Source organism: Pleurodeles waltl, chromosome 8 (assembly GCF_031143425.1).
Source record: "Pleurodeles waltl isolate 20211129_DDA chromosome 8, aPleWal1.hap1.20221129, whole genome shotgun sequence".
Classification (NCBI taxonomy): Eukaryota; Metazoa; Chordata; class Amphibia; order Caudata; family Salamandridae; genus Pleurodeles; species Pleurodeles waltl.
The window spans coordinates 848,963,475-849,107,653 of NC_090447.1; the positions used below are offsets into that span (position 1 = coordinate 848,963,475).

The following is a 144,179-nucleotide window of genomic DNA, read 5'->3' on the forward strand; positions in this document are numbered from 1 at the left end:
ATATAAATTGGGGGCCACGATCGGAAACAATTGTGGTGGGCAACCCATGAAAACGTACAATGTGTTGGACAAACAAATCAGAGAGCTTGGAAGCCGTAGTGAGGCATTTTTATGGAACAAAATTAGTCATTTTAGTTAGGTAATCTACTACCACCCATATGACAGTGTGTCCATTGGAAGCTGGGAGATCAGAAATAAAATCCATACTTATGGTATGGCATGGGGCCACCGGAATTGGCATGGGAAGTAACAATCCTGTGGCTGGAGTATGTAGGGTCTTAGCATGAACACAGGTGGAACAAGTCTAGATGTAGCTTCTGACATCCTGCACAAGTGTGGGCCACCAAAACCATCTTTGACAGAGATCTAACATCTTTTTCTCACCCGGGTGACCTGCGAGGACAGAATCATGTCCCCAATGTAACACATGTATCCTGTAATCCTTTGGTAGGGACATACTACTGATCAGCATGGTATCGGAAACCCTCTTTTTCAGACACATCAGTTGAACAGGGAACCTTGTGTTGGGCTACCCGTATTTTCTCAAGCAACTCTTGGGAAGTGCGCACAGCCACGATTTTTTCTGGGGGTATAATGCTTCTGACCTGTTCTAGTGCAACATCAGAGGAGAAACCCATCCTAGACAACGTGTCTGCCTTTTGTTCTGTAGTACCAGGCCTATAGGTGATTTTAAGTCAAACTTATTGAAGGATAGAAGCCAGCGTAATTGACGAGGTGTCAGGGCCTTGGTCGCTTGAAAAAACTGTAAATTACGGTGATCTGTGTAAATAGTTACAGTGTGTCTAGCTCCTAGTAGGTGGTGAGGCCATTCCTGGAAGGCAAGCTTGATGACCAGAATTTCCTGCTCTGCCACCATGTAATTTTGCTCTGCGGGTAGCAATTCCTTTGAGAAGTAAGCTACTGGATGGAAATGCCCAGCCTGATTTAGTTGGGACAAGACACCACCCACTGCCATTTGGGAAGCGTCTGCCTCCATGAAAATTGTCTTAGCTGGGTCGGGGTTGATGGAGAGTGGGTGCTTCAGTGAGTGTGATTTTAAGATGTTGGAAGGCTTTATCAGCTTCTGCATCCCAGAGGAACTTAACCCCCTTTCGTAGGAGATGAGTTATGGGAGATACCACAGTAGAAAAGCAGGGTATAAATCTCTGATAAAAATTTGCGAAGCCCAAAAACTGGTGCACTTCCTTGATGGATCTTGGGGCTACTCAATTCAGGATGGTTTCTACCTTGGACCTATCCATGGAAATTCCATTGGGATCACATATCCCAAGAATTCTACAGTTGTAGTGTGAAAAACACATTTTTCCAGCTTGGCGAAGAGATGATGCTCACGAAGCCGTTGTAAAACCGTTCTTACATGCCCTATATTTTCCTCAGTGGAAGACGAATAGATCAAATGTCGTTTATGTATACCACTACACAGATATCCAGAAACTCCTGCAGCACTTCATTGATGAAAAATTGAAACGCTACAGGAGTGTTACACAACCAGAAGTGCATCACTATGTACTTGACGAGTCCGAACTTAGTTTGGAACGCCATCTTCCACTCATCCCCCTTCATCACTCGGATCAAGTGGTAGGCACCCCGGAGGTGTCAGCTGGTACAGGAACAAAGCAAAGAATTGCCTCAAAAGTCCTTCATACAAGGATGACAGCAGGGGCTGGAATGCCCAATCAGATGCTGAGATCAGGAAGCAAAACAAAGCCAAGCACGGAGGCATGCTTCACTCTGCTATTTATAGCCAATCAGGAAAGCAGTTGTTTCCACATGTGGATGAGTCACCACACCCAATTAGAAGCACATGCCTACACTACACCCAATTAGAAGCACATGTCTACACCTGCTTACATTAGCAATCAAACATGGGTAAAACAAGCATTGATAAAACCAATTGTGTAACACAGCACATTGGCCCTCATTACAACCTAGGCGGTCTTACCGCCAGTGCTGGTGGCATTTCTGTTTCCCTATTTTGACTTTTCCGCAGGGCCAGCGGACAGTAACAGTGTTACTGTCCGCTGGTCCAGCGGAAAAGTCACATCAACATTGCTGCCGGCTCGTAATAGAGCCCGCAGCAATGCTGATGTGCAGCGGGTGTAGTAGCACCCGTCACGCATTTCACTGCCCGAAATTCGGGAAGTTAAATGCGTGATGGGGCTATGCCTGGGGGCCCCTGCACTGCCCATGCCAAGTGCATGGGAAGTGCAGGGCCCCGAGGGGCACCCCAAGTCCCCCTTATCGCCAGCCTTTCCATGATGGTGTTTACCGCTGTGGCCAGGCTGGCGGTCGGGGACTCATAATCCCCAGGGCAGCGATGCTTGTCTGGCGGTATAGTGGAGGGTCCGGCGGTATGGCCGTGGCTATTGCGCCACGGTCATAATAGCTGGCGGAACACCGCCAGCCTGTTGGCGGTGTTACCGCCAGCTTACCGTTGCCCGCCAGGGTCGTAATGAGGCCCATTATGTTTACTTAGAAACATGAAGGTTTAACCAAGAACAGAGATATGATTTAACCCTAATCCCTGGGGATGCTGACAGATAACACAGGAGGCACCTTGGGGATTCCTGACACTTGCGTTTGTGTACCTTGGGAGGGGGGGCAAAGACACAGTGGGAGAGGACACAGGGGATGTGTGCATGGCTGCTGGGGTGATGTCTGCCAGTGAGGTGTGTGTTCTGATAGGTGTGCTGGTGATGGCGGTAAAGGCTGAGGATGTAGTGCATGCAGGTGTAAGTGGAGACGCAACTGGGTGGGAGGTGGAGGAGGAGGAGGAGGAGGGGGACACAGTGGAGGCAGTGGATGTTGGTATGTCTACATCTGGATGGCGTTTGTATGTGTGCCTGTGGGTTGAACCACTCTTGTGTGTTGTCTTGTGTGCATGCTGGTCTGCCTGTGTGCTTAGGATAGGTTGGGGTTGAGAGGAATAGGATTGGGTAGAGGAAGTTGGAAAGGGGAGGGTGGAAACCGGGACAATGGCTGCCATCAGAGAGGAGGCCAGAGCCTGGATTGATCTCTGTTGGCCCACCAAGGCAGTGTGAATGCTCTCTGGAAATGCATTGGTTTATAGCATTTGGGCGGCCATCCCCTGGAATGTCATTCACAATGGTTGACTGCCCAACAGAGATGGATCTCAGGAGGTCAATAGCCTTCTCACTCAGGGCAGCAGGGCTAACTGGGGTAGGGCCTGAGGTGCCTTGGGCAAAGGAGATGCCCACCCTCCTGGGTGAGCGGGCATGGGCAACTCAATGAGGGGCCGCTGGGAGGGCGGTGCTGGTACGGGGGTGGCGGCTGTACCTGTAGCCGAGGTGGTCACAGAGGTGGCTGCCACCACCAGGGAGCTTCCATCGGAGGAGGTATCTGTGTCTGAACTGTCCCCTTCAGTCTCCGCCGTGGTGCTCCCCTCACCCTCCTTCCCACTTGTGCCCTCAGCGTCGGTCGACTTTGCCTCCTGGGTCCTGTGGAATGCAGCTCCCTCCGTCGCCAGTGCTCTGCTCCTCCGCCGGATGATGCTAATGGACAAAACACAAAGTGGGGGAGAGACAAAGGAAACACTTTGTCAGTGGCTGCACCAACACCACCGTTGGCGTACACAGCAACCTCACACACAGGGAACAGCCTTACGCACTATGCAGTGCACTACCAGTAACAATGCTAGTCACCAGGGCATGGGGAGGGACACATACCGGCAACCCGCAGCATACCTGAGACCCACACAGCCCTGCCCATTAGTGGATGCCTACTACCTTATTAGGAGGAATATCACTTCTGAACCCTGCCCAACATGGGACCTACTCTGCAATGTCAGGCCTGGCCTACAGGCACCCACATTCACATATCCACAACCCGGATACCACTTTACCATGAGTAAGTTGTAATGATGGGCTCTGTACTCACCCCCTTGTGGCTGCTGTGATGCCCTCAAGCGCCCATCCAGCTCCAGATAGGCCACCGCCATTATGCAGGCCATCAGGGGAGTCAGGGTTCGATGGGCACCCCTTCCACATTGGGAGGCCATCCCCGGCTGGGCCTCTGCTGTCTTCCATGCCCAGCTTCTCAGGTCCTCCCACTGTTTGCGACAGTGGGTGCTCCGCCTGCTATAGACCCCCAGTGTCCGCACGTCCTTGGCGATGGCACGCCATATACCCTTCTTTTGATGGACGCAGACCTGCAGAAAAAATACAGACAGGGAAAGGTATTACTCAGACCGTCCTGCCTGTTACACTCATGGCCCCCATACCCCTTCCCATCCCCATTTGCACAAACATGGCCTAGCACACAGGCTGCACGTCGCCCAAGGGACATCCAACACCCCCCCCACAAAAGGTCTTCACACACACCACTCCATGCATTCATGCCCCATGCATTGTGCTTACAGTGTACTCACCTGTTGGCCTGGAGGCCCATACAGCAGTCGGTACTGAGGTAGGATCCCTTCCACCAGTCAATCCTACTCCGCTAAGGTGAAGGCAGGGGCCCTTTCCCCAGTCACACGAGTCTAGGTAGGTTCCAGACACAGGTCACAGCAGCACATGCAGTGTAGGTACTCTCCTGTTGAATGTTAGATAGCAAGTGAGAGAACAGATAGAATATGGCGGTCATGTCCGCGGCGGTGCATACTGTCACTGCCAGTATACATCACCATTGGCCACTGTACCTCATAGGGGCCAATAATTTCCAATGAGGCGTTGCACAGCGGTTCACGACCACCTCCCACAACGGCTCACAACGTCAGCGGAATTACCTCACTTCCACCTGTCCATCCACACAGGACAGGCGAACGCCACTTCAGGGCAGAGAGGGAAGGGCCTGGATTACAACTGCGCCACAGTTCACAATTTTACAATCTGGACAAATGCAACAAATACTTTTCACAATTACATCATGCATTGTACTGTTGTGGCTCCAATGGGCAGTTTATAATCGCCTCCTCACTGTTTTGCCCCCTAGATTGCAACTGCTGCAGATGAATAGGAGATGGAGACGTACCCCCATGTACAAACCCCTGGTAGACTTGGCAACAGTGGAGGACAGGCACATTATCCTCACCTACAGACTTGACAGGGCCACAATCACGGAGCTGTGTGCCCAACTGGAGCCTGACTTGACATCTGCTATCCGTCACCCACTGGGATCCCCCCTCTTGTGCAAGTCCTATCTGTGCTCCATTACCTGGCAACTGGTTCTTTCCAAGTGACAGTGGGCTTGGCAGCAGGAATGTCACAGCCAATGTTCTCAATAGTGCTGACCAGAGTGTTGTCTGCCCTGATTAAACACATGTGCAGCTACATTGTTTTCACCCAAGTGGATGATTTGGCCACAGTGAAGGCTGACTGCTATGCAATGGGACACATCCCCAACATAATTGGGGCGATTCATGGAACACATACTGCATTTGTCCCCTCCCTGGCAAAATGGACAGGTCTACAGAAATCAAAAAACTTTTCATTCAATGAATATGCAGATAGTGTGCCTGGCGGACCAGTACATCTCCCACGTCAATGTGAAATATCCTGGGTCTCTGCATGATGCCTTAATCCTGAGGAATCGCAGCATCCCAAATGTGATGGCCCACCTACAGAGGCACTGTGTGTGGTTAATAGGTGAGCCCTGGTTCCCACCCAGTGGATGTTGGTGTATGGCTATGATGTGGGCCATAAGCGATAGTGTGTGGCTAAATGTTGTCCCTTGATATTTGCAGGTGACTCTGGTTACCCCAACCTATCATGGCTCCTGACCCCTGTGAGGAATCCCAGGACAAGGGCAGAGGAACGTTACAATGAGTCACATGGGCGAACCAGAAGAATCATTGAAAGGACCTTTGGCATCCTGAAGGCCAGGTTTCAGTGCCTCCATCTAACAGATACTCACCCAAGAAGGTCTGCTAGATAATCGTCGCATGCTGCATGTTACATAACCTTGCCTTGAGACGCCGTGTGCCTTTTCTGCAGGAGGAGGAGGGGGCTGGAGATGGCCGTGTGCCAGCAGTGGACCCTGTGGACAGTGAAGATGAGGGGGCAGAGGATGAGGACAACAGAACTGCAGTGATTTGGTATTATTTCCAATGACACACAGGTATGACAGTGGTACTTCACATTTCATTGTCATTTTATTGTTTGTGATTGTCACTGGAAGGCTGTGATTTCCCACTTCTATGCCCACTCACTGTACCATTTGGTAACTCTTTTTGCAGATATTGCTCCTGGTGTGTTCACTGCAGCCAATTACAGGTATATTCTATATGCACATTACTGTACAGTTGAATTGCTATGTTTTTGCCTTGTTAAACGAATACATACTTAAATCATTTGACATATTCCATACTTGTATTTTTTCAAAGTGTGTTTATTGCAGTGCTAAGAAGAAAAGGGGAAAGTGCAATTGGCTGGCATGATGATGGAGGAAAGTCCAGGGTATAGTTCCAGTCTATTTTTATCACAGGTGCATTGTCCAAGGGGGCATAGGAAGGGGAGCAATGGCAGTTCAAGTTGGACAGGGTGACAGAGTGGGACACAAGGGTGACAAACAGGAGAGTCTTATTTCTTGGTGGGGTCTTGTAAGTAGTCTCTGGCGTCTGCCTGGATCACAGGGAACGCTTGCAGGGTGGTTCTCCTTCTGCAGCAGAGGAGGACCTGTTTGTCCTGTGACGGGCCCCCTGCCCACTAGCGGCAGCGGAGATGGAAGGTTGTTTAATTGTATGGCTAGTGGCAGGGGCCCGCTGTTGTGAGGCTGCCTCCCTCATAATGTTGGCCATGTCTGCCAGCACCCCTGCAATGGTGACCAGGGTGGTGTTAAGGGCCTGCAAGTCCTCCCTGATCCCCTGGTACTGTCCCTCCGGCAGCCGCCTGTTCTCCTGCACGTTGGCCAGGAACTGGCCCAGCGTATCCTGGGAATGTTGGTATGCTCCCAGGATCTCAGTGAGTGCCACCTGGAGAGTCGGTTCCCTGGGCCTGTCCTCCCCCTCGCGCACAGCAGTCCTCCTAGCTTGCCTGTTGTCCTGTGCCTCAGTCCCCTGCACTGTGTGCCCTCTGCCACTGACCCCAGGTCCCTGTTTGTCTTGGGTATGGGGGGTGCCCTGGGGTCCCTGTAGTGGTGGACTCACTGCTGATTGATGTGTCCTGAGGACAGAGGTGTGGGTATCCTGGCTGGGTGCTGTGGTGGTGTTTCCAGATGGGGGAGGCTCTGTGGTGGTGCGTGACTGTGCCTGGGTAACCAACTGTCCAGAGGTCCCTGATGGGCCACGTTGGTCATCCAGATCCAGGGGAGCTGAGTCACTGTCATCACTGTGGGCCTCTTCTGTGGGGGGACCGGCTAGTGCTGGCACCTCTTCTCCGGTAACACTGGCTGTGATACCTATGGGGATGTAAATGCATTATTATTGTTTCTGTGTGTGACATTTTGTGCATGGGTGGGTTGCCCTCTTAGGTTAAATTTGCCCTAGCAGCTTTCACTTGTGTAAATTGGTATGTGGTGGGTTAGCTGATTCTCTCCAGTTTGCATGCTTTAGTGATAGGTGTCCATGCAGGTCTGTAAGTGGTGTCCATGCATTGGTGGTGCATGCAGGGCTTGGCATTGGGATGGGTGAGATGTGATGGTGGGGTATGTGGGTAGTGGTGGAGTGATGGGAGTGAGGATGAGGGTGTGTGATGGCATGCAGGTAGGGGGGTGATAATAGTAAAGAGTTGACTTACCACACTCCAGTCCTCATGCTACTCCTGTCAGGCCCTCAGGATGCATGATTGCCAAGACTTGCTCCTCCCATGTTGTTAGTTGTAGGGGAGGAGGTGGGGGTCCAGCATCAGTCCTCTGTACAGCTAGTTGGTGTCTTGCTGCAATGGACTGCACCTTCCCCCGTAGGTCGTTCCACCTCTTCCTGATGTCATCTCTTGTTCTGAGGTAATGTCGCACGACGTTGACCCTGTCCACGATCCTCCGCCATAGCTCCATCTTCTTAGCAATGGGTATCTGCTGCGCCTGTGCTCCAAGTAGCTGTGGCTCTAGCCGGATGGGAACATCACTTCTCTGGTTGGTTAATGTGAGCTCTTGAGCCCATACTTTGTTAGTCTGCACAAACTAAGGGGGTCATTCTGACCCTGGCGGTCATGGACCGCCAGGGCCAGCGACCGCGGGAGCACCGCCAACAGGCTGGCGGTGCTCCCATGGGCATTCTGACCGCGGCGGTACAGCCGCGGTCAGAAACGGGAAACCGGCGGTGTCCCGCCGGTTTCCCGCTGCCCAAGGGAATCCTCCATGGCAGCGCTGCAAGCAGCGCCGCCATGGGGATTCCGACCCCCTTACCGCCAGCCTGGCTCTGGCGGTTTTGACCACCAGAACCTGGCTGGCGGTAACGGGTGTCGTGGGGCCCCTGAGGGCCCCTGCAGTGCCCATGCCAATGGCATGGGCACTGCAGGGGCCCCCTAACAGGGGCCCACCAAGATTTTCAGTGTCTGCCAAGCAGACACTGAAAATCGCGACGGGTGCAACTGCACCCGTCGCACCCCTTCCACTCCGCCGTCTCCATTCGGAGCCGGCATCCTCATGGAAGGGGGTTTCCAGCTGGGCTGGTGGGCGGCCTTCTGGCGGTCGCCCGCCAGCCCAGCGGGAAACTCAGAATGGCCGCCGCGATCATATGACCGCGGTACGGTCATTCGCCGGCTCCCGCCGGCCCTGCGGTTACCGTGGCCGGCGGGAGTCAGAATGCCCCCTAAGTCTTATGTTAGAAAATAAGTTGCCTCCAACATATTCAAGGCACGACCAGTGGTGGCTCTAATACACCACATGCCACCCCCTGTTTTCCGAGAATATTGCCATGGTTGGCAATCTTGTCTCCATCTTCTGTTTATATTAGTACTTAAACAGCATACTTTTAATACCTAATTATCTCTACGTTTTTATAGGTAATTGAGAGGTATTTGTGGGACACATTTAGAGTTTGGCAGATAGGGTACTCAACCACAGATGTGACAGAATACTCTTTCTGCCAAACTGACGGTCCGTCTGCTCTATTAAGAGTCAGACACACATTCATTATTCCGCCAGTGCTTGCTCCACCAGCAGAAACCTTACATTGAGAGTCCGATGGACTTGGGGTGGTCAGTGTAAGTGCCTCAGACCTTCCCCCTTATTTAGGACAGACATTCTGATTTATTTTTTTCTGTTCTTGAAAATTATCCCTACTTCATAGAAGAAAACTCTGAGGGTACTAGGGTCATTATTTTTGCTTTGAGTGTTTGTAAAATAAATAACATTTGCTGAGTGGCCGCATAAAACATAGGAGCGGCTCAGCAAACGTCCAGAGCTTTTAAAGGAGCTGCAGTGGCAGCAGCTCCTTTGAAGCCTCAGAACTCTCCAGTAGGGAGACAGAGATATCTAAATATGGTGAGCACTGATCTGCCAGGACAGTTGAGGGACGCCTTCCTCTACACTCTTCACAGTACAGAGAACGGCTCACCAGGGTCCAAATGAATACCCAAGTTTCTTAAGCTATGACTTTTATAAAAATGGCTTAATTTGCTTGTGAATTACATGACACTTCTTAGCCATTGTCTCTAGCCTTTATATACTCGCTATCCTATCATCATCATTTAGTGAACCATCAAGTGCTGCATTGTCTTTTGATACACTTCTTCTAGAACATTAATTCTCAACAGAAATTCTCAAGTGTATGATGACATTTTCTTTGTTGCAGTTCATTTCTGATGCATGCATCTTCCTGCAAGTTCCTCATCTTATGAATACTCCTTTCCAGGCTCCAGGCTGGTTTGGAAAGCTTTTCTCCACAATTACCCTCCAACGCTGCCAGGTGACTCCGCATGACTCCAGCCTTCACTCCACCTCTGAAGGTGACTGGGGAATATTAGGCTGCAGCTGATGCGCTGGAGTCAGTTCCTTTTACTTCAACCCTCATTGCCACATTTTGAAGCTCCTTCTTGCTGTTGCATCAGAAAACTAAATCCTCAGTTTTCTAAAACAACGGCCTCTCAAAGAACCTCAGGCTTCAAGCCCTACAGGGAGTGCTGAATGATAGTGTCCCTTTCAGACCCCCACATGTAGTGTCTAGAGTCTTGACACAAAACCACTAACTGCATCTTTTGCTGCTCCATGCTCCCAAAGCTTATTAGGAAGTGAGAGGTCAGGTTTTTTCAGTCTGTGGTCCACAGGCAGACTCCCAAAGGTTATCCTCCTTCCTTGGGAGATATTCCCATGAAATCGTCCCACAGAAAGCATTACAGAAAGAAGAGGTCCTCTATGTCCTTGAGGAAGCAGTCGAGTTGTCTGGACTGTTTGGAGTGTCATTGTCATTCCTCAGTACTAGAGAATTCCTCAACATTGTACGACCCCTGGTGTGTAAGAAACTGAGGGACTTTTCTCAACCCATTAGCCATCCCTGGCAAGTCGAGGTCTTACAGCTAGTGATGCTAGATCTAGTCTTCTACGAGGGTTTCATTTTTGGGGGCTGTCCAGCTCTGACCCCAGTGATTAGCTTTTATAGGCTCTATATCCTAAGTCAAAAGTGGCGAGGGCACCTTTCTCATTTGTTCACCCCTTTCTTTGCCACTTTTCTAAAATTTTGCCATGGAGCTGACTGGGCTGGCTAAGTCAGGTGAACTTAAATGATGAAACACTGTATGTCCCTCACTGCAGTGGCCAAAAAAATTCAAAAAAGATTGATGCTTTAGGATGTATAATTTTTACCCATACAGTTTGGCTCTCTACACAGCTAATGCCACCTGCCTATTATACCAACATGTCCATACCTTATCGGAACTTGTGAAAAATACCATTATCAGCCTGCCTGAACATATGAAGAAGCCATTCTCTGACCTGGTGAATGTAGGAGGCTGGCCTGGTTTGTAGTGGGTACCAAAGGTACTTACACCTTATACCAGGTCCTGTTATCCCTTACTAGTAAAATGTAGTCAGTGTCTAGAAGCCAAGCTCTCTAGGGTTAGTGTGGATGAGCAGCCAAGGCCTAACTAGGAGACATGCAAAGTTCATGCATTACCACTGTAGTCACACAGTACTCACACTCATGAAAGAAAATACTCAGTGTTACAAAAAAATAGGTACTTTATTTTGGTGCCACAATGCCAAAAATACCTTAGAGACTATACTTGTTAGGAGGTAAGTAATATACACAGTATACACACTTGAATGCCTATATAGCTGTAAAAACAGTTACAAAACAGTGCAAATAGTGAAAATCAAAATAGTTAGAAATGAGCCTAGGTGAAACACAAACCATATACTAAAATAGAGGAATGCAAAAGTTGGTTTCCCACCTAGGCAAGTGTAGTGTGTAGAGGGGCGCTAGGAGAATTAGAAAACACCAAAGGTAAGTAGTAGAACCCACCCCAAAACCGAGGAAAGCAAGAGTAAATCACAGTAACTTTCCTAGAACAAACAGGAACCCATGATAGAAGATTTTGCAAGAACCAGACGAGACTGCATGACACCAATAATGGATTCCTGGACCTGAAGACCTGTGGAAGAAGGGGACCAAGTCCAAAAAGCACTGAAGAGTCCATGGAGAACAGGAGCCCCTGCTAACCCGGATGAAGGTGCAAAAGAAGAACTGCTGGAGAAGAACAGACAGTACTGCACTTAAGAAGACGGATGCAGGTTCCTGGTTGGTGCAGATGATGTCCCACGCCAGATGGATGATTGCAGTCTGGTTTGTGGCGTTGGATTCCTCCAACAAGCCTTGGCACACACAAAGCTCACGGTTAGTGGAAAATGGCGCTGCCCGGGACAAGGATGGACCTGGTGGCCTCTACGCAGTAAGGGGAGACAGAGGGATATCTTAGCAACTCAGAGAGCCCTCAGAAGAGATAGCAGCATGCACAGAAGTCCCACAGCATGGGGAAAAAGAAGGTGCAAAACGATGCCCATGCAGCACTACACAAAGGGATCCCACGCCGCCGGAGAACCACGCAGGAGGCTGTGCATCACAGGATAGAGTGCTGGGGGCCAGAGCTGCACGATGCACGAAGAACTTCATGGAAGGATGCCAACAGGCCTTGGCAACCGCAAAACACGCAGTGCACGGGGGTACTCGCTTGCATGAGAGGCACGCACTTACCACCACCAAAATTGGACAGTAGGACGTCAGGACCGTTGGGACCACTTCAGTCTACCACCTGTGATGCTGGATCCACGACTTCTTCAGGAGAGGGGACCCAAGCCACCAGTCGTCACTGCTGAGGGGTGCCTGCTGAAGCAGGGAATTGACTTCTTCACTTCAAGGGAGATTCCTTCGTTCTTCTGGTGTAGGCTGAAGACAGGCAGTCCTCAGAGGATGCACAACCTGGAAACAGCTGCAGTTGCTGGTAGGAGCTGAAGTTACAATGTTGCAGAAGTCGTCTTTGCTTCTTTGTTGCAGTTTGTAGAGTTCCTGGAAGGTCCAAATGTAGTTTCATCAGTAGAAGGTGAAGAAAAGGATGCAGAGGATTCCTGCTGGAGTCTTGCAATCTGAATCTGAGGAAACACCCAGAGGAAAGACCCTAAATAGCCCTGAAAGGGGGATTGGTCAGCTAAACAGGTAAGCACCTATCGGGGGGGCTCTGACGTTACCTACTTGCCACTCAGATGCTCCAAGAGTGCCCTACCACCTTGGAATACAAGATGGCAAAACCCAGGGACACTCTGGAGGAGCTCTGGGCACCACCCCTCGGGTGGTGATGGACAGGGGAGTGGTCACTCCCCTTTCATGTGTCCAGTTTCACACCAGAACAGGGACTGGGGGTTCCTGAACCGGTGTAGACTGGATTATGCTAGGAGGGCACCTCCCAAGCCTGTAACACCTCTTTCCAAAGGGAGAAGATGTAACATCCCTCTCCCAAAGGAAATCCTTTGTTCTGCCTTCCTGGGCTTGCACTGCTCAAGCAACAGGAGGGCAGAAACCTGTCTGTGAGGTAGCAGCAGCTGGGGCTGCCTGCAAAACCTCAGAAGGCTGTAATGGCAGTACTGAGGGTCCTCTAAGGAGCCCACAGAGTGCATGGAATCATACAACCAATGCTTGCAAAAGCCTTGGGGTATGATTACAACATGTTTGATACCAAACATGGCCATATTCGGAGTTACCATTGTGAAGCGGTACATAGGTAGAGACCTGTGTACAGTACATGCATAAAATGGCGTCCCCGCACTGACGAAGTCCAGGAAAATGGTCCTGGGTGACGTGGGGGCACCTCTACTACTGCAAGGGTGCCCTCACACACAGGTACTTTGCACCCTGCCTTCAGGGTTGGAAGGCCTGGTATATGGGTGACTTATACGTGACCTAGTGCAGTGTAAATGGCAGTGAAAGGGTGCATGCACCATTTCACACAGGCTGCAATGGCCTTTGCATGGGCTCCCTGTGGGTGGCAAAATAAATGCTGCAGCCCACAGGGATCCCGTTGAACCCCAATGCCCTGGGCACCTATGTACCATATACTAGGGACTTATAAGAGGGCACCAGTATGCCAATTATGAGTGGAATACTATGTTAACAGTATCCAACAACCAAATTTAAAGGGGCCAGAGTATAAACACTGAGGTCCTGGTTAGCAGGATCCCAGTGACACAGTCAAACACACTGACAAGCAGGCCAAAAATGGAGGTAACCATGCTAGAAAGAGGCTACTTTCTCACAGTGAAGGATTGCCTTAATTCCCCAAAGTAGATCTGGAACTGTGGTTTCGAATCCATGGACACAGTTGTTCAGTTGATGGATATGGCTGTCATGCTGCATTGACATACATGTGTTCCACTAGGTTTTCAGATGTCCAAGCTGCTCTCTTGATTATGTCTTTTGATGATGAGCAGCTTTTCAGGAAGAATTTCTGTTCCTGCTTAGAATGTTGCAAGGCTATAGCTTATGTCCTAGTTGTGGTCTCCGCTGCCCATCAGTTCCACCAACAGTATCAGAAATTCCTTGATTATTTCAGGGGTATGCAGTCGAGACAGTAGCACTTGTGTAAGCCAATCCAAATGGTACAGCAATCTTAACTGCTCCTTTCAAGACGGGTGATTCTTGGAGGTGCTATCAGCAACAGTAGTTTGAGTTCCCACCGCCTTCTGCGTGCTCTGATGCCTCTAACTTCTTCTGATTCCTACCTCATGACATCACCTACTGGAGGCGGAAAGATATTACATTTGATCGCTCATTGTGAGGTGATAGCGAAGGACCACAGGGTGCTCCAGCTGATTACTCAGGGCTATGCCCTTCCCCTCCTATTCTCCCCACCTGTCCACCCCTGTCCTTCAGAGTGTACTTATCAGCTTGCAATTCAATCCTGGATGCAGAGGTCCTTGCCTTGCTGTCCTTGAACTCAGGCAATTGATTGATGTTCATAGACCTTCAGGACAGCTTCTTTCATTTTACAATTCTCCTCACCCAGAGCCCCTATTTGAGATTCCTGATGAGGTCATAACACTATTAATTTGTGGTCACCCTATTGGGACTAATAAACTCACCATGTCTACTCAAAGTGCTAGTGGGCATGGCAGCTTCACTGTAGAGGTTTAGGAGTTCATCGATCTCCGTACGTGGAAGATTAGCTTTTGAAGCTGAAGTCCCTAGCACTGACCAGGAACATTTTGCAACTGAAGTGACTGTTTTCCATGATCTTGGCTTAACCATCAACATCCAAAACTCTTACCCTACCCCAAGACTTTTATTGGCATTGTGCTCAACACCACAATTAGGGAGGCCTTCTCTCTATAGCGGAAAACGATATTCAGGTGATGATTCTGCTGTATTTATATCGAGCATGGATACCAGTCCTGGACTTCTTACATCTGTTGAGCCTGATAGCATTGTCCAACCTGTTGGAATGTCTTTTACCAAATGGCAGTTGAGAGTGCTCGATTATTGTTTGAGAACACAGTGACATCTCCTCATAAATGTGTTTGAGCTGCAAGCAGTCCGTCATGCCATGAAGACCTCGATTGTCTTAAGTCTCAGTGGGCAATGTCCAGATTGTGTTGGACAATGCAACCAAAAGCCATTGTATCAATAGGCCTGGTGGTGTAGCAATCAGCCTGTGAAAGTGTGTGCAATACCAGGGAATGTTGAGGGATATCTCAAAGGGAGGGTGAACGTTCTCAGTCACCTCTTATTCGAAATATATTGAAAAGTGACTGAGATAATACTCTCCAGATAGAGGTTTCCATTTGGGGTTCTGTTCACCGCAGCCTAGCACCATAAGTGATCTCTGTTTTATGCCATATTTTTCACCCTGATGATTCCATGGAGAATGCTTTCAGTTTCATATTGCTTCAGGTGAGGGTATTAGTTTGTGTATGCTGATGCAGCTGCAGCTCAAACCTGTTTTTGCAGCAGGATGGTTGGGCCTTTCACCCCAATTCCCAAAATCTGAACACATGGAAGTTAGTGGTGCCAGTTAGAAAGTGGTTGAAGTGAAAAAGAAAAGTATAGGAACTCTGATCCTGAGTACAGTGGGGACGGGGTCAGTGAACATGGGGGCAGAATCATAGACGTGTCTGAAAAGACCAAAATATTCAGTATTTTGTGGGAATTTCATCTGCAGGTAGCTACATGTACAATACAATGTACACACCTTAAATGCAAATTAAACGCAACTTAAATGTATCAGTGGTAAGTGCATTTTTCTGGTAGGCAAAGCTCAGTGGGTGTTAGACCCGTCAGCCTTGGAGTGGACTCTCCCCAGACACTTTGCCTGCCTGCCTCCATTTTTTCAGTATTTTTGCTTCTGTCAACCTTAGAATTGCCTGGACCTTACCACTGCTGACCAGTGCTAAAGTGCTTGTACTCACTTCTCTGATCATGGTTTAATTGGTATATACTGTATTTATGTTTAATTTACTAAAAGGTCCCTTGCAGAGTGGTATATTATGTTCCAAGGGCCTGTAAATTAAATGCTACTAGAAGGGTGTGGAATTCCTATAGCCCAATGCCCAGGACATATTGTTTGGGGGCAAGGACAGCAAGTGTTCATGTTTGTGTTGTCCTTGGGACTAGTAGTCCCAGCCCCCTGCATCACAAACCCCTTGGCTGCCAGTTTACAGTACCAGATTGGGGAGCAGGGAAGGGAATTTGTCTGCAGTTGAGGTAATATCTGTCTGTATTAATGCTGCTCCAATTTGTATTCATGGTTCATTGTTGCAAAGCCTTTACTATTAGGATGATCAGTCTAAAAAAAATGTTGTAAACTCAAACCTTATTTCTTTATCGTGCATCCAGTCAAAAAGATGTGCATTCACGTTTGCAAAGTTTAACAGTATGAGGTATGAGGCTATGTATAATGCTCCTAGAATGATCTTTGATTAGATGCACGTATTTGCAGAAGCTTGAAAGCAAGATCTATAATTCTTTGCTTTCAAATGAACATATTCACGAAAAAAATGCAACTGGGGAAAAAAACGTGTTACTAAACTACTGTGAAATGTTACGTACCATTTCTTTGAAGCATCACTTAGTAAAATGCGTTAATGCATGCTGGAATTTCCAAAACATAATAATCATGGAAAATCAGTGTAGCCAGTTTCAACAAGATTGTGGGAAACAAGAAAATAAACAAGCATTGGCAAAGTCACTGGGTCTGACATAGGTGGTCAGTCTTTTGGTCTGGTCAATGCTTGTCTTGTTTTGACGTGGTTTTTGTAAAACTTTATTGTTGTGGGAGCTGCTGTGCTCTCACCTTTGTAACAAACATAGACAAAAATACTTATTGGTCTCAAAAAGCGCACACTAAAATAGTAGTTCCTGGCATGGAACAAAACTAAGTTGTGTTCCGATATACAAATTTGTGAACTGTATTTTAGAAAATTTGCTTGTGTAGATTTGCTAGTGCGAAAATCTGTTGAGCATTTTCAGGTTAAATTTCCCTCCAACCACTTTTTTTTCCCAATCATTGACAAAGCTTTACTTGTGCCCTTGTCACAAGTACAAGTCCAGACATGCAAGTAAGTAGGTTTGCACAGACTCAAAAGGGCTTTCCAACCCTGGAACTATTGCTAACCGCTAACTGTAGCCCCAGTATGTAGATCTGTGGAAAGGTGGCAAAACAAGGAAATTGCTAGTATTCAAGCCCTACTATAGTATTAGCCCTGGCATAATGAGAGAGGCTATTTCAGAGCTCTTATATAATGAGATTGCTGCCATCATTTGTTGCTGCACTACATGGCACTAAAGGCACAAGTATTTTGTTTTACAGGACAAGAAGATTTATGAGTCAACCTTTCTCATGAGCAAATAGATATTTTATTAAATTCCACAGCCCTGCCTACTAGTAGGCCTGCAGGACCTATTGTGCCATCCACATAAATAAACTAAACAAATACAAGAGCAATCCAGAAAGCCCACATGAACCTGGGTATAATTATCACAAAACACATATCCATGTGAAACTCATTATCAATCAATTTAACTTAAATGGCACTTCAAAACATGTCCCAGGCCTGCCATTGCAGCCTGAATGCAGTGTCCCGCTGCCATGTCGACTTGCCAGTTAAAACCCCTTGCTAAGTCTCAAACTCTCCTTTTATTACATATAGGTCACCCCTAAGGTAGGCCCTAGGTAGCCCATAAGGCAGGATGCTGGGTAATTAAAAGGTAGGACATGCACTTTTAAGTGTAACCTGGTAGTGAAAAACTCACAAATGTGTTTGTCACTACTGTGAGACCTACCCCCTCCCATAGGATAACATTGAGGATTCCTTATTATATTTAATATGCTGTGATTCTAAATGTGAGGAGGTAAATATGTCATGTTTGGTACATATGAACTTGTAATGATAAACCCTCTTTAATGGCAAAGTCAGATTTATCATTTTGAAAATGCCACTTTTAGAAAGTTGGCATTTTCCTGCTCCTAGCCCTTTGTGCCTGCAACCTGTATTAGGTCACCTGACTGGGTGTGACTGACCATTAGAACGCTGTGAATTCCTCCAAGACAGTCACACAATACTGGGATTAGCCAAGCTTGAATGGCTCATCAACTGGAAGGATGGAAAGGCGGTGCGGATTTGAGCACAGCCACACTTGCACATAAATAGACTGTTCCCTGTCTCCTCCCAATAGGCTTAACAACCATGTATTGTCAGTACAGCTGTCACTTAGGTTCTCATTATTTTAATGAGACTACTGGATTTGAGCAGCAGAATCACCTGCGGTGTGGGAGACTGAGTCCTAACCTACTACAGGTGACACCTGTTTCCCCAATCCGGGTTTTGCTCCGGCTAACTAGCAGTGCCTCATCTCTACCCGAGAGCAGGGATGATTGGGTAGCCGAGCGCATGACACAATTGATTCCTCAGGGAAATCGTGGTCACTCACATCTCATCCATTTCTCTCAGTTCTATTAGTCTCACATATACAAGGACAAACAGAGGCAGTAGATGTTTCAATAACGTTTTAATGAAGCAACTGCATCTTAGACAATAAAGCGTGTACTTCAATAACCAGGACGATAAAGCTTGACAGGATTAAGATTGTGACAAGGAGAGTAAAGCATAGAAATAACGCTACCATATTGTCACTAGAGTCAATAGACTAATTCCTATCTAGGCTATATTAGAGCACAGCGTGTTAAGCTCTAGTTCTGCCCTTCAGGTTCCCCTGGGGAAGACATCATCCACCATACCTGAGCAAAGGCCTGAAGTCTGCATAAGCAGCTGTAGCGAAGCTTTCAGCAATCAGTAGACAGTCGTGGTCATCTGGTTGGAATCTTCCTCTAACGTTTATGGGACAGGGAAGTGTTTTTATAATAAAACAGCTGATGTTCTGAGAAACTGTCCCTACGTAAGGATGTGTATGTTTCTATGAATACCAGAGACAAAACGTTTACCACATTTACCGGCAACCTAACTTACTGTAGCCTTGAGAGAAACACACAGTGAAAGAAATGTCTTGTTTAAGAACACAGTGCTGGCCTAGGCAAAGAACAGCTAGATAGAGAGAAATAAAACAAAACCGCAAATGTGGCTATTGTTAAAATTAAAAAAAAAGCTGAATAAAATATATCTAGGTTAAAGTGCAAAGTGGCAGTCTAGTGTGCTAAAATTACGTGCATGGAGCTATAACTAAAATGGCTACACAACACAGCCAGCTTGGAGCCAGGTCAGGGGAGTCAGGGAGGATCCCAGAAGTCAAAGAACCTCCAGAAATGTCTAGGAGCTGGGCCCCAGTGTATAAAAATAGGACTCTTAGAATACTATTCAGTTCACTACTGAACCTGCAGAAGGACTCTCAAAGGACTGCCTGCTGCTGTGACCTACTGTGCACTCTGTCAGACTGCTGCTGTACCAGGAAAGACTATTTTGCTGCCTGGAGCCTGCCTTGAACCCTCAGAGGCTAGTTTGCTGGCCTTCTATTCAAAGCCACAGTGACATAACAGGCTCCCACCATCTTGAACCTACACCTGGTCCCAGCCTGAGTGTGTCCCGAACCCCCAAGAGGTCTCCATCCATTTCTGGACCCTTGGTTGTGGTGCTAAAGGTGTCCAGATGCCCAGCTTCCAAAACTGAGGACTTGGACAGAATTTGGACAAAAAGGGCCTGATTACAACTTTGGAGGAAGGTGTTAATCCGTCCCAAATGTGACGGATATACCACCAGACGTATTACGAGTTCCATAGGATATAATGGACTCGTAATACAGCTGGTGGAATATCTGACACATTTGGGACGGATTAACACCTTCCTCCAAAGTTGCAATCAGGCCCAAAGTGCTTTGAGAACCAGGAGGAAATCAGAACCACCCTGCTCGCTGAGATGCATCTCCAGTCGGATTGACCTCACGGCTTCTCACACTACATTCTTTTCTGCAGCAGAAAATCAGTTGCAGCAGTCCTTTGCCAAAGGGGTATCCGACCTTGTTGAACTGCCTTCATCTGCAGCCTTCTGCTTAGTCCCACTGGAGATTTTTGACTTCTATTTTGGCGACTAAGTCCAAAGGTAAAAATATTCACCGCAGCTTTGCTCCATGGGTAGCTGAGAACAACATTCCCTCCTCGGCCACTTCTGCAGCCTTGCCCCACTGAACGTCTGCCTTCTCAGATACTTAAAAAAAAAAACTTTTCTAAGTCTTAAGGTATGCACTGACCGGGCCCAACCAATTTTGGGTATTTGATTTGTGCGTCATCGTGGTTGTCCTTAACTTTTGACTTTCCCAGACCTAAGCAGTTGGCGCTTTGTTCTTTTAGGTGCCATTTTGAACCTAAACCTTTAAAAATTCATAACTGTGATTTTACTGATTGGATTTTTGTCATACTCTTTGTGTACTGCATACATACTTCACACATTGCCTCTAAGTTATGTTTGATGTCTAAGGAACTGTAATTTAAAATCCTCTTTAGTGGTAAAGTCAGATACAATTCTGAAAATGCTACTTTTGGACAGGCTGCATTTTCTGTTCCAAACATTTGGTGCCTGCAGCCTGTTTCCTACGTCACATGACTAGGTGTAGTTGGCCTTTGTGTATTCCTCCCAGGCAGTCACACTAAAGGGGGACTAGATATTGACAGGATGGGCTATCCTGACAGGATGGGTGGGGTGGGGCAATGCACAGCCCCACTTGGACTTCAAGCCCACTCATAAAGAACTTCACACTTGTCTTGTTTGCCTTTTGACATCCTGGAACCAGGGCAGGGGGAAGGGAATTCCAATACCCTCTGTGAGGAGGAAATCTCTCCTGCTCCAACAGAACTGCCCTGCTGCCTGAAGCCTGCCTGGTGCCCTCCAATGTCTGTCTTGCTGCTTGAGACCTATTTTTCTGTTTCAACCCTGGACTAAAGAGTGACTCCTTCGGCTAGTGGCTGTCTTACACTTGTGAGTAAGTTACACAAGTAAATTTAGACTTAAACTTATGAGTAATTTTACTGCTTTTGGCTGTTCACAGTTCACTGGAGCCATTCACAAGGGAAACTGTTAGTAGGTTGCACAAGCATGTTTGCTCTTAAACTTTGGAGTAAATTTACTTCATTTGGCTATTTTCCATTTACGAGTGTAAAGTTACTCAAAAGTGTAGACTTACATGTCTCCACCCCCTGAAGCAGATGGGAGACCTAGAATTATGAATGGAAGTTACTATGTCCAAAAAGGAGCAGTAATAGCCCTCACACAGCCAGCTGCTAATACAGCAGCACCCTACTACAGAAAATAATGAAGGCAGGAACTGAAAATAGAACCCCTTAAGAAATAATGTAAAGTTTAAATTAACTTATTTTGACTTTTTAAATTATATTTATGAAGTTAGTTTGGTGTTAAGAAATGTATATGTAATTACAAAAAAATATTTTTTATGATAAAATATTCTATTAAGCTGTTTTGATGTAAATATTTGAGAATTGTTTTTATTTTTGTAATAATAAAATTAGTTTAAATTATATACAGAACTTTTTATAATTTAGTAAACTTGTCACATTTTCCCTGTACCTTATCAAAGAGGTATCGCCACACCACTGGTGAAAACTTCTTAGGGTAGAGTATAGGGAAAAGTAAAAAAAAATGATTAAACTTAAAAAAATTAGTAAACATATTTTTCTTTTTAATGTTAATGTAAAATAATCTTATATAATTATTTGAAATGTAGGAGAAAAATGAAAAATGTTACAGCACAATTAACTCAATTTTGAATCATACAGGGTATTATTTTGAATATAAAAAATGAAATTCAAATTATTTTGTCTGAAGTTGAATAAAAAATTCCCACCTAAAGTTATATATTTAATATTAATAAGATTAAAAGTGACGTATAAAAATATGTAAAACTAGTTTGATTATATTTTAAAGAAAATAAATGTTACTTTAATTTAAAATTCAGAAAAGGTCATTCAAATATTTTAAAATTGAAAGATAAATATGTTTTATTTTTACTTTTTTGAAATTAATATTAATATATTTTAACTAGTTTAACTATTTTAAATAATTGATTTAACATTTTCCTATAGGGTTTTAGTTGAATTCCCTGCCATTGTTATTTCCTGTGGGAGGGTGTTGCAGTACCAGTAGTTGGATATGTGTGGTGCTGGACTCTAACTCTGAGCTGGAGTACATTTACTACTAATTCTGGCTATAGTAACTTTAGAAGTAGTAGTTGTACTTTGATTTATTTCTTGTAAATAAACCATAAAAAGCATACACATAAATATGAAAACAATAGAATCAGTAGCATATTACATAGATCGCCACAGTCAATGATATCACAATTTGTCTCAAATCAGAGATATATTGCATTCCCCTTTTGTTTTGTAGCAGAATCATTTAACCAATTCACTGCGGGCCCCTCCTCTTTCTTATGCATCTAGACATCTCACCCCTATTACCTAATAGTTACAGTCTACCAGTTTTTCTATTTTTGCCCTCATATGAGCAAGTTCAATCCCCAGCTGTTTGTTAATATGTTTTTTTTTTGGCTTGACTCTTTACGACAAATTCAGTCAGTATCTACTTTATTTTGAACCATATAGGGTATGTGCGTGGTCAGAGCCCCTTGATTAGCAAAGCTGTTCACAGTACCATTCTCAATTTCCAGTACTAAAAGTGGGCTGTACCAGTTCAAGCACTCAAACTCAGACAGTTGACAGAAGCAAAAGACTGAATTTAGGTAGGTACTTCTAATGATTTTCTCACATTAGCAGTACTATGAGTTTTCTTTAAAAAAATATCTACTATCTTTGGGCCAGACTCAGAGTGTTCCGTCAAGTTCCCTTTGTTTAGTAATGTTTCCACCTCTATAAGGTTATCAATATTGTCAATTGTACCGTTCTTTGCTGCATGTGGAGCCGCTTTTCTTGTAATCTTTGCCACCCAGCGGGCTACCTCTAGCCTTCCTTTTTCCCCTTTATAAAAGAAGCACTTGCCAAAGATTATTCTTACCACAGTGTTCCTAGAACAACTTCTAATGCAACCAGGATAGGTGGAGCTGTATACGTTAATAATGTGGCCCTGCTTCTTCTTGTCTCAGACGAGCTATGAGGGTCCCGTCTTGGCCCCGGGCACATCCCACGCAGGATTGTTGCCAGCACTTTGTAGCACAACTTGGCAGGAAGTCACATCCCCTCCTCTCCAGATGCTCTTTGGCACCTCCAGGCTTGGTGTAGTACGGGGCTTGGAGTCCCTGCTTGGAAGCGGTGCAGGTTGTGGGGCTACAGATCCCCTAGGCAGTTCCAGAGTGTCCTGCACAGTGGAATTGTTGCCAGCGCTTTTTTCGGGACTTGACAGGAAGCCATCCCTCTTTCCTCCCTGGCTTCTCATCGGCTCCTCCAGGTGCAGTTTTGTATGGGGCTTGGAGTCCCCACTTGGAAGTGGTGCAGGCTGTGGGGCTACAGATCCCCTAGGCAGTCCCAGAGTGTCCGGCACAGTGGAATTGTTGCCAATGCTTTGTAGTGCGACTTGGCAGAAAGCCATACCCCCTTCTCCCTGGCTTTTCATCTGCACCTCCAGGTGCAGTGTTGTATGGGGCTTGGAGTCCCCACTTGGAAGTGGTGCAGGCTGTGGGAGTCCAGACCCCCTAGTCAGTCCCTAAGTGTCTTTAGAAGTACAGTTTGTGAAAAAAACTGGGCTTGTGTGCATGGATGCACATCCCTCCCTAACCCTCCTTAAGCCCCTCCTTACTTCTCCCTAATCCTTCCCATTTGGTAGGTAGTATATCTCCTTCAATAACTCCCGTTAGTCCCTCCCACATTTACTACTAAGCAGTACAGTTACATTTGTTTTTACTAGGTAGTAAACTTGCATGTGCAAGAATCTCCCCATAGAAAAGAAAGGCGAGGTGGAGGTGGAGATTTACACTCATTGGTTTGTGAATTGCATTTTGTAGTATGTAAGTAGTACTCCTGTAGCACTACTTTTCGTATTACAAAATACAGCTTGGCCCCATATATTTTTGCAAAGAAAAGTCTTGTAATCATACAACATTTATGAGTTTTTTTAATAAATCCATGATTTAAGAATATGATTTAACCATGTAGCATTAAGCTTTTTACAAAGAATTAGTAGAATTAATTCAAATTCAAGTAGAGAAACCAACCTGTGGGGTCATTAGGAGTTTGCGAACAGAAATATCCGTCTGCCAAACTCTGGAGGAGGAGACCGCTGCAGTGCTGGCGGTCTCCCCACTGGTCCCATTACAGCTTTCCCACTCGGCTGAACGGTCATTTGGAAAGACGATTGCTGTCAATTATGGAACTGAATATATATCCATTTCAGCAGTCTTAGGTCTCAGTCTAATAGTTTGGTTATCCCTTTAATTTTTTGATGTCACTCCCCCTAATCTCTCTGGCTGAATTTTCTTGCAGAATATGATGATTTTTACGTGTGCTGTGATTGCCAATTTTGTTACATCTCTTCAGGACCTGTTTCTCTTTTGAAGTCCCTCAAGAAGAACATAGACATTCATATTTCATTAAATATTTTAATATGTTCTGTGACAGCAGCCAGATGATATGCATTAGCCCTTTTACTTTATGTGCTGTCATGAACCTTACTTTTTTTGCTTGAAGTCTTGCAACTCCCTTGGCAAATCTTTGGCCACACAAATTTTTAGATAAATTCCAAATGCATCCTCCATTAGTTTCATCACAAATCACTGATTTGTTCCTCTTCTTCCTTCTATTTGAGGGGGGTGCAGTCCTAGGTGCAGGTGGGAGGAATGTTCCTATCCCTTGGCCATGCCACCAGAAATAACCAAAGTATTTACTGCCACTAGACCCTTTTCCCCATTGTAGCCTTTGAATTCCTTAAGCATTGTAGTGATCACAGCCTTGTTTGGAAGGTATAACTCCAAGTGTTGAAACTGAACATTATCAAGATAGAATGGAAGTGTAGCCTCTGACCCCACACACAATTCAGCTTCACATGTCTCAAACCGTTTGTTAGAACACTGTCAAAACGACACCTTAACTGAGAGTAAACCAATCATGCTGCTTCCACATGTCAAAGGAGCTTCAATGAATGGCGGGAATGCAGAGTAGGTTGCAATGAACTGGTGTATTTGGGGAGGGAAAACATGCCAGGAGATTTTGAATGTCACCACTGCCGAAGACCTCCAGCACTGTTTTTGTTGGGATAGAAATAAAAGCATTTGTGTGTCTACATGACTTATCCAGCCTTAGTAGGTCCCAAAGGGTCCAACCTGCAACTGCTTGATTCATTAGCAACCACTTCTTGTCTGTCTCCCTAAACATTGATGAAATTATGAACCACAGGTGTGCTCCCTGACAGTACCTAATTCTTTTTCTACCTACCCCCACATAAAATTGAGGAACATCTTCTGCATGTTCATCAAGTGGGTTATCAGGATGGGCAAAGTGTGGAAAAGGTATAATAATATAGTAAGGATGTTAATTTTGAGGATGTTAATCTTTCCCAACCTTATACATAAAAAGGGCGCTATCATCACAATTTGTCCACAGTTTGTTTACATAGTTTAGCCCAGTTAGCTATGTAACACCCCTCTAATCTTATTGTGAGGTGAAGGCCTAAGTATTGAATGAGTGTATCCACCCATAGTAGACTGTTCTCCATTTTTTACTGTTGAACTTATTCCATTGGGGGAGGAATGGTTAGGATTTCTGACTTAGGTATATTAATCTTGAAAGCACAGGCTTTCTGAATGAGGACTTGAACCTTCAAATCTGAAGGATTGATAGTTAAAGATCAGTCAGGGACAGCAACACATAAGCAAATAGGCAGGTCATGCGTTCATAAAACCTAAATTGCATGCCTCTAGTTCCTGGATGTTCATTAATGGTCATAGCTAGGGAGTTTACAATCATGTCTAAAAGCAGTGAGAACAGTTGGCACCTCCATCTGGTTCCTCTTTCAAGTTAGAACTGTCTGATTTGTCCGCATTCACCCTGGCCCTCATGCATAGTGTGGCATAATTTTTCAGAATCCAACCCAGCATTTTTGGACCCAAATTAATCCTTTTATGTGTCAAGAACTCCCAGCTCAAGTGATTAAATGCATTGTCAGCATCCAGCATAAACAGCAGAGCTGGGAGCTGCTTCTGAATTGTCTTTTCCGTAAGGTAGGCTACTCTATGTATATTGTCTGGTCCTTGCTGCTGAGTTTAAATCTTTTAGGTAAGCCTTTGTTTTCTTTTTCTGTTTGCTAGAAACTTGGGCAACAATTTTACATCTGTATTTAACAAGGTGGTCTCTACAAGACTCTCCCCATTTTTTAGGATGAGGGTGATGTCCATGCCCCCTTCCTACATGTTTGGGGGGTATTCCACTGTCCCCTTTAAAACATTGAAGAAATGTGCTACCTCCTTATCACGAAAGTGGAGGAATTCTCTAAAGAAGCCAACCGTAAAGCTGCCTGCCCCGAATGTTTTGTTTGAATTCCTCTATTGGAGCACTAAATTAATTTTGACAGACGATATGGATTCCTCCAAAGGCTTTACTGAGTTGGTGTGAAATAACGGTCCTGATGAGCCTTCTATCTTTTGGCATACAAGGAATGCTCAAAGTTCTTAAACAAAGCCTGCTTTTTACCATCGCAAGTTGTCCAATGCCGGTCTCCCTATTTAAGGCACAGAATTTTTCTTTTCAGTCTGTGGACTCTCAGTCTGTTGGTCAGCATAGGGCAACCTTGTCCCCATCCCATAAATCACTTTTCCTAACTTAAGGACAGTTGTTTCGGCCCTATCAGAAAGCAGCACAGCCAGCTGTGCATGGTAACCAACTGAAGCCAACTGAGGACACATTGCATGGGTGTTATGGTGCTTATTTATTTGCTTTCATGCTTTCAGTTCAGTAGTAAATGTAACCATTTACCCTTTTCTAATGTTGTCACCTCTGCAAGTTAAGCTCATCACCAGGCCCCATATCAGTGACTTAGTACAGTCATTGAGCTCTCACTTATATACCTAGTCATGGAAAATGGCCATGGGGTGGTGCCTTCTGTCACTGTAGTCACCCTTAAGTGGGTGCAGTTTAAGAAATCTCAATGATCTGCAGCTCTTCCAGAGATCATCTGAGATCATGTGTTCTTAAGACAGAATCTATGCATGAATTTGAATAATATAAAGGGTTTTATATGTTCATCTGGGTGTGGCATACACCATGCATCCTCTAAGTAGTGGTCTCTGAATTTTTCTTGCAGGGACTTTGACATATCCTAGGTCATGCATGAACCAATGCCCTTTCTGTCCAGAACAGCACTGTACACCAGATTAATATTGCATCCTGCCATACCTCCTTCTAGCTAGAACTCACCAGATCTTCCAGAACGCCTTTTAACAATCCCCTCTGCCATAAATTGGGGGTATATTCATTAATTAACATAGTGGTTTGCTGGCTTACCTGGGTCTACACTAGCACAAATATACCATCTGGGTCTCTTTTCACTGCAGTACCTCTGTTTCTTATTCAGGTTTTTGTAACACCTAATGTTAAAAGAAATGAGTTTGATTCGACTGTTGTCATGTACAGTCACATGCCACTTGTCAAAAGCTACTGTCTAACCCCTTCCACTCTTACCACTTGCTGGCCTCACCCACACCCTTAACAAAGACCCAACTTGGATCCCTCGAGTTGTGGTTAAGAATCCACCCCTGCTCGACTTTGAGGTGTGTGATGCAGAAGGAAGACCCAAGTAAAGGAAGTGAATAAACATGTTAGTACTTTACCCCTTAGCTGGTAAGGTTTTTCCACCCCCAGTCGTAAGCCCATGCTGAATTTGCATCCTTTTTACCCACATTTTGTGGTTTCTAAAGGTAGATGGGGTTTATGCAATCCCTTAAATGGAGCCGAGAAAATAGGCAAAATATAGCAAGATTTTAGTATTTTGGGGAAAATGGGAAAAAAGTGCTGTGAAAGAAAGCATATATATTTTTTCATAAAATTACCATTAATTAAATGTTTGCTGCACATCATCCTCTTCCTAGCCAGCATTCAGGATCAAGCAGAGCTGTAAAGACATTTTGTTCAATGGCAAGTGTGGCTGTAGATACACATGCTCTGCATACTCCTGGCATCTAGTGTTTGGCCCGGAGTGGTGCAAGTTGTTTTACGTCGAAGAAGCATTTCCAGTCACACAATGGAGTGACTCCTCCTCTCGTGATAGTGCACAATTGCATCAACTCCTTTGCTAGATTGTTTTCTCTCCTCCGTCGCGTTCGAATGTGTGTGTCTTCGGTCCGTCTTTCAACTCGCTCCGGTTCAAAATCATTATTTCCATCTTCTCTTCTTCAACAGTATTGTTTTCTCTTGTGCTTTCCTATCTAAGTGCTCATCTTGAATCTTCGGGATGGGCACTGATCCCGTGCCCACTGGGGCATCTTTGCCGATCTCAGGCCTGCCTCACCACGGGGCACCAAGCACTATGCCACGCTGATGGAATGAACACTGTTTCGTTTCTGTCTTTAGTGCCATGCTAAATTTCCACACACTGACCTACATCTGTTGTGTAACCTGTGCCTGTCCCCCGATCACCAGGAGGCTACCTGTGACACCTGGAGATCCTTCCCGTCAAAGAAAATGCTTCGGGACTGAAGGGCGTGTCGACTAGAAATGGCGCACGGGACTCCTGATGACACCCTGGATGTCTTTGGGGAGGAACACACCCAGGAGGAACCAGAACAAGAGGAAGAGACCTTCTCTATCCAGGACTCCCCCAACGTGGAGTCGGACATCGAAAGCCACAAGGTAACATCTGCACAACCCATGAGTACCTTAGCCCATCCTACCCACCCCAAGACTGTAACAAAGCCCCATCTAGAAGTTGCTGGTTTGCCACTGCCACCAGGCCATAGCCGGATCCTAAAATCCCTTTTAGCTGCCCACCCTCTGGCTCGGTTCTGAAAAAAACCAAAACAAAGCCATCAACTTCATCTTCGACCTCCGGCACCTCAGACCGAGACATCGTTTCCATCCCGGTCCGAATTTCGGCTTTGAGCCAACCACCCACCACCTTTACATCGGTGCAGATGAAATTGCACCAAATGAGGCCTTCGGTGCCCAAATCCACGGACCCGAAAACCTCGGAGCAGAGAGATTCAAGTTAGACTTCGGATACACCTTCTCCCGTGGAGCCTATCCTAGAGGCTATGGATGCTCGTCAGTGCCGTCCCCATATTCAGGAGGGTTGAGGACAAATTGTTGCTTCTCTTCCTGAACTGCTAAAGAGGAGGCTGTCTTTTCGAAAAGCCCTGATATTTCTTCAACTCCAAAGAAAAGAAGCAAGGTAAAGGCCACCAGCCCATCTTGCAGGCCTTCTCCATTTCCTCCACCTGATCCACCTTCTCCTCCTCCTACATCCCCTTCTTCTCCTCCACCTACCTCTCCTCCTCATTCTCCTGCCTCACCTACTCCAGGAGATAAAATCCCTCAAGGATCCCCTTTATATGTTGGGGAAGATCTGGGTGAGACACAGCATGACCGGGACCCATTGAACACTTATGACCCTGACCCAATATGGCCAATGATCCAGACTTATATCCTGCATGCCCTCACCACCAGAGGACATTACTTCCTACCAGCAAGTAGTGTCAAGAGCAGCTGCATTTCACAATGTGGAACTACACAGGGACCCTATCAAAAAGGTCCTACCGTTTGACATGCTCTCATCTACTGACAGGGATATCCAGATTCTCACGATGCTCCGTGGCATGCTTCGGCATGCTGACAAAATCTTCAGGGAGCCCATCCGCTCTAGGGTTATCACCCCTAGAGTAGACAAAAAATCTAAGCTGCTCCCTCAGACCCATTATATATTAGGTCGTAGGTCCCTCCTGATTTCATCGTAGCCGCCACTGCACAAATACATGCTGTTAGCCAGGCCGCATGTGACTGCCCGAGACCAAAAAGGTTAGCAAGAAAATCGATGCTCCCGGCAAAAGAGTAGCAACACAAAAGGATGATGGACGGAGTGGTCAACAATGCAAACACTCACCCCTAGTCATAGATCTGGGTTTAATCCATTGTTCTTTTCCTCACCATGCCACCCCAGTTTGGACCCAGCCAAATGCAAATCAGTCTTGACCCTGTTCCTAATGGGAACAGTCCACCCCGAACTGCCAAGCCAGGTTCTCCCTGGACCGGAAACAAGCATCCTGGGATCGGTTTCAGGGTATCACCCTTCATCAGCCAGGCTAGCTTGAAACCAGTGGCACAGTGAGCACGGGACCCACGTCTAATCCCTGTTTCTTTTGCTCACCATGCCACCGCAGTTTGGACCCAGCCATATGCAAATCAGTCTTGACCCTGTTCCTTGTGGAAACAGTCTAGCCTGAACTGCCAAGCCAAGTCATCCCTGAACCGGAAACAAGAATATTGGAACAGCTTTCAGGGAATCACCCTTCATCAGCCAGGCTAACTTGAATCCAGTGGCACAGTGAGAACAGGACCCACATCTGGGCATACCCTTCCCACTTAGGACAACTTTAGCAACACAAAGAATGATGGACTGAGTGCTGAACAATGCAAACACTCACCCCCAGTCACAGATCTGGGTTTAATACATCGTTCTTTTGCTCACCATGCCACCCTGGCAAAAGAGTGGCGCAGACAGCTAACTGTTGGCAAATCGTCAATTCCCAAGTGTTACTGGCGAGATAAGACTGGGTTCCCTGGGATGAAATGGAGGATCTCCTCCAATTTCTCCCAGATGAACACTGCAAAAATTGTTGCTGAGGGACAAACAATCTCAAATAATTCTATCTGTTGTGGCCTCGATGCCGCAGATACAGCTACATACGACATCAGTGCAAGTGTCCTACTAAGAAAGCACGCATGGCTCCCCTGCTCTGGTGTCAGACCAGAAGTACAGCAAGCGGTCCTTAACATGCCCTTTGATAATGAGCATATTTTTGGCACTAACTACTACCCTTGAGAAGCTAAATAAGGACTCGGGTACAGCAAAGGACACAGGTGCTCTCCAGTCCCCCACACAAAGGGGCACTTTTCCTCGCTCCATTTTCAGGGATGCCTACAGATCCACATCCTCCGAGGTGTCTACTTCCCAATCCATACAGCCTTCATCTTCCTATTCCAGGGGTTTCTGTAGGGAATCCTACAGAGGCACCAACAATAAAGGCGGAGGTAAGATTCCGCCTCCCGAGGCTCTTCCTCTACTGTGAGCAGTGACTACTTCCATCTTTCTCCTGTGCACTCCACACCTGTCTGGGACACCTCCAAAACGTTATTTAGAATGGGTCAACATCACCACAGACCAATGGTTCCTTTTTCTTATCCAACATGGTTATTGTCTGGCGTTCATTACCACCCTTCCACATATTCTCCTGCACTCACAGACTCTCACACAAACACCTCACCCTTCTCGAACAAGAAGTTCACTCCCTTCTCCTCAAAGGGACCATCGAGCCTATTCCCTTATAACACCAGGGATCAGGAGTATATTCTCTATACTTCCTCATTCCCCAAAAGGTCAGCTTTCTATTCTCACCCTAAGACCACTAAACCAATACATCTTGTCAGAACACTTTCACATGGTTACTTTTCAAGATGTTATTCTGCTTCCACAACAATGCGACTTTATGACAGCTCTAGACCCACAGGACACCTACTTTCATATTCCCATCCACCCTGCACACTGAATATACCAAAGGTTCGTTATTACAGGCAAACATTATCAGTGTAAAGTCTTGCCTTTCGGGGTCACTACCGCCTCCAGAGTCTTCACAAAGTGTTTAGCTGTAGTTGCCCCACACCTCAGAAGACAGAACATCCACTTTTTCCCTTACCCAGATGACTGGCTCATCAAAGTCAGTACCTTACGACAGTGCCACTATCACACCCAGTTGACAGTGGGTCTCCTTTACACTCTGGGCTTCACACTCAACTTTTCCAATTTCCACCTCCAACCGCTTCAGATACAACCTTATCTAGGAGTTACTCTCAATGCCGAGTTGGGGCTAGCATACCCCAGCCCAGTCTGCGTTCAAAGTTTTCTGTCTCTTCTCCCCCAGTTTCAGGAGAATCGTTCATAAGCAGACAGGACTATTATGCCCCTTTTAGGAATGATGGCATCCTGTATTGCCATTGTTCCCAATGCCAGACTCCATATGGCGTCCCCTACAGCAGTGTCTGTCTCATCAGTAGTCTCAGTCACAGGGTCACTTGGAAGATCTAGTGTTGTTTGACACCACACTCACCGCTCTCTGCAACGGTGGAACACAACCAACCTGTTGGAAGGGCAGCCTTTTCTAGACCATATGCCTCAGGTCATTCTGACCACAGATGAATGAGTAAAGGGTTGGGATGCTCACCTTCAAGACCTCACAGTAAAGGGGCCACTGGGATCTCAGTCACCAATCCCCATATATCAATTACCTCAAGCTTCAGTGTTTCTAGCCCTGAAAGCATTTCTTCATCAACTATCTCACTAGGTTGCCTTAGTCCGCACAGACAACATCACAGCCATGTATTATGTGCAGAAACAGAGGAGAGGACATTCGCACCAACTGTAACACCTCTCTCAGACAATATGGAAGTGGCCCCTTCACAACCACATTTACCTGGTGACAGATTATTTCCCAGGGACAGACAACAACTTGGCAGACCTGTGGGTCTTGCAAAAATGGTTCTAAAATCAAACCTGCTGAGAAGAGCTTCCTGTTTTGAGGTTCTAGTAATGGTGTTTTTCTGCCTTGGTTCTTTCCCCATGGCAGACAGATGAGTCTGCCACGTGCTGTGGCAGGGTTGAGTAAATTATGCAGCAACAAAACGCAAATTATGAACATCATACAGCTCATTTTGTAATAGTGTTACTTCAGTATTTCATATTTTTTAAACTTTGTAACACTGTCTGGACATTGGTTGCACCTGATTAGTACCATTTTGGTACCCACATGTAGCAAAAAGAAACAACAAGGTGACAAGTCCAGCTTCACAAACGGCCTTTCACTGCGCGCCAACACTTGTCGCTGCGTTTTTAGTAACTTTTGAACAGTTTGAACTAAAAACACTTTTTTGTGTGAAAAATCTGCAGATTATGCAGCTCATGATGGATTATGTGGCAAATATGCAAATCTATAATTGTGCGACAATCACCGCAGCCGCACAATCACATAATTCAAGTGACCCTGCCAGTAATACAGGATCACGCCCATTCATTAAGAGCATTTCATAGTCTGAAGGTCCGGCACTCTCTCCACAAAGTGCGTTTGGTGAGTGAGTGTAGGGGAGGCATCAAAGGCATGACTAAAAAATCAAATGATACTGTAGCTTTTTTCAGTCTACCACTTTCAGTACATATAAAATAATACACTGCTTAACTGAAAAATAAATGCAAGTTGTTAATCAGTGGGAAATGCACTATTGTACATTATGAACTATTCATTAGTTAATGCACTACGCAGGTCTGTGTCTATACCCAAAGAACCACTGACTCTGGTTGTTGCAGTGGGAAATAGTTACTTGAAAATGTTTAGGTCCCAGTCTGTGACAGAAAGCACTGGGAATATGTGAGTCATTATTTTAAACTTGCATCAGAACAGTATAAGATAGGTTCTACAAAATGCGCAAAAAGGGTTCAAATTAGAAAAAAGGGTTCCAAACTATAGATTTCAGTAATTCCCATGGGCGTCTGCGGACCAGTGAAGCTGCTGCATATGAGGTGTGCACACCCAGCCGGCACCTGGCAAGAAATACGTGAAAGATGCACAGAGTACACAACATTGTCAGTCAAGAGCAGAAAGAGATGACCACTTCTTAATTCAGTGACCAACAAAACAAAATAATAATAACAACAATTGTGTCCTGTGTTAATCACAGCAGCCAGGTGAAGTGCACTTCTACTCATCAAAATAACGTAACGGTAGGCAAGATATTAGCAGAATTGCGCAAGAAGAGTCATTCTGCATTTAGAGTTATTTCCTTAGGGCAAAATACCCTCTCACATCTAAAATGGATGTAAGAATGAATTCTGCGCTAAGAAAAAGCACTAAATTCAACAGAACATGAACATCAGTTGCTCACACTTGCTAAATGTGCATTTACAGCAGCATTTTTTTCCTTCAAATTACCGCACGCCCATAACTTTCACTCATTCATGGGCTTGCCTTTAAAAAATCCTCCATTATCACTGGTAAATGCTTTATGTTTGTTCCACCTTGGGGCAGTTTTGTTACTGCCTTGCATACTGCCCCTGGTACGTGGATAATTGCACGATTGCTGATTCGTTTGACTGCAAGAGAACTTCTTTTTCTTTTTGTGTCTCTCCTTCGCGCTCATGCTCATGGCAGCCAAGGCGCTTTGAATCGGCTCGCTTATGTCAACTGTTTTACTTTTCATTTTATATTTGAGTGGTAAGAAAAGTCCAGTTAGAAATTTCCAATGCTAATAGCTCTAACTCGAGCAAATGCGAGACCCATTGCATTGCAAATGCTTGTTCTTGGGCAGTTGTGACATTCGCTTTTCAGATCCACAGCCTGCCCCATGCATTCATTCCCCCAGACTCCTTGAAGTAAAGGACTCTGGGTCTACATGGAAAAGGATACATTTTCTCTGGGGTAATTTCTGTCAGCCCCTAAACTGATCCAGACCTCTGCAGCATTACATCATTGATCTTTCTGGAGACAGGACTAGGACAGGAAGAACTCCACCCCACCTTCACCCCTTCTCCACCACCCAGTCACTCCAGGAAGCCCTCTTGGTGCCTGTTGCTGATCGAAAGGTCAACCCAATGCTTCAAATGGGTCAATGGTTTGCTCTTTTCTGGTGGATGGACACACACTGATCAGGTTACTCCTGGGAGCTTAACCCCCAGAAGGCCCGAAGATTTGCTCATCATGGTGCAGGGTTACGACTGCCTGATTATGGGGTGGTGGGCTAGAGCCCACAGTATAGCAGGCACAGTCCATGTCTCCAAAGTCCAGTCTCCAATTTTGTTGGTCACTCTACCGGAACGCAACAACTCAGCAAGCCCTGGGGAAAGGACATTGCAGTACATATTCGACTTCAAACCCCAGGTTAGTGCCTGCAGTCAGTCTTGCATTCCTGGATGGAGTATGGGTGGAGGGGAGGGGAAGGATGTTGACCTTCCTACACTACAGATGTTCATTGGCATCAAAGTTGTGGGGCATCCAATGCACCATTTGCATTGGAACACCAACATTATCAACAAAATTGCAAGTGCTTTTATTCTTTTTTTTTTTATAACTTTTATTGTAAACAAAGCTCAGCATACATTGGAACCCATATGAATTACATAGGCATGGCGGCTCAGACAAGGTACACAATAGCATCCAGCCATCGACCAACATTACACAACCACTGATCTTAAATCTACTCTTATGCCTCGCCCAGTCTCTCTTGCCTCCCCTCACCTCCTGAGAGCCCAGAGGATAATCCCTCATTCCTAGCTATTCAATTGTGTATCTATAGGCCTCCCATTTGGACCATATTTTTTCGTATTTCTTCACACATCCCCTGGTTTAGTAAATCACTTTTTTATACTCTCTGGCACCAGTCTAAGTCCCTCTCCCAGTCTGTAATTCACGGAGGGCCCCTCGTCCCCTATCCCCGTGCAATATTTTGCTTAGCCACCTGGCCGCCAACTGTAGCCAAATCTTCGCGTATCTGAGCCACCCCTCATCACCCGTACTGCAAGTGCTTTTATTCTTAACACTATCCAGACATAAGTCAAAGGGAGTTTGGAGTATATTTGCAGTGTGTGCCTGAATGTGACCCATCTGTTTTGCCAGGTTACATTTTGACTGATCTGTTGTTTAAAATCTTTATATTTGTTCTTTTTTTATTGGTTGTTCTAGGAAGAACATTTCACATTATGAAAATTCCAGCTCAGAGTATGTTTGTTTTCTGCTGCTTCGATCAAGTAAAACTTCAGTGTTTTCTGAGAGAGATTATTCTGCAGGTGGTATTCTCACAGAGTTCAAATCAGATTCTCACTCACTTTTAACCATCACAATGCTTATCAATTATAGATCCTTGTTTGGACCTGATTGTTTTTCCTTTGGAGGGTGCTTAACTGTGGCACAGGTTGCATTGTTTTAGTAGCAGCACTGGATGGAAATAACAGATGGGCCACATTGTGTGTCATCAAATGGTCAATTCAAGCCTGTTTCCTTTCCTTCTTTCTTAACTGTGTAAAATCACAGTGCTTGTTCCTTCTGTAGCTATCAATGGTATGGCTTCACTGACTTTGAGTATCCAGCCAATACCACAAAGGTTATCTAGAGTAGCAGCTCAAGACATGATGAGTATTTCTCCCCCATGAAGGTCCAGCATGTATATTGTAATACCATAAACCACTTAATAAGGTGAGCAGTTAAGCAGTACATGTCTCTGCATATTGATAAAAGCTCTGCACTCTGTATGGGTTAGTTAGCCCAGTGCACCATTACTCAAAACTGTGATAGTGAAGACTTGAATAAGTATGTTATCCTATCCCTCTACCGCACAGTTTGATTAGTGACTCCACTAATATTTTAGTGGTAAAAACCAGTCCTTGATCTGAGTGAAAGGGACCACTCCACTAATGCCGCTAAGCAGAACAAATCTTTTGTGACTATGCTAGCTTTGACTTACTGCCGAAGCTACTCCCATGTAAAACAACTACAGGAATCCATTGCTAAGAGTCTGTGCTTCTCTTTATTTATTGATTGGAATGATGTGGTTGAAATATTGAAATATATATTGATGGCCACCAGTAATGTTACTGTAATGCACATACAGTTGCAGACGTTACTGCTGTGCTGCAGCGGTCTGCTTATGAGATGCTCTAATTAGTTCACACCTACCTGATAGATTCGGTAATTCTCAGTTTTCTATTACCAATGCTGTAAATTTAGGGAGCCCATCTTGTCCCATAAAGTAATTGTACTTCACATACAGCTTGGAGGCAAGGCTCTCTTTCTGTATGATGATTGTATTTCTGGGTGTATTTCTGGGTCCAATGTGTGCTGTACATCCACCTATTGAAGCTGTCTTTTGAAGCCTGCTAGTCATACCTGTGCCCAGAGCTGCTTTGCTACTATCGTTTTCCCTCACAAGTCTTTGCAATGTTTGGATTCTCATTGGGTTAAAATATTATTGTAACCCTGCACACAAAATGATGAGTCAGAAACTATACATTTTGGAATTGAAATATTTAATTTTGGTAAAACTAGAAGAACTGTGTTCAATTCTGCAGTGTGTACAGTTGAAACTCCTGAAGGCTTACACCTGTGTACTCTTCATTTTAAATTCATAATCCTCAAACACTCCTTCTACTGCTGCACAACCGTTGGAGTATCTCTGTTTTTTTACCTACTGTAGGATGCCCAGATCTGCTTGTAGAAGATACAGTATAGTATCCATTTAATGATCTTATTTATAGGGCGTGAGGCTCTGCCTGTTGATACAAAAGGAAGTGTTGTTTCCTCAGTGTCAGAGCGTATTCAAATTGAATGTTCAAATTCACTTGGCTTGTAGCCCATTGCACCCAACATAATTCAGGAATTTGCTATCCCCGCCTTGGTTGCGGCTTCTAACTATGGTATAGTTCAAGTTCAAGTTCATTTAAATTCATAGTTAATAAAAAACAATACATCATACATTTTTTAAAGGATACTACTCACCCCATACAAAATAAAAAGCAAATACCTTCCATTCTGGTCTAAACGTTCTTCTTAAATTAATAAAATGTAAGATCTGTATAGCTAACCGTAATTTTTCTTCTAATTATACATTTCATAAATATTACTGTTGTGCTGGCAAAAAACCTCCTGATTGGAGTATGTTTTAGTCATAGCCACATACGTTTTGCTATAACATGCATCGATTTCCCACTCTACTCATTTTATGTATGCGATTCTAAGCATGTTAGAGAGGTATCTTAACAAGTTCTAATAATTTTTCTTTAAAATAAGTTATACATTTATCTAAAATCAAATTAATACTCCGGAGCTAAAAATACTTTCCTGAATACTGTGCGGAGGCCTTGTAGGCTAGCAGAAACATATATTAAGTTAATACTAATTGATGAGCTTGCAGTAGTTTTTTAGATGTCAAGCATAAAACTTTGTAAATCTGGCATTCAGGATATAGTCAGAAGGTTTAAAGCAGGCGGTCACCGCTTCTCTACTGGACCGTATTCCCCTCTGATTTAATGCTGCTTTTAATAGAGTCTTACACTCATTCAGTAGGCCAATACAGATGCAGATCGGATGAGCAATGTCTTCCAGTCCACAGCCACAGAGCCTACACTGGGGAACTGTTGCAGTACGTTCCCATGGGGCTTGGTAAACACCACCAGGAATAAGGCCAAATCGGTGTTTAATAAAAAGATCCTTCTGAGCTTTTGACCACCCGGCCTCCAGATATGGCTGATATTTCAGGAGTTTATGCTGATTTATTACCATCCAAGAGTGCGACCTGGCTGCTAACAGGTTCTTATCCATTAATACTAATCTCTTCTTCGCTGTTCGGTTTAAGGTTTTTTTCAATGCATAATAGGAAAGGTTTGGGTCCCATATTTCCCGTACTTTCAAATCTTCTAATGCCTGATCTAGGTACTGTCTGGATTTGGCTGTAGGATTCAAACTAATTTCCTTCCAAATCGCCTGGCAGAATTGATTTCCCCTTGATAGCTGTACGTGTTTCCTGGTTTTAATATAGCTACATTCCTTTGCTATATTTTGGTTTATGTACCCAAACTCCAGTCTGATTTGAGCTTGTGAAGTATACCCTGGTATTTTTGCAATTATACCATCTAGGATGGCGGCATCTTGCCCACGCAGGGCTTCGCTACCGTGCGCTATCGTCGAGGTTAGTTTAGCTGCCACAACTTGTAGCAGGGGACGGTAGCTAGGGCCACTTAGAGTGCGAAAGGCAAGCAGTAGAACATTTGCTTTTCTATATAAATCCTGCTTCTAAGGGAGAAAGGAACCCCGATTATCAAATAGTACGCCCAAGTATCTATAGTGATTGACTTGTTCTAAGACTCCCCTTTGTGTATGCCATTTTTTATCTCTAGGGTTTTTTTTTACTGATCTCCGTCACTTTGTTTTTTTGATTGATTTCCATTCCGTTCAGTTTGGCGTATTCGATTAAATTGCTGATGAACTGTCGTAGTCCTACTTTAATTTGGCTCAGAACTACTACATCGTCAGCATATAGCAGATTAGAGATAAACATGTCACCAACCTTGGGGAGTGCGCATTATTAAGCTTAACGGTCAAATCTGATAGATAGAGATTGAAAAAATACGGTGCCAGCACACAACCCTGTTTCAGACCTTGTTTTGTCTCAATTTTTCTTGAGAGGAAAGATCCATTCCCTATTTTTACTCTGATCCATGTATCCGTATATAACTTCTGAATGGCCTTTAACAATTTCTCTGGTATGGCCCAGGCTGCTAGTTTTTCCCATAAAATGGCTTTGCTGTACCAAATCAAAAGCTGATTTGAAGTCTACAAAACACAAATACAAAGGTTGACTTTTTTGTTTCCATTTGTCAATGACAATGGAAAGAGTTAAGATGTTTGTAACCGTTCCGGGGCCCGTTGCAAAGCCTGTCTGATTAGGGGGATAAATATTGTTCTCGGTTGCCCAGCTGCGGAGATGGTATAAGTTAGTCTTTAACAATATTCTTACTGTGTACTTTAGATAGTTATTTAGTAACTGTTGCTTCTACTGTGGCAAGAACTTTATTGTAAGAACTATCTCCTCTGCTACAGAATAAAATGCGATTTGTCATCATTTTGTGTAGTTTGGCCATTGTTATGTATTAGGTGTGCAACTCAGGCATATCTAGGGAACTACTGCTACAACCAAAATACTTAGGCACATGTGGAGTTGAAAGCATGTCCTTTTATAAGGCTCTAAATATGTAAGTTTCTTTCCATGTGAATGTAGGAGTAAAAATCTAGTGGACTCTCTGTGCATAATGTGGCATGTTCTATCAATTACATTAATGCTTGAAATGTTCTGAGAGTGCTTGGAGGCTATTGTGTTCCACACTATTCTAGGAACTTGGCTGTGAGTTCTTTCTGGCACCGGACAGTTCACATATTAGAAAGAATCCATTTTAGAAACCAATTTTTGATTTTTTTAAATTCACTTTGTAACCCAGTTTAAAAAATATACTATATGTAGTGAAGATGTTCTTCTATCTCGTCAGTGATATACAAAATATTCAAATGTGCACAGTGTAGTACACTACATACTACCATTGTGTGGGGAGGGGTCTTGACTTATGAGAGGTGAAATCTCGAGTAAGCCATGTTGCCCCTTGTCTCCCTCAGTAATGGTAAGGTAATTCATAAAACAAAAACTGAATAGATGAGAAGGGGTCTGTTGATGATGAATTCCGGGCATTCAGCAGCCCACCCGATCACATTTTGCATAAAACTTTCCTGCCAAAAGACATAGGTATTCCTTACAGGAAAATGGAGGACTCATTTAATAAGGGGAAAAGTGACTACCACATCACACCTTAGAAATGACTGTTTTGCTGAGATTTGTTAGGCAGTCAATTGGAAATCAGTTTTCATATTTGCAAAGCACTATTGCCTAGATTGCAACACCATAATAGATGACAAAGAAGACCAAGCATCGTTGGCTCAAACATGTTTGATTGACTTTTTATATGATGGCTGGCTACTTTTTCTTTAATCTTACGAATTTTGAGTAAATGTTAGGGATGCACTCTTGCTTCTTTTCTTTTTACCCTCTAGATTAATCAACTATGAAGTATTCTTGTGGACTGGGGTCATGATGTGCCCTGTGTCAGAGAGCATTCGATTCCTGCACTGCTGAATGCAGACCATACATTCTTAATAGCCAAAACAGCAATGAGTCTTTGACAGTTATTACATTCATTTGTGGCTTTCATGGATTCTTTGGATTTAAGTATGAATTAAAAAAACACATGTAGTGGTGTTTGGCTCTAGAGGCACAAAATCAGAGCTTTTAGGGTGAATGATAAAGTTATTAGTAAGGTTAGCTTTAATTCATATTTAGGACTGGTGTTTGAGTCTGCAGGTACCTGGTTTTCCCTATTCTTTAGATCAATACATTTTATGAGAGTGATTTTTCGATTTTTGGTTTTGCTGCCTGACTTGGCCATAGACCCTTAGCACCTATTTTAAAGATTTACGAGGAAAAGTGTGTCTCTATTGCTACATATATAAGCAATATCTGGGGGTAGAAACTTATTTCTTCCGACCAGTTCTACCTCTTTCCTAGTTCATGAAGAGTTGGGTGTTGAAAAGGCAGCACTTGCTACAGTAGATTTTGGTTTGGCTAAAGCCAGACGCTGAGTTTAACCACCTGATAATAAGGACCTCCCTGGAATTCCCTGGCTCTCTTTTTTGTCAAGAATTCTTTTACTGAATTAAGGTAACCAAACATTTTTGATAACCCAGATAAGCTTGTGAAGGCGTACACATCCACAGCTGCCATGGATCCACACCTAGATGTCATCCGGCTGCTCCTGCTCGCAGAAAGACAAAGGAATCCACACGACGAGGACAACAACAACGTAAGTAAACACACACTCACCTTTGTCAACTGTGAAATGTTAAAAATTGTAAAGTAACAAACATACGGGGGGTGTGAGGGACTGCACGCACACGTCACAGCACATTGACACACACTCACATACAGCAGCAAAGAAACCAACACATAAACAACATGCTCACGTCAGCCTGCTCACATATGTTACACGTCAATACCACACATATACTCATGGAAGCACAACAAAGGCCCAGGGTCGCACAACCCCACACAACATACTAACTCACAACAACAACACAACTAGTGCGCACATACAAATACAATTCACACACTCATACACAACACTGGCCATGGACTGGACAAACATATACATCGATGTGCCATCATTGACACAAAACACCTCCATCAAACTGAACTGCAATCGACACCCACATCACACACACATTACATAGGATCAACTAGGCCATGCACCATACACACACACACAAACATAACAAACACATAAATCGACACACCACAACAAGACCAGTACAGCAGCAATGACAGCAGCAAGACCACACATGGAAGGAGCCTATACTGGGATACGTCTTTTACAACAAGGCCCAAAAAAAAAATCCACGCAAACTGGACACATTAACAACTTAGAGACAAACATTACTAATAACAAAAGTACTGCACAGGCATACATACGGGTGAAGGAGAAGTATACACAGCATACACTACTCCAGACACCATACAAAATACCAAACAGCACTGAGGGACACACACCTAAACAGCCACATGCACACAAAGGCAAAGAAAAAAGGACAACTCAACACACTAAGGTGGTCATTATGACCCTAATATGGCGGTATCACCACCAACTGTCTGGCGGTGAAGACCGCCACATTATGAGTGTGGCTTGTTGGCCGCTACCAACCCGCCACATCTCCAACCATACCTCCATGGCGCTATGACCCGCTGGGTCAGAGATGTTCATCTCCGATCCGGCGGTCCACAGAGGACTGTAGGCGGTATTATGAGCCAGCCTACCACCATGGTTTCCATGGCGGTAGCACCACCACAAAAACCTTGGCGGTAGGACTACCGGTGACAGGGTTTTCCTTTCCTGTCACCGGTAGATGGCTCACGACTCCCCAGCAAGCACCTGATCCCCGTCAGTCACAGTGCCCCATTTTCACATAACGCCACCCAATCCCTACTCCCATAGCGCCCCCACCACCCTACTCACATAGCACCCCCACCCCACATACGTGCACACAGACACCCATACCCACCACGCATACACCCATTCACCTACACTTCCAGACACCCGTCCACTCACACTCATCCATACACGCATTGACTCACACGCATCCATGCATGCATTCACTCACACATTCATACATGCATTCACTCACACGCATACAACCACGCATCACCACAACACTCACAGTGGCATTCACACACGCACACACACATCCATACACACACACACAACACCCTACACCCTCCCACCCCCTTCCCCTGTCGGATGCCCGACTTACCTTGTCCGACGAGGAGGTCGTCCGGCAGGGAAGGTTTGCTGCCACCGCCGGTAGCACCCCACCAGCAGGATACAGCCAGGCCCTATTAATGGTCTTAATATGGCTGGCAGCGTCCTACTGGTGGGGGAGTGCAGGTGGTAGCAACACCAGAGCGCCACCGCCCGCCAGCATGGCTACTGCCGGATATCCACCCACGGCATGGGGGGAATCCAGCAGTACACATTATATGGCGTGCGGAAGACCACCAGCACTGGTGGTCTTCTGGCACCGTGGCTTTGGCAGACTCGCTCAGAGACCACCAAAGTCATAATGATGACCTAAATGCCTGCACTGATAAAACTCCACAACACATGCCACATGTATACAATAGTCACATCAGGGTACAAGGCATACACCATACATGTCCACATTGCACATAACCACATCAAACAAGTACCACTACAAACACAACAAACTACCATGACAACAACCTTTAAGATACACATACAAACCGAACACATTACACACACCCTTCACTTGGGGGGAACCACAGCACTGCATACAAACCCACATACAGCAAACCACCACACATGGATCTGCAAGCAGCACACACACACACACACACACACACACACACTCACACAAATACTTACACTCAACCAATGTCAGGAACAACATACACCTAAGGAATCAAATGCAGGACAAAGATGTAACCAACAACCCAAGGACTGGTTGGCTTTAATGTCATTGATATGACCAATGTCATAGGCCATTGGCAAGTCCACAATAGTGCCATAAGCACCAAAGGCACAAAAAGGTGCCCCAACTTGACTCCTGACTGCCATGTAACCTTCACAGTTAGGGGCATCAAGGGGGCAGTCAGGCACCTCATGGGACATTGGGGGGTGGGGGCAGGGGGGAGGAGGGTTGGGATTCGGAGGAATAGGTTTAGGCTTGGGTTTGGGGGGAACCTTTGTGTAAGGGGTGGACTTCTTCTTGGCAGAGGGAGCTGCATGGTTGCTGGCAGAGGGTAAGGGGGGGCCTTTGAGGTGGAAGGGATGGCCTTTGGGAGGGTGAGCGATGATTGGGTGTGTCACAGGAGGCAGAGTAAGTAAAAGGTCAAAATTACATAGGAAGACTTTCTTAGACACACAGGGACAGTCATCAGAAGGGGGTTTGAACATGGAGGGTGAAAGTGTGGTTGTATGACATATAGGTGTGGATGTTTTGGGTGCATGTTTGTGGGAGGTGGGCTTGTGTGTGGTGGTTATCTGTTGGGTGGGTGAATGAGGGCGTTTACGTGTCTTAGGCTGAGAGGGGGTGGAGGTGCTGGGAGATGGGGTGGGTGGGTGGCTGTCTTCTGGGTGGTGACTGCAGGTTTGGTGGATGTGCTCCATGTAGGAGTGTCTGTGGTTATGGTGTCTGCGGGTGTGGTGACTGGGGTGGATGTCTGAGGGTCTGCTGGGGTGGTGTCTGCGGGTAGAATGGGTGTGGTGACTGGATCAGTGAATGTTGATGTGGTGTCTTTAGGTGTACCTGGTGTCATGTCTGTGATGCTGGGGTTAGAGGGGGTGTCAAGGCAGGTTATAACTAATCATGTGTCTGCAGGTGGATGTTGTTTGTGTACATGCCTGTAGTGTTTCTTGTGGTGCTTATGTTTGTGTGTGCTTCCCTTGTGTGTTGAGGTGGATGATTTCAAATCTGTCTGTGTGCTTTGGCTGGGTCGGGAAAGGGCGATGTGGACTGGAAAGAGGAAGGTGGAGGGGCAATGGGAGACAAGGGGTGACTGGCTGCCATCAGTGAGGAGGCCAGAGCTTGAAAAGATATCTGTAGGCCAGCCATTGCACTGTGACTTCCCTCCAGGAACGCATTGCTCTATCGGATGTGACTTGCTAGTCCCTAGATGGCATTCATGATGGTGAACTGACCCACACAGATCCACGTCAGGAGGCCAGTAGCCTCCTCACTGAGGGCAGCAGGGCTAACGGGATGGGGCAGAGGTGCCTGGGGCTAAGGAGATGGCCACCCTCTTGGGTGAGCGAGCACAGCCAACTGGGTAGGGAGCTACAGGGAGGGTGGTCATCGAGTGGGGATGGAGGACAGAGATGGTAGTAGGGGTCTCTGTTTGGTCCCCCACCACTACGGTGTGGCCACTGGAGGAGGATTCCAAAGAAGTGAAAGATCCAATCTCCCCCTGTGGCACTCCCATCGCCTTCCGGGCCACTGGGTCTCCTCCTGACTGTGGTGTCTTGCTAGGAGGTCCCGTGGCCAGAAGCTTCCCCACTCGACAGTGTCCCGTCTCTTTTTGCCTGCCGGTGCTGTTGCTGAAAACAGATAATGAAGTAGGGTCAGGACATATGATGGAAGAACAGTTCCATCATAATACAGATGTATAAAACATATCTTAAGAACAACTGACCCCTCCGTAGGAAGTGCCTGAAAAGTGCCAACATCATGTAACAACACAAAACAACGCATGTGTATCACATTCATTAGGCAAACACACAGTAGGAGCTACCTATTTGAAAATCACACTAGCTCAGATTACCTAAAACAACCACACTAACTAAACCATACCTAGGTGATCTATCTGCCAATAATGGGTGTCAGATTGTCGCATAGCTTCTCACTATCCTAATGAGACAACTGCATTTGAACAGCAGAGTCACCTGAGTCGTGGGGTACTGAGTACAATTCCACACCAAGTGACACCTGTCGGCTCAATCCGGGTTTTCTGGCCAACCAGCAGTGCCTTATCTCCACCCAAGAGTGGTGATGATTGTGCGACCGGGCGCATGAGAGGACTCCTCAGGAGAATTGTGATCAATCAGATCTCATCCCTTTCTCTCAGTTACATTCGTCTAACACAGGCAAAGACAAAACAGATGCAGATTATAGTTCAATAAGGTTTATTGCAGTAACTGCATCCTACATAAAATGGCATGTATTGTAATAACTAGGATAACAAAACACGCTAGAAGCAAAATTGTGGCAAGAAGAGTGAAACACAAAAATAGTCACACCATACCGTCACTGGGAATAAATTAAATATATATTTCCTACCTAAGCTATGTTAGAGCAGAGCGTGATAAGCACTAATCAGCCCTTCAGGTTTCCCCACTGGGAAGACATCATTCCCCCATACCTGAGCAAGGAAGTCTGTTGTCTAAAAATACACCGTACCCATAGAGGCCAGGGATTTGGCAGTCTAAGCAATCAGCTGTAGCGAAGACATTCATCGGTCAGCATGCAGTCGTGGTCGCCTGGCTGGAATCTTCCTGTAACGTGTATGGGACAGCGAAATGTTTTTATAATAAAACAGTTAGGGGCATATTTACACTTGTTTTGCACCAAATTTGCATCATTTTTTGACACAAATTCGGTGCAAAAATAACTCCATATTTATACTTTTGCGCTAGACATGTCTAGCGCCAAATGTACGGAGTTAAAGTCATTTTTTAGACGTGGGAACCTACTTTGCGCCAATGAGATGCAAGTAGGTGTTCCCATGTACAAAATGACTCTAAGACCCTAGCGCCTTATTTTTCCTCCCGTGGAAAAATCACGCACGGTTGAAGGAGGGGTAAAAAATGGTGCAAACCTTGCTTTGCACCATTTGTTAATGCCTGGGTCAGGACAGGAGTTAGGGGACCTGTGGACCTGTTTCCATGGTGGAACAACATGGAATAAGCCCATAGGTGCCCTCCCCAGGCCCCAGGGACACCCCCACCCACACCAAAGGGACAGCGGAGGATGGGGGACCCCATTCCAGGTAAGTTTAGGTAAGTATTCATTTTTTTAAAGTGCCACTGGGGGCCCTGAAATGGGTCCCCCTACATGGCACTGGGTGCAATGACCATGCCCATGAGACCCTTGTCCCCTGTGCTTGCCATTGGGGTGGTGGGCATGACTCCTGTCTTTTCTAAGACAGGAGTCAAGTGGTATGGATGGTTTTGCATCAGAAAATGACTCTAGGCAGGTTAGAGTCTTTTTTTTTTTACTCTAACCTGCTGAATGTCATTTTTTGGTGCAAAACCCCCTTCTTCCATACCACCAGCCCCACCCGACTAACGTCATTTTTTTTACGCTAGCCTACCCTTTGCACCGGCTTGCACCATTCCGTAAATATGGTGCCCGGCTGGTTCACAGAAATGGTACAAGCCGGTGCTAAACTTTTTGGTGCAAAACTGCGTTAGTGCAGTTTTGCACCAAAAAGTATAAATCAGGGCCTTAACGTTCTAAGAATAGGTCCCCACATAAGGATATGTATGTTTCTGTGAATGTCGGAGACCCAGTATACCACTTTTGCCGGCAACCCTATCTGACTTCAGCCTTGAGGAAAGCACGTGAAATGAATGCTGTGCTATGAAAGTAATGCTTTCCTAAGTGAAAGAACAATCAGATAGCCAAATAGAGAAAATAAAACAACACCTCAAATGTGGCTAATGCTCGAAAAACAAAGCGATGCTCAATAAAATGTAACTGGGCTAAAGTGCACAACGGCAGGCCTAGTTTGCTAAAATAAAGTGTCTAAAACATGGTTAAAATAGCTACAGAGCACCCTTTCATTGCCAGTTCAGAGGCGGTTAAAACCCTAAAATAAAATATGAAAGCTACTAAAACCTTTTCATAAAAGAATATAAACATGAATGTCAATAATGATAAGTTAGAATACAGTTGAGCATGGGACAATTTAAAACATCACCAGTGGCGCCAATAAAACCAAATTCAAAAGTCAATGTCATTTTTAAAATCGCCAATTATACCCGGGACAATTGAAGTCAGGAAATGTTGCACTTCGGCACGTGGTAAAATAGCCAGATTATTTCCAAGGAAAACCAAGGAGCACCCAGGCTCCAAAGCCTAAGCTCCAGCTGAGGCTGCAGCATTCTGTGTTGTGTCCAATGTTGAGTTAAGAACTGCATAAGCCACGAAGGGCAACTCATAGACATCGTCCCGTAGCAAACGCACCCTCAACGCGCATGTCTGGCAATGAGCCTTCAGTGAGAATATTAATAGATCAGTGTCCAATGAAACTAAGCGCCGCCTAGAAAGACATACTTTCAGTGCACATTCGAGATGGTACCAAAGGCATCGAAGCACGGGCTGCACACAATCCAAAACAGACAGAGACCAGTCGCACTCCAGTTCTTTCAGGAGTGGTGCTCCGAAATACTGCATCATTCATTAATGATACATTTGCGTTGGTGGAAGCGCTTTAAGTCCTCCTTGTTGTGAAGGGTCAGCCATTGCGCAGAAAAAATAGCGACAGCGGAATCATACTAATTATAGCCAAAGTAATCGGAAATACCCCCAAAACACTCAAAATTATTGAGTGTATGGCTGAAGGTATCAAGCAAAATATAGAGGAAAAGGTGTGAACGAAACCAGAACCAACAGCCTTAAAGAAATGCACGAACTCAGTAGTACTAGACACGTGAAATATTTTTTCCACAATTTCACGAAAGTGTCTCGGAAAGTTTGTACTTAAAAGGGACTGAATCTCTGGAGATGACCTCACAACTTGAAGCGCATAGGTCTCATGCGCAGATGTAAGCGCCACATGTTTCTGAAACAATAAAGCTTGAGTCTGAACAACTTGCCAAAATTCACATATGAAGTAGTCATGTGAGGCCAAATTTTGGCCCCTTCCTTTGTTGTGTAGGGGGGAAAAGGACATTCCCGCAACAGGTGATAATTTGGGAGACCGAAATAACAGAAGCTTTTCTGGCTCGCATTCCACAACAACTCTTACTAGTAAGGAGTACATAGCTTCCATTTGAGAGCACCTGGAGCGCAGGTCTAAACAAGAGGATTAGAACTCCCTGCAGTTAGCAAGCCAAGTTCACTGCCAGGGCATTACATGCCCAGTGCAAAGACAGCTGCTTACAAACAATTGAATGGCTCACAGAAGTCTCGCATTCACTGCCGTTAAGAAAGACCTCTTTCATGCCATTGAAACATTTGTACGAAAAGGGAAGCTCCCACACCTCGTGTATGTAACTATCTTCTAGCCTTTCATATCTGCCTCCTGGAATGTGTCTCAAACAGAATGTGAAATGAAGTGTTGAAATAGGCAGATTAATAACCCTGTGTATTAACCATTCAGCAGATGGTATTTCAGCCACAGTAAAAGGCAACTTTTCTAATTTCTCAGTGTTTAGCATGACATAGGTTGCTTCCTTCTTAGCCATTATTTGTTGTTGCTGCGTTAAATTAAATGTTGAAAATATGTCCCTTGCGCTAACGTGTTGCCAGGGAGCACGACCTGCTTTCAATGTTTGTAGTGTCCAACCTAACGGCATAATGGACCTAAGTTGACTCTGTCCATGGTGTAAAGATGACATGTCACTCTGTATTATGCCTATTGCAGAAAAAACTATTTTGTTTAAAGTGTATATATAACAAGTTGTTAATCCCATTATCTACAATGGCTAATGCTTTCAGTAAATGTTCCTGATCTATTTGCCTTAACCGAGCAGCAGCTTCTTGTTGAGAAAGTTTCCAAATGTCATTATATACTGCATATAAGAAGCGCTTTCTGCGTTGTCTTCTGGGGCATAACAGGATATCCTGCAAATCTGTATTGTTAGACAGGAGACTGAGGTGTTCTTTAACAGCATCAAGTGAGGAACCTTACAATCATTTCTGGCATAATTTCCCTACACTATATGTTGTCACTATACCCAAGTGTTCCGATGACACATCACGAGGGTCTGGTCTATTTGTTCTAGAACCCTCCATGGAGTTTACAAAATGTGTATGGCACCCATTGGTATCTACTGGCCACAATAACCACCCTCAGGACATGCAAGTGATGTGTTAAATGTTTTATTCTTGACCCACTCATCGAGCTGAATCTCAGTTGCATTAATGTACCTTTGTCATTTGCAAAATTCTGCAGGGGCAGGAATACTAGGCGCATTCAAATCCTTAATTTTTGCCAAGGCTAAACAACTTGTCTGTTGTACAGTTTCATTGAAACATATCATTTGAACAGGTATCAGGCATGCTCTAAATAAAGTTTGCTTTCCCCTTATTTGCCATGTTTTAGTTCCCCACACACTTTTTAAGTCTATTGACTTCAACAAATATTCAAAGCCTTCTATAGCTAACCGGGAAATAAAGGAATCAGAATAAATCAACTTTGCATCAGTCAATAAAATGTGTTGACTTTCCATTACTGGCAGTTTAAAATAATACGACTCAGCATTTTTGATACATTGTGCCCACAAAAATATGCAAACTTTTCAGTATACGTTTTCAAACTCCCCACTGGAGGAGTCAGACAGTGTTCCTAATGCATATAATTAAAAATAGACTTTGGGGTACTTGCTCTGTGAATTAAATGATGTTCATAATAATTATAACATATCTCCATAATTTTCTTTGGATTGATAAACATCTTCACTTTCAAATACAGTCAAATACTGCAAATCAGACATCATAGAATCAACTGTTTTCACATCCCAATCATCAGAAACTACTCCGGGTGTTATAACATTGTTCATGAAAGGTTTAAATGCATACAGAATTTGGATGACCTCCATTGGGCCATATGTATCAAATGATACTTTATCCCAAACAATCCCATCTGAAATTGGTATACCGGAAAAGTTCACTAGGGACAAGTCCCTGCGGACTTTGTTAAAGGGAAAATGGGGTTTTATGATCTCATCCACCGGTTCCACCATAGAGCATTCAAGAAGGTCATGACCATGTATTAGTAAAAAGAAAATGGTGACAAACTCAATCCAAAGGAAAAAGACAAGTACAGTTAATAAGAGTCACAGATAGCTCCATGGAAGAATAAAATAGTTAATTTTGAGCCAAATAATCATCTTACGTGCTCTTGACAGTTCTGTTGCAGTAGAGGCAGATGAGTCGATGAAGGTGTCATTGATGTCGGCAAAATATCCAGAAGCATTTCATGCAAAAACTGGAGCAGTGTTTGGAAGAGGACATCTGGAAGAGGCCTCTCGTGGGTTCATAGTAAATTATACCATCTATTTGTGTAGAATTTGAGTACAATCGCTCAACATTGTTAACGTTACTTGTCATAGAAAAAGTTAATGGAAATAATGAAAGATTATTTTCCACCCTCCCCAATCTCGGAGAGGTGTCAGCGTTGCTTCTTAAAACTGCTGTGCAGGATCAGCCACTTGGTGTAGCTTGACATTGTCGATGGAGACAAAGCAATTTAGAACCAGGCAGCGGTGGTAGAATGACAGTTCTGGTACTGTGTATTCCCAGGACTAGTGCACGGTAGGAAGGACCAAACTTCTTTTTCACAGCATTCTTTTAACGCACTAGATCCCCAACTTTTGGAATTCAGCCGGTAGATGTTATTGGTACATCCCTTATTCCTAAGGAGGCAGCACTTGCAGATACGTTGTCGTTACGGAACCGTTGTAAGTCCTGCAAGACAGTGACACGTTCATTTACGTCAAAAGTTGTATCTGCCACCTTTGCGTCAGGACCGTCAAGATCTGGAACATACATTTGTGTTCCGTACAGGCATTTGTACGAGGTCCGAATGCCCCAGGGACCTTCTGGGCAGATTATTAAGTGCTCTCTGGACTCCATGCAGGTGAGTAAGCCAGCTATGACTGCCTAATACTCTGGCTGTTAAGGACTGCTTTCGCTTCATGACCCTACTTCCCTCAGGATGAAATAGAGATGAATAATGCAGTTGAACCCCTAACAAAGCCATTGTGTCCTTAAAGCCCTTGAGGCGAAGGCAGGGCCCTGGTCTGAGTGGAAAGCCGCAACAGCAAATATGCCGATAAAAACTTGCAGATCTTTAATAACTGTTCAAGCGTCAGCCGAACATTGTGGCCAAACCCATAGAAATCTGGAGCATGAGTCAAAAGCGACTAAAATGTATTTGTATGCACTGTCAGGTATCAGGGAACCACAATGGTCCAAGCACACACATTGTAAGGGTTTGTTGTTGTTGAAAAAGTACTTCACTAGTTAATGAAAACCATAAAATGCCTGGAAAAAACAGGCCAAGTTAGCCATACCAGGAGTGATCTTACCCATTCACCCAAAACCCTCATTGGTTAACAATCAAAACGCTCTTACTCAATAAAGTGCAAGTGCAAAAGTGTCAAGTAAACATGAACATACTAAAATATCATAGCACAATCATGTTAAAAATACCTCATGTTAAGAACACCTAAAACCCAGGAACAATTCTTAGGCTGAGATCCTTCTGTCCATTGTAACATTACATATCACATTTGGTCTTTGCAAGCCGGGCTGTTATACTCACAGTACCAAAGTGCAATACCTCATATTAAGAACACCTAAAACCCGGGAACAATTCTCAGGCTAAGATCCTACTGTCCATTGTAACATTATATATCACATTTGGTCTTTGCAAGCAAGGCTGTTATACTCACAATACCAAAGTGAAATACACAAATAGCAGAGGTACCCAACATTAAAACAGTAATTCATCATAATAAAAGAACACAATCATAATAAAAGCCCTGGTGCCCCAACACAGTGTTAATAAAAATACGGACTGGCCCTCTCTTAGATGCTTCAGCGTGTCTGTAGGGCAGGGAGCAGTTGTTTAGCGGGTTGTTTCTCTGCTTTGCCTAAATTTGACATGGAGTGGCAGCCTCTGCTCCTTCGTTAGAGGGAACAAGGAGAGGCGACAAGGGAGGCAAAGATTCTCAAGAATTGAACTAACCTGATGTTTATCATACTTGGGTCTAATGCTGACATGACCGCTGGCCTACAGGATCGAACTCCTAGGGCAATAAATTCCCTTCGTAGTAGTTCCCTTCTCTAGCTTTGGAGAACGGGACATATACAGACCACATGGATTAATGTCTCCCTAGTCTGGTGGCATAACCTACAATCTTGGAATTGTATCCCAGCCTCTTTTTTCCATTTAGGTAAGAAATCAAGGGTTCGAAAAACTCCTAATCTATTCTGTAAAAGGCTCTGTTTAAATTTCAGGGGTAAAGGAGCAGACAGAATGTGTGATTCCATACCTAGTTTTTATGAGTTTAAAACCAACCATCCATGTGACCTTCTAGATAGCTCTTCCATATCTTCTAGCCATCTTAAGATTTTAGCTGATTTATTTACTGCTTTGGACGGCAATGATTTACTCCATTGATCACCCAGCTCCAACTGTGCTATGCTTTTTTCCAAATGCATCTTGAAGTTACTATTACCCCTTTCAAAATTAATTTCCTGACAGACTAAGTTAGCTAGCGTTCCCTTAGTAGCATGACATAATTTATAGCAAGCCTTAATAAAAGCAGCTGACCTATCCAGGGAAAATTCCAATCAAATTTGAGCCTGGGAGGCCAATCTGGGTAGCCGAAAGACTTGTTTATATAATGTAATTAATAGCCTATCTTACAGGGCTACTTCCTCTCCCTTTATTAGTTCTGTACCACAGGAGCTCGTAGGTAGTAATTTGGCTCTCATAACCATGGCCATCAGCTTAAGAGGAAGCCCAAGGATTGATTTTGCTAGATACCCAAAAGCACGATTTAGGGCTTGGGCCTTCTCCCTAATTACTTCTCTGTGGCCTGCAAATGTACCTTTTGAGTTGATCCTGACCCCCAGATATGTATATGCTGCCACTTCCTCTATATGACACCCATTAAAATACCAATTACGAGATAGAGAGGGTTTACGGTTAAGGGAGATTATTTTCGTTTTACCTTGGTTTATTTCCAGATCATTAGCCTGCACATATCCTTCTAAACCGACCAGAAGTTTCTGTAAACTTACTTTAGAGTTGATAAACAGCACCAGGTCATCTGCATCTGCATAAAGTAGGTTAGATATTTGGCAGCCACCAAATATGCTATATATAGATTAAAAAGGAGTGGAGCTAAAACACAACCCTGCTTCAATCCAGATGTGGTCTCAATAGACCTACATAGGTGGGAACCATCCCCAAGTTTGATTTTTAGCCAGGTATTTGAGTAGAGCATAATAATGGCATTCAATAAATTTGGTGGGACCCCCCATTTCTGTAATTTTGCCCACAGTTTGTTTCGAGGAGCACAATCAAATGTGGCTTTAAAATCCACAAAGCACATATTAAGAGGCGTCCCTTTAGCCTTTGCTGTATTAATTATTAAACTAAGAGCTATAAGGTTGGTTAGGGCACCCTGCTTCTTAGAAAAGCCTGTTTGGTTAACGAGGAGCATACCACTGTCTGAGGCCCACCGTTGTAAGTGCTGCAGAACACCTGTGGAAAAGTATTTGAGGTCCACATCCAGTAGGGGAATTAGGCAATAGTTGGATGGTTGGGACGCATTCCCTCCCTTATAAACAGGATGGATTATCGAGCTCCCCAGCTGCCCGGGATTATACCTGTTGCCAAAATGTAATTAAACATAACAGTAAAAAAAACACCCATCTTGCTGTCAACTGTTCAAACAGGGCCTGGGGTATACCGTTGGGACCAGGTGCACAGTCTCTACATGATTCTTCTATTATTTTAGTTAGTTCAAGTGGGGTAAACATGATGGAGTCCTGGGCCTCAGACCCAGCCGGAGTCCCTCTCCCATTGAGCTGGGCCAGCATATGCTGAGGATGATTCCTTCCAGTGGGATTTCAAGTATCCCACCCACAACTCCTCATTAATATTTGCTTTGTTGGCTGCCCTGGGGCCTTTTTCAATACTTTTAACAAATCTCCAGAAACGTCTAGACTTTACCGATGCCGATGCATGATGTAGTTTTGCCCATAGCATTTCTTGTTTTGATTTTTTAAAAAGCCAAATGTCCTGTTTTAGGAGCTTCCTTTCCTTCGTAGAGATTTTAGGATTTAGTCATCTTCCAGATGTTTTCGCAGTTGCCTCAAAAGTCTATTCACCACCGATTTCCTCAACTGTACTGCACGAGGCATATGTATGTTGTTATTATGTCCCAGGGATGCACCCCTAGACCTACCCTTCACCAAAGACTGATTGACAAGATTTTTTGAGAATGATTCCCATATGGCAACTACATTCCGCGGTTTGTTAGCCTTGTTTTACAAGGGTCACGACTGCTTCCTCCGCTTGTGTTTTAACCGAACGGGAACTCCATTTTAGTCTCTTTAAATTTTCAGAACGGAGCTCACCCTTAAGGAGATTTGATTCTTCCTGGATATGTACTTTGCTCTGAACTGTAATTATTTGCGGATTATGGTCGCTGCCTGGATGATCTTGTATTCTGAAATCACTCACAAAATGAAATGGAGAAGCGCTTACCAGGCTATAGTCCAGGTGTGAAACCACCTTTTCCGAGGTTCTTGTCCAAGTGTGCGTAGTGTCCGACGGCAACTGCCCATTCAGCACAAAGAGACCTGCTAACTCACAGCTCTTAATTAACTTTTCACTGATTTTATCTTTCTTCCTCTGAGGAGGCAGGGATTGAGTAGGCAGTGGGACTGCTATTTGCACATGATCCTCACTTGGTGAATGAAATAGATTAAGATTAAAATCACCTGAGACAAGTCAGTGGGCATAGTGATGTGAAGCAGATGATCTAAAAGTTTGTTGGCTTCCATCATTTTCTTTTTAGAATTAACATAAACATGCATCAAAATCAAAGGATCACGTGTGTTTTTTGCCCAGTCATCCAAGCAAACCAGTAGGAATGGCTGATCTCCTTTTTGCGGATCCTGCATCTTGGCCTTAAGTCTAGTGCTGATGTAGCTTGCTAAACCTCCTTTAGCCCTTCCAAAAGTGTTGAGTTTTACTGCTAGCTTGCTAAATTCCTCATACCCGATTAAGGGAAAACTCATTAGAGCCCATGTTTCCTGCAGCATTATAATATCAAAAGAACCCAGAAATTGAATAACCTCTGAGCCTTGCACCTTGTACTCGAGGCTCCCTATATTCCAAGAGCAAATACTCAATGACCCTTGCAGATGAGGCGGTCGTTGGGCTATCATTCAGCTTTTTGGAGATGACCTGGAAACTAACGCCGTCGGAAGCCAAGACCATTTGTGCTGGGGCTGGCCTTTTGTCAATGATTGTCTGGGTATGATCCTTCTTTGGGTCTCTTCTTCCTGTGTCTCTATTTTCAGATCTAATTGAACTGCCATGCCTTCTCCAGTTACTTCTTTAGCAGACTCACCGGTGTTGGACTTCCCAATCGCTCATGGCAAAACTGACCAGGGCGTTACTTCCTTCTTTTTTAAAGGGCAATCCTTCAGTAGCAGATATGGGTATCTTTCCCGTAATTAGGGAACAACCTCAATTCCCCAGTCTTTTAGGGTATTTTTATTTTCCAAAATTGGCAATGGGAGGTCTGGTGATGCAAATACTACTACTGTAGGGTCCGATTGTTGGCAACCCTGGGCTTGTATACATTTTATAGCAGCAATTTCATCTGGAGACACCAGATCCAGCCCCGGAAGAGCATTTATTAATTTGAGGACAGTCGATCAGTTTAGCATATTTTGGGGGCCCCTAGACTTATATTCCGGGATCAATAACAACTGGAGACAGTGGGTCAATGTGGACTGGGTTGTATTATTTATGAGGCTTAATTGCTCTATATGGGTTCTTGATCAATCTGACCTAGATGCCATCTCTATTTGCCTGCCTAGGAGGCGCTGAGGTGGCTTGGTGTGGCGTGGTTTAGCTGAGCTTCGGGTAGGACTGCAGGCTAAGGTGAGAGGGATTCACCAGGCCCCAGCAAGCCTCACCCAGACCTGGCTGGGCCGCTTCCGCGAGGGAGTCAGAACACACACTCTGCTGTGGGCACCTAAGCCCACCGCTCCCGCAAGCCCACAAACTCGCAGACCCTTACCTCAAGCTTGTGCCCTCCTTGTGTCTTCCTTTTGTCCTTGAGTTGTTGTATCCTAGTGGTCTCCTTGTGCCACCTTATGCCTTCTTGTGTGCAGTTGGTGTCCGTGGCGTCTCCAGCTTACAACAGCTGCATGCAGGAAGGGAAACAAGCAAGACGGATGGCAGCTCAGGCAGTTTCCCCCTGCCCACCACAACTGCAGCCTGCTTCCGTGGGTCCTGCGGCTCTGCAACTGCTCACAAATGGCATCCTTATCGTCCGGGGGGGGGCGGGGAATCACGTAACAGTTTGTTAGAAATTAGGAGGGTGTCTACTGTGGGCATTTGATAGTGAACCACTTTGTTTACTGACAGATGTCACAACAAAGGACATACTGCTTGGTCTGTTTATATAGACCTGGCCACCATTAACATGCATGTAACAATGATATTCTAGCTGCCACACTAGCATGGGCAGAAACAACTCCCTCATACGCTGCTTTGATCAATTCTGGTCTTTGATCTTTGTTGGGAATCACACGATTACCCACCCTGGTATTACCACTAGGGCAGTATTGAGGCATGATATGCGTTAGGAATATTTGGCAGGATATGCTTTTGGCATGGGCGTGCTGTCAGCCTAAGCTTTCACAGCAGCTAGTGTTTCATCATCCAATTTCATTCTAGAATTAGTTACTGCAGCAACAGAAGCCATAGCTACTGCTCCTTTGGCTGCTTCATCAGCCAAGGTGTTGCCAGCAACATGTATTCCAACACGCTGGTGTCCTAGTGTGTGTACAACATGGACATTAGGTAGCGTTTCTTTCATATCCACTACTTTCCCCCTCAGAGGTCTGTGTTTAATGGTGTTACCTCTTGAATCTCTGAACCCATTCTGGCGCCAGTAATGCAGATATTCATTGAAGGACTTGGCACAATAGCATGAATCATAGAAAGTCAACGTTCAGCTGCTATGGATCCATATGTTCCAGTGCCATAACCAGAGCTTTAAGCTCTGTCAATTGTGCAGTACAGTCCCCTAAGGTCTGCGTATAAGTATGCTGTGGATGGAATTTGCCATCCTTCATGTAGCAACTCACGACCGCACAAGGAGCAGAGTATTGATGTTTTGTGCTGATAGCTGGTTGGGCGTAGCTCCCAAAATCATTTGATAATGTTCAATAGGCAATGTATTTGCTGGAACTGGGTATTTAAGTTCCTATTGCAAAATTTCTTGAGTTTGTAATTTTGAGTCAAAAATATAATCAACATCAGTGGCCAACAGAGACGTTGCGCATCAAATCCAACGTGGATGTAGTGCTGTAGTGTTGTGAATGCCAGCTTCAGTAACAGCCTCAAGGGCTGGGATCAGAGATACAACAATGATACGTTTCCCCTGGAGAATTTTCTCAGTAGTAGCAAAGCGTTGTTCTGTTGTAGAGTAAAAATTTGATTTGTATGCAATCTGGACCGTTTCACCCTCAGTGAAAACTACATTGGTGAAACCAATGGCACCAGCAATTACTCTGTTGACCAAATGATTTTTGTTGTCCCTTGTATGTAAGTGTTTAGCTGCAAGCATGTTGTAGTGCTCTGACTTAAAATGCATGTGTGTGTCGACTGTTCAGTATTTACTGGAAAAGTCAGGATGTATCAAGTCATATAAAGGTTTAATGCGGTGTGCATAATCTGGAATGTATGTTCTGTCAAAATTTTAAAAGCCCAACAAAGACTGGAGTTTTTGCTGATGTTTGGAGGTTGTAGTTGTGTGCATTTTTCTAAAAATTGGGGTGCTAGGCTCTTGCCTTCATCTGATAATTCGTATCCCAAAAACAGGACACTAAGGAAGGCTATTTTTGTTTTTTAAATTGAATTTATTGCCTTATTTGGCAAATCCCACAACAATGTGGGCTACCCATCTGCATAAGGTTATCGTCCGTGAAGTAGATGTCATCTACATAGGACAACGCCTCAGGGTCAATGTTGTGTAAAATAAATGTGACACGAGCTGGAAACAGTCTTGGACTGTTCTTGTACCCTTGTGGGAGTCTGCACTTTTTTTTCTGAGAGCCTAAAGTGCTGAAACTTGTTAAGTCCCTACTTTCAGGCACTATATTTTGGCATAAAAAATCAGTTGGAAATATCCAAGGTTGTTTTATATTTTTTGCGCACTTTATTGTTAATGAGTGCTGTGTGCATTTTGTATAGCATTTTCTATAGCAAATGTGCGTGTATGACTGTTTAAATGTCTATAGTCCAAGACTGTTTTGTATGAATGGTCTGGTTTAGCTATGGGGAACAATGGATTGTTCATTGGTGAGACAGGGTTCAACTAAGCCATTTTACTCTTGGGATTTAATGGGTATTACATGATAGGGGGAAGCCTTATGCCACCCTATGTGGTTGCAATATAATGCGTGTGCCTATGCCACTGCCCAATCAGTGGCATGAATTTCTATGAGCTTTCTGGGAACAAGGGGTGAGAAAGACTGTTCAATAAGCTCTTCCACACAGGGGAGATTACGGACAAATTCTGGTGGCGAATCCTTCTGGGCAAGCAAAATATCATAAATGGTAACAACGCGTTCTTAAAAGATGGTGTCGATTGTGCTCTCAATGTCTCCTTCTAACTGTATAGTTACTTTATACACACTATCGAGTGTGGAAACACGCATGTCGGCAGTCTCAACTTGTAAGAAGTCATCAGTTGCTTTGACCTTCAGATGCTCTTGAAGATCTCGGTGAACTATTGTGACCTCTACTTAACTGTCTAGCAGGGCTAGGGCCCACTTCCTGTTCTTCAGTAAAGCCCTCTTCCTGAGTGGCATGTCAAATTCAAACTGCTGCCACTTTCTTCTTTTCGAATTGAGGTTTTTGTTGGGGACGTTTCTCTTCTTTTTTAACAGAAACTTCAGATGAGCGTTGTGAGTCTTTTCTCGGTTTAACGTACTCTGTTGGCTGCTATGACCACCCACCTCTCTCACTGCGTTTTTCTGGTGAGCCCTGAAAGCAACAAGATTGGCGTGTATCAGTATATTGATATCTGGCAGGCGTTTTTATACTATCTCAGTTTCTAAAATTATAGCGGTTTTGAGGGATCTCCGATTGCGGAGATTCTCCCCTTTCTTTTTTAGGTGCTTTTTGTTTTTTTATCCCAGCCTATTTTAGAACCTTCAGGTGCATGCTTGGTAGAATCTTTATTAGATCTACCATGTAATTGTGGTTTAATGGGTTCTGGCCCCCAGACTATCTCGACCAATACTAGAATAGTTCTCGACGATAATCTTTGGCAGCTCACGTTCTTGATCCTGTGCTGGAACGTCCTGGAGCCGCTTACGTACTGCTAGTGCAACTGCCTTCCCTTTGAGATTACTCAATATTAATTAAGTCACTGTGGTAAAGTTGCCCATCAATTGCATTTCAAAATCAAGGGCAGGGGCAGCCCTGTATTCATCTAGAATTTTTTTGAACACCTCTGGAAGATTGGCAAGTGTTGCTGTACTGAGGGCGGTAGTATAGAGCATGGCAAATACCGTGCCCCAAGTATTACAGTTATCTACTGTGGGAGCCCTCTAGAATGGAAAGCACATAGTGAGTATTCTACATTTAAACTGGGGAAACTGCCTCCCCTTTGAGATTGCTCAATATTATTGAAGACCCTGTGGCAAAATTGCCCATCAATTGCATTTCAAAATCAAGGGCAGGAGCAGGCCGCATTCATCTTGAATTTTTTTTAACACCTTTGGAAGATTGAAAAGTTTTGCTGTACTGTGGGCGGAGTATAGAGCGTGGCAAATTCCGTACCCCAAGTATTACAGTTACCTTCTGTGGGAACCATTCCGAATGGCAAGCATATAGTGAGTATTCTACTTTTATCCTGAGGACTCGTGTGGGGAAAAACTGCTTCAAGGGCATTTTTTTTTTTGGAGCTTACCAAAACTGAATTTCCTCCCGCTTGGCAAGTACTTTACCCATGATCAAATGTACAGTCACCGGATTTATGCCTGGCGTAGCTGCAAGTGGTTGCGCTAGGGCAGCACCTGCTGGGTTAGTATTTAATGCTTCCATTACAAACTGTACTAACAGTGTGTATATTGCTGTGAGCTCTGTATATAGCGGTGAACCTCAGCTACCACCAAGGTTGCTGCTCCAGGTTGCGGTCTTGATAAGATAGAGGTATCTCTAAATATGCATAAGCTCTGTATTGTGCAGGTATGTTAGCAGGTGTGTAGTAATGAAAATCAACTGCTGGAAAGGTGACCCAGGAATAAAATATTTCTGTTCTGTAGGTCGAATGAGCCTCAACAACAAATGTGACTGGACCCCCATGGCCTGTAAAGCCAGTTGTCAATAAATGTGCAGTGAGGGGTGGTTGCATGTTTGCTGCAATTAACACCCGTTTTGGGTTCACCATGGTAATGGTAAAGGTATGTGTTCAGTGATAAGGACACCAAATGGGGTTTGATCCTTTTATGGTTCAAGCTTGAACAACCTACAACGTTAGATAGGTGGTACCTACTTAGCTGAGGAGGAAATCCTCAATACCACGGGCGTCTCTGTATATAGTATTGAGGTGCCTGTAGCACATAGTTAGACAGATACTTAGGAGGATCAGAACATTAGTGCCTGACCAAACGTTGGCGGCGTCATGTTGCAAAGGTTCTCATTATCCTAATGATTTCTACTGGATTTGGGCGGCAGAATCACCTAAATCATGGGGTACCGAGTACAATTCCACACCAAGGGCACCTGTCGGTCCAATTTGGGTTTTCCGGCCAACTGGCAGTGCCTCATCTCCACCCAAGAACGGGGATGATTTTGGCAACAGGGTGCATGACAGAGATAACTCCTCAGTGGAATCGTGGTTAATCAGATCTCATCCCTTTCACTCACATTAGTCTCACACAGGTAAAGACAAAACAGAAGCATATTATAGTTCAATAAAGTTTAGTGAAATAACTGCATCTCAGATAAAATGGCATGCATTGCAATAAGGCTGGAAGCAAAATTGTGACAAGAAGAGTGAAACACAAAAATAGTCCCGCCATACTGTCACTAGAAATAATATAAATATATTTCCTACCTAAGCTATGTTAGAGCACAGCATGATAAGCCCTAATCCGCCCTTCAGGTTTCCTCCCTGGGAAGACATCATCCCCCATATCTGAGCAAGGAATCTTGTTGTCTAAAAAGACACCGTCCCCATATAAGCCAGGGATCCGGCAGTCTAAGCAAGCAGTTGTAGTGAAAACATTCAGCGGTTAGCATGCACTCGTAGTCATCTGGCTGGAATCTCCCTCTAACGTGTATGGGACAGAGATGGTGTTTTTATAATAAAACAGTTAATGTTCTAAGAAAGGTCCTCACGTAAGGATAGTATGTTTCTGTGAATGTCGGAGACACAGCGTACCACTTTTGCCGGCAACCCTAGCTGACTGCAACTTTGAGGAAAGCACAAAGTGAAATGAATGCCCTAAGAACGTAATGCTTTCTTAAGTGAAAGAACAACCAGATAGAGAAAATAAAACATTACTGCAAATGTGGCTAATGCTCAAAAAACAAAGCAATGCTGAATAAAATGTAACTAAGTTAAAGTGCACAACAGCAGGACTAGTTTGCTAAAATAACGTGTGTAAAACATGGCTAAAATAGCTATACAACAATATACTGCAATAGCAAGAAGCAGTAGACATGCAATGGATTCCCATTGCCAAGGTAGCTAAAGATTGACGCTGACTCAATGCCATCCTCACTAAGACCTTGCCCTGAAATCATTTATGAAACCATTACATGGATTCCCAAAAAAAGGCAGGGAACCCTGGTATAAGCCAGCCATACCTACATCAAGTGACATTGGATAATCCAAATCACCATGGACACATACCATCAAATAGCATATCAACATGTAACACCTGCCCAATGCAATAAGAGAAAAGTATCCTTGGAATATGTATCACATTGCCAACAGCATTATGCAGGAGGGGGGAACCGCCTGCTCTCACTACATGGAATACACCTAATGTCAGCAGAATGAAAAACAACATCAATACACACAAATCAGACATTGTAAGCATGGCATCCTTCAGTGGAGTTAACCTACATCAGTAAGATGAATATGATTGGAACACAATACATGATGGGAAGCCACACTCAGTGGAAACATCCGAAACTATACAGAACTGTATTAGAACCAGCACAACAGCCCCAATGATGTCAAACTTCAAACATAACATGACCAAAAATCCTGGCCTCCTGTGTTAGGTCATTCATAGCTATAGCAGGGGGAAATTACAAAATGCAATCAGTGAGGTGTGATAATTGAAGGCAGCACACATGATGTTGACACATGACTGTCTGGTCCATTTCTGTGATTGGGATCGATTGCTTATGTACCATTCCTACTAGTTGTATCAGAAGGACACCATTGTCAGAAGCCTCATTCATGAGGACATCATCTTGGCTGTCACATACTTACATCTCATACACAACACTGTGTCACAGTGGGAAAGTAGCTCAAGCACACAGGCATTCAACATGCATTAGAGCAATTGTGGTCTAACATTACACATGGCTATGTACATAACACACTTACCAAGGGAAACAACCCTGCAACAGCTGACAAGTTAATCTCTGCAAATCATGTAACGTATAATGGACACAAATACATCACATAAAGCCACGACACATCAGTGAGCAACATTCAGTCAAGATGCCTTGCCCATTTCTGCATCGCCCACTCACATAGACATATCGTATGATACATAATAGTGGAGTGTGTGCTAGAGCCTACCCACCTTCCTACTGCAACATTAGGGATGATCCACCTGTATGTGTGAAGTTACACCCACCTGGGGAGTTACAGCTGATCATAATAAGACAATACGATTTCAAATGTTAGCCATGCTCTAGTATAGGACAGAGGGGAGTTCATGGTATGTACCAGGTCTAGATCCCAAATGGATGTGCACACATGTTGGCAAGACATAACCCAAGTACACCAATGTTTGCACAGAACACCTGTGACAGATGACACTCCCCAAAAACTCAGATGTAGCATTCAGTCCCTCAATCATCTGGTAGGTAGTCAACCATGATTTAGGACTGCACTTACCCCCTTGTGGTTGCTGTGCATCCTTCAAACTCCCATCCAACTCAGGGTAGGCCACTGCCAATATGCGGGCCATTAGAGAGGTCATGGTCCGACGGGCACCACGTCCTCGTTGGGAGGACAGCCCCAGCTGGGCCTCTGCAATCTTCCAGGCCCAGCATCTCAGGTCCTCCCACAGCCGGCTGCGGACCCTCCGGGTCTGCACCTTGCTGGCGATGGAATGCCAAATCCCCTTCTTGTGATGGGCGTTGACCTGCAGAGATGCAGAAGACAAGAAAGAAAATCATGTTTGCAAGCCTGACATAAGAACTGCCAGCGTCATATTCAACTAATGGCAACAGGTCAATGAGAACCTGTCCAGAAAATCCTGTCCATCTGTGGTGCATAGTAGTAATTGGACAGAGGGAAATCACTGGACACACTCACCATAAGGGTGCTCATCCCACACCTTAGCTACACATGTGTATCATTTCCATGATGGGTCAGAGAACACTCATTGAACACTGTACATGTTGTCTCTGGTTCCAAACATATCACCTTATGTAGTTACATGCACAGTAACTCTACCATGTATACACATTGATAGCACCTACGGGGTTAAATGTCGCAATCTAACTTTTAACTCATACGTCGTGACAGGACTAACTAATGTTGGAGGTGCACAACTGAAACATATCTGCACATGGTGCTCTTACCTGCTCCTCTGGTGCACCATAGAGCTATCCATACAGGGGAAGGACCTCCTCCACAAGCTTTTCCAGCTCTTTTTGTAAGAAGGCAGGGACCCTTTCACCTGTAGGATGTGTTATGATTGCTCCCAGAGGCAGTACATAGCAGCTTAGGTCATGGAGGTCTTGCTGGCAGCAGTGTTAGGAGTCAAGTGAGAGATTCAGCATGAGAAGGCAGGGACCCTTTCACCTGTAAGACGTGTTATGATTGCTTCCAGAGGGAGTACATAGCAGCTCAGGTCATGGAGGTCTTGCTGGCAGCAGTGTTAGGAGTCAAGTGAGAGATTCAGCATGAGATGACGGTCACGTCTGCTACGTACGCAATCTTCAGCGCCGGCGGACACTGCCATTGGACGAGGACCGCCATAGACAGCAATGCTATCCAATGGTTATGTCCGCCGTGGTAGCAGCCTTCTACCGCCATGATGACTTCTGCCAGCAGTCCCAGTCGTTTCCCATTGGCCGGTGGAGTAGGTCAGTTAGTCGCCATTTTAATGCCTTTATATTGTAGGGAAGTCGAATTTGTGACATGTTTTGGGCAACTGACCACAGCCAATATCTGATGTAAATTTCACATACTGTCGCTTTGGTATGATGTCAGGCATATATCTATTCGGACAATGTGAAGAAATGTCAGTATGGTGCCACTGATTCCATACGGTATGTTATGTGTGACATGTTTTCCCTGTTTCAATTGGCATGTCAAGGTTTTTAAGTGACATGTATTGTCATGTACAAATGACACAGTGATTGATGGAAATACCTTATTTCCTCTCGCATCGTTTTCCTGGAAAAAGAAGAGTCAGATAACCTCCTGTGTACCGTCCACTGGCAGATTTGCAGACAATGGAGAATTGTCACATGATACAAACTTACCACCTGGATAGGCAGACAATCAAGGCTCCCTGTTGTTAGTTGGAGCCAGATCTAATACCTGCCATCAGTCATCCAAATTGCATACCACCCATAGTGCAAGTCATGTCTGTGCTGCATTTTCTCACTACAGGTTCTTTCCAAAATACAGTGGCACTATCTGCTGGGATATCCCAGCCTATGTTCAGTCTTGCCTTAAAGCATGTACTATCTGCATTCTTAAAACACCTGGACAGGTACATCAGTTTTACTAAATGTGAGGAGTTTGCCCATGTGGAGGCAGAGTTCTATGGTGTGGCACAAATCCCACGTGCAGTGGGATCCATAGATGGTACCCATGTAGCCTTGGTTTCTCCACATGGCAATGGACAGGTCTATCAGAACAGGAAAAACCTCTATTCCTTAAGTGTCCAGGTAGTCTGTTTGGTGGACCTCTACATCTCCCAAATATGTGCCTGGTTCCCTGGGTCAGTCAATGATGCCTCCATCATGTGGAACAGCGCTATGCCCCAGCTGATGAAACAACTGTCCCCAGAGAGGGGCTGGCTGGTTGGTGAGTCACATATGTAATGTGTGCTAGTATGCTATGTCTGCTGCCACATGTGATGATTCCCTGAACTTACGTTTCTACCCATGTTGAATTCCCTTTCAGGGGACTCTGCATACCCAGGCCGTCCCTGGTTGTTGACACCAGTGAGGAACCCGACCACGCCACAAGAATACTGCTTCAACGAGGCTCTTCGAAGGACAAAGAGTGTCATAGAGTGGGCTTTTGAGCTCCTGAAGGCAAGATTTTGCTGCTTTGATAAGCCTGGTGGAGCCCTCCTCTACTTACCTGCTAAAATGTTTCAAATCATTGTGGCCTGCTGCATGCTCCACAACCTTGCCCTGAGGCGACAGATACCATGCATCCCTGATGAGGGGGAGGTAGCAGTTCCACCGGGTGAGATTGCAGACGGGCCAAGTGAGGATGACAGTGATGTGGATGAAAGTGGAGACATGCGGGCTGATCTCATCAATCAGTACTTCACCTGAGTATAAGTATTTAATGATCTGTGATTTCACTGATTCCTAGGGGTACTATGAGGTTCTTGGTTGTATGCGAAGGGTCTCTGTGTGACCATCTGACAGGTCATTTAATGCTATGCAGTATGCAGCAGACATTTTCTAGGTTTTGCTGACTTGGACTTGTGACGTTTGTGAGGAACACCTTAGTTTGGGGCATTGCAAAGCACAGTCTGAGTTAACTTCCAATTTGTTATGGAAACTTTAAGTCATGTAAGCCTTCACCTAGCTAACATTCTTGTGTTACACTTTTATCCTTCCAGGTCTCTTCACTATGCCTTCTTCATGTGGACATATCTGATTTGTGTCATTGGAAGATGGATGGAGCTGGTCTGACATGTGAAGTGGGCATGGATTGATGCAGGTATTGTGTTAAAACTAATTGGAGTTTATGAGTCCCATGTTCAGAGACCTGTGCTACACAATGGACTTGTTTGCCATGGTAAGTGGGTACAATAGTGTCCTTTTTGTGATTTTGTGTCCCTGTCACATGTAATCCAGTGCAAACCATTCCCTCTACCTTCACATTGTGTTGACAATTATCATGTGTGACTGGTATGTAGCTGTCAGTGTGTTCCCTTATTGCAGACCACAGTCCCTGTGGCACAACATCTGCTATAGGTGTGTCACATGCTTACAGATGTGTGGCCATTGTAAGTGGAACGACCTCTGACTAGGGACTGCAGTACTGTTCTCTGTCTGTATGATGGGGTATGTAGTTTTGCTTGGCATGGTGTAGGTATGTGCTAAGGATGAAGCTGATGATAGTTGGTACTTTCAGATACCTGAGCAAAAGTATATATTTTTTGGACAGACTTGGCTATGACAGGCCTGACAATTGTGCTGGCTGTGTGCTGCACAGTGTAATGAAAATGTTTTTGGGAAAATTTTGACTTGGGTGTTTGTGTTGTTAGGGATCATCAGCATGGCATTACCTGTGACATGTCTCTCTTGACATCACCTTTTTATATTTGAATCAGGAGCATCAGGAACACATTTCACAAACACTCACTCACACACAATGGTGAAAAATGCTCAAAATACATAGCTCTTGTTTAAATGCTCAAAATACATAGGGCCGTATTTATACTTTTTGGTGCACAACTGCCCTGACCAGGCGTTAAAAAATGACGCAAAAGCGGCTGAACGTCATTTGTTTTGACCCGCCCACTCCCGGGCATCATTTTTGCCCAGGAGTGTAAATACGGCGCACATGCCTCGGAGTCATTTTTTAGAAGGGAACGCCTACCTTGCATATCATTAATGCAAGGAAGGTGTCCACGCTAAAAAATGAAGCAAACTCCAAGATCTTTGGCGCTAGACGGGTCTAACGCCAAAGTATAAATATGGAGTTAGTTTTGCGTCGGATTTGCGTAAAAAAAAACGACGAAAATCAGGCGCAAAAAGAGTATAAATATGCCCCATAGATTTTGTTTTAGTACTGTTCATTTTCTTGTTCACAGGATATTGGGGTGATGATGTGTGGAAACAAAAGTAAAACTGTGGAGGGATCAGTCATGGTGGATGTGACCATCAGAGTACAGCCACAAAATTTGTAGTCCCAAGTCCAGTGTCCCAATATCATGGAAAAGTGGTTTACGAAAATTCAACAGGGTGCATTTGTGGAAGACAAAGAGGTTCCAACAGTCAGAGGTTACTTCCTGGCAGTGATTAGTGTCTTGGCATCTACACCCTCTGGATGTCTTGGTGGACAGCCATGCTTGCGGGAAGGAGTGGTCCTCCAACTACAGAAGCAGGGGTGCGTAAGGCAGATCTTTCCCCTGGCACAGCCTCCCTTCCACTGGTTACTACAGAGGTAGCAGGGACTGGTGTAACTTGGGCAATGGAAGGAGTGTGGTGTTGTTGTCTATCCCTGCTCAGGGTGTTGCTCATGTCTCTCAGCACCCCGTGAGGGAGGCCATGTAGCCATTGAGGGCTGACCACTTTTGCATGACCTCCTGGTGGTTGTCCCTCTGAATTTGTTTGATCTCCCCCAGCATGGCAAGTACCTGGCCCATCATTCCTTGGGATTGTTGGTAGGCTCCCAAGACTTGGGAGATTGTGTACCGGCTAGAACTGTCCCTAGAAGCCTCATCACGCTGATCCACACCATCCCTCACATGCCCCCTACCCAAACATGCCTATGCTCTTGGCACAGTTTGGGCACTGCCACGAGTGCCAGGTCCATCATTGTCAGGGATTTGGAGTTGTGACTCTGGTGCCTAGACTGGGGGGCACAAGATGGTGGTAACTGTCCTGGGGACACAGGCTTGGGGGTGCCTGGTTGCCTATGATGTCGATGCAACAGGACTGGGAGGAGTCGATGAGGTCACAGTGAGGCTGAGAGTTGTCATCTGACCAGTTTTCCCAGATGGGCCAGATTCATCCTTAGTGTCCACACAGCCAGGAGTGTTGTCCTCGCTGACGTCTTCATCTGGGGGGAGGTGTCAGTCTCAGAAGTGGTTTGAATGGCCCCAATGGTAGGTAGACCTGTTGAAGATGCGCAACTGACTGTTACTGGCTGTATTGTGACATGAGCCATCCTTTCCTAACAGTTAGTTATGCTTTGAGCCATGTACAGGTTGGCCTTGTTTGATGCCCTTATGTGACAGGGACCTCAACCTTCAATATCACGGTGCTGGCCTTTGGGGTTTGTGAGGATTTTATTTCAGGTCACCTTGCTACAGGATGTCTGGGTATCTTGGCACTTTTATCTCTGTACATAGACTCATATCTTGGCAGCAGTGGAACATCATCGGTTTCATGCTACCTCCCTGTTAGGTAAACAACATGTTTAAATTAACAGGCAACTGCACATTGTCATGTGGACACTGATGTGGACATCAGATTTGGATTGACTATTCTACCTGGCTATATGAGACAGGTTACAGCAAGTACAACACACTGCATAAATATGATATTTCCCCACTTGAGTACAGTTCTATTGGTGATGGGGGTTAGAAGGCCAGTGTATCAGTGGTGTAGTTGTAGCAGGGTGTAAGAAGTATCCCAGTGGCAGCCTTAGTATTCCTGTCATTAGATGTCATATGCCCACAGACTATACCATTATCAGCCCCCAGGTGAGTACAATTCTATGGGTGATGGGAGGTAGAAGGAGCAGAGTAACAGAGGACACAGTTGTAGCAGTGTGTAAGTGGTTTTGTATAGGCAGTTGTCCATTGCATTGTTGTCATTGCCTGTCCTATACCCACAGTGTATACTGATATGAACCAATCATTTGAATATTCTCTATTGTTAAGTTTCTGAGCATGACTACTACAAATTGGTACACAGTTGTGATTTTGGTTATGGTGAAACAGTGCCTGCCGGGAGTTGTAGTCCTTGCAATAACCACACCACACCGAGATAGTGTACCTCCAGGTGAGTTCTTTCCACATGTGAGATGACAGACAGGGGTCTGGAGAGTTGTACAGAGAGGTAGTGAGTAGTGTGACAATGAAGCTGACAAACGGTGATCAGTGAGCATGCATTCAAATATATTTAGGTGACATTGTTGGTGTATGGACTTACCCGAATCCACCTCCCCAGGTATTCAGGATGCAGAATGACCAAGACCTTCTCCTCCCATAAAGTGAACTGTGGGGGAGGAGGTGGGGGACCAACGCCAGTCTTGTGTACCGCCAGCTGGTGCCTGGCGGCCATGGAAAGTACCTTCCCCCTGAGGTCGTTCCACCTGTTCCTGATGTCCTGATTTGTGCAAGAGTAGCTGCCTACAGAATTGACCCTGTCAACTATCCTTTGCCACATTTCCATTTTTCTAGCGATAGTGGTCTGCTGGATATGTGCTCCAAAGAGTTGTGCCTCTAATCTGATAATTTCATCCACCATGACTCTTAACTTGTCATCTGTGAAACGAGGATGGTTTTATGGGGACATGGTAGTAGGGTACAAGACAGCTGTTAAGAGATGGGGTGTAGGTGCTGTGTGGTGAGGGGCTAATGGCTATGACATGGGCTGTAGATATGCAATTGTGTGTGGTGGGTGTATTATGTGGGTGTGGGATATGTGGTTGAGAAAGTTGGAAGGGTCCCTATTCTTTGTTTGGGGTATTGTTTCTTGCCTCTGTCTGTCTGAGTATGGCCTAGAAGTTGCAAAGGATTGTGGTTTCTGAAGGGGTGTGTTTTATAGTGTGGTTTGTAGGTGTGTCGGTGTGTGTATGTGTGTCAGCTATGTTGTTTTCAAATCCATCCAAAGTGGTGTTGTGTTGTACAGGAAGGACTGTAGACCGTCATGGTTTGGACCGCCATTGGAGGGCCGCAACTGAAGAGCCGCCATTGTGATTTGTGACTCGTAGTTCAGTAATATGTTGACAGGCTGGAGGGGCTGGGGCTTGGACCACCTATTTCCTGCCCTCAAAAGTCCTGACAGTGTCGTTTTTACGTAATGCGGTGGTCTGTGTGACCGCCAACATGGTGGTCCTTTGGCGGCCACTACCGCAGCAGTCTTGCAGTCAGACCGCCAAACTCATAATAAGGCCTATAGTGTTGGGCTCAGAGAACATATTTCTCCTGCCCACTCATTCTTTTGTAGAATCAAATGAATCGAAGGCACAGCACAAATACCAGTAAGACAACATTATTCAGCACATCTCACCATGCTAAATATGCCCACCTGAACAGCTTCTTCTGGTCATCCACAGAACCAGATGTACACACTAAAAGGTCCTGCTTCCTACCATATTCTGCACACAAATTGCTGTTTTAATAGCTTGAACTGTTTTAATGGTTCTGATGGATACAACTACCTGTGGATTCCTCACCTCATGAATACTCCCATGGCGCCAGCATTCTACGGAAATCTTCTTACTAGTCTCTGCACGTCGACGAGGACGTCACTGTCTCGCACGCGACGCCGTCTGACGTCATACAGGCAATAAGAGGTCCTCGACGACGTGCGGACGTCAGTTCCCTTTTTTCCGTGCATTCGAAACGGTTATCTTCGAGGGAGCAACTGTTACTCTTGCGGTTACAGTGTATATCTTGCTGCGTACTCTTTCTCTGTGGAAATAATGTCGCAGAGAAAGTCTGGATTTAAGCCTTGTCGTGAGTGTGGAGGCAAGATGTCGGTGACGGATCCTCATTCCGATTGCCTTTGGTGTTTGAGCTCCGACCACGACGTCTCGACTTGTGATTCGTGTCAGCACATGAATCCGAAGGCCCTTAAAGAACGCGAGGCGAAGCTGTTTATGGCCAAGTCAAAGGAGAAGCATCATAAGAAAAAGTCTTCTCCAAAACATCGGCGTCATCGAGACTCCCGGCGCCGTAGAGAATCTCGGCGTCATTCAAGGGAGGCTCGTTCCAGGTCTCCGGATCGGCGCCGGAGGACATGGGAGATCAGCCCCACGGTGACGCCGCATCCTTCGACGCCGTTGCTCTCTCCGGCGTCTCCAACTTCGCCTGGACAGGCGTCGGTGATTGAGGTATTGGAGCCTCAAGTGTTTTCTCCGGCGCAGACGCCGAGGCCGGCGTCGGGGTCGCCTCCGAGTCAGGTACCCCAGTATCGGGCTTTTCCCACCCCTGGAGCCGATAGTTCCGCATTCTTGAATGCGATGTATGCCATCTTCCAGCAGATGGCTCCAGGGGGTGCTCCGGCTGGGCCTTTGGCCTTTTCTTTGGGTGATCCTGCGCCTCTTCGGCCGGCACCCTTTATGCCCTTTCTCCCGTTTGGGAACGTGGGCTCGGCGCCAGTGTCGGCGCCGGTGGCCGCTCCGATGGCTTCGGAGGGATTGGCCCCAGGGATTCCCATCCCGTCGACGTCGAGATTTCGGCCTGTGACTCCGGTGGGTCCATCCGTTTCATCTGCTCTTCAGTCGGCGCCGAAGTTACCTGTGGCGCCGGATGCGGCGTCGGTGGCTTCGGAAGATCGGCGCCGATCTCCGACTTCGGCGGAGGTATTGTCGACTCCGCGGATTGAGCAACGACTGCATTCAAGGAGGCGTGCTCTCCGGGTACTAGAGGAGCAGGAGTACCAACGAGCTCTAGAGGAAGGAGAGCTAGAGGACTCGGGTGATGGGCTGCGTGGACTGGAGTCGGCCAGTGGGCTGGACACTTCCCCTGAGTGGGACCTTTCGTCCCCGGGGGAATATACCGAGGAAGCTGCTTCCTTTCATACAGTGGTACGGAAGGCAGCTAATTTTTTGGACCTGCCTTTGCCGGTGGTGGAGGCGAAACAAAACCTTTTGACAGAGGTGTTGCATCCGGCCTCAGCCGCGGCGGAGCCTCTATTACCTTTTAATGACGCTCTGCTGGATCCGGTTTTAGAGGTGTGGAAGAAGCCGGCATCTTCCCCAGCAGTTCACAGAGCCGTGGCCAGGAGGTATCGGACGGCTCCAACTGATCCTGGTTTCCTATCTAGGCACCCTACGCCGGAGAGCTTGGTTGTGCAGGCCTCCTGTTCGTCCAAGTCAGCGCCTGGTTCTTTTCCGACGGTGCCTGGGGACAGAGACTCAAAAAAGCTGGAGGCGCAGTCGAAGAAGATTTTTTCATCCTGCAGTCTGGCATTAAAAGCCACCAATGCAACCTGTATCCTGGGGAGGTATATTCATGCTCTGATGGATGACATCTCCTCTTCGTTTACAGAGCTTCCCCAGGGTCTTTTGGATCTTGTCTCTGATGCCCAGGCTGCTGCGACCCAAATTATCCAGACGGGACTGGATACCACCGACTCGGTAGCCAGAGCAATGGGCACAACTGTGGTGGAAAGGAGACAGGCCTGGCTCCGTAACTCGGACTTTTCGACAGATGTACAGTCCACATTGTTGGATCTCCCGTTTGATGGGGACAAACTGTTTGGGGCTAAGGCTGATTCGGCCTTGGAACGGTTTAAGGAGAGCAGGGCCACGGCTAAGTCGCTGGGACTCCAAGCTCCTTCTTCCACGGCCTCTTCCAGATTCTTCAGGAGGTTTCGTGGATTTGGGCGTGGCTCTTCCTCCTCTTCCTTTCGGGGAAGATATCAGCAACCTGCCTCTTCCCATCCCTATAGATCTTTTAGGGGGAGGGGTAGGGTCCGCACCAGGGGAGCTTCTCAGCAGCACTCTGCCTCTTCCTCATCCTCTGGCGGGGTGCAGCAGGGGAAGCAGCCTTAGGCTTCCACCATTTCCCACTCACTCCTCTCCTGTAGGGGGAAGATTACAGCATTTTCTCACCAAATCGGAGACTGTTACGTCGGACACTTGGGTTCTCAGTGTTGTGGGAAAAGGCTACACCCTTCCCTTTCGGGAGTTTCCGCCCCTCATCCCGCCCCGCCCTTCGTATTGTTCACAAGAACACCTCCTGTTGCTAGAACAGGAGGTAGAAGTCCTCCTTTTAAAGGGCGCGGTGGAGTTGGTCCCGGAGCAGGAAAGGGGTCAAGGAGTTTACTCAAGGTATTTCCTGATTCCCAAGAAGGATGGTCGTTTGAGACCAATTCTGGACCTGAGGATCTTGAATTGGTTCCTCAAGCAGGAAAAGTTCAAGATGCTGACCCTAGCACAGGTGCTTTTGGCGTTGAACATGGAAGACTGGATGGTGTCTGTCGACTTGCAGGATGCTTACTTTCATATCCCGATACTCAAGTCACACAGGAAGTATCTCCGGTTTGTGGTGGGATCGCAACACTACCAGTTTGCGGTCCTTCCGTTTGGTCTTACTTCAGCACCTCGAGTCTTCACGAAGGTGATGTCGGTGGTTGCGGCAGAGCTCAGAAGGAAGGGGATAGCAGTATTCCCTTACTTGGACGATTGGTTAATCAAAGCCAAGTCCCCGGAGCTTGTGTTGCGTCATCTGCAGTCAACAACCCAGTTGTTGTTCGACCTGGGCTTTTCGGTGAACGAGCCCAAATCTCACCTGGAGCCCTCTCAGCGCCTCCTGTTCATAGGGGCAGTACTGGATACGACATTGGGTCGGGCCTTTCCTCCGCCTCAGCGGATTCAAGATATTCAGGATTTGGTTCCAATGTTTCGAAATGGAGCGGTAGTTCCAGTCCTCAAGGTCCTTCGTCTGCTCGGTCTTTTTGCCTCCTGCATTCTGTTGGTCACGCATGCTCGCTGGCACATGAGGGCTCTTCAGTGGTGCCTCCGAAGGCAGTGGTCTCAACACAGAGGGGATCTAGAGGGTACTGTCAAGATCTCCAGAGATGCTGCTGTGGATTTGAAGTGGTGGATTGCAAGCAACAATCTTTCACAAGGAAAGCCGTTCCAGCAGTCGCCACCAGTGGCCACAGTCATAACGGATGCTTCCACTCTAGGGTGGGGAGCTCATCTGGGGGATCTGGAGATCAAAGGTCTTTGGTCTCCAGAGGAACAGATTTTTCACATCAATCTGTTAGAATTACGGGCTGTACGTCTGGCTCTCAAGGCCTTCCTCCCTTCCCTTCGTGGTCAGTCGGTACAGGTCCTAACGGACAATACTACCACGATGTGGTACATAAACAAGCAGGGAGGAGTGGGGTCGTACCTTCTCTGCAGAGAAGCTCTTCGACTATGGTCCTGGGCAAAGGACCATCGGATTTGCTTGATAGCAAGCCATCTGGCCGGAGTCTTGAACGTGCGTGCGGACAGTCTCAGTCGCCACTTCTCGGCAGACCACGAGTGGCGTCTCCATCCAGATCAAGTCCGTTTAATCTTCCAGAAGTGGGGGTTTCCTCGGGTAGATCTGTTCGCCACTCGAGAGAACGCGCATTGTCCGTTGTTCTGCAGCCTTCAGTATCCGATGCAGGAAGCGTTGGGGGACGCGTTTCAAATGACCTGGTGCGGCCAGTTGCTTTACGCGTTTCCTCCCATACCCTTGATTCCTCGAGTATTGAGGAAGATTCGCCAAGACCGGGCTCTAGTAATCTTAATAGCTCCGGATTGGCCAAAGAGGGTGTGGTACTCCGACTTTCTCCAACTCTCAACGTGCCCGCCGCTCCGTCTCCCTTTCAGGGCAGACCTCCTCTCACAGTCGCAGGGGCAGGTTCTACACCCCAACCTCCAGAGTCTGCACCTACATGCCTGGAGATTGAACGGGGCAACCTGAGTTCCTTCTCTCTCCCGCCTGAGGTAGTGGATGTTATATTAGCGGCCAGGCGACACTCCACTAAATCTATCTACGCTAATAGGTGGTCTAAATTTGTTGCGTGGTGTGGAGAGAGGCAGATTGATCCTTTACATGCTCATCTATCGGACGTTTTGTCTTTTGCTCTATCTCTGGCGCAGAAAGGCTGTGCAGTGGCTACCATTAAAGGTTATTTATCGGCCTTGTCAGCCTTCATATGTCTTCCAGACCAACCATCTTTATTTAAATCCCCTATTGTTATCAGATTCTTGAAAGGTCTTCTAAATCAATATCCTCCAAAGCCATTCGTTATGCCGCAATGGGATTTGTCCTTGGTCCTGACTTTCCTTATGGGGTCCCCTTTTGAACCTATGCATTCTTGCCCCTTGAGGTATTTGGTTTTAAAAACAGTCTTCCTGATAGCTATAACATCAGCAAGGAGAGTGAGTGAGTTGCAGGCCTTATCAGTAAAACCCCCTTATACAACTTTTTATGGGGATAAGGTGGTGTTGAGGACCAAGGCTGCTTTCCTCCCGAAGGTTGTTTCACCCTTCCATTTGGCTCAGGCAATTACTTTGTCCACGTTCTATCCTCCGCCTCATCCTTCCAAAGAGGAAGAAAGACTGCACCGTCTGGACCCAAAGAGAGCGTTGAGCTTCTTTATCGATAGAACAAAGGATTTCAGGCTGGAGGATCAGCTGTTTATTGGATACGTGGGCAAGAGGAGAGGAAAGGCAGTCCACAAGAGAACACTATCCAGGTGGGTTGTTCTTTGCATTAAAATATGTTACTCTTTGGCAAAGAAGGATCCTCCTGAGGGCATTAGAGCTCATTCCACCAGAGCTAAGTCGGCCACTTCGGCCTTGGCCAGAGGTGTTCCTGTGGTCGACATCTGCAAGGCCGCAACTTGGTCGTCCCTTCACACTTTTGCAAAACATTACTGTTTAGATTCTGAGGTTAGAAGGGACGGCCATTTTGCACGGTCAGTGCTGCAGGATTTCTTGGTTTGACCATTTAGGCACCCACCGCCGGGCGTGGTACTGCTTTGGGACTCTATTCATGAGGTGAGGAATCCACAGGTAGTTGTATCCATCAGAAGAACGAGTTACTTACCTTCGGTAACGACTTTTCTGGTGGATACATTAGCTACCTGTGGATTCCTCACGGTCCCACCCGCCTCCCCGTTGCCTTTATGGTCTTGCCAAGTAATCCTTGAGTGTGCTCCTCTTGGTCTTTGAGGGTGCAATAGATGTATATATATAATATATTTATATATATATAGGTATATGTGTATATATCTTTATGTATATACTTGGTGTGTGTATATATTTTAAAAGAGAGAGTTTTATATATATATATATATATATATATGTACATAAAAAGATTTACAGTTATTCATACAATGTGGTGTATTTTTACAATATAATGGATGTTGCTTTGTTCTTTCATTGCATTGCCTGGTTGTTCTCATGCACGTAAAAAATGATTGGTACTGACGTCCGCACGTCGTCGAGGACCTCTTATTGCCTGTATGACGTCAGACGGCGTCGCGTGCGAGACAGTGACGTCCTCGTCGACGTGCAGAGACTAGTAAGAAGATTTCCGTAGAATGCTGGCGCCATGGGAGTATTCATGAGGTGAGGAATCCACAGGTAGCTAATGTATCCACCAGAAAAGTCGTTACCGAAGGTAAGTAACTCGTTCTTTGCAGCCATTTATTGGATGATTTTGTAATCACATTTAAGGGTCTGATGATACAGTTGTGTGGGAGGTTGTACTTACAAATTCTCTGATGCTTTGCAATGTGTTTTAAAGAATGAGGGGCCACTTTTGTACAAAACATCTTTGTAAAAGTGGGAAGTCTTACTATTTTTAGTGTAGTGACCATTTTGGAACACCTGAACAAGCAATTTCTATTTTAGAGGTGATCTTGTGAAGAGCATCTTAAATGTACACCACTGTAAGTCTGTGCAGCAGGCATCCAGAAGACGTGCTGAAGGCAAGCCCATCTGCGCCCATTCACACCTGAACAAACATGGTGTAAATAGACCCTGCCTTTTTTAAACAAGACGCATGCAACAAAGTTACACTTAAAAAGTATGATCCGGGCTGCATTATTGGCACTTTCTTAAAATAATTAGCACAGGCTCTGGAGTTTTTTCATAAACTGAATTTTGTTGACATGTTTTGTAGCACTACAGTAGTACAACACATTCTATAAAATGCTATTCACAAATCAACATTCGAAGTTTATGCCTCAGCCTTTCCTATCTTTTCCTGTGCGGGTATCTCCATCACGCCCCCTCCCCCACTCAAGTGAGTAGTCTCTGCGCATAAGTATAGGTTTTAGTAGTAAATGGAGTAGAGACGGAGGCCAGTGACTAGAACATGGGGATTACTCACTTCTAAAGGGAATGGGAACAGGGAGGAGTAAAGGGGAGTTTGGGAGGGGTTTACAGAAGGACAGTTACCCACCAAAAAATAAGTAAGACAATTGCTGTTCACAAACTACACTTCTAAAGGTGCAACAGCCAGAAAGGGACCTAAAACAGTAACAAAGCACTCCATCTCAGAGCTGAAGTAAGTCAAGCATCACCCATGGTCAACCACTGGTATCGCAGCACCCTCCAATATAAATCAGTAGAGTTAGGGATTTAAAATCTAATCCTGTAGAAAATAGTGTTAAATTGTTTAAAGTATTTAAATATATAAATAATTATAACTGAATGTTTAAAAATAGTTTAAATAGTACATATTTATTATTTAAATATGAAGTGTTTTAATAACTTTGTTGAATTTAAAAAATAATGCAACAATACATTTTATGAAATATATACCTGCATTAATCTTAATTCATGTTATACATCACTTTTAGTAATGGTTAATGCCTAACAAAAATATTTTTTTATTGTAGGTTAAAATGTGTTTTTTACTTTAAATGTGAAAAAATGTATTTATTTATAATAATTAAAGAATTAATTCAGAATTAATTTAGTAGTGCTAAAACATTTTTTGTTTAGTTCTAGATTTAAAATATATAAAAACAATATAGATTGACATTTCACATAACAATATATTTGCAAATGTTTCCAAGTTCAATACACTCAATGGAGGCAAGAGATATAAGTAAAATGTTTTATTCATTGCCTGAGTATATATTTACGTACACGCCCACCACTTATAACTTCTGATTGCTATACATAGGGTGTATCCCAAAGTTTTTTTTTGTCCTGATAAAGCCCCAGTTCCAAATTGGCCCTGTACAAGTCAAAATGTCAACAAAATCATACCTCAACTGCTTGAATGATAAAATGTACATATGTGCAATACATTTAGTGGACTGTTTGCCGCATGACCATTCAGTGTTAATCACGGAAAACAAACATTTTTTTGTTTTGTGTGCTTTTTTTGTATTGTATCACTTCACTTTCACATGCGCCGTTCTTATAACACTCACTTGCATGAATACTCTCTGTCGTTTTGTATTGTGGTTCGACTTAAAAAGTAGATTTTTTTAAAGCTATCTTACAGTGTTTCTGATTACTCAGTTGTTGTGTTTGATGTACTTGTGTTCATTCTCTTCTGCTTTTTGTAACTATAGTAAACAAATCTGAATCATTAGGAAATACTCTTACTATGAGCCCTGATTATGAGTGTTGCCGGGCTAACCTGTACTTTCATAACCTCCAGCGCTTTTAGCTATGTTGCTAAAGGAATGACAAATTAAGGACTTTTTTGTAGAAGGTAGCAATAACCCAGGACTGGCTGTGTTTCCATGGCGTTTTAGAGAGCCTTGATCTGTGCATCTGATGTTTCCAGCCAAGTCGGCTCTGGCTGTCTTGGATGTGGGGGTCTGGACAAGGTACCAGCTTTCATGTTTATGGTCCCAAACCTGTAATGGATTAGAAGCCATAGATAGGGAAAACCATTGATGTTGTGCTATTTACCCTCACTGTTGTCTGGTGTGTTATCTGTCAAAGTAGTTGTACAAGTTCTCTTTGCTTGATGCTGCAGGGTAATGAATTCAGATATTTTCACTAGGTAGGTTCTTTCTCAACTCAGATGGGGTATGGCTAGGTTAGACATTCAGTGATAGAGCTTTGTTTTTTCACTGTTTAAACATGGAACCTACCTTCTTGAAAATAGTATCTACAGCCACAAGTAGAGCTTGCTAATTGTTGTCTAAGCATGCCAACGTAGTTGCAGTAGACAACATTTTGATCAACATAAAAGTATTTCTAACATACCTTTCAGCATATGAAACATTTAAACTAATTACTGAGTAAAAAAAACAGGAAACCACACAATACTATTGCATACAAAAATATACAATATTCCAACCAGTCTACAAACAATAACACATTAAATAACCAAGCACCCTCATACAATTACAGAAATAGTAATTATCCACCAGAAGGCTCACTCCACAATACGCATCTCAAATTAAATGGCTTCCACATTTTTACTCCGGGGAGTAATACAGCAGTGCCAAATATGAAACAAACACAGGTTAGTCTGTTTAAAAAGAACAAGCTAATTTAAATGTTGCAATCTATGTAAATTAATTACTTTATAAATAATTTAAACTATACAATAACTAAGCACACCTTATTTCACTTTCCCTTCTCCCCGTAGCAACGCATTTCACCAACCTCCAAAAAGAATGAAAAAAATATCAAATATGAACTTCGTTGCAGACACTGAGCAACAGACAATTCTATTGGGAAAAGCATTGACATTTGAGGCAAGACCTTTTACCAAAATAGCATTAAACCTTTTTAGAACAGCACTATTGTAGAAATAACAAGCACAAAACAAGAGGTACATCTCTAGTCATGTTACTTGCTGAACAAAATGTTAAAAAGACAGATGGCTTCTTTTATTGCTTACAGACAACCTACAATGGATACACATATCCAAAACAGAAAACACCTTGTCAACAGAACACAGTGTGTAAAGCACATTTTAGCAAATGCTATGGCAAAACACCAACCACAGACCAAATAGTAGTGAAAACAAACTAACGCAACCACCTTGGAACATTAGCTGAAATTAAAGTACCACTGTAGTAAAACCAATACGTTATAGCCAGTACATAATTTTCACCAAATGGAAACATGCTATAAGACTACTTCCCAAATATACCAATTCACTTTGCTAGGCTACTGCCTGCCATATCAAACCTAAAATACACCATCAACAGGAAAAAAAGATACACATGGAAACTACACCAGCTCGGACAATCCACCAACAAATCCAAATTCCCAATCAACTAGCATTAACAAGCAATAGACAACCAACCATTCATCCATAATAACAGCAATCACACTAGCAAACAGAATATCATATTAAATACAGAAACAATTTTCAAAATCATCCAAAAAAGTACCTCAATACGTGATGGAAGGAATGTTTAGTTCATGGCACCTTTACACAAATTTACACCATATGTGAACACTACTTAGAAAATAACATACCTTTAATGTAAGCATTTTATCCAAACAAAACAAATGTATAAATACATGGAACTAATGTCAGTTATACACTACCGAGCAAACAACTAATCCTCCAGAAAATTATAATAGACTTTATATATGTTATACAATACACAATATATACCCTGCAGTCGAAATTTAAGAATGCTACTTCGATTTTAACCAACGACTTAAAAATTATTTAGAAAACATCAGTACTGCAAGACTTCAAAACAAACAAAATTTTAGTTTGAAATTAGAAAATTAGTAGCACAATCATTTTGTACAAAGCCTTTTAACATCCACTAAGACAACTGATTGAAAATGAAACAGGATTATACAACATGGTGTAACAAAATATTGAACTCTAAACAAATAGTAAATCTTTCTTATTTTTAAACATCAAATAACCCATCGCTAGAATAAAAAATAGACATGATCATTAAAATAAAAGTGACATTAAAGAAAAATTGCTTCAAAAGAATCCATATCATATTCCTTAGAAACCCCTACAACCCACAAAAATAATATTATTAAAAAGTCACATAATTTTAAATGAATGGAAAGTAGTGCAATATAGTGGGAGAGACACCTATCACCAAAGACACTATCCTTAAAAATATGTATTATTTGATGAATTCTATTCGAATTCAAAATTTGTTACTCCAAGAAACATCAACAAGACCTGAAAACACAACTAAAAACAATACAAACTTCGGAATACCCAACCAGCTAATAAAATATTACGCCAAACTCACAATAAAGAACATTTAGAGACCTTTTCAGGAAGGAAAACATTAAAGCATGGGAAGAAATGTACGCTGCTGCCTGAATGTACTTTTAATTTTGTTCCTACTCACAAACATTCCCAGTAGTATGCCTGGAAAACCATGCCTGCTGTATGTTCTTAGGCTTACTATTAGGAATGTCATGCCACATGTCCCAGGGGCTTCCATTCCACCCGTGTGAAGTACATTGTGTAGAACTCTACATATGGGGAATGGAGCCTCCTGTGCAAATGCCCACTTTAAAAACGTTTTCCCATGCAGTAAGCTCTTCCCCATAAATCCTAATAAATTTGGGATGACCATTCCCTATCTGCTCATAGACCATGATTAGGATTCAGGCAGAGCAGAATTGCCAAATGAAATTCCGTTTTCTGGTCATGACTTGCCCAGTGTTCCGGAACTTTCTTTTCCTGGGTGCAGAACCAAAGGAGACAATTTAAAGGGCTCCAATTCCGGCCGGTAAAATCACAATTTATCAAATGGTCTCTGTTGGCATGTTCTCTGGCCAGAACCCTGCCAGAACTATCCTCTTTTCCCCAGCCCTTCATAGCTCCTTCCCTCCCACCCGCCTCACACAGAAACACCTGCACACATTTGCCACCTGCTAAAAGCAAGTTGTAAGTGTATGTGTTAAACCCATCAAAATAGGGAATACTATGCAGAATTCTGCACAATAATTCTGCGTCCACACAGTTATTCCCACCACACTAGTTTAGCTTGTAATAGACAAAATTCCATGCAGAGATACTGGTCAATAATGGTAAATTTGACCATTGGCATCTCTGCATGGAATTTTGCTAAACTCGTAATCCGGTCCAAATGAGAGGACTTACTCCAGCACTTGGCTAGAATACATCTCCTACTCTTTCTAGGTTGGGAGATCAAAGTATTTGAATGCCTATAAATGTATATGTTTGTAGTCGCACCGAAACTTTCAATGCAACCCAGGTCTTGGAAAGTCCACTCTCCACCATTGTAATAGGATTTCCTACAACAGATTTCTCCACATTCACAGTAGAGAAATCTGGAATAGTAAATGCATTTATGCCCACCAGGAACACCCTGGTGAATTTCTGGCATGTTTATAATTCCTTTATACTGCACTGTATTTTATGTCATGAAAGCATTTGATTATCATCTTTTTAAGCAAGATCTGTATACTTTACTTTGCATATTCATTATTGAGACTCACTCTGATATATTTTAGAATAATTGAGAAACTTTTTATTGTGCCGATTGGTTAATACCATTTATTATGAATGATTTTATTTGCTTTGTGGAGCCACTTGATGTTTGTCTTGTTGATTGGTATTTCTTCTATTTTTATTTCATACTACATTAAGGACAAGAGAGATGCAACACGAACAAGGCTCTTACTGACCTGAAATATTTTGCCGGTCAGTCTAAATAAATCTACACTCAATGATAATTATTCGCCGGAGTCCTATTGGATGAGAAAAGTGCATGTTGTGACATCAGAATACTTGTTCCTAGTTCAAACGCAATCATCCTGTGAAAAATGTCTTTCCTTTAATTGTGTCAAATTATATATAAAAAATAAGCATAACCATGTTGCACTCAATCTAAAACATCCCTCACTGCAATCACACTTACAGACAAGTACAAATGCACCTAACCTAGCACTGGTCCTAACCCTAGAACTACACCTTATCCTAAACCTGATCCAAACCCAAAGTAATCTAGTGGGCAGATATGGTTGTCCATGTACCTGCTGGATAGCCATCCTCATATGGGTTCCCTAACACTGATAACAGGAAGTCAGTAAGGAGTATTTTTTTTATATTTCTAGAGAAATTTGCAGCTGGATCTGTAGATTTCTCTGAGAATTAAAAAAAAACAGTCTTATGCATTTTGATGTCATTTTGCCCCCTGGTGGGCTAAATGCCGAGGCATTTCACCATTTCACATGTATTAAGGGAGGGTGCACAAGGAGCCTCCTTCCTAGGGCTTATTAAAGCCCTGGGGACCTCCACCTTCCCAGGGCCTAAACAATACAATATGCAGGGGGAGCCGTTGGGACCACCCTGGGGACCACCAGCCCCCCAGGGCTTCTGTAATAAATTTGTATGGGTGAACCTTGCGAACCCCACCAGGCACTAGGGACCAGCACCTTCCCAGAGCTTCAGTAATTTATGCAGGGGCTGCACGTCCCCTCCCCCAGGCCCCAAGGGACTACCACCTTCTGGGGGCTTCAGTACTAAATGTATGTGGGGGGCTCCCCGGTGCTAAATTTAAAAGATAATATGCAGAGGTTGCATGCACACCCCTCTCCCCAGGCCCTGGGGAACACCACCTCCTCAGGGCTAAATGAAACAAAATGATGGGGGGGACCTGCCTGGGGCTACCATAAAATGTATTGAAGGGGGCCCGTTTGGACTCCACAGCCCCCAGGGACCACCACCTCCTTGGGCCAAATATATTTTTTAAAGAAGGTGGCCCCCCTTTTAGAGACATATATGGCCCTGGGGATTGCCACCTCCAGGGCCAGCTCCTGCTTTCTCCTGGGAGGCAGCTGTTTGCTTGTGCTTGGCGGAACCAGACAGCTCCCACCAATCAAAAGTCAACACTCCGCTTTCAGCAAGTGAGAGCTTTAAAAATACTCCTGCTTGCTGAAAGAGGAGTTTTCTTCTCTTTCCCTGCCCACATCACATGCAGGCAGGGAAAGGTTGAAACTATTACTGTTTGCTGCAGCTTCCTGCATGCAGAAGCAATGCTGGCCCCCCCAGGAGACAGGAGCCGGCTGGAACCGTGGGGGCCTTGAGGCTCACCTTGCAGTTCCCATAAATCTATACTGGGTGGGGCTAGGGCACCCAAAAACATGTGTCCAGACCTGGGGGAATGAAGTCTCCAATGCTGAAATTGGCTTAGGGAGTGGGGCCACTTGGGCCCTCTCCCATTCTAAAAGTATATGGGCCTGTGGAGGTGGTGGCCCCGGGGGGAGGCAGGTCCTTGCAGCTCCCCCTAAACATATTTTTTAAAATAGTCCCCTGGGAGGTGGTGGTCCCCAGGGCGGCAGGTCTGTGTGCCCCACTTATTGTTTTTAATGTTGTCCAGGGCAGGTGGAGGGACCAGGGTAGGAGTTTAGTCACCGTGCCCCCCCAAAACTTTTTTTTATAATGTAGACCCGGTTAGGTGGTGGTCCCCGGGGCTTGGAGGGGTCCACACAGCTCTTCCGTATAATCATAAAATGTAGCCCCTAGGAGCTGGACCCAGAGGGATATCTGTGAGGCCACCCCATTCTTTTAAATTATGTAGTCCAAGGAGGTGGTGGTTCCCCTTGGGGAAGGGGGAGGGCTCCGCGCTGCCCCTCCACATATTTTTTAACTATAGCCCCAGGGAAGTGGTGACCCCCCAGTGCTTTTGAAAGGCCTGGAAGATGGGTCCCATGCACCCCTTTGTTATTAATTAAGCTGGCCATGCCCCCCAGATGTGGCCCACCTGGGAGTGAAATTAATAGGAAGCAAGGGAGACTTCCTTTTTTTTTTACAAAATAATTTCAGCAAAATACATGAATCCACATGTGGATTTTGCCAAAAATTGAAAAAAAAAACTTTTTAGCCCTGGCAGGTCCCAGGGGGACCCAAGAACCACGTCAAATGTGTAATGGTATATGTACCCAGCCACCCTTTTTTTCTGGTGTGTCACGAAGGCCATGCGTGGCACCGGGTTGGCTGGCTATAGGGTGTTCGCCGCAGGTCCTGGCCTTTGGCAAGGCCCTGCCTCCATCCACTGCTGTGCTCTCGGTAGACCTGATGGTACGCAATGCCGGTGTTGCAGTGTACCGATCCCCACAACCTCATTTACGCTAGAGGCTGATGGGAAGCGGTGGCCCTTTTGTGTGGTGTGGATGCCAGGGCTCACACCCGATGATGCTGGTGGCCTGCCTAGGGCTGAAGACTGAGGCGGAGGGACCCATCAGACCTCCTAGTGCAGCCTTAAAAGTGCGACGCAGAGCGGCGCTTTGAGCGCTATGGTTGGGGGCCCAGAATAAGTTGTCAAGCCAGGGCAAAGACTGACTTGCAACACAATTCATCCTACGGTCCACCCTGTATACTCCACCCCACTTGTATATCGCAGCTGCTCGGGCTCATGCTTGGACTATTTCCTTAGCTGCCCTGTGTGCTGTAGGTGCTTGCCCTTAGAGTGTGAAGGGCCTCCTACAAGCCCACCTGATGTAATGTACCTGTTGAGGGGCAGCCACCACAACAAACAGTAAGTTTACATGCTGGACAGTAGCAGACTGGGTACTGTTAGCGCTTGCAGGGATTGGACTAGTAGCCAACACATAACTACTGTGATGGTTTATTGAATGGACATTGCGTCTCACATAATAAACCTTGACACGCTCATGCTCACTAATGGACTGCTTTTATAGTATGAAATGGTGAAATGATCCCTCAGGTGACTTGCGCTAGTAAAGCTCTGCTGGCTTTATCTTCTGATGTATCCGGGAGTGAAGAAGATAAACTTCCTACCTCTCGACAACATCTGTTCAGTCATCCTACCCAGAAGGGAGAAATAAACAGTGAACAAAGCTGATTAGCCTAACAAGACTGCTCGGTTCTGTCAACAGTTGGTGAGCTATCTCATCCGGAAGCCTGGGGTGCATGTCAATGATGTGCGAGGCATATAATCAACTATCTCTGCAGCAGGACCTAAGCAGAGATTTGGGTGTGTTGCTTCCTTAAATCTCTCAACAAAGACTGACATCTGGAGACTTCCCCAGATGGGACCCTGACAAGTAAATAACGGTGCCACGGGGAAAGGCAAGACAACTAGACCTGCGCAATCCAATATTATTGTGAACTATAACCACACTAGGCAACCCAAGGGTCCACCCAGGAAAAATTTAGAAAGGGGGCCGACAGGGGAAGTCGTCACAGCAACAAGCCCTGCATCGACACTCGTAGATGTTACACTGCTTTGTACTGACCTCTGGAAAGTGGCAGACCGGGTAAACTTCACAAAGCAGGAAGTGAATGTGCTACAAAAAGAAGTCCATATCCTCTGTGACACAGTCTGTGCCCTTCAGAAGCTGACCACTCGTCATGATGAACACATAGAGGATGCTAAAGGCAGATCACAAAGGAATAATTTACGATTCGTAGGGTTCCTCAAGAAATATGAGGGGCAGTCACCAATACCTTACCTCCTAAAAGACTGTCTAAATGTGTCACCATCGAAAGGGCACATAGAGCTCTGTACCCTGCCCCCCTCCCTGCCATCTTCAAGCCCCCCCCTATCCCCCCAGCCGAAACCCAGAGCCTGTCCTAGAGCCATGATTGCTCGTCTACTTATTTTTTGTGATCAGGACGCTATACTTAAACATGTCCGGATATAAGGCCCACTGCTGTTCGAGTGGAAACCCATCTCAGTTTTTCCCAACAATGCACAAAAAGTCCACCGAGCACACAGAGATAATCTGCCCACCTTAGGCAACAAAAGAAGTGCAGGAAGAGCCTGGCCGAGGGGTAAAAGTCAGGGAGAATCATGGTTTGTCCAGACGGTACTCTACGCAACACTGATGTTGTCCTAGAATCAAGAGACTCATTTCAAAGACGACAGAGTCATCTTGGAACAGCCACCAACAGCACAGACTTGGATCCTGCCTGAAAACTGGCCACCTGACTAACGAACCTGACAAGCACTAGGAATGCCTGTGTGGTTGGCCCCATTGTCTTAGGGGACTGTAGCTGCAGCGGACACAGCACGCACTATGAACAATCAGGTGCTGGGAACTCTGATATATGCAGTTTTTGGGTGGAGGGCAGCACTGCTTACTGTTATATAATATGGTCACACTCAATGTTTACATATATATGCCAAAGGGAGGACAAACTGAGAGGGGCACGGACAAGGCGGAGAAGCTTGAGTGCTTCGTCCTTGCCCTTTCACTGGGGTCTGCTCTCTAGCAGAGTGCACATAGGGTTTCTTCCTTTTTTCCAATTTATGTCCCCTCATTTCTTTTATTCCTTTCTTATCAGACCTAGACTGTTCTTATGCTGATAAATGGTTTGGGGATTGGGGCAGCAGAGAACTGTCCTCCTCTGCCCTGTTGCTGGACTGGAGAATTTGGTTGAGCTGTCCAAGGGGAGTGGAGTATTGGGGGACATACAGTTCTGAAAAGTTTATCAAGTTGAGGAATTATGTGCTGTGCTTGTACGATCTGGTTTGACTTTCTGTATCCCTGGGGCACTGGACTGGTGGCAGGAGGTATGGATCACCTACTGGTTCAGTGGTCTCCTAATGATGATTGAAAATGGCGGGACATACAATTACATTTATGACCTGGAATATCAGTGGTATTGCCGAGTAAGAAAAGTGCTGCAGTGTGTATGCACACCTGAAACATTACAAAGTATCCATAGCATTCTTACAAGAAACACGTGTGGTGGGACGGTACCCTAGCCTTTGCAAGCGCTGGCAAGAACAACTCAGTGCCACATCTTATTTTGGGTTTGCCTGTAGCACACTGATATGGGTGGTTCTGGGGGTCCCCTTTCACTACAAAGGCCATGTCCTTGACCCGTAAGGTAGATATTTCATCTTGCATGGCGACTCCACTGGGCTTGAGCTCTGCTTTGTGAATGTATGTGCGCTGAACATTTATGGCCATGCTGCGATATTTCGCTGTGGACATCATAACTGAGGGAGATTGTAACTGCGTCCTCAATAGAACACTTGACAGAGACCCCGCCCAGACACCACACTAAGCCCAACATGACTAGGACATTACATGACACAATGTGGGGTCTCCAACTCTTGGATGCAGGAAGAAAGAAACACCTAATGGAGAATATATACTCCCGCTATACACAGGCAGCGGTGTCCCACAGCCGGTTGGATTACTGCCCAGTCTCAAACAGCCTGGCACAAGACGTTCAGGAGATATCCTATATAACCGGATACATATTGGATCATTCACCTGTCTTAATGAGCTTTGCCGGAGAATGTAAACGCGCTGCGATCCCTCTGTGGAGGTTAAGAGCGGAAGCATTATCAGACCCCCATTCGAATCTGCGGTTCACTAGATGCTGACGCATTACTTTTAGGTAAACTGGGGTAGTGTGAGCACTAGAGCATTGGACTGGGAGGCAATGAAGGTGATACTTTGAAGGGTATGACTTAAAACAGCACATGGGCTCTGACAACAGTTAGAAAGGGGCATTCAGAAACATGAAGAAGACCAAGGTGTCATAAAGAGCTGCATATACATCAAGAAAAATTGGCAGAATGGGGAGAGGGCCACAGGGTGGTACTAGATGACTGGCTCTCACTTGAGAAGCATATGTATACAGCATACCGACAACGGTTGCATGAAAAGGGTGACAAAACTGGAGCATTGCTTGCACGACTGACCAAACAGGAAACCCAACAGGTCCCAATACTGTCAAGCCATGATGTTAGGGACTTTCAAGTCACCACTCAACGAGCCATCAATCAGGTGTTCAAACTCCGTCTGAGCACAACGTACACTGCTCGGGCGGTTCATGGAGTCACCTAAAGGGATGCTTGATTGAATTACTACTCCCTCGTTTAGCTCCTGCCGACTGTGAAAGCCTGGATAACCCCATCACCCGAGAAGAGATTTGATCAGTTGATCAGGAACATGAAACCTGCCAAAACTCTAGGCACCAATGGGATACCCACAGAATTCTATTTCCGATACGCAGACCAAATGGCCGATAAACTTTTAGAGGTCTACCAGGAGGCCCTCCAAAAAGGTGCACTCTTGCACACTATGCTCGAGGCATTAATAGTAATGATGCAAAAAACAGACAAGGGCCCTATGGAGGCATCCTCATGCAGACCAATATTGTTATTAAACGTGGATGTCAAACTCCTTAGTAGTTTACTGGCATCCTGCCTGCTCCCTCACTTCCCCTGCTTATTCCATACAGACCAGTCAGGTTTTATCCCTCAACGGAGTACCCTCCATAATCTGAGACAACTCTTGCTTATATGTCATGCCCCACTATTGCAAGGGGATGACTGTGCCTCACTAGACTGGACTTACCTGTGGCAGAATTTGTGAAAGATGAGCATGGGACCGAAGTATAAACAGTGGGTTCAACCGCTATACGCTATCCCACGTGCCAGGGAAAGATATGGAGGTGATGTATCAGCGGTTTTCTTACTACACAGAGGAACAAGGCAGAGGCGGCCCTTGTCACTCTTCCTCTTTGCACTCCTAGTAGAACCAATGGCAGACAGGCTGCACAGGACTCGGCACCCCTGGGGGATCACCATGGTAGAGTCTCTCTCCAAGCTGATGATGCTCTAATCTATCTGAGGCAACCAGAATATTCAGTCTCGATACTCCTAAATGTGATGCAAGTGTGTGGTGAAATATTGGACCTTCACGTTAATCCAGTAAAGTCCAAGCTGTTTCCAGTAGGGGAACTGACGGTTACACTGCTGGAGGCACTACCGCAACTGGGACCCCCGTGGGAGTCAAATGGATTTTGGTACCCAGGAATCAGATTAGCCTATACTGAACAAAGTTTCCTGGGCCTTAAGCTTTTTAGGGTGATTACTGCATTGTGGTCCTCCATACGTTTTTGGAAGGACTTCTCCTTAATGGGCAGGGTAGCTATTGCTAAAATGATTATACTCCCTAGATGCCTATATTTCCTCTAGGGCACTCTGTACACAATTCCTATACACTATTTTAAAACATAGACAACCTATTGGTAGAACTGTTAAGGGCTAACAGGCGGAAGCGTGTCGGCCTAACTACCATTCAACAAACTTGGGGGGGGGCTCGAGGTCCCTCATATGGAGCTCTAGTATATGGCTGCACATTTACAGCATGGGGTCCACTGGTTGGGCACAGGTGATAACTGGGAAAGAACCTTCTACGAGGCCCCCATGCAGTGAGGACTCTCCCCATCCTGCTGATAGGAGTGGTGAGGGTTCCCCTCCCACATTTCCCAAACTTTGTACGGTAGGTGTGCGAAATGTGGGAGGGGCAGTCACAAGGGGGCTGCAGAGTGCACCATATGCCCCGGGCATGCCACTGTGGTCCCTCCAACCTTTTTTTAGAAATAGCAAAATCTATGTCAGTGCTGAAAGAGAGAGACGGGGCTGTAACAAACTAGGGGACCTCTACCCAGTGGGATGCTTTATCACACAAGAAGACACTACGAGTCCTTTGCACTAGGAGTGGGACAATACCTGCAATGGTCAAAGATCTTGGCATCTGCCCAGGGCCTTTGGCCAACCTTTCCGGATGCACCACAGCCATCCGAAACCCTGATGACACTGCTGAACACGGCAAGGGGATGCAGACTGATTTCTAATATATACAAGGTCCTTCAAGCTGACAGTCCAACTATAACGCTCCGAGTCCTGACCAAATGAGAGGGTGTACTGGATCAGAACACAGCACGCACAGTAACACACAGCGATCACACGCCCCTCAGGCCGGACACCTGGACAAGTTACTGGCTGGCCCACATTGTGTCCCCTACTACTACAATTATACATCAAAAGAGGGCCCAGGGAAACATAATGCTACATAGGCTGCAGAACTAGGGAGTACAGCATAGAAAGCTAGAAGACAGCTGCCTAGAGGATAAGGAAAAGTCAAGAATCATACGGCTATTGGTTTATAATACAACTCATTGGAGCAATACAGATATAAGGGAGGCAAACGTGTATTGAGAACAGTTTTATTCTATATTAAATCTGATTGCAATGTTTAACATTAATTATATACTACAATACAGTATTCTTATAACACAACTTTATCCAACATAAAATCAGTTTGTTCTGACATAATGCAAACTGTGTATGTATGTATGTAACTAGGTCACAGGCATGACACACTCTAAAAAGACTTCAAACATTCAAACAATCACACTCACACCACATATGTTCACCACAATATCATACTATTCGCCAAAAACTCTAAAAGACACAGGGGTATAGTAAGGTCACTTCTACATCGGACATAGACACAATTCATCAACAAGATATCACTAACAGCATTTAGGTGAGTTCTATAGCAGTGATACTAATTCCATAACAATAATCCATCTTAATGGTGGTAACAGAAAAAAAATCATAACATATCATCAGATTACATTTCTGTGTCAACATATATCGGACATTCTACTGTACATTATAATGGCTATGATCCTTCCTTCCCATACATTGCGCCAACGTGCGTTTCGGGGGGACTGCCCAGTGGGAGCCCCCTTTTTCAGGGTGCAAGAGTTTGATGTAAGGCAGTGTCTGAAAGAGCTGTAACCCAGAACTGATCTAGTAAACAAATATATGAGGATATCTCAATGAATAGGGGTAACAACCGATAAGAGCCTATACATGTGCCTCTAGTTGCTCCAAACAAATCATAAACAGGATATAAACCCCAATCCGAGACGGGTCAGTGTACTGTGTAGAGGAAAAGTAGAAGAAATCATCATCTCATGCTCAATACCTGGCTAGTTGTGCATGGAGTGACATTCATTTCATGGTTTACATATACAGTTACCTCCAGCCCACGGCAGTATAACTTATATCCAAAGCAAAGGTACTTCCGGAGTTGTCCCAAGTAAAAAATCCAACAGGAGTCAAGGCTCAGAAAGACTAATCTAGGGGAAGGACAATGCAACAATGAGATCCCATCAATATAATGCTGATAGCCGAAAAAGAGAACTCCAAATAGGTCACATAAGGAGACATACCCTAGTAGGTGCAGAAAAAAAGTACCATACCTATATGAGGTAACTCCAGGGCTACTGCTGATGTACAAAAGTATCTCAGAATAAACGTCCTGGGCCTCAAACGGAGAGGATGAGATCCTATGGGAAACAAGCATATATATATAATCAGAGATAAGGCAGACCACCTAACTACAATGGGACACATCAACCTTAAGGCGGGAGTCCCGAGGAATAGAACTAAAAATCCAATTTAACCAACTCTCCCGCCAGAATAGGGCACTGACATATATACAACCGTGTCGAAAAGAAAATAGGCCGGCCGATAACAAAAATCCCCGGAAATTATAAGGACACCGCCAGGGAGATAAAGAGATATACTAGCGGTTACACATGATCACAACTCGTAAGCCACAAAAGCTGCAGAGTGGAATCAGGTGGGGAGCAGGAACAGAATACGCCACCTCGAGATCTACATTGGCAGGCAGAAAGAATCTGCCTGCTCAGAGACGTGAATCATACTCGCACACACGATAGGATGCTTTACCTGGCTATTTAGACGTTACTGTGTGCACGGTAAATAGGCATCACTTAGGCCACCATCAGAAAAAGAGCACGGCGCGCCAAAGATGTGGCTGGGGTTAAATGCTGGGAAACGTGTCATGTGATAATTCAAAAACGAAGAAAAAACCTCTGACATAAGAAACTATCATCAACAGAGAAAGAGGAGTTATAGTAAACAATTACAGCCGGTCGCCTTATTGAGGTGGAAAGACATTGCCTTCTGTAAACCCCGAAACCTGGCGCATCAAACTTAATTGGGGCACAAAGACAATAATGTGGATAGGAAACCCCTAAACAGAGGATATATGCCTTAGCCAGTGACGAATATACAGTCAATAGCTGCCCACCCTAAAATCCAAGAGGCCGCCATGAGCTCACTCGGAATAGGGGAATAACATAAGTAGTACACACCAATGGATGGGCTCACAATCTTAAATAAGACATAAGAATAGCACCATAGGGTTCCCGCTGAAGAAGCCAGAGACCCCAAAACCGGACATATGTTATCATGAAAAAGGCCAATAAGTTCTTTAAATAAATTGCTAGTCCACACTTGCCAAAAAACGACAGAGACGTGTTTGCCAAAATGAAGCATACTAACACGAGGCTTCAAGCAGGACAGAAACAAAGAAAGTGAGGTAGTACTTAACTATATGCATAACCTAAACACCGAATTTAAGGTGCAGGATATCACTGATGGCCAGTGCCAGACCCCGTCTGGAAAGAAGGAGAAGTAATTCGACCGAGACAAAGGCCTATCTAAATAAATAGGGTGTGAGCAACAGGATATCATCTAACCGCATTCTTTCAGGAAATGGATTCATTCAGGCCTTTATCATGTGCCTCAAAAGTGTAGATCCAGTATACTTCCTTCATTTTCCTTCTCTTATTGGCGTCCTGCCCTCTAATGGATTGTATAATTTCCAAACTAATCAATTTTAACTGTTTTTCTGTATGGTTTTTCTGTGTCCAATGTAGTACCAGTGGGGCTCCCTCCTCTTGATTGCGTATATCTGATTTATGTTCGCTGTACCGCTATCTGAAATCTCTGCTCGTTTCTCCAATATACCCCAGGTCACTGGGGCAAAGGATGAGATAGATGACATTACTAGTCCTACAGTTTGTCATGGTGGTCAGTTTGATAGTTTTAACACCCAATGTAAACTCCTGAGACACAATAGCATCCTTCGCTTGCATGGGATATGCCACATTTGTGGTTGCCTTTAATCAGATTCAGTCCTCTGATGGATCTTTAACTGTCATCCACTGGTCCAGAACTGCGAGATTTAGCTAGAATGTTCCTCAAATTGCAGTTCCTCTTGAAGGCAAACATGGGACTTATCAAGTGGGCCTTCTTCTGGACTGACATTAAGTATTTGCCATTGCGAATTAACAATCTGTCTGATCCCGTTGTTCAAGTTAGAATGCTGTATCACACATACCAAGCTGTCTTTCTGCTGTTTGTTTCTAGTTTCAAACATGCTATCCCTGTTGTAATATCTTACTCTCTTAACAGAATATTTCACCAGCCTCTCAGAATAACCCCATTGAGTAGTTTAAGCTTTAAGATTTTAGCATGTTATGTTAGTAGAGTTCCGACACAGCCTGAGAAACTGGCTGAATGGAATGCTTTGCTTCTGGCATCTGGAATAGTAGCTGTCAAAGTGGTGAAGTATGTTCCAGGCTATTGGTTTGGTGTATAGAGAGACCATGAGGCAGTTGTTCTGATGTTTAATCACAATATTTAAAAATTCCACTTGAATATGACTTAAGTTGCTTGTGAATTTTACGTTCTGATCACATAAATTTAGCCAGGAGATAAACATGTCCAAGAGTGCTTCATCTCCCCTCCATATGAAAAACATGTTGTTTATATATCTAGACCACTGCTTCATATTTTCATAGAAGGGAGCAATTTCATTATAGATGTGTCTCATTTCGAATTCCCGCGTATACAGGTTTGTCACACTGGGGGCACAGGCAGTTCTCCTGGTAACTCCTTTTATTTGGCGATGAATCTTACCATCAAATTAAAAAAAAGTTCTCATAAAGAAATGTTTCCAGGCATTGAAGAATGAATTCTTGTTGTGGCCTTTTCTGCATTTTTTCAGAATATCCATGACTGTGGCTAATGCTTGTTGCTGGAGTATATTTGTATACAACACTTCGATGTCCAAGATCACCAGAATTTCCTTTGCATGGACATTGTGTCCTTGCAAGGTCGAGGCCCACCTGCATTTGTTATCAGGACCTTATTTGTGACTCCATGACAACTGTTCACATTTTTCACCCCAAAATGAATTATGTTATTGTTTTATTGTACCCAAATAAATGTATAAAACACCGTACAGAACACATGTACTTTGAGAGAGTTCTCAGGCCCCTGTTCTCTAACTGTTCTCCTGGCCGTAATGTTTAATTTAACAAACTGTTCCTAACTTGCCAAACACCTCTTGCCTTGTATTTTTCAAGGTAAATTTATGTTAGAGCAATAACTGCATCCCAATCCATCTATATTTTTTACATCATGCCACCTCAGTTTGGACCCAGCCATATTCAAATCAGTCTTCATTCTGCTCCAATGGGAGCAGTCCAGCCTGATCAGCCAGGCCATACCTGGCTGATGAGCCCTAACTAGGGTGAAACCACTGCTAGGTTGCTTGTGTTACGGTTTATGGAGAACATGGTAGTTCAGAGGTGGTCTCCCCATTAGTCTGGACAAAAATAGCTGGGTGCAGGGTTGCCAAGTAGGTGACTCAGTCGGTACACTTCTCAACTAATGTGTGACTTCAGGGGGATTAGTGGGTGTACCACCTATGGCCAGACCAAGAAGCATAGTTAACCATTAGTGCAGGAACCCTAACCCATGCCCATTGTTGAGATAGGATAGACAACTGTGCACTTAATTTCTAGGTAGAAAAAACTAGTTTTAAAGACAGGGATCCTATTTGCCCTGCCAAATGCCCCTGACCGATATTGACATTAGAGAGGGCACAAAACATGTTGGCCTGAAGTGGATAAACAGGGAATTGAACCTAATCATCATCTTCCTTTTTCTTGGTTTGATATAGCCACGAGTTAGCCAGCAAGAAAGGTAAACCCTTGGGTTTACCTCAGGGTATTTTAGCTGATCTGGATCCCGTCTTTATCCAGCATACCTGTTATTAAGAACTCCCTTCCATTGAGATTGAGTCCATTCTGGCAGTACCATCTTACCAGGGTGGGATGAGGTTGCCAGGGATGAAACGTGCCACAAAAGATAGATGACGATTCCTCACCCAGTATGGCTTGCACCTCTAAGTATGTGGCAGTTTAAGTGTAATCGTAAGCAGGGCAACTAGTGTAGGAGGCTGGCCTGGCTTATAGTGGGTACCTTGTGGTACTTACACCTTGTGCCAGGTCCAGTTATCCCTTATTAGTAGATTAGTAGTGTTCTAGCAGCTTAGGCTGATAGAGGTAGCTATAGCAGAGCAGCTTAGGTTAAACTAGGAGACATGCAAAGCTCCTACCATACCACTTATATCACTTAGCACTATATCATAAGAACCACAATACTCAGAGTTACTAAAAATAAAGGTACTTTATTTTAGTGACAATATGCCAAAAGTATCTCAGAAGATATACTCCCTTAGGAGGTAAGTAAAATACACAAAATATACACACAAACCAAGATCAGGTAAGGAAACAGTTAGAAAAGTAGTGCAAACACTGTAGAACACAATAGAATGCAATAGTTGACATTAGGCCTAGGGGCAACAAAAAACATATACTCCAAAAGTGGATGCGAACCACGAATGGACCCCAGGCCTGGTGTAGTGTGTAGAGGGTCGCTGGGAGTGTAAGAAAACACTAAGGGTGTCCAAGATACCCCACCCCAAGACCCTGAAAAGTAGGAGTAAAGTTACCCTACCACCCCAGAAAGACAGTAAAGTCGAGATAGGGGATTTTGCAAAGACAATAACTGACTACAAAGCACTGAAGAAGGATTCCTGGACCTGAGGACCTGCAAAGGAAGGGGAACAAGTCCAAGAGTCACGCAAGTGTCCAGGGGGACAGGAGCCCACTAAACCCCGGATGAAGGTACAAAAGGGCTGCCTTGCGTGGAAGAAGCCGAAGATTCTGCAACAACAGAAGGTGCCAGGAACTTCTCCTTTGGTCAGAAGATGTCCAACACCGTGATAAAGGATGCAGAGTTGTTTCCTAGCAGAAAGACCGCAAACAAGCCTTGCTAGCTGCAAAAGTCACGTTGAGGATTTTGGGTGCTGCCAGGGCCCAGGAAGGACCAGGAGGTCGCCCCTTGGAGGAGGAGACAGAGGGGGCGCTCAGCAACAAAGAGAGCCCACGCAGAAGCAGGCAGCACCCGCAGAAGCACCTGAACAGGCGTTCAGAAGATCTGAGCACGGCGGTCGTCTCAGTACAACAAAAGAGGGTCCCACGAAGTCAGAGTCCAACTCAGCAAGTTGGGCAATGCAGGACGGAGTGCTGGGGACCTAAGCTAGGATGTGCACAAAGGAAGTCTTGCAAAAGTGCACAGAAGCCCTAGCAGCTGCAGTTCAGAGAGTACACAGGATTACTGTCTGGCGTGGGGAGGCAAGGACTTACCTCCACCAAATTTGGACAAAAGGGTCACTGGACTGTTGGGGGCACTTGGATCCAGCTCTGTGTTCCAGGGACAATGCTCGTCAAGATGAGAGGGGACCCAGAGGACAGGTGATGCAGACGTTTGGTGCCTGCGTTAGCAGGGGGAAGATTCCGTCGACCCACTGGAGATTTCTTCTGGGCTTCCAGTGCAGGGTGAAGGCAGACAGCCCTCAGAGCATGCACCACCAGGAAACAGTTGAGAAAGCCGGCAGGATGAGGCTCTACAATGTTGCTGGTACTCTTCTTGCTACTTTGTTGCGGTTTTGCAGGCGTCCTGGATCAGTCAGCGGTCGATCCTTGGCAGAAGTAGAAGAGAGAAGTGCAGAGGTACTCTGGTGAGCTCTTGCATTCGTTATTTGATGAGAAACCCACAGGAGAGACCCTAAATAGCCCTCAGAGGAGGATTGGCTACAGAGAGAGGTAAGCACCGATTAAAAGGGGTCTCTGACGTCACCTGCTGGCACTGGCCACTCAGAGGTCTCCATTGTGCCCTCTCACCTCTGCATCCAAGATGGCAGAGGTCTGGGACACACTGGAGAAGCTCTGGGCACCTTCCCTTGGGAGGTGCTGGTCAGGGGAGTGGTCACTCCCCTTTCCTTTGTCCAGTTTCGTGCCAGAGCAGGGCTTGGGGGAATCCCTGGACCGGTGTAGACTGGCTTATGCAAGGAGGGCACCATCTGTGCCCTTCAAAGCATTTCCAGAGGCCAGGAGAGGTTACTCCTCTCAGGCCCTTAAAACCTATTTCCAAAGGGAGAGGGTGTAACACCCTCTCTCAGAGGCAATCCTTTGTTCTGCCTTCCTTGGCAGCAGCAGTAGCTGAAGAAAAAAAAAACGGAGAGTTTGTTTGGCAGTACCCGGGCTCTATGCTGGAGCCCTGGGAATGCATGGAATTGTCCCAATTCCATGATCCTAGACAAGTTACATGGCCATGTTCGGAGTTACCGTTGTGACGCTACATATAGGTATTGATCTATATGTAGTTCAAGCGTGTAATGGTGTCCCCGCACTCACAAAGTCCGGGGAAATTGCCCTGAACAATATGGGGGCACCTTGGCTAGTGCCAGGGTACCCTCACACTAAGTACCTTTGCACCTAACCTTCACTAAGTGAGGGTTAGACATATAGTTGACTTATAAGTTACTTAAGTGTAGTGTAAAATGGCTGTGAAATAATGTGGACGTTATTTCACTCTGGCTGCAGTGGCAGTCCTGTGTAAGAATTGTCTGAGCACCCTATGGGTAGCAAAAGAAATGTTGCAGCCCATAGGGATCTCCTGGAATCCCAATACCCCGGGTACCTAGGTACCATATACTAGGGAATTATAAGGGTGTTCCAGTGTGCCAATCAGAAATGGTAAAATTAGTCATTAGCCTGCAGTGACAATTTTAAAAGCAGAGAGAGCATAAACACTGAGGTTCTGGTTAGCAGAGCCTCAGTGATACAGTTAGGCACCACACAGGGAACACATACAGGGCACACTTTATGGGCACTGGGGTCCTGGCTAGCAGGTTCCCAGTGACACAGGCAAAAACAAACATACATACAAGTAAAAATGGCGGTAACATGCCAGGCAAGATGGTACTTTCCTACAACTAGCCATCTCTGACGGTCAAGTTTGTATCTTAACAAGGTATAACAGCTATGACCATTGCATCTTTTGTAGTTCTTCAGACATTTACTTACCTGGTAGATTAGCATGAGGCTGGAGGCAAAATCAAAAAGACTGGGTACCAGATACTTCCTTATTTGGCAGTCATGGTAGGGAACACAGCTGTACACCTTGCATCCGAGATTCCTTTCCCAACAGCACTCAAGTATCATTATCAAATGCAGGATGATGACTCCTCCTGTTAAGGCTTCCAAAACCCTTACAATTAAAATTTATCTTTACTTATCTTTTTTAATGCTGTTTATTGATTCATGTACAGAATTCAAAAGCTTTTCATCTTTCTGACTATAGCAACAGTAAAGGATTAGAAAGTAATATTTTTAAGTACCACTGCATTCCTATCATGAGGTCCTTACAGGACATTCCAGTGCCTTGTGGATGAACTGTCCAGGATATGATTCCATTTTCTGTACAGAATCCTCCCTTTGGTGATTTCTTCATGATTCTTGAAAAACAGTAATGTTAACATCTAAATCCTCTTGTGGATTGCATGATTTGTTCAGAAGAATATTTGTTAAACCTTACAGAGTTTCCTTGCGTGGAAGAAAAAGGGATTTTAAATTGAAGCATTGGACAAGAGGTTTGATCCAAGAGTGTGTTCTCTAGTGATAGTGCAGTCTGGGACAATTGGCTAAGGTGGTGGACTTCCCGAGAGCCCCTTGATGCTACACTGCATAAACCTGAATAAATATTGTCTCCCTCTTGTAATTACGAAGTCTACAATTTACATTGTCATACAAGCAATTTTTCGAGGCTTGCCAGAAAGCTCTTGTCAGAAAGAGCAAGAACGCCATCCAGATAAAGTTCTGTCTGTATAGCTTGGTAGGCGATTCTCCCACATAATATTGCATATGTATCATATGAGTCAATTATATAGGAATACTTACTTTTTATATTTGATAAGGTCAGCAACTCATGGGAGTAGTAATAGTTGAGATTTCACTGTAACTTCTAGCGATGTTTTAGATGTGTTGCCTGCCCCGATGGTGTCAGTTTCCAAGTCTTTTGAGACAAGTGTTAGATATTTTGACCAAGGATTTCTGAATGTGTTACCCGTCGGGATGATTGTATTTAACCATGACTTTAGCGACCCCTGTTTACTACTTTTAAGCACAAAACAATATTTATTAAATGCTGCCCTCTATGAAAAATCATGCTTCTCTAAGCCATATTTAAGTCATATCAAGGATCTGAGAGTTCTTTCTGTGGTAGTTTGAAAAGTCTATGCTGTAGAAGATCCAAGACAAAAGCCATTTTGTCTAGTGGCACAGTTACCTTAAATAGGGGCTGATAAAAGCTTGACCTTTATTACCTTCAGAGTTACATCCACAGAGGGACTTTGGAATTTCATGTTGAGTCTACATAATGCAAATTCTAAAGCAACACCTTTATATTTTTACATTGATAAATTGTACCTCACAGATTATCTCTGAACCAATCTCCCAAAGAGCAATGTGTGGCAGTGGGGTGAAAGGAAAGAGATCCTAAGTGTGATATTTTGTTGGCTTTATGTCAAATACTGAAGAGAGGACCTCCATTTTAGTGTACGCCTAAATGGGCCTACAAATCTTCTGTGCTAAAATTTGGTCTTAAGCCTATTTGGAAAACAAAGAATAATCTTTTCAGTTCTGACCATGTTTTTCTTGAACAGCCTTTGGCTCTAATTTCTTTGAATGTAATTAAGTGATAATTGGTTGGATTAAATCCGATTCACTTTTTAAAAAGGGCATGTAGTTTAGATCTTCTCTGTAAATCAGATACAGAGGCCTGCTGAAAGGAGGGATTTGTATGCTGGTGGAGGCCAGAGTCCCAATTATCTGGTTTGGACTTGATGAGTGAAACACGTTTCCCATTCGAACTTGATGCTCATTTAGATCACCATATCCTGAGTGCTAGCCTAGTGCTCTTTGAATTGCTTACCATATTGAGGGGTGCTGAATGTATGCTACTGTCTGTGTAGCTAATTCTGAAATCCAGCTATACGCACACTCTTATTCTTTTCCAAAATATACATTAGTGTAATGGTTCTCCCATTCCAGAATTTCTACACCATTATTCCTAATGGGGCCATCAATTATCTCTTGTTTTATGAAGTATAGCCAAAAATGACTTTGACCCCTAAGCCTAGACGTTTTAATAACAAATCCTGCTGGGAAGGGTAATACTTTCTCTGTTCATCCCATACCATTTTCTTAAAATTTCATTTTGCGTTTGATAACTAAGATAAGCCCTTTGAGTTATAGAGCTTTTCTTGTGCAGCATCTGTAGGACTCGTAGGCCCATATTTATATTCAGTTTGCGCTGAAATAATGTCATTTTTCAGCGGCGAGCCTAAATACTGGTGCTAAGTCTGCTTAGCGCCATTATTTAATGCCTGGGTCAGGGCAGGCGTCAGAGGACCTGTGTACCCATTTCCTTGGTCAAACACCATGGAAAGAAACCACAGGTGCCCTCCCCAAGCCCCAGAAGCATCCCCACTCACACCAGAGGGACACCACAGGAAGGGGGGGGGGCATCCCAGGTAAGTAGGGTAAGTAGAGGTAAGTATTTTTTTTAAGTGCCATTTGGGGCCCTGAAATGGGTCCTCCTACATGGCACTGGGTGCAGTGGCCATGCCCAGGGGACTCCTGTCCCCTGTGCTGGCCATTGGGGTGGTGGGCATGACTCCTGTCTTTTATAGGACAGGACTCATGTGTTATGGATGGTTTTGCATCAGGATATGACGCTAGGCTGGTTAGAGGCATTTTCTTTGCCTCTAGCCAGCCTAACATAATTTTTTGGTGCACAACCCCCTTCACCCATTCCATCACCCCCACCCAGCTAACGTCATGTTTATTGACGCTTGCCCAGCCTTTGCACCCATTTGCGGGATTCCATAAATTTGGCGCCCAGCTGGCGCCCTGGAATCACGCAAGCCGGCGCTATACTTTTTTGATGCAAAACTGCATTTGCACAGTTTTGCGTCAACAGGTACAAATATGGGCCTAAGCCTTTAAAGTCACTTAAAGGAACCATTTGAAAGCTGTTGAAACAATGGATAATATGTTACATGTTGGAGGCATACTTCCATTACTAGCACCTTCCTGGGTAAAAGGATTGACAGTACTTGAGGATACCACTTGGTTGTTATCAAGTAGACTTTGATTGAAATTGCTTTTGATTATCACCTCAAGACCTAGGTATTAGTCTATTAAATCTTCAGTCTTGTAGCTCAAACGTTTGCACATCTCATTTTGTTTATTGTTACGGATGTTCAATAAAGATTTATTAAAATAGTAGAACATGTTTTTTCGTGACGATAATATTTCTTCAGTGTTATGACCTGAAACTTCGTACTGAATTGCTTTAGAGTGATTATGTTGTTTTTGCTTACTTTCAATATAGTGAGAAACCTCCCGGGGCTGCCCATATTTGTTAATCTTTGTTGTTTAAGTATGTATTTCTTAATATTCTTTAATTGTCAGAGGCTATGTGCTCCTGTTGTCCTGTAAATATAATATGTCTCAAGTTAATAGGAATGAGATTGCCTTATTGTCTTGTAATTATTTATTTAGTCCAGCAGTGTTCTGGGATATTAGGGAGCAAGTGACTGATAACAGCTTTTTGCCAGTTTGGCCCCCAATAAAATTAACACTGAGGTGGAATGGTGTGCAAAATAAAGATGGACTGAGATGCAGCCCTTGGTAATTACCAGTGACTGAGAACAATTTAAGCATTCCATCTGTCACTTGCTTGTATTCTTCAGTGTGTCACCATAAGTAGAACGGATTTTCCCAGGAGTGGGTTCAAAGCACACTGCCACTGAAACCAAGGAATACTCATCTGGCAGGTTCTAATGAGGGTAAAACTGGTTTCGGATTGTTTATGCTCCAGTTCAGGGAGGGCCTGACTTGGCAGTTCGGGCTGGACTGTTCCCAGTGGAATGTGGTGAAGACGGATTTGTATATGGCTCGCCCAAAATGAGGTGGCATGGTTTTCAAAATAAAGATGGACTGGGATGCAGCCCGAGTAGTTATCAGAGGCAGTTTGTGGCTCTAAGTAGTACATGTATGCCCAGATGTGGTTCCGTGCACACTGAGCAACTGGAGCCAAACAATACCCAGCTGATGAGCTCTAATAAGAGCAGAACCAGTCCTCAGTCATTTATGTTGTACCGGCCTAGTAGTTCAGGCTAGACTGTTCCCATTGGAGCAGGGTCTAGACTGATTTGTACATGGCTGGATCGAGGTGACATGGTGTGTAAAATAACAATGGACTGGGATGCACCCCGAGTAATTAACCTGTGGCTGAGAATTCCATCCTTCACTTGATTTTATACAAAACTAAATTCAAGGTCCTTTTTCTACGGTCTTTGCTTATCCTGTTTACCCTGCCTTGACTCATTATTGGAACCACTGCAGTATTTTCTTTTATAATAGATCAGTTGGAATAAATAATAATTGTCTTTCAGTAGCCATGTTATGTGTCTTTAGAGGCATAGCAGTTTAGTTTTCATCACGAAATGTGTAAACTTGCACAGCCCCCATAGTTTATGTTGATGGGATCATTTGGGGAATGGTTGCCAGATTTTGTGTGAACTTAGACAGCCCCCATAATTTGTGTTGATAGTATTATTGGGGGAAGGGTTGTGTGATTTCTTGGAGAACCATCATATTAGGAAAGTGAATCATCTTTGTTGTTTGCTAGACCTGGTGGGAAAGTAACTATGAAATCAAACTGTGAGAAGAATAGTGCTCATCTTATCTGTCTAGGAGATGGGACTTGTTTGTTAGGGTGGTCTATTAATACTGTGATTGGGACATTAGCACCTAATAAATTATGCCTCAATTCTTTGAAAGCTAATCTAATCGTCAAGTGCTTTTTCTCTGCAATTATGTAGTCGTGTTCTGCTGGGAGTCATTTTGGATAGATTGCCTACTGGATGCAGCTGTCCTGTCTCTTGATTTCTGATATACTATCTCTCACATTGCTGGGTTAGAGGCTTCAATGTCGACAATGAACAGGTGACTGGAATCGGCATGGGCCAAAACGTGTGCCGTTTGAAAACATTTTTAACTCTTTAAATGTATGTTTTGTCTCCTGTGTACATTCCAGTTTCATTTTCCTAAAGGAGTTTGGTGACCGGAACTATTGTGGATAAAACATTATCATGAAAACATTAGTAAACTAAGAACCCCTAAAACTACTGAATGTCCTTAATGTTTTGAGGTCTTGGTCAATCAAGTATGGCTTGGATCCTCATTTTGGCCATAGTTAGACCTTGTGGAGATAGCATGAAACCAAGACACTCAACATTTGTGGTGTGTAGTTCGCATTTAGATTGTTTACCGAAAGTTTCATGTTGCCAAAGAGTTGACAATATAGTTTTTACATGAATGACATGATCTTCGTATGGCTTTGAACAGATTATAAAATTTTCATTATACGCTACGACAAATTTATCAAGATATTCACTTAAAACATGATTAACAAAAATCTGTAAAGCAGCTGGGGCATTTTATAATCCAGATGGATCACACTGTACTCAACCACGCCATACCGGGTGCTTAATGTCATAGTCCCCTCATCCCCTACATGAATACTTTACAAATAATAAGCACCTTGAAGGTCGAACTTGGCATACATAGATGCTGTTTTACCTGGATCGAGCAGAACTGGTAGAAGAGGATACAGATATCCTTCCTTAACTGTGTTGTTTAGAGCTCTGTTGTTGAATGGTTACAGTCTACCTTGCAATATTGGAGTTAGAAGGGAAGATGCTGCCAGAGTTTTCAAAGAGCAAATAGATCCATTTTTATGTTATTCATCAAGAGATTCTCAGAGATGAACGAGTTACTTACCTTCGGTAACGACTTTTCTGGTGGATACATTAGCTACCTGTGGATTCCTCACCTAATGAATACTCCCATGGCGCCAGCATTCGACTGAAATCTTCTTCCTAGTCTCTGCACGTCGACGTGGACGTCACTCTAGCCCACGCGACGCCGTCTGACGTCATACAGGCAATAAGAGGTCCTTGACGACGTGCCGACGTCAGTACCAACATTTTTTACGTGCATGAGAACAACAACCCAATGCAATGAAAGAGCAAGGCAACATCCCATAACCTTGTAAAATACACAATATTGCAATGAATAGCTGTAAATTTAATATAACGAACAAATATATGCAAATCATGTATGTACACAAAGATATATACATATATATATATATACAGATAAATATACACAAGTATCCATATATACAACATCTATTGCAACCTTGAAGACCAAGAGGAGCGCACTCAAGGATTACTTGGTAAGATCAGAAAGGCAACGGGGAGGCGGGTGGGACTGTGAGGAATCCACAGGTAGCTAATGTATCCACCAGAAAAGTCGTTACCGAAGGTAAGTAACTCGTTCTTCTGATGGATACAACTACCTGTGGATTCCTCACCTAATGAATAGAGTCCCAAAGCAGTACCACACCCGGTGGCGGGTGCCTAAATGGTCAAACCAAGAAATCCTGCAGCACTGACCGTGCAAAATGGCCGTCCCTTCTGACCTCAGAGTCCAAACAGTAACGTTTCGCAAAAGTGTGAAGGGACGACCAAGTTGCGGCCTTGCAGATGTCGACCACAGGAACACCTCTGGCCAAGGCCGAAGTGGCCGACTTAGCTCTGGTGGAATGAGCTCTAATGCCCTCAGGAGGATCCTTCTTTGCCAAAGAGTAACAGATTTTAATGCAAAGAACCACCCACCTGGAGAGTGTTCTCTTGTGGACTGCCTTTCCTCTCCTCTTGCCCACGTACCCGATGAACAGCTGATCCTCCAGCCTGAAATCCTTTGTTCTATCAATAAAGAAGCTCAACGCCCTCTTTGGGTCCAGACGGTGCAGTCTTTCTTCCTCTTTAGAAGGATGAGGCGGAGGATAGAACGTGGACAAAGTAATTGTCTGAGCCAAATGGAAGGGTGAAACAACCTTCGGGAGGAAAGCAGCCTTGGTCCTCAACACCACCTTATCCCCATAAAAAGTTGTATAAGGGGGCTTTACCGATAAGGCCTGCAACTCACTCACTCTCCTTGCAGATGTTATAGCTACCATAAAAATTGTTTTTATAACCAAATACCTTAAGGGGCAAGAATGCATAGGCTCGAAAGGGGACCCCATAAGGAAAGTCAGGACCAAGGACAAATCCCATTGCGGCATAACAAATGGTTTTGGAGGATATTTATTTAGAAGACCTTTCAAGAATCTGATAACAATAGGGGATTTAAATAACAATGGTTGGTCTGAAAGACAAATGAAGGCTGACAAGGCCGACAAATAACCCTTAATGGTAGCCACTGCACAACCTTTCTGCGCTAGAGACAGAGCAAAAGACAAAACGTCCGATAGATGAGCATGTAAGGGATCAATCTGCCTCTCTCCACACCACGCAACAAATTTAGACCACCTATTAGCGTAGATAGATTTAGTGGAGTGTCGCCTGGCCGCTAATATAACATCCACTACATCAGGCGGGAGAGAGAGAAGGAACTCAGGTTGCCCTGTTCAATCTCCAGACATGTAGGTGCAGACTCTGGAGGTTGGGGTGTAAAACCTGCCCCTGTGACTGCAAGAGGAGGTCTGCCCTGAAAGGGAGACGGAGCGGAGGGCACATTGAGAGTTGGAGAAGGTCGGAGTACCACACCCTCCTTGGCCAATCCGGAGCTATTAAGATGACTAGCGCCTGGTCTTGGCGAATCTTCCTCAATACTCGAGGAATCAAGGGTATGGGAGGAAACGCGTAAAGCAACTGGCCGCACCAGGTTATTTGAAACGCGTCCCCCAACGCTCCCTGCATCGGATACTGGAGGCTGCAGAATAACGGACAATGCGCGTTCTCCAGAGTGGCAAACAGATCTACCCGAGGAAACCCCCACCTTTGGAAGATCAAACGGGCTCGATCTGGATGGGGACGCCACTCGTGGTCTGCCGAGAATTGGCGACTGAGACCGTCCGCACGTACATTCAAGACCCGGCCAGATGATTTGCTACCAAGCAAATCTGATGGTCCTTTGCCCAGGACCATAGTCGAAGAGCTTCTTTGCAGAGAAGGTACGACCCTACTCCTCCCTGTTTGTTTATGTACCACATCGTGGTAGTATTGTCCGTCAGGACCTGTACAGACTGACCACGAAGGGAAGGGAGGAAGGCCTTGAGAGCCAGACGTACAGCCCGTAACTCTAACAGATTGATATGAAACATCTGCTCCTCTGGAGACCAAAGGCCTTTGATCTCCAGATCCCCCAGATGAGCTCCCCACCCTAGAGTGGAAGCATCTGTTATGACCGTTGCCACTGGTGGCGACTGCGCGAACTGCTTTCCTTGTGAAAGATTGTTGCTCGCAATCCACCACTTCAAGTCCACAGCAGCATCTCTGGAGATCTTGACAGCACCTTCTAGATCTCCTTTGTGTTGAGACCACTGCCTTCGGAGGCACCACTGAAGAGCCCTCATGTGCCAGCGAGCATGCGTGACCAACAGAATGCAGGAGGCAAACAGACCGCGCAGACGAAGGACCTTGAGGACTGGAACTACCGCTCCATTTCGAAACATTGGAACCAATTCCTGAATATCTTGAATCCGCTGAGGCGGAGGAAAGGCTCGACTCAATGTTGTATCCAGTACTGCCCCTATGAACAGGAGGCGCTGAGAGGGCTCCAGGTGAGATTTGGGCTCGTTCACCGAAAAACCCAGGTCGAACAACAACTGAGTCGTTCACTGCAGATGATGCGACACAAGCTCCGGAGACTTGGCTTTGATCAACCAGTCGTCCAAGTAAGGGAATACTGCTATCCCCTTCCTTCTGAGCTCTGCCGCAACCACCAACATCACCTTCGTGAAGACTCGAGGTGCTGAAGTAAGACCAAACGGAAGGACCGCAAACTGATAGTGCTGCGATCCCACCATAAACCGGAGATACTTCCTGTGTGACTTGAGTATCGGGATATGAAAGTAAGCATCCTGCAAGTCGACAGACACCATCCAATCTTCCTTGTTCAACGCCAAAAGCACCTGAGCTAGGGTCAGCATCTTGAACTTTTCCTGTTTGAGGAACCAATTCAAGATCCTCAGGTCCAGGATTGGTCTCAACCGACCATCCTTCTTGGGAATCAGAAAATACCTTGAGTAACAACCTCGACCCCTTTCCTGCTCTGGGACCAACTCTACCGCACCCTTTGAAAGGAGGACTTGTACCTCCTGTTCTAGCAACAGGAGGTGTTCTTCTGAACAATAAGATGGGCGGGGCGGGATGAGGGGCGGGAACTCCCGAAAGGGAAGGGTGTAGCCTTTTCCCACAATACTGAGAACCCAAGTGTCCGTTGTAATAGTCTTCCACTTGCGGAGAAAATGCTGTAATCTTCCCCCTACCGGAGAGGAGTGAGTGGGAAATGGTGGAAGCCTAAGGCTGCTTTCCCTGCTGCACCCCTCCAGAGGACGAGGAAGAGGCAGAGTGCTGCTGAGAGGCTCCTCTGGTGCGGGCCCTCCCTCTCCCTCTAAAAGATCTATAGGGATGGGAAGAGGCAGGTTGCTGGAATCTCCCCCGAAAGGAAGAGGAGGAAGAGCCACGCCCAAATCCCCGAAACCTCCTGAAAATCCTGGAAGAGGCAGAGGAAGAAGGAGCTTGGAGTCCTAACGATTTGGCTGTGGCCCTGCTCTCCTTAAAACGTTCCAAGGCCGAATCTGCCTTGGCGCCAAACAGCTTGTCCCCATCAAAAGGGAGATCCAATAGGGTTGACTGCACATCCGCAGAAAACCCCGAATTACGGAGCCAGGCCTGTCTCCTTGCCACCACAGTCGTGCCCATTGCTCTGGCCACCGAGTCGGTCGTGTCCAGCCCAGACTGAATAATCTGGGTCGCGGCAGCCTGGGCATCTGAAACAACATCCAAAAGACCCTGGGGAAGCTCCGTAAATGATGAGGAAATGTCATCCATAAGAGCATGAATATATCTCCCCAGGATACAAGTTGCGTTGGTGGCCTTCAACGCCAGACTGCAGGACGAAAAGATTTTCTTGGACTGCGCATCCAGTTTCTTCGAGTCCCTGTCCCCAGGCACCGTCGGGAAAGAACCAGGCGCTGATTTGGATGAACAGGAGGCCTGCACCACCAAGCTCTCCGGTGTAGGGTGCCTAGAAAGAAAGCCAGGGTCAGTTGGTGCAGCTCGATACCTCCTGGCTACGGCTCTATGAACCGCTGGGGAAGATACTGGTCTCTTCCACACCTCTAGCACCGGATCCAGCAAAGCGTCATTAAACGGCAATAGAGGCTCTGCCGCAGCTGAGGCCGGATGAAGCACCTCTGTCAGAAGGTTCTGTTTTGTCTCTGCCACCGGCAAAGGCAGGTCCAGAAAACTAGCTGCCTTCCGTACCACTGCGTGAAAGGAAGCAGCCTCCTCCGTGTATTCCCCTGGAGATGAAAGATCCCACTCAGGGGAAGTGTCCAGCCCACTGGCTGTATCTAGACCATGCAGTCCATCACCCGAGTCCTCTAGTTCTCCTTCTTCCAGGACTCGTTGGTACTCCTGCTCCTCTAATAAATGGAGAGCACGTCTCCTCGAATGAACCCTCTGCTCGATACGCGGAGTCGACAATGCCTCAGCCGAAGCCGAAGATCGGCGCCGATCTTCAGAAGCCACCGACGCCGTGTCCGGCGCCACAGGTAACTTCGGCGCCGATGAAAGAGCACTCGGAGCGGATGGACCCACCGGAGTCACAGGACGAAATCCCGACGACGGAATGGAAATCTCCGGGACCAATCCCTCCGAAGTCACCGGAGTGGCCACCGGCGCCGACACCGGCGCCGAGCCCACGTTCCCAAAAGGGAGAAAGGGCATAAAGGGTGCCGGCCGTAGAGGCGCAGGATCACCCAATGAAAAAGCCAAAGGGCCAACCGGAGCACCCCCTGGAGCCATCTGTTGGAAGATGGTATACATCGCATTTAGGAATGCGGTACTATCGGCTCCAGGGGTGGGAAAAGCCGGATACTGGGGTGCCTGTATCGAACGCCGGCCTCGACGTCTGCGACGCCGGAGACAACACCAGAGGCTGCACCACTTCAATCACTGACGCCTGTCCAGGTGAAGTCGGTGACGCCGGAGAGGGCAACGGCGTCGATGGATGCGGCGTGACCGTGGGACTGACCTCCCAAGTCCTCCGGCGCCGATCCGAAGACCTGGAACGAGTCTCCTTGCTTGAATGGCGCCGTGATTCTCTACGGCGCCGGGAGTCTCGATGACGCCGATGCCTTGGCGAAGAAGACTTCTTATGATTTTTTTCTTTCTTCGACTTCGCCATAAACAACTTCGCCTCACGTTCCTTGAGGGCCTTTGGATTCATGTGCTGGCATGAATCGCAAGTCGAGACGTCGTGGTCGGAGCTTAAACACCAAAGGCAGTCGGAGTGAGGATCCGTAACTGACATCTTGCCCCCACACTCACGACAAGGCTTAAAACCCGACTTTCGACATTATTACTGCAGCGAAGGACTACGCAGCAAAAAATACACTGTAACCACGAAAGTAACAGTTGCTCCCGCGAAGATAACCGTTTCGAATGCACGGAAAAAAGGGAACTGACGTCGGCACGTCGTTGCGGACCTCTTATTGCCTGTATGACGTCAGATGGCGTCGCGTGGGCTAGAGTGACGTCCTCGTCGACGTGCAGAGACTAGGAAGAAGATTTCCGTCGAATGCTGGCGCCATGGGAGTATTCATTAGGTGAGGAATCCACAGGTAGTTGTATCCATCAGAAGTTTATTTTCAACTTCCATCAAGGCATGTATCCTGCTACAAGGTATTTTAGCCACTGGCATTAGCTCTATCTTGCACTCGTAACAGCAATGAGGTCTGAAGGTGTCTGCATCTCTCACCATAGAAAACATCTTTAAACATATGATAGTCATCAGGCAGTATTGCATCTAGTTCTAAACGTGTGGCAATGAAGTGCTGGATGCATTCTTAGAGTTTGAGCAGACACACCAGTCAATGATAGGATTATGAATTGCAAGCTGTGGCTTTCCCAAAATGATTTGGAATTAAGGAGTATTAATCAAACCAAAATGTATATACTTCATGTGTTGATGTTTGCTTAACTCACAAGTGATTGATGCTTGTTTTGCCTGATAAATGATGGGACTGGGTCAACACCGTCCCATCAGCAGGTCTTACTTCTTTAACCCCTTCGCTGCCATGCCTTTTCACCCTCAGGTGCCAGGCCTTTTTTTGGCTATTTGGGGCAGTTTGCTCTTAGGCCCTCCTAACTTTTTGTCCACATGAGCTACCCACGCCAAATTGCGTCCTTTTTTCTCAACATCATAGGGATTCTAGAGGTACCCAAAGTTTGTGGGTTCACCTGGAGGAGACCACGAAATTAGCCAAAAAACAGCGAACATTTCATTTTTTTAAAACAAAATGGGAAAAAAGGGCTGCAGAAGAAGGCTTGTGTTTTTTTTCTCTGAAAATGGCATCAACAAAGGGTTTGCTGTGCTAAACTCACCGTCTACCCAGCTTTCAGAAACAATCAGACGTGAATCAGAAAACCACATTTCTCAACACAATTTTGGCATTTTACTGTGACATACCCCATTTTTACTATATTTTGTGCTTTTAGCCTCCTTCAAGTTAGTGACAGAAATGGGTGTGAGACCAATGCTGGATCCAAGGAAGCTAAACATTTCTGAAAAGTAGACAAGATTAAAAATTCAGCAAAGGGTCATTTTCTATATCCTGCAAGAATGTCCTACAGAAAATAACAGCTGAAATAATAAATATTGAAATTGAGGTGAAAAAGACAGCCATTTTTCTCCACGTTTTACTCTGCAACGTTTTCCTGCAATGTCAGATTTTTGAAAGCAATATATTGTTACGTCTGCTGGACTCTTCTGGTTTCGGGGATATATAGGGCTTGTAGGTTCATCAAGAACCCTAGGTACCCAGAGCCACTAAATGAGCTACACCTTGTAATGGGTTTTCATTGTATAGCGGGTATACAGCAATTCATTTGCTGAAATATAAAGAGTGAAAATTAGTTATCAAGGAAACCTTTGTATTTCCAAAATGGGCGCAAAATAAGGTGCTGATAAGCAGTGGTTATTTGCACCTCCCTGAATTCCGGGGTCCCCATATTAGCATGTGAATTACAGTGCATTTCTCAAATAGACGTCTGTTTTACAGACTGTTTTACATTTGGAAGGAAAATATGTAGAGAAAGACAAGGGGCAGTAACACTTGTTCTTCTATTCTGTGTTCCTCCAATTCTCCCAGTAAAAATGGTACCTCACTTGTGTGGGTAGGCCTAGTGCCCGGGACAGGAAACGCCCCAAAACACAATGTGGACACATCACATTTTCCCATAGAAAACAGAGCAAAGTACCTAGCTGTGGATTTTGGACTCTAACTCAGCCGGCACCTAGAGAAACCTACCAAATCTGTGCATTTTATAAAACTAGACACCTAGGGGAATCAAAGATGGGGTGACTTGTGGAGCTCTCACCAGGTTCTGTTACCCAAAATCTTTTGAAAACCTCAAAATGTAGCAAAAAAACACCTTTTCCTTGCATTTCAGTGACAGAAAGTTCTGGAATCTGAGAGGAGCCACAAATTTCCTTCCACCCAGCGTTCCCCCATGTCTCCCGATAAAAATTGAACCTCACTTGTGTGGGTAGGCCTAGTGCCCGTGGCAGGAAATGCCCCAAAACATAACGTTAACGCATCACATTTTCCCAAAGAAAACAGACCTGTTTTTTGCAAAGTGCCTAGCTGTGGATTTTGGCCTCTAGCTCAGCCGGCACCTAGGGAAACCTACCAAATCTGTGCATTTTTTAAAACTAGACACGTAGGGGAATCCAGGATGGGGTGACTTGTGGGGATCTCACCAGGTTCTGTTACCCAGAATCCTTTGCAAACCTCTAAATATGGCTAAAAAAACACTTTTTTCTCGCATTTCGGTGACAGAAAGTTCTGGAATCTGAGAGGAGCCACAAATTTCCTTCCACCCAGCGTTTCCCCAGGTTTCCCGATCAAAATGGTACCTCACTTGTGTGGTAAGGCCTAATGCCCGCGACAAGAAAGGCCCCAAAACACAACATTAACACATCACATTTTCCCAAAGAAAACAGACCTGTTTTTTGCACAGTGCCTAGCTGTGGATTTTGGCCTCTAGCTCAGCCGGCACCTAAGGAAACATACCAAACCTTTGCACTTTTGAAAACTAGACACCTAGGGGAATCCAAGATGGGGTAACTTGTGGGACTCTCACCAGGTTCTGTTACCCAGAATCCTTTGCAAACTTCAAGATTTGGCCAAAAAAACACTTTTTGCTCACATTTCCGGTGACAGAATGTTCTGGAATCTGAGAGGAGGCAAGAATTTCCTTCCACCCAGCCTTCCCCCAAGTCTCCTGATAAAAAATAGTACCTCACTTGTGTGGGTAGACCTAGTGCCCGCGACAGGAAATGCCCCAAAACACAACGTGGACACATCACATTTTCCCAAATAAAACAGAGCTGTTTTTTGCAAAGTTCCTAGCTGTGGATTTTGGCCTCTAGCTCAGCCGGCACCTAGGGAAACCTCCCAAACTTGTGCATTTTTTAAAACTAGACACCTAGTGGAATCCAGGATGGGTGACTTGTGAGGCTCTCACCAGGTTCTGTTACCCACAATCCTTTGCAAACCTCAAAATGTGGCCAAAAAAACACTTTTTCCTCACATTTCGGTGACACTAAGTTCTGGAATCTGAGAGGAGCCATAAATTTCCTTCCATCCTGCGTTCCCCCAAGTCTCCTGATACAAATGGTACCTCACTTGTGTGAGTAGACCTAGTGCCCGTGACAGGAAATGCCCCAAAACACAACATGGACACATCACATTTTCCCAAAGAAAACAGAGCTGTTTTTTGTAAAATGCCTACGTGTGGATTTCGGCCTGTAGCTCAGCCGGCACCTATTGAAACCTAACAAACCTGTGCATTTTTTAAAACTAGACACCTAGAGGAATCAAAGATGCGGGGACTTGTGGGGTTCTCACCAAGTTCTGTTACCCAGAATCCTTTGCAAACCTCAACATTTGGCTGAAAAAAACACTTTTTCCTCACATTTCAGTGACAGAAAGTTCTGGAATCTGAGAGGAGCCACCAATTTCCTTCCACCCTGTGTTCCCCCACGTATCCCGATAAAAATGGTACCTCACTTGTGTGGGTAGACCTAGTACCTGCAACAGGAAATGCCCCAAAACACTTTGTGGACACATCAAAATTATCAAATACAAAACGACCTGTTTTTTCAGGGGGCACCTGCGTTTTTGGTTCTGGGATCAGCAGCCATATAGGGAAACCTACCAAACCCAAACATTTCTAAAAACTAGACACCCGAGGGAGTCCAGGGAGGTGTGACTTGCGTGGATCCCCCAGCGTTTTCTTACCCAGAATCTTCAGCAAACCTCAAATTTAGCTAAAAAATCAAGTTTTTCCCACATTTGTGTGTGGGATCACAGCACTGGGACAAATTTCCTACCACCCAATGTTCCCCTCAGCCTCCCGATAAAAATGATACCTCACTTGGGTAGATGGGCCAAGCGCCTGTGACAGGGACAAGCCAAAAACATGTCAAAATTGTTGGGGAAACAAACTGGGTCCTAAAGGGCAGTTTGAAAAACAAACATTTTTAGGCTGACAAGTGGGGCATAATTTTTATCAGTATGGATGCGACAATGCTGGGTGGTAGGAATTTTGTGGATTCCTGCAGGTTCCGGAAGGTTTCATCACAAAAATGTGGGACAAATGTGTGATTTCCAGCAAAGTTGGAGGTTTGCAGGGCATTGTGGGTAAGAAAATGGTGCGGGGTGCATGTGAAGCACTCCACCCTGGACTCACACAGATGTTTCGTTTTCAGATGCGTCTAGGTCTTGTGTATTTTTCTACATGGCAGCGTCCCAAAGTCCACAAGGTGTAGCCCTCACCATTCCAAGTGGGACGATTTTGAGAGTTAGACAAGCTCTCATGGCCCAAATGTAAAACCAAAACCAAAAATAATCAAATATCCTCCTGCTTGCCTTGGGATAAGATGTTTTAGTGTGCTAGGGAGAGCTGAAAGACTGTTACCCCCTTTAGTTTTTTAATTCCCTGGCATCTAGTAGGCCATCCGGGGAGTGGATCGGGGGTAATTGCCCCATCTGCCCAACGGTGGGTAGAACAACTTTGGCCCCATTTATTTGGGGTGGGGGTATGGCAATGCCCACACCCTCTTTTTTTGAAAAAACAATCTTCCTTGGTCTCTGGTAAGCTTTCTGCCCCCCTTGGGGCAGATGGGCCTTCCAAAATAGGCCGATCTGCCCCTAAGGGGGCCAGATATGGCCAAAAGTAATGGGCCCCATGGGGAGTGGCCCTTGCCCAAGGGCGTGCCCCCCCAAACAAAACACACAAATACACACACACCAATTCCTGGTGCCTAACTGGTTTCTTCCCCCCCGGGGGCAGATCGGCCTAATAGAAATAGGCTGATCTGCCCCCAAGGGGGGAGGGGGCAGAAATAGCCTAAAATAAATTCCCCCTTAGGGGAACGATCTTTGCCTAAGGGGTCGCTCCCGTAGCATGAAATTGTCGCAAAAAAAATAATCCCTGTTGCGTAGTGGTTTCTACCCCCCTTGGGGGCAGATCGGCCTAAAATAAATTTGCCCCCATGGAAAAGACCCTTGCCTAAGGGGTCACTCCCCTCACGTGAAACTGACCTAAAAAAAAAAATCCCTGATGTCTAATAAGAATAGCCCGAAATGGCCTAAAGTTAATTTTGCCCCCAGGGGAGCAACGCTTGCCTAAGGGGTCGACCCCCCACATCTAAAAAACATTAAAACAACAACAACAACAAAATAATCCCTGCTGTCTAGTGGTTTCTGCCCGCTTAATCAGAATAGGCCGATCTGCCTCTAGTAGGGGCAGAAATGGCCTTAAATTAATTTGGCCCCGGGGGAGCGGCCCTTGCCCAAGGGGCCAAACTTATGCATAAAGAACACAAAAAAATCCTCCCTGGTGTCTAGTAGACATTTCTGCTGCCCGATTGAATCTTGATCGGGCAGCAGAAATGCTGAGAGAGGCATCAAAGGAAAGGCCTTTCCTTTGATGCCTCTCTTGCCCCCTCCATGTGATCAGAGGAGAAATGCTTTTGCATTTCTCCTCAGATCCTCGCTGGAACGTCAGTGCGCGATTGTGCACTGATGTGATCAGACGCCACAGGGGGGTTGGGGTGATTCCCCTTCCATCCCTGCCTAGGGAACGGGGGTGCCAAGCCCACCCCCCGAGGGCAGTAGCAAGACGTAACGGTTACATCCTGGGCACCCTAGCAGTGCTGCCCAGGAGGTAACCGCTACGTCCAAGACACCAGCGTGGTTAAGTCTTTCTTTTGATTTAGTTGGTAAGCCTAAATGTCAGCAATAAGAGACACAAATTAAATTGCCCATAGCTCAAAAATCTTTATTACTACTGAAGCCAGTATATCTTTGTTTTTGATAGTTGCATTAATGGTGAACTGTGGCTTAGTACTTTGCATTTTGTTTGCTTTCAGGTTTTCAGGAGATCTTAATCCTAAACTCGATGAACTCTTCTGAATTTCCTTTGAGCCATTTTGTTTTTCTCTTATTTGTGCATATATTGGGATTCATATTCTTAGAACATAAGGAACATTTTTCAGAAAGTGACCTTCCTTGCCACAACAAAGACATCAGCTACTTTTTATCCTTAGATGTTTCTCCTCCTTTGAAAGTGGTTCATAAAGTCCCCCAATGTTAATGGGTTCAAGAAATTCTAAAGCTTGATATGTTATCCTTTGCTCCTCAAAATGATCTTTCTGATCTTTTGACTTTTTCTGATCTCCCTTGTGATTAGAGAGTTTGTGATCAAGTCACAATGTGATGCTGATTAAATCCACACAAGTACCAGTTTGTGGGTGTATTTGGGCCAGGTTCTATTTTTTATCCTTTAATCCAGGATAACACCATACTTCTCTTTCCTATTTAGACAGGTATGTCTCCAAAATGAAGTGATTTAATTGGGTTAAATAGGTAAATACATTGTATTGCCTTGTATGTGCTCCAATTACTGTTGAACAGCAGATGTTGTTATGGTTATTATTTCAATTGTTTTTTAATCATTCTAGTTATAGGGTATTGGGACATCTTTATTTACCAGCAGATCAGCCAAATACCTGTGTCTCCTCCTACGTATGAGATCAAAAAGGCTACCCTACATTGGAAATTGGGAAAATATGTAGGCTTCACCAGAAAACAGAGTAGAATCTGACTGAGAAAAACATGAATCTTGATGGGCTCCCATAAACCTTTCAGGAGATGCTAAAGCAACAGAGGTGGAAAACGTGACCAATAAAGTAGTAGGAAAAAATAAACCTTTCAGGAGATGCTAAAGGAACAGTGACCAACAAAAGGGGATGAACAATTACCCCCTCCCCCCCACATGGAAACCTCCACCTGCTGCTAGTACAGGAGAGCCTAAAAATTGGTACCACTTATTAGGACTTGGCTAAGCAGTTGTGCTATCTGACTAGCTAGTGTTCCTGTTCCCAGTATAACTGCTGACAATTCTTTTAGAATGTTTACCATTATTTTACAAAGATCATTTATGGTAGCTGTTGGACCTGGCCTTTTTTGCAGGGGCATCCCTAAACTTTTTGCCTCCTTCCTCCTATTTATTCTGACCTGTTTTTGTTAGCTTTAGGACTCTGTGCACTTTGCCACTGCTAACCAGTGTTTGTGCTTGCTGTCTAACTTGTATTGGTGATTGGTTTATCCATGATTGGTATATTTGATTTACCAGTAAGTCCCTAGTAAAGTGCACCAAAGGTGCCCAGGGCCTGTACATAAAATGCTACAAGTGGCCCTGCAGCACTAATTGTGCCACCCACATGAGTAGCCCTCTAAACATGTCTCAGACCTGCCACTGCAGTGTTTGTAGTTTTGCACGGCCAATTCGATCTGGCTACCCACATGCCAGGCCCAAACTTTCCCTTTTACTACAGGTAAGTCACGCCTAGAAAGTGGGCATTTTCTTGCTTAATAATTCTGTGCTTCTGCTTGGATGCTGAATCCACATCTGGGTCAAACTGACAGTTGAGCTGTTTGTGAATTCCCTCTAGACAGTGACACAAAGGGAGACGAGGTGTGTCCTGCATATCCTGATGAGTCTTCCTGGGCTAGAGTGGGGAGGAAGGAGCTGACACCTGCACCTGAAAGGGCTGTGTCTGTCCTCACCCAATGCAGTCTCCAACCCCCTGCAGTGTGTCTGGGGCCAGGCCTGGGCAAGGCAGGACTTCAATTTGAAGTGTGCCTACTTCAGAGGAAGAAATGAGTGTAAGTAGTAGACCCAAAACCCCAGATTTTTGTATCAAGAGGAACCTCTGCCAAGGAGAAGAGCTGAAGAGCTGGAGGAGGAGTACTGCGTCTTTGATGTGTGTGTTTGCTGGGTTGGCGTGTAGATGCTGCTTCTGCCTTAAAGAGGACAAAGACTGGACATTGCTGTGTATCCTGCTTGTGAAGTTTCTCCAAGGACTTGAAGTAGAGCTTGTCTCCTGTTGGAAGTCTCAGGTATATCAAAGACTTCAGATTCATCTGCCTGCAGCACTGGGAACTGTGTGTTTTGTGCTGCAACTGAAGAAAAACCACCACCGCATCATCAATGACGCCACTGCCTGCACCTTGACCTGACAACAATGCACCGAGCCATGCCCTGCTTCACACTGCAACCCTGGTCTCACCACCACTGCCACTTGACGCTGTCACCGAGCCGCTGCTTGCACCAAGACCTGTGGGCCAGGCACTCCACATTGCCTCGCTCACACTTCAGTCTCGGTATCCCCGACGCCAACACTCTACACTGACACCAACACCACTGTCTACACCATGGCATGAGGACAACTCTCCTGAGGTACACAAAGCACCCTCCTAGCCCGCACCGCAGCCCAGTTCCATCAAAGCCAGCACCATCTACTCCAGCCTCTTTAACACAGACGCCCCTGTCTGCACCACAACCCGTGGGCGCCACATGCAGCCTGCCCGCGCTGTACTGCTGCCTTGGGCCTAACCACTATGATGCTGTCTGCACCATGACCTGTAGGCACTGCACATCGCATTGTCCCGCTTCGCACCACAGCCCCAACACCATCAGAGCCAGCGCTTCTGACATCTTCATCAGCTTGGATTTTGATCTGCAATGCATGTGACTTCAAGGGCCCGACGACCCCTTACACTGATCTCTGGAACCAACGCCTGTCGACAACAGAGATGCCACACTCCAGATCTCATCGTGAGCAATACGACGCCCTACATTTCCAAGGAACTGTTTGCGGGTCTTCCCAACACCATAACTGGCAAACGATTTGTGGTCGGCCTGATCAGTTGGATTTGTTATTCACAATGCCATGATAGCTGCAGATGGAGCTATAGACTTCAAGGAACTGTATTTTTAGGTTAATTCATGGAACATTGATATCTTTATTACTGTATGTTCTATTTTCTCGTTTGGTCTGGTTTTGCACAGATAAATATTGTCAATTTTTCTAAAACTGGAGTGGTGTCCATTTGTTGTATTTTACTGTATTACTGTGGGTTATGTGCAAATGCTTTACACATTGCTTCTGAGATAAGCCAGACTTTTTGTGCCAAGCCACAAAGGGGGTGACCAGGGATTATCTGAGCTGGGTATCTCCCTTACCCTGGCTAGAGTGATTGTCCCTCAGGGTGGTAGGGAGGATACAATATCAAAGGTGATCTAGAACGTAATGAGATGAATCCTTAGTACATGTGTTTATACTCAAATATGCCACAAAATAAGCTAATCTCCAACTGTACTTTGATAGGGAAAAAGATTGATTATGGATTCTTTCATCACAACTCTGATAATAAGATTCTTCAAGTTACTCATCATTTACCATACACAGAGGTGCTATTGTACACCTCCTACTTTGTGTGGAAGATAGTAGTAGCCTGTTGCATGTTGCAAAACATAGCAATGTAAAATGGCTTATATATAGACAACCATGTTCCTGGGGTGATGCACAAAAACTAGATCAGGGTATGCATGTGCAGGATCGACTAGTTGACATATTTGTCACTTGAGCCGCACGTTTTGGTGCTGTTTTTATGTTGTTGGGTAGGATCTAGTCAATGATGAATGGTGGACTTTTACCACCGGACCATCCCTTGACATGACAGTTTTAGTATAGTCATACTGTTATGATCCGTTTATTAATGCATTTACATTTGTCTTTCACACTCATTCTCTCGATTTTGCCTTTAACCTCTGAAGTAAAATAATTTACTCAGCATGAAAAAGTATTAATACATACAACTCAAATTGAATGTGCATAATGACACAACCCACTCCCTATAACATTTATCCTCATCTGAATGTGGTTATGGGAGCCTGCATGTGATAGTGCTTGTGGTGGTGCAAGTGGTGGTTGAGGCGATGATGGTTAAGGTGGTTGTGGATGAGGTGGTAGGTTTGTGGGTAGTGTGGGCCTAATAGGTTGTGGTGGCCTTGTAGAATCCTGTGCATGCCTTGGCCCTGCAGATTGACATTGGCACGTGTTTGTAATTCCCTATATCATTTTCATGGACAAGTCATGTTGCCTTGCACCCTCTTCTCTCAATATATGAGGGTCATCATGGTGCAAATTTGCTGAGTCTGTGGAACATTTCACAAATTCATCAACTGAGGGAGTCTTTTATGGTGGGCCACAGTCTCATGGAGGGTTACCACATGTGGCAGAGTGGGCTGCTGTTAGAAAGATTGATCCTCCCAGAGGACAAGTTTTGGCCTTGCGGATTTCCCTAGCCTCCCACATGTGTGGCTGTCTGACATTGGCTAGTAGGTTGTCCATCAGAGAGGGTTGCCATTTGGGAAGCTGTCGCTGAGTGTTTAATGTAGGGGAGAGCTGTTCCTGATGTTGTCTGTGGTGTTGGTCTGAATATGGACTCCAGAGGCTGTTGTCTCACTGTAGCAGACAAGAGAGGCATATTCGGAGACAAAAGACATCTCAAGACCAGTGATGGTGGTATGGTAATGCACTGGACACACTGTATGACAAACAAAGATGTTGCAGTCGTGGACATTAACACAAGGGCTAAAAGGAATACTCCTCTGCTGCTAAATCCTAGCATAAATCAACATTGCAACACAGCAAAGGATAGCTCAGACAACATTTGAATAGAAAAGGAAAATAGGTGGATGGAGGGATGTGGGACAGTAGATATACAGCTATTCTTTCACGAAGAGAGAAATATATGTGACCCAAATCCCAAAAAAAAAGGGTATATGTACCAGTCTCTGCCATCCGTCTTTTGCATGTAGCAAGTCCTTATTTTGATGCAGAGCTTCAAGCAGAATTAGAGGTGATGGCATGTGGTGGATGGGAAAGCAACACATGCCGTAAAAGTGGATTAAAATAGGAGCGGGATGACCATGTTAGCGTTACCAACATATCAATATAAGTTATATTTGTGTACAGCAGTTCTTCAAAAAATAAAACAATACAATCTGTTAGAGTGCAACGGAGAAAGAGATACATATCCCTTATAGTGTTCTAGGACATTTGTAGCAAAGTAACACACCTGTGTGTTAGGGGGTTGCATTTGCAGGCAGGCCTTGTTTGCCCTCGCATCTTAGGCAGTGCTCTTGCGTAGGCTGTAGCAACCATTCTACTTGTCATAAAGGTGAATGTATGAGAGGAAGTAAAAATAGAAGGATATATAAATAGCATGGTATTTATATGGTGTGTGTGTTAAAGGCTTTGTTTAAGAGATTTGCATTTAATATCGGCATTGTGATGTGTGCAAAACAGTGTAGTCCGGAGGACAGATTTGGTGGAGTGCTCGTAGAGAAGCTTATACAGCTGGGGGGGGCGGGTTAGTTCATACCTGGCATTACATTAGCGTTGCCCGCACCAGCATTCCATATTTCAGGTGAGGATGCTTTGTGGGGAGTCCTTTAAGCTGCGTGCAGGCCTGCCCTTTTTCAAACGCTTGTCGACTTTCCAGTCTGGGTAAAGTGTGATCAGACGATAGAACACGTCTCTCGGTGGAGTTAGCAAGAAGAAAAAAAAAAGAAGTCACTGTGGTCAGATTCTGGTGTAGTCTGTCTGGGTCTCCGGTCCACAGGTCATTCATTCAGGGCCAAGGTCTGAGCCGGCCCTGTCCTTCACCGTTGCGGGGTATGCCGTGAAAATGTACTGTACTTTCCCATCTATCTCAAAGCATTGTGCAGACGGTCTGACAGGAGAAATTGCCAAAGGTACCCTTTGCAGTTATGTGTTGTTAATATTGTACATTCAAGACTAATTACAGGGTCACCCCTCCTACAACAGTACAGAAGAATCACTAATAAGTGGACCTGTGGAGGCTGGTTCTTAGGTTAAAGGTTCTTAGGTTGATAGGTTAAAGGTAGATCGCAGGATACATGGGTCCTAGAGAAGATAGTGCAGAAAAGGTTTAGGGGCTATAAAGGCAGAGTCAGCCAAGAACTACTTGCCTAGTACCTGTCGTGTTTTGTAAAGTTTTTGCTTGTACTAGCTCACATTCAGCTTTGCTCTCTCACATGTTTTCAGTTTGGTTCCCTTGTGTTTTATTGTTGAAGTTTTGTGCCGGTTTTTCCTTTCTTCTTTTTGTACTGTAGTCCTATTTTCTGCTTCTCTTGTATTTGAAGATTGTGTCTCGGTCACCCTTTGATGTGTCATCAGCTTCTGTTTTGTAGAAGCAGATAAGATCCAAAACAACTGGTCTTATACATGTTGATGTGGGGAGTTGGTTCTGTTAAAAATTTATTGTATAATCTGCATTGGTTGCCCAGTTCCAATCTGTGAAATCATGCTCAGGCTGTCCACCAAGCTGCCATGGTTGTGATGTCCATACTCTAGCTCCATCTGAGTCAAGTCTAGATCTTCATTTCCTCATTTTACACACTCTCTTCCTCTTTGAGCATATCCTTGGAAACAGGTTTTTATTTACCTTTCTAAGTTATATCTTGGGAGATGTTTGAGACTTTTACCAAACGTCTTCTTTGCAAACTCTCAATCCTGACATGTACCTCAATTTTGAATGGAGCAGCTGGACCAGGGATAGAGATTGGGAATAAACTCCATCTCTCCAGGTCTCCATCCGGGGCAAATTCAGCTACAGATCATTCATGACTGGCATGTCCAGATATTTAAAGCTCTCTCTCAATCGACAGACAGGTGTGACAGTTTGCTGTGAATTTGCACCCTGATCAGTATTTTGATTAAACTATGGCCTGTCCACCTGGAGTATCTTATAGAGAAGAGCATTCAACCTGCATGGAGAGACAGTTGGTCACCAGTTTCATCCCTCTATTCAAACCCCTTGACCAGCCCACGTTGGTGGATCTATGCTGCCTTCTGTTTACTGGCCAAAACAAATAGTGGCAAGAGGGGTCATCCTTCTGAGTGCTACTCTCAACGGGGAACGGTCAGAAAAGGTGCCATTGGCCCTTACATGAGTCATTGGGTATTCTACCAGATGTATAGATAGCTTAGAAAATGGGAGTTAAGGTTTAGCTTACCAAGGACTCGGAAAAGGTGGCCCCAAACCATGGACTTAAAGGTCTTAATAAAGATGACAAAGCTTAAGGCACATCAGCCTGACTACAAGTGAGCTCAAACTGGAGCCAGATATAAGTGCTGACAGCTGTGCCTGGTACAGGCTGGACTGTTCCTATTGGAGCACGACTAAAACTGATTTGCATATGACTTGTCACTGTTTAGACTGGCACGGTGGACTAAAACTGATGAACTGAAAAATGGCCGAGCAGTTGTCTGTGGCATAGATTAAATGAAGCATTCCATCTGTGATTTTGTAATTTGTTGTAGTTGTTGCCCTAAGTGCGACTGGTGTGAAGAAATGTGGGTCCCTCACTCGCTGTGCTATAGGTCTCAAGCTATACTTCACTGACAAAACCTAGGAAGTCCGAAACCCATCTGGAGCAGCTTGTTTTCCCATCTGCAGGGTAAGGGGCCTTTCAGTTCAGACTGGACTGCTTTTATTGAAACTCAGTTAAGATTGATTAGTGTAAGGCTGGTCTCTGCCTAGTATGGAATGAAAACCGATGTACTGTCTGCTAGGCAAATCTACTGGCTGTGACTTCCCAAACTTGGGTGTTTCACTTCAGTAGTGACGCTAAGAAAGAATCTCTCTGATTTATTTTTTAATGCATTTAATTTCAATTTTTTCAAGAAACAGTTCACAAGGACAAAATTTGGGCAAAAGTATTATACATAACACATTGGATTCCTGGTGGAGTACTCACCCTCATATCCCCCTAGCACCACCAATAAGCAGAGGCTGTGGGTCAGTGTTCAGCAGCCAACAGTATAGTCACTCCACCTTCGGCCTCCCAATTTATACACTCAGGGACACAGTAGTTGGCTTCTGTGGAGAGCTGATCATGGGTCTGTGCCACACTCTGAGGACTATATCAGAATGTGCGATCAATTCCTGTAGCATTCCAGCCCATTCAAAACAATCCTCCTCAACTTTATCATCTGTTCTGTCCTTCTGCATTCACCTCTCTTCTTCTGGAGCCTATTCCCCCATTTCCTTAACCCACTGTAGGTGTTTAGGGCATGTGGGAAATAGCCAGCGAATAGCCACCCTTCTCTTTGCTAAGACCAGTCCCAGAGTGCAAATCTGTAGTATACCCTGCTTTTTGCCAGGGCAGGAGAAAGTGTGCAGTAGGCAGTCTACAGTGACTTCTATTCTTATCTATCTTACCTGTCACCTTGTACATTTTCTTGTGCAATTGTTCCCCAATAAGATACAACTAGGGAAAGAAGCTCCAGAATAGGTGCAAATAATACACCAAAATAATATGTTCAGTGTCATCCACCCTAACATCTTATTACCATAGCACTGCACACAAGTGTACTTCCAGGGCCTTCCTACCTAGAACAAACAAGGAAAGTGAGAGGGGGCAACACTGCCAGGTCCCCTCTGAATATCCCACTTATCTGAGATATGACCCCCTTCACCAGGCCCCGGGTGGACGGACTTGAATGAAGTAGGGTTATCCACCTCAGAAATTGCAGGCCAAATCCCATGTGTGATGCCACATGTAGTCCCATCCAGTCGTATCAAAAGGCTACCAACGCTACATCACTGTCTGATCTGTGCACAGAATTAATAACATGCAAAGATTTTTGTATGGTCATGAGAGTGCTGCTGGCAGAGATAAAATCAGCTGTTGCACCTGGCCCTTTCTGCATGGTCATCCCCAAACTTTTGCCTTCCTCCTCCTCTTTTCTGACCCTGTTTTTGTTGGCTTTTTGATTCTGGGCACTTCACCACTGCTAATCAGTGCTAAAGTGCATGTGCACTGTACTCTAAACATTGTAATATTGGCTTATCCACAATTGGTATATTTTGTGTATTTGTAAGTCCCTAGTAGGGTGCAGTATAGATGCCCAGGGTCTGTAAATTAAATGCTACTAGTGGGCCGGCAGCACTGATTGTGCCACCCACTACAGTAGCCCCGTAAACATGTCTCAGGCCTGCCACTGCAGAGCCTGTGTGTGGATTTTTAAAATGCTATTTCGACCTGACAAGTTAATCTACTTGCCAGGCCTAACCCTCCCTGTTATTACATGTAAAGCACCCCTAAGGTATGCCCTAAGCAGCCTCAATGCAGGGTGCAGTGTATGTAAAAGATAGAACATGTACTTCTGCGTTTTACATGTCCTGGTAGTGAAAAACTGCTACATTTGTTTTTCACTACTGCAAGACCTATCTGTCCCATTGGTTAACATTGAGATTGCCTTAAATCATCTTTTAAGTGCAGTTTCTAACTGGGAAAAGAGGACAATATGGAGGTTGAGGTCTGTGGACTCACAATTTAAAATCACAACTTATTGTGAAGTTGGATTTTGAATTGTAAGTCTGAAAATGCCACTTTTAGGAAGTTGGGGTAGATGACAGCTGAGCTTTTCTACATTCCCTCTAGACAGTCACACAAAGGGAGCTGGGGTGTAACATTTGCATCCTGATGGCATATCATCAAGCTGATAGGTCTTCCTAGGCTAGATGGGAGGGAGGAGCTGACACTTACACCTGAATAGGACTGTGCCTCTCCCCACACAAGGAGTACATACTTCCCCATAGAGTGTCTGGAGCCAGGAAAAGAAGAACAAGGACAAAGATCCCTTTGATGTCTCCCCCACTTCAACCGCATATTTGAGTATAAGTACTGGACCCCTGACACCCCCAAATCAGTTAACTTTTGAGTTCTGAGGAAACTGTTAAGAAAAGGAGCTGCACCGCCAGGAGGGACTGACACTTTGCTAACTGCTCTGCTGTGTTGGCCTGCTGATTGCTGTGCTGCCAGGAGGGACTGCCACTTTGCAATTTGTTCTGATGGGCAGGCCTGCTGCCACTTGTGGTAGGAAGGACTGAACTTACTCTACAACCGCTCAAACCCTAAAGTGACCTAACAACTTCAGAAGGAGAGGGTCATCTGTAACGCAGGCCCCCGACCCAGCAAACTCGCTGCATCAGACTCATCAGCGCCCGAGGACATCCAAGCGTAGCCTGTCTGTGCCACATAGGTGCCCCAGCAAAGAGATCTGAACCCGGGTGCCGACAGCAAGAAACAGCGTATCCCTCTTCTTGATGAGGATTTCCACGGCTGTTTGACTGTGCGAATAGATCCATGCGGTCTCGGGAGATGTTCTACATGGCCTCACAAGCAGTTGGACTTACTTGGAGGTACCGGTCCAGAGACCCCGGCTGTACCGTCACCCTTACGGACTAATAAAAGCACTATTTGCATGTCGCTCTACAGTTGAGATCATTGCCAATAAATACCTGAATAGAAGCGCAAAGGCTCTTCTAATACTACAGTGACCTACATACTTTGAATGCCTATATCTTGACAAAAATTGATTAGCTTTTTATTGCTTGGTCTTGTCTTAATCAGATAAATATTCTCTATTTGTCTAAACTGGTGTGTTATTTTTGCTGTGTTGCTGTAATTAATGTGTTGCACAAGTGCTTTACACATTGCCTCTTAAATTAAGCCTGACTGCTCGGAGCCATGTTGTCAGAGGGTGAGCACAAGTTTATTCACAGTGTATCTGTTTTACCCTGACTAGAGTGGTGGGTGCTGCCTTGCTTGGATTTATACCTTAGCCAACCACAAACTCCATTTCTAACACCAGCTCTCTATTACTCTATGCAGTCTGTTGGCTAATATTTTGGATAACACCTTAACATCCACATAGACAAGGGACAAAAGGATCCAAACTTTGTGGAGTCTTTGTCAGGTTTGCGGAGCATAATGATTAGAGCATCTCTCATGTGCTGCCGGAGTTCCCCAAGTTCCTTAACCCCATTGAGGACTTCTGTCAGTTTATCAGAAAATAATTCAGCATATGTGTTATAGAATGCCAGAGGTAATCCATGGTATACTTGTGATCGGTGTTGTTGCATACCCTTAACCACTGTTAATATCTCTTCATTGTAAATTTCTCTCTATGGTTGGGTCCCATTGGCCCCCTCTTTGGAACATTGCCAGTTTCACCTCCTGGGCATGCAGGTCCCTCTGCAGTTGGTCTTTAATATCATATACTTTAGTAAATCATTGCTCCTACAGGACAACTTTGAGTGTATCCCACTCATTGGCTCTCATCATAGTAGTCGCCCAGTTATGCTCACAAAATTCTTCCATTACTGTTTGTAACTCAGCCCGGATTGCAGGGTCTCTCCGCACCTCAGGATTGGGGTGCCATGAAGGGATGGGTAGGGCAACCAGGGCCCAGACATAAGTAAGTAAAACAGGTGCATGATGAAGAAATGTACCAAGGTGTTTCACTAAGGATACATAACCGCTTAACAAGTGCCACATGTATATCCTGTCTAGCCTACTGTGTGTGTCATGTGTGGCCTTGTGGTAAGTAAATTCCATTTGTGTTAGATGAAGTACCCTCCAAACTTCCACACAGTCCTCTGGGGCCATCACCGCAGCCAAAACTTCCGGCATGCCTGCTTTGGTGTTAAGCCGTAGGGGGAATCTGTCCGGTTCTCTGTCAAGGATGTAATTAAAGTCCCCCACCCATTTCAGAAGAGTTACTACATATGGTGTTAATATGTCCAGGCTTCTCCAAAAAGGTTTGATCATCACAATTAGGGGTGTATAGGTTGAAAAAGCATATTTCCCAGCAATCATGCATCCCCAAAATCAGCACAAATCTGCCCTTTATCTCCGCATGCACCTCCTTGAACCAAACGGCCACCCCTGACAACACTCAGATGCATATCAAGAGTATGTGGAGGAGTAAAACTACTGTCTCTATTTTTTCTTGAACTTGTTAGCCTCTGGGTCCGTTAAGCGGGCATCCTGCAAAACATCTACTTTGACTTTGTAACGTTTGAGGTGCATGTGGACCTTATAGCGTTTAGTATAGTCTTGCAGGCTTTCTGACATTCCAAAAGGTGGCTATTACTTACCCACCATCTCTGGTTAAAACTTTACCTGCAGTGTGTCCGGGTGAGCCAGAAAGCCCCCTTGAGTGCCCCACCTGCCTGTAAACCAGCCCCTGCAGCCCTGCGTACCTCAGTGTGTCTGTACGTCTCCAATTTGTCTGTATTTCTCTGTAGAATATACTGAACCATGTAACAAAGATAACAAATAAACCCCTCCCGCTCACCTCCAGGATAACTGGGTAAACACCCAGACTACTGTGTGTCTCATGTTTCCCCATGTGTAGTGCCAACTGATTACCTGCCCCAACACTCTAGCTCAGTGTGGCATTTCAGTCCCTTACCTGCATATAACCAAACAGCCTAATGTCTAATGGAATAATTTGCATGGTGCCCTCACCCTACACGAACTCCGGACTTGTGAGAACTAGCACCAGACACAGAGAACAAGACCCCCTGGAGCCTTACACTTCTGCAAAAACTGGGAAGGAGAAATATATAGGAAGAGAAAAAAATAAAAGGGAGGGAGAAGGAAAAGAAGGGGTTTCTGAAAGCTGCTAGCTTTTCCCCTGTGTAAATTAATGTGATGGATTTTGCACCTGCCACAACGGGACAAAGCAAGTGCCCAAGGACTTTCTTACTGCCTGGGTGGTCGTAAACCTGATGTCCCAAACGTCAATGGATAGGCATTTCATTGCCATAGATGTCCTGTCATTATTATAATAGTACACATACCTGATAAGGGTCTCACACATCCTGTTTAACAAACAGCATAGACCCACAGAAAGCTTCAGTCAGCAGTCATGTTTCTCCTGGATCAAGCCCATGAGTGTCCCCAAAAGAGTTCCCCCTCAGTGATCCCTAATGTGCTGCCCTACTATACTTTGGTGCAAGGGCCACTATTTTTCCCTACTATACTCCATCGTTCCATTGAGCCACTTGGTTTGGTCCATTCTGACGTCCTCTGTTGTGCGGGAGGCATTTGGGATGAGGAAGCTCTCGATCCAGCCCCATGCATCCTCAGAGCAGGTCAAAAAATGGGTCTGCCCAAAATGCACTAGCCTCAGTTTGGCCAGGAAGAGGAGCATATATTTAACATTCAAGGACCACAGTTTCTGGTTAACCGTCTAAAAGGATCGTCTCTTGGTCTGGACTCTGCATGTGTAGTCAAGGAAGATGCAGATGTTGTATCTCATGAACCAGGGATCACCATGCTTGTGGGCCCAATGAAGAATACTGACTCTGTCTCAGTAATTAAGAATCATGGTGATCAGGGACCTCTTTGGAGCCCCGGATGGGGGACAAGGGACTAGCCCACAGTGAGCCCTTTCAATCACTAAAAAGAAGATAGCAGTTCCGGACCCGTGATGTCTAGGAGCCATTTCTCCAGAACGGATTCAGGCCCTCCCTCTCCTGTCTCTTTGAGAAACCAAACCTGCTATCCACTTCCTTTATGCGGTCCTCCAGATGTTTCACCCTGTTGTTAATGACACTGACCACGGACTACATGTCTTTCACGTCCCTTGTCAGGTGCCTGACTTCCTCCTCTGTTTACAAGGATCTTTCAGTAATTTTATGTATATCTGGGTGCAATTGGTTCACCTCAATAGATATCAAATCTATTTTATTCTCCAGGGTTTCTCTGAAAGTTCTGTGGTGGCAATGATTTAGGCACCAGTAGACTCCGGAGTGCTGGATGAAGCCCCTCATCGCCATGGTCTCACTGCTGCATGGAAGCTTTGCTTTCATGTGAACTGGTCCATTCTGGTTTGTTATACAGTTTTGTTGGCTTCATCATGGCTCATGGCTACTCCACCCCTGCAGTAGGTATCTGGGACCCTCATAGTTTACTATGGTTGTCTTTAGAAGTAAGAATGAACATCTAGTGGCCCCTTGGAAAATCAGCAAAATATGGCAGGGGTTTTCCTCAATGCCCTTTGTGCCCACAGGCCTGTGATTTACAGTGCTCCAGAATGCACAGTCTTCTTGCCCCAGCTATGGCGTAATGATGCTCCAGGGCATCCCTCTACTTCTCTTGCTGCAAGGGGTCAAGGAGCCAGGTTCCAATTTTTGGACTCCAATCAAGTGAAAGTTATTGAGGAGCAAGTCCATCCACTAGCACACCTGCTTCTATTATGAGGCACTCGCAAGGGCCCTGTTGCCTGTGTCCCAGCATTATACTTTAAGGGAGGGGCTTCGTAATTTCCTTCCACTCTTAGGGCTGTTCTGCAGCTTGTCTGACACAGCTTTGCTGCTGTGCCACTCGACATCCTTTACTGCATCTCAAGTCAGGGAACAGAATGTCAGTGGAGTGTTTTCCCCCTCCTCTGGGTCTCAGGCCACTAGGAGCACTGTCTGGGTACGCAGATGCACCCTGCTACCCACCTATACCCCTGGGCTTCTGCATAGCACTCTAAAATGGCACTCTAAAATCCACAATCACTTTTTGCATGGCCGTGTCTCCACTGGAGGGCTCCCCTACCTCCTCCTCCTGCAGGGTCTGTGCCCCGGGTCGTTCCTTGCAGCTGGATCTTCTGTTTGCGGCCTTCTGAGGGATTGGCGATGTTCTGGTCTCTGTGTTCTTTCTCACTTTCATCCAGATCTCTGTATTAAAAGCCAGATCAGAGGGGAGTCTCCTCCGCCTTCCGGATATTGCTAGGGCCTCTGGGTGCTGCCTCTGTCAGTACCCGGATACAGCCGTTATCTTGTGGGATGCAGAGTCACCAGGCCTTTCTGTTACTGGGCATAGCAATGTTTCCCTGAGTCCAACTCGACCCTCCATTATGTGCCCATCAGTTTGGCAATATCGGGGCTGTCGTAGACTAGCACCATTTTGCAGAAGGAGCACAGGATGTTGCAGGATGATACAGGGACTAGCAGAGCCTCTGCTCTGCTTAAAGCATGTTGTTGGCCATCTTGCTTGGCCACGCCCCCACCCTCTAGGTTTTCTTTGATATTCAAAAAGGCTGATTGTGTGGTGAAAATCAGCACTCCATTGATATTGTGTACACATTACTGCTATCGTTGTCAACGGGGGTGTTGGATTGAATTAGAGGAATAGGTTTGTGCTGACAACGTTTTGTACTGCATGAATGTGCTGGGGGTAAAGTAGAATGTTTCTCATACATTTTAACTTGTTTGGGCCTAGTAATACCAGTAATATTTCCAAATGTGATTTATGCCCAGAGATACATGAAGTTTATGTTGTGTTATCTAATGTATGTTGGATACAATCGGTATTTACATACACCTTATATGAAGTTTCTTTTGTGACTCTCAGTGCATTTGTTGTGTGAACGTGCTGTGCCAATGCTTTACACATGTGATAAGCCTGACTGCTTATTGCCAAGCCCAGGGATGAGCGCAGGTTACACAGTGTAGGGCCATACCTCAGCCAAACAGAGCGTGTCACCTCCAACTCTTGCCAAGTGTGTTATCAAGAGGGTAAAGAGGAAAGAGGAGAGAGTTGGTACTCTCGCTGTTTCCTTGTGCCAAAGGAGGACAGGTGCCTCAGGCTTATTTTATACCGTCAGCCTCTAAATACCTTCCTGTGTAAGGGCGATTTCAAAATGTTCATGCTGGCCTAAATCTTGTGTGCTCTACACCCAGTTGGCTGGATGGTGTCCTTAGACTTGCAGGATGCAGATTTTTCATATAACCATTTTGCAGTTCCACAGACGTTACCTGCGGTTTAGGGTAATCCAGGTACATTTTCAGTTTGCTGTGCTACCTTTCAGGTTTTCCAGCACCCTTTGGGTGTTCATGAAAATGATGGCAGAGGTTGCTGGACACATTTGGAGGTCAGAGATGCCAATTTGCTCCTACTGTGATGACTGTTGATGGCGGGCTTGCCAGTCAGTCTTAGACCACTTCCAGACAGCGGCAAGTTTGACATTGCTGGGTTTACTGTCAACAAGCCTGAGTCACACCTGACTCCCTTGCAGAAGCTTCCATTCATTGGGGCTATCATGCACACACTGCAGTTGAGGGCCTTCCTTTCACCTCAACGGGTCCAGTACATTCAGATTATGATCTTGATGTTTCATCCTCAGCCCAGGATCTCGGTCACAGGATCTTTGAGGTTTCTAGGCATTATAACCCCCTGCATGGTCCTTGTTAGCTACACCAGATGGCACATATGAGATCTGCTATGAAATCTGAAGTTCAAATGGGCCCAGCATCAAGAAAATATAACAAATGTCATCCAGATCTCAAAATAGGTGGATGCAGCTCAAATGTAATTGGTCCAGCGGCAGACCCCTCTGCTTCCCCTGCCCAAAGCTGACATTGGTGATGGACGCGTCCCCTCCTGGGCTGGGGAGGTCATCTTGGGGAGATGGAGATCAGACGATTCCTATCTCCAACAAAAGATCGGATCAGTCTGTTGCAGGTCATTCGTCTAGCTCTGAAGGCCTTCTTGCTGTCTATTAAGGAGAGGTTGGTGCAAGTTCTCATGGACAACACCATTGCCATGTTGTATTGTGATAAGCAGAGCTGAGGGGGTCCTGGGTACTTGCACCTCTAAAGTTGGTTGGAGCACCAGGGCATTTCCCTGATGACTAATCACCTAGCTGGGTCTTTGAAGGGCAGAGCAGATGAGCTGAGCAGGCGGTGTCTGGCAAATCACAAGTGATATTTACATCCCGATATAGCACATAGTATCTTCCAAGAGTGGGGAGAATCTTGGCTAGATCTTTTTACCACTATCTAGAAAGTTCAGTGTTGAACGATTTGCACATTGGAGCTTCTGCAAGGACAGTCGTTAGGAGATGTGCTTAAGCTGGAACGGATCACAAGATTCATGTATGCCTTTCACCCGTGTCTTTCCTGCCTTAGCTCTAAAAAAGATTAGAATGACGGGCCTACGTCATCCTAGTGGCTTCAGACTGGTTCAGCATAGTGTGGTACTTTGAACTTGGGTATGAGCATCTGTCCTTCAATCAGGGTACCACTTCAGAAGTATCTTCTGTCGCAGCCACAATGCAGCGTCATCTACCCAAGTCTGCACAATCTACAGCTACATGTGTAGAGAATGAGCAGCGACTACTGACTGCGTTTGATCTGCCACCTAATGTGGTGGATGGCATCCTTGGTGCCAGGCACCTTTCCATTAAATCTATTTATGCTGAGCGCTGGGACAAATTTCAGGCTTGGTGTGTGGGTCATAAAACCTGAATTCTTCAGGGGTGGAAGGATCACAAATGTTATAATATACAGCAGAAATGTTGGATTTATGTTGATACAGGAATTTAGTCTTATGAAATCTTGTGACTACTGTTTGGTAGCACCATTGATGGATTACTTTCATGGATTTATTGTCACAGAATACAACTAGATGCCTTTATTGATCTTCTGTTTATCTGTATTTATGCTCAGTGTGATATAGGTGACCTCACTATACCCCTGTTGCTTTAAGAGGGTTTGGCGAACGGCATGCCAGTGTGTGGCAGGAGTGTGATTGGTTGCACGCATGAGGTTTTTAAGTATGTGATGTCTGTGACCCAGTTACACATTTATATGACTTGTGTCATGATACTATGAATTAATTTTATCTTGGATATATGTTATTTGAATAGTGCATTATATTGCACAATTAATGTTGAACATTTCAACTAGACTTGATATTCAATAAAACTGTTTGCAATACACGCTTGCTTATCCTATATCCATAATGCTCCAATGATTTGTATTATACATTAATTTTAGTATGGCTTTTGATTGTCTTTATGTACCATAGGAAGATATTTTGTAGTTTTCTATGGTGCCCATAAAACCTATCCTTCACAAGCAAAGATGTTTGGCGTTCTTTTGTTTGTTTTATCTTTGGCCCACTAAGGTCTTGCGGTGGGAACTATTAAATATTATTAATTGGCTTTTTCGGCCTTTCTACGTTTACTGGGCCAAAAGTGCTTGTATAAATCAGCTGTTGTGATTAGATTTCTTAACGTTTTGACACACTTTCCCTCCTAAACTGTATGTGATGCTACAGTGGGACCTTAACTCAGCCTTGATGTTTCTTATGTGTGTGCGGTTGAAGCCAATGCATATTTGCTTGCACGTCTCCTGACTTTGAAGACTATCTTCCTCAGTGAAATTACGTCAGCTCATTACGTGAGTGAACTTCAGGCACTTTCAGTGCTACCTAAATAAACACCTTTTTCCAGGACAAGTTGGTGCGGAGAACTCAGGTGGCATTCTTGCCGAAAGTTATGATTCCCAATTATGTTTGGCAAGCCATCACTTTGTCAGCGTTCTTCCCTCACCCCTATAAAGAGCAGGAGAAACTCCATCAGCTAGGCCCCCAAAGAGGCTTTTAAGCTTTTTCATTCATAGTACCAAAGACTTCATGTGGATGATCAACTTTAAGAAGCGAAGCATGTTTAAGTGGTTAGACCTCTGCATCAAAATCTGCTATGCACTGGTCAAGAAGCAGCCCCCAGAAGGTCTGAGTCCCCGTTTCACTAGGGTCAAGGCTGCTAGCACAGGGTAGGCTTGCCGAATGTGTGTCCTTGACATCTGCCAGGCTGCAACATGGGCGACAGTGCACATGTTCACAAAGCACCACTGTATTGATAACCACATACGGTAGGAAGGGTGTTTTGCCCACTTAATTCTGCAGGACGTTTTACTCTCGGCCTACTATGCAGACCGTCCTTCTAGGGAGTTTCTGCTTTGGTATCTATTCTAAGGTGAGGAATCAGCAGGTAGAAGTATTCATCACAATAACAAGTTAATTACCTTCGGTTATATACCTTTGTTATCTACCATTCCTCTTTGCTGTTTCACCTCCCTAATATGCGGAGTGATCTCTTTTTTAAATCTAAAAAAGTCAGAAGTTAACACTCAGCATACCGGTACCAACAATTGTACATGGTCCACATCCGAGGGTGCACAAAAAGGAAAGAACAAGAAACTGATGTCAGCATGCAGGGGCAGCGATTATATGCACCATTGCTCTATCACTTCCCCGGGGCTACAGGACCTACATAGAGACACAAGGCACCCCTACCGGTCTTCAGGAGCACTGCTAGGAAACGTTTCTGGACCTAGTCTGGCACATGTGGAGAATTCTAGAGTGAGGAATCTGCAGTTAGATAGAGGTTGTAGTCTGAAATATCGAGTATGTAATCTCAATTTACCAGAATATCAAAGCCAAAATATTTAGCACCAAAATATTGAGAAGATTAGTAAATAGAGGTAGGAATAGAGTTACTATTCTTACCTCCACATCTGCCTTTCTTGAGCTATATATATTGTCAAGGCACATATATTTTGATGTGTGGAGTTATACATACCTACCTGTCCATATTGTCGACTCAAAATGTTGGCTTTGATATGGCAACTCGAGATTTCACACTCAATATTCTGTATAGATAAGAGTATCCACCAGGACCCTTACCAAAGGTAATTGTTTAACCTGTCAGCCTTAGGATGGTCTTCCCCCAAACATTTTGCTTGCTTTCCTCCTCTTTCTTGCTGTCTTTTGCTTGCTTACCTCCTCTTTCTTGCTGACTTTCTTTGTTGGCCTAGGACTCTGAGCGCTTTACCATTGCAGCCCAGTGCTAAAGTGCATGTGCTTCTCTCCTAAACATGGTAACATTGATGTATACACAATTGGCATATTTAGGCCCATATTTATACTTTTTGACACAAAACTGCGCCAACGCAGTTTTGCGTCAAAAAAATTCGCGCCGGCTAACGCCATTCTGAAGCGCCATGCGGGTGCCGTATTTATTCATTGACGTTAGCCGGCGTTAGCCGCCGGCGCTGTCTGGTGTGCGTTAAAAAAAACGACGTACAACAGGCAGCGCCGGCGTAGGGGGAAAATGGCGTATGGGCGTCCACAAATGGTGCAAGTCAGGCTGAGGCAAAAAAATCGCCACAACCCGATTTGCGCCATTTTTTTACGACGCCCATCCCCCATTGAATTGACTCCTATCTTAGCAAAGACAGGAGCCATGCCCCCTTGCCCAATGGCCATGCCTAGGGGACTTCTGTCCCCTGGGCATGGTCATTGGGCATAGTGGCATATAGGGGGGCACAAATCAGGCCCCCCATGCCACAAAAAAAAATTTAAAAAAATACTTACCTGGACTTACCTTAATGTCCCTGGGGTGGGTCCCTCCATCCTTGGGTGTCCTCCTGGGGTGGGCAAGGGTGGCAGGGGGTGTCCCTGGGGGCAGGGGAGGGCACCTCTGGGCTCATTCTGAGCCCACAGGTCCCTTAACGCCTGCCCTGACCCAGGCGCTAAAATCCGGCGCAAATGCGGGTTTTTTAGACCCGCCCACTCCCGGGCGTCATTTTTGCCCGGGAGTATAAATACGACGCATATGCATCGCAGTCATTTTTTAAGACGGGAACGCCTACCTTGCATATCATTAACGCAAGGAAGGTGTTCACGCAAAAAAATGACGCTAACTCCATGAACTTTGGCGCTAGACGCTTCTAACGCCAAAGTATAAATATGGAGTTAGTTTTGCGTCGAATTTGCGTCGAAATAAACGACGCAAATTCGGCGCAAACGGAGTATAAATATGCCCCTTAATGTACTTGTATGATCCTTGTAAAGTGGTATACCTAGGGCCTGTCAATTAAATGCTACAAGTGGGCCTGCAGCCCCACATGTGCCACCCACACAATTAGCCCTTTAAACATGTCCCAGGCCTGCCACTGCAAAGCCTGTGTGCAGTTTTTCTTTCACTTCGTTTTGGCATTTAAAATGCTTTTCCAGACCTTAAACAGCCCTTTTGTTACACGTCACCCCTAAGGTTGGCCCTAGTAAGACCATAGGGCGTGGTGCTGTGTAAGTAAATGATGGGACATGTAGTTTTAAGCTTTGTATGTTTTAGTAGTGAAAAACACCCACATTCATTTTTCACTACTGTGTGGCCTACTCCTCTCATAGGTTAACATTGGGAATTCCTTTTTACACTTTTAGCTGTAATTCCTGATCGAGAAGGAGTGGCTATTTCATGTTTGAAATCAATGGAATGATAATGATAAATGCTCTTAACTGGTAAAGTCGGATTTAACTATTTTAGAAATGCCACTTTTAGAAAGCAGACATTTCTCTTCTTTTACAGCTCTGTGTGCCTGCAGCCAGTCTTCAAAACACATCTGGAGTGGGTTACAGCTACACTTTGTGTATTCCAACTAGACAGTCACAAACACAAGAAGGGTAGGTGTGCCTGATCATTCATCTGCATTCTGATGGCTCTTCCCAGAAAGAAAGGTGCGGAGGGGATCCCGCTTACACCTGAATAGACAGTACCTGTCCCAATCCAAAGGGCTGATTACCCCCTACTGATAGTCTAGAGCCAGGGATGCGACGAAAGGGCTTCTGTGTACTTCAAAGACCCTTCTTTGAAGTCACCTCCACTTCAAAGGCACTTTTGGGCATAAGTACTGGTTCTCTGACCACACTACATCAGACACTTCTGGGCCTACAACTGGGCTCTCAGAAGCACTACTGTGCTGCATCAAGGACTGTTCCTTTGCTGGACTGCTGACCTGGAAATGCTGTTCTACTGAGTAGTCCTGCTGCCTGTTGCTCCTTGACACTGCTGAGGAAGAGCTGGACTCTGCCTGGCAATCCAAAGTGATATTGAAGGGCTTGCTGACTTGCCTCCTGTTGCTTGAGACTCCAGAATATCAAAGAACCTACCCCAGCTTTGCCTGGTTCACTGGAAGTGGACCCAGATATTTGCACAAGAGAAATTGACGCATGTCCAGTCTGCTTGGAGCAGAACTGGCACATTGACCCTGTTGCAGGAGTAGAAATGGTGCATTGCTCCCAGAACCATCGCATCACCTTGAGAGCCTGACACTCGGAACCTTGCATCTCTGTCGCATCAGCTTGGGGAGATCGAGGCATCCTCTTGACTGCATGGAGAAACCTGGCACATCACACTTTGGTACCAAAGCATCTCGCCTCAGTGTATCATCTTCAGAACCTGTGCATCCCAACCACTGCATGGAGAAAATCAATGCATCATCTCGACTGAGGGCCCGAAATCAACGCAACGTTTGACGCATCGCTCATCTATACCCTGCATCTCTCTGTTGTGACCAGGATCAAGGTACTCTGCTCACCGCGACTGTGTGGCTCTTGTCCCGGCCTCCTCTCCATCGCGATCAGCCTGGACTGTTGAATTTACCCTGGGCCAGCTTGACCAGATGACCCCCACTGGCACTGATTGCCTCTAAGCACTAGAACTCTTTTTATTCTTAAAAAATCCATAACTCAACTTCTACTTATTGGATTTTTTTTGTTTTTGTCATGATTTATTTTTAAAAAATGATTGTCTAATTTCTTAATCTGGTGTGGAGTCTTTTTGTGGTGTTTTCATTGTGTTATTGTGTGTTATGTTGCACAAATACTTCACACATTGCCTCTTTATATTAGCCTGACTGCTCTGTGCCTAGCTACCAGAGGGTGAGCACATGTCATCTTTTAGTGTTTGTCTGACTTACCCTGACTAGGATTGTTGTTCCTGCTTGTAGGACCACCAGAAACTCAATTGCTAACATTGATGATCAGCTGTGAGGATAGGACTTCTGTTTGTGCAATACCATATAGCAACTCATTGTTCATTACTTTTCTTTACCACCAGTTCAAGACTTTTTTCAAATTCTCCCTGATTGGCTTTTTGATTTTTTTACTAAACCATGTTTCTCTCTCTGCAGAAGCAGCATCTGCAACAATTGATTTTGAGCTCGCAAAGTTAGAGTCCTATACTGTGGTCCAGTTTAAGGATTTTCTGCAAGGATTTTCAAGTGTCCATTAGAGGCTTTACCCGTAAGGTGCAGCTGCAGAAGGCTTTGAAAGCCCGGCTAGAGGCCCATAATGCAGGAGCTGAGGGCCCAGAGGAGGAGGAAGACTGAGAGATTGAGGAGGATGAGGAGCTGATCGTGGTTACTAACTTGGATCTTGGACTGCCTGTGGAGGGGGCCAATATCATGCTGGAAGCAGTGGTGGTTTCCAGAGCAGGGAGTAGTGTCTCATTAAAGAACTTGCCTCTAGTGGCAATGGAGGACAGGAGGGAGGAGAGAAAGATCAAGCTATAGCTTGCCAAGTTGGAGCAGGAACAAGCTCTAGAGGAAAGGAGGTTTGCTCTTGAGAAGAGAAAAATGTCCCATGAGCTGAGATTCAGAGAGCTGGCCATAAGAGCACTTCAGGTCGAATCCAGCAGTAATGGAGGCAGCATATCTGCTGTGTCCACTATTGAGAGAAGGATCCGTACACCCAGAGACTTGGCACCCAGTTACAGGTGGGGGATGACTTAGATAAGTGGTATGCAATCTATGAAGTGTCTCTAAGAGTGCGCAAGGTCCCAGAGGAGTCCTGGGGCAGTAGTCTATGGAGGTATAAGACCACAGTGGGGAGACACACACTCTTTGCACTAGAGGTGGGGGACCAGACATGCTACCCTCCTATGAAGGCCATCTGAGACCACTAAGAAGTATAAGCAGCGGTTCAGGGGCAGCCACAAGATCCCATAACAAAAATGAGTGGGTTTATTGGATTATGATAGTAAGGCATTGAAGGGCTGGGTGGGGGTACCAAGCAGATGACTATTCAGGGCTGTACAACTTTGTTTTTTAAGGAGCACATGCTTGATATTTGTTTTCCAGGTCTGTGCCGACACTTGGTTGATAGTTAGTTTCTGACCCCAGGAAGCTTGCTGGGGAGGCAGACATCTGGGTCAGCACCAGAGTGTCTAAGAAGGCTTTGGTGGGGTGGAAAAAGTTTCCCATCAGAAGAAAGAGGGGGGGATAAAAAGGAGTTCTCTCCTGACCCCAAAAAACAACACACTGGGCCAAGAGTCCCATTCCCAGTCTAGCCCCCATAAGAAAAACTACCCTGACAAAAGTCAGCATCCCAAAACTCCCAAGTGCTATGAGTGTTTTGAGTATGGACACTGCAAATGGGATCCCAATTGGCCAAAACTAACACAACCTCCCACTGAAGGAAAGGATACAGGGGTGGCGAGTATAGTGCTGGGGGAAGGGTTTGTCACAGATAATGGAAGGGAGTTTATTGAGGGTCACCATCAGTGGGCGAGGTGTTGAGGCTCTGAGGGTCACAGGTGCTAGCATGACTATGGTAGGAAGTCAGATGGTGTCCCCAGAACAGGTGATACCCAATACATTCCACCAGATTGTAGTGGGTGACAACAGAGAGGTTTGCTATCTGAAAGTTGCAGTGAGCTCTGCCATGCCTGTGGACTGTTTGCTGAGTACTTACCTTGAGCACACTACCTAGAAGGGAGCGGAGTTCAACGCTCATGTGGAGATGTTGAGGTTACCTGATAAGATCTGTTTGGCAGCAAGGTCCAAGACTACCCATGATGGGAGTCAAAAAGGATTGAAGCCTGGAAAAATGGCCCAGCCTGCAGCTAAGAAGGGGAAAGGTAGAGAGTGCTGGAAACCAGCTCCTGAATATCTTCCCAGGTGAGGTGCATGGGGTACCTGCCACGCTGCTCCGAAGCCCACAGAGGAGGGCATTGCTCCCCTTGGTGGCCTGCCAGAGCTTGCTGGATGGCTTAGAGCCCACCAAGGAGGAGTTCTTTAGGGCACAGAGGGAGTATCCAACCCTTGAGGGCATGAGGCAACAGGCTGAGGCCCAAGCAACAGGCAATGCCTCTGGGAACCATCACATATACTGGGAAGAAAACCTCCTTTACAGTGGGCATAAGTCTTCTGTGCCTGGGCAACAAGGTCCCCAGTGCTACAGGTCCTTCCAAGTGGAGCTGACTCCCAAGAATCCCCTGGCACTACACTTGGGCTAAGACAAGACCTTTGCAAGGCTTGTTCCTCACTTCTGATGGTCTAGGATTAAGACTTCCTCAGATGCATTCTGTCGAGCTTGTGTGACCTGCGGGCCAGAGGGAAGACAGGGCAGAGGCTAAAAACGCCCCTTAATCCCTTGCCTGTTGTTCGTACACCCTTTGAGAGAGTGGAAATCAATATCATTCAGGCCTGTTGAATCCCAGACTACTTCAGGCAACAGGTTTATCCTGGTTCTGGTGGATCATGTACTAGGCAGCCAGAGGCAATCCCTGTGAGGAACAGGACTGCACCTGCATAGGCAAAGGCCCTGAGGGGGATCTTACCCAAGTGGGCTTCCCCAAGGAAGTAGTGTCTGACAGTGGCACTAACTTCCTGTCTGCCTATATGTAGTCAGTGTGGAAAAAGTGTGGGGTAGCCTACAAAGTCTCCACCCCTTACCATCCACAAACCCATGAGCTTGTTGAGAAGTTCAACAAGACCCTGAAGGGCATGAAAAAGGCTTACCTGGGGCCCTCAGCCATAATTGGGTTGTCCCCTCGCCATGTCTTCTCTTTGCCTACAGGGAGGTACCACAGACGGGAGTAGGCTTTAGCCCCTTTGAGATTCTGTACAAGCACCCTATCAGAGGACCTCTGTGTTTGGTGAAAGAAGGGTGGGAGCAAGCTCCCATGAAGATTCCCCAGGATGTAGTGAGCTACATGGTGGCCTTCAGTAGCCAGATGGCTAAGTTGAGGAAGCATGCTTTAGGCAAGCAAGTGAGGAAGTGATGAAGCAGTGGTATGACCCGATTTCTACCACTGTGGAACTGCAACCAGGACATAAAGTGTAAGTGATGGAGCCTTTGGAGCACAGAGCCCTCCAGGACTACTGGTCTCGGCCCTATGAGGTGGTTGAAAGGAAAGGTGAGGTCACATACCTGGTGGACCTCAAGACCCCCATGGAGTGCTCCATATAAACCTCCTCAAACCCCACTTTGAGTTGTCAGAGCTCACCAGGCTATTGGTGACAGATGGAGAAGAGGAAGAGGAGAGTGAACCTCTGTCTGATCTCTTGACCTCAAAGGAGAAAGATGGGTCTGTGGAGGGAGTAATCCTAGCCCCCAGTTTGACTCCTGAACAGCAGAGGGACTTCCACTGAGTGTTGAGGCAGCATGCCTCACTGTTTCCTCTCATCCCTGTGACTACCCACCTGTGTACCCAGGATAAGTCAACCTTCCTTTCAAGAACAAATCTTACAGGTTGTCTGAGAAGGGGAGGGCCAGCATTAAAGAAAACATTTAAATAATGCTGGAGTTGGGGGTGATAGAACCCTGCAGTAGCCCTCGGTCCAGTCATGTGGTTCTGCTACCAAAAGCTGCCTCTCTGGGCAGCACACCTGAATTTAGGGTCTATGTGGACTCTAGAGGGCTCAACTCAGTTATAAATACAGATGCGTATCCCATCCATGGGCTGATGAGCTTATTGACAGGTTAGGGGCCACTCAGTACTTAAGTACCTTTAATTTCACATCACAGTACAGAAGAAGCAAATGTGAGGTTAGCCTGTTCCACTCCAGAGGGCCACTATCAGCTTAGAGTGATGTCCCCTGGACACAAAAATGCCCCCGTCTCCTTCTAGAAGTTGGTGAACCAGGTCCTTGCTGGTATGAAGGCCTTCAGTGCTCCCTGTCTGGATGACATAGCTGTCTTCAGTTGCAGGTGGAAGGACCCCCTTTTTCACCTCCAGAAAGTCCTTCAAGTTGTGCAAGAGGCAGGCATGACTATCAAGGCCAGTAAGTGCCAAATTGGACAGGGGTCTGTGGTATACCTGAGTCAACTGGTGGGCAAGGGTATGGTGCAGCTCTCTAGGGCAAGATAAAAACTATCACATCCTGGGAGCCCCTAGAACCCAGACTGAGGTCAGAGCATTCTTGGGCCGCACAGGGTACTACAGGTTTGTCAAGGGATATGGCACCATTGTTGCCCCATTTACAGAGCTGACTTCTAAGAAGCAGCCCATAAATGTGATTCGGACAGCTGGATGCCAGAAAGCATTTGACGCCCTAAGCAGACCATGTGACCTGCCCTTGATCTCAAGTCCCATGACTTCTCAAAGAGTTTATTGTTCAGACAGATGCCTCAGAGCATGGCATGGGGCAGTACTCTCCCAACTTAATGAAGAGGGCCTAGACCAACCCGTAGCCTTCATCTCTGGGGAAGTTACTCCCCATGGAAAAGAGGTGGAGTGCTATAGAAAGAGAAGCGTTTGCTGTGGTCTGAGCATCAGAGAAGTTGAAGCCATACCTGTTTGGAAGTTACAGCCATACCTGTTTGGTTATCACTTTCTGATTCAGACTAACCACAGGTCCCTCAAGTGGCTCATGCAAATGAGGGGTGAGAATCCAAAACTGTTGAGGTGGTCCATTTCTCTACAGGGTGTGGACTTCAGGTAGAACACAGACCATGGGTAGACCACTCCAGTGCTGATGGTCTTTCCAGTTGTTTCTGCCTTAGGGATGAGAACCCTTTAGAGTAGTGGTCTCCAAACCTTTTAGTGCCACTCCCCCCTAGTTGGAAAATAAAAATCGTTG

At 45.2% G+C, this 144,179-nt stretch overlaps 1 protein-coding gene across 1 annotated transcript; it reads left to right on the forward strand.

Moving 5' to 3' along the window:
• The first annotated feature begins 28,508 nt into the window (after positions 1–28,508).
• On the forward strand, positions 28,509–66,428 carry LOC138249562 (putative nuclease HARBI1). Its single transcript, XM_069203508.1, has 5 exons — positions 28,509–28,643; positions 38,675–38,726; positions 41,327–41,446; positions 65,527–65,946; positions 66,046–66,428. The coding sequence occupies exons 1-5, from the start codon at positions 28,509–28,511 to the stop codon at positions 66,426–66,428; spliced, it is 1,110 nt and encodes a 369-aa protein (XP_069059609.1).
• Positions 66,429–144,179: the final 77,751 nt, after the last annotated feature.

Excerpts from the sequence above, each read along its gene's own strand:
- LOC138249562 (XM_069203508.1), top strand. The coding sequence starts at position 28,509 with ATGGCGCACGGGACTCCTGATGACACCCTGGATGTCTTTGGGGAGGAA. Across the intron at positions 28,644-38,674 it reads CGGACATCGAAAGCCACAAG|GATGGCGGCATCTTGCCCAC; the intron begins GTAACATCTGCA and ends TATACCATCTAG. Across the intron at positions 41,447-65,526 it reads CGAGGACAACAACAACGTAA|GTTCTTTCCAAAATACAGTG; the intron begins GTAAACACACAC and ends TTCTCACTACAG.